Source organism: Zalophus californianus, chromosome 11 (genome assembly GCF_009762305.2).
Source record: "Zalophus californianus isolate mZalCal1 chromosome 11, mZalCal1.pri.v2, whole genome shotgun sequence".
NCBI classification, from domain to species: domain Eukaryota; kingdom Metazoa; phylum Chordata; class Mammalia; order Carnivora; family Otariidae; genus Zalophus; species Zalophus californianus.
This window is the reverse complement of record NC_045605.1, coordinates 1,851,715-1,995,893: the sequence shown is the minus strand read 5'-3', so window position 1 is coordinate 1,995,893 and position 144,179 is coordinate 1,851,715. Positions and strand designations below refer to the sequence as shown.

At 44.5% G+C, this 144,179-nt stretch overlaps 3 long non-coding RNA genes and 1 pseudogene across 5 annotated transcripts; 3 read left to right on the top strand and 1 right to left on the bottom strand.

Annotated features, from left to right (window-relative positions):
• Positions 1–23,488: 23,488 nt before the first annotated feature.
• Positions 23,489–30,592, bottom strand: LOC113914730. The gene is made up of 3 exons (XR_003517519.2): positions 30,472–30,592; positions 24,199–24,553; positions 23,489–23,622 (listed from the first exon to the last, which is right to left on the bottom strand). It is a non-coding gene; the product is annotated as an uncharacterized LOC113914730 (long non-coding RNA).
• A 114-nt stretch (positions 30,593–30,706) lies between these two features.
• Positions 30,707–36,980, top strand: LOC113914731. 2 transcript variants are annotated; one of them, XR_003517520.1, is made up of 3 exons: positions 30,707–30,813; positions 32,011–32,105; positions 36,595–36,712. It is a non-coding gene; the product is annotated as an uncharacterized LOC113914731 (long non-coding RNA). The 2 variants fall into 2 exon arrangements; XR_003517521.1 differs by lacking the exon at positions 36,595–36,712 and adding an exon at positions 36,878–36,980 and having other exon boundaries at positions 30,726–30,813.
• Positions 36,981–55,731: 18,751 nt separating this feature from the next.
• On the top strand, positions 55,732–59,601 carry LOC113913752 (annotated as a pseudogene).
• A 10,510-nt stretch (positions 59,602–70,111) lies between these two features.
• Positions 70,112–128,951, top strand: LOC113914729. 2 transcript variants are annotated; one of them, XR_003517517.2, is made up of 4 exons: positions 70,112–70,221; positions 83,049–83,138; positions 120,140–120,357; positions 128,645–128,951. It is a non-coding gene; the product is annotated as an uncharacterized LOC113914729 (long non-coding RNA). The 2 variants fall into 2 exon arrangements; XR_004819424.1 differs by lacking the exon at positions 120,140–120,357.
• Positions 128,952–144,179: the final 15,228 nt, after the last annotated feature.

The window sequence follows — 144,179 nt, the reverse complement described above, 5'->3', positions numbered from 1 at the left end:
CATTATCATTGGTAAAAAGTAAGTTTTATTTCCTTTAAAAAATAATTTGTACTTTTGTTTATGAAAAACTTAAGGACAAAGAGGGGCACCTGGGTGTCTCAGTGGGTTAAGCATCCAGCTCTTGATTTCCACTCAGGTCATAGTCTCAGGGTCATGAGGTCGAGCCTCGTGTCAGGCTCCGCGCTCAATGGGGAGTCTGCTTGGGATTCTCTCTCTCTCCCTCTGCCCCTCCTGCTCATGCTGTCTCTCTCTAAAATAAATAAATCTTCAAAAAAATTAAGGACAAATAGTTCCATCTAATGTAAATTATGAGATACAGGGAGATTATTGTCAATATAATTTTTGTAGACTGCGCTTTTGGTCAGGTGACAGTGTGGGTCGGTACCCACCTCTGAGCTATTTTATGCATTGTAAATAGATGTTGGTAAAAACTGAGCTAAAATGAAACGGGGAAGGGAAAGAACACATTCCAACCCCCTCTGTCCCCCTCCCAGGCGTGACGTCACTGTTCCCAGGGACAAGAAAGGTTCCTGCCATTTCCCCCACAGGGAGTATCGACTGAGCCATGATCTCGCCATCAGCGCCTTCCCCTCCAGGGCTCCGAGAGAAGAGACATACCCTCTGTGAACAGAAGCATTTAAGACGAGTAATTCTCCCCACAGTCCAGGCAATAATCGCTGTAACATGCGTCGAGTTATGTGCTAGGAACTCTGCTAAGTACTTCAATTCATGTACTTAACTCTTACAAAAATCTTCTTCTTCTTCTGTGCACACTTTAAAGGTGCAAAAAGTAAGAAAGAGAACATTTTAGGGGACAAAGCTAAAAACGTTCCAAGCCAGAACGTAACTGAGGGGAGTCTGGCTCCAGGGCCTGTGCTCTTAAGCACTAAGCATGGGACCCCCGGACCGTTGAGGAGAGGCTGCTCCCCTGGGCTGTCTTCCTCACCCGCGGAACATGCACAGTTGGGTTTCGGACAGAACTCCGACCACACTGAGGGCTGGGAGCACACCTCACGCTGCTCACTCTGTGTGAAGGCCAGCTCGAGCACCTGCCCCCTTCTCTGCTTGGTGAGCGGCCGCACATCCTTCCCAGGAGCCCGAATGCCACCTCACAAAGCCTTCCTTGTCCCCCTGCCCGCCCACAGCACTGAGCTGTCACGGACAGCGTCGGACCATCCCCTACGAACCGCTAATGCCCACAGTGACGTTTCACTCTAGTCTCCCTTCCATTCACGGGACCCTCCCTGCTCTGCCCTGGGCCCTAGAGGCCCGACAGACCCTGTCTTTCTGACCTTTGACTTCCTAAAGCCTAAGACCGTGTGTGACACAAAGAAGGTGTCCAGTAAACCGGATCAATTAAGCAGCCACTTAAATGTCCTGGAAACCATTGTTTTTCTTGGCACTTGAGTTGCTAGGATTGTATTTCACTAACTGGATACTTTGTCTAGACGTCTGTCAGAAAAACATATGCAGAACTTTCCCTTCCTTACCGGGACGTGAGAGCGTTCAAAAACGAAGTCGGCTCACTTCAGCTGCGCTAATCCCCTTCACTGCTGCTGGTCGTCCGCTGTGAGCGATGTCTGGGTGTGCTGCTGGGGTACAGAGTCCCTGAAAGCAGAGAGCTCTCCTTTTTTCTCTTCCGTGGTCACGGCGGCACCCCCAGGCCCGGGCGGTACTCATGGCCACGTTATATGAGTGCAGAGTAAGCTCTGAGCAAAGAATCAGAGCCCTAGGTCTGTATCTCCGTCTGCGGAGATACAACTTTCCATACAACCTTGGGGAAGCCCTACCCGTTCTGGCCTCAGCCTGCTTCCCTTAGAGTAACCGTCAAGATCAAGAAAGTATAGGCTTTATTTGGGTGGACCTAGATACATGAGGTTTTAAACACGGTGGTGGTAGAATGGCACTTCTGGTCACTGAGTCACGGGTCAGGTGTCACCCAGGCAAACGTCGACAAGCCCACTTCATGGAGAGCAGAGTCGGTGGCAGTCACCAGCTGAGCGACCCTCCATCGCCTGGGATGCCCTACATGAGACCCACACAGTCCTTTCCAGGGCTCAACATCTCTGAACGCAGGAGGCTCGCCGCTGAAGTGAGATACAAAGCTGTTTGGAAGTACCTAGCATCCAAGCACTCCAAGGTTCCTTCAAAGGGGTGATGAGTGGACATATTAGCCTTTCTGCTCCGTCCAAGCTCTCACTGTGTCATTCGAGGTCACACTCAGGGCAAAGGGAAAACTTGCTCTTTCTCTTGTTTGCATATCAGAGGTCTAATTTGCACCAAACTGGAAAAGCACAGGGGCAGCTCCACCTTTTCTTTCTTCTGCCTGAAACAGCGAACAGAAGAGCTGAGGCTAGAAAAGCCTCCTGGGCCTGATACGCCAATGAGAACATGAGGCTTCGCAGTTGGCGGCTTTGTACTCCCGTGAGGAGGAAATTTTTCGCTCTGAAAGCAGTGTCGAAAAATTACAAGAGATGTTAAGTGTGATGTCAAGGATTTGTATTCCACTCATGTTTTCTCAAAAGACTGGGACCTGAACACCCATAAGATGTTGAATAACCATAGTCAAAATCTCCAGCAGCTCCATCTCCAGCTGGTCAGCCGGGGGGCCTGGAACAGTGAACTCGGGGCCTGTGATGGAGCAGCCTTCTAGCTGTAGCAGAAGCCGTACAGACAGTTCAAGACATAAGGGGCATCCGCAGAGAAAAGGCACACTTCAATAACACCTAGGTCTCCCCTGCTTAAAGTCTCCAGAGTGCGCCCCAGGTTTAGAGGACCCCATTCCTAAGGGGAACATGCGTGTCTGCTCTTCTCGATGTGATCACCCTGGGGAAGGGGGACATTCATTCTACCATGAATAGGAAGGTGGTGACCAGGAGGGGGGGGATCCCAGAACCTGGGGCAGAGGTCAAGGATGTGAGTAGAAGGGCCCCACTGATTCCTGGAGGGAGAAGGTGTGAAAAAATGGAAGCATCAGAATGATTTGGAGATAGGCTGATGAGTCTTTATTTTATGTTATTGAAGGAGATATTTCAAAACAGACATGACTTTAGAAAGTGCTTAAATAGTGCTAATGAATCCTATACCTAACAGCATCTAATGTGCACATAAGGAACATTTAAGGATGAATCGATACTGTGGGACAGTGCCTGGCACGGGGTTTGGCCATAGGAAGTCTCCCCTCACCCGGGAAAAACTGCTGTCCTGAGTCAATTACTCCTGTGAACGGAGACCAACCGAGACTTTACATCAGCCTGCCTGAGACAAATTCTACGCGGGACCAGAAGTATCCACCCGTCAGTTAATTAAATTACCATGCCCTCTTATTATTTGCCAAAGTCAGAGTTTTAAAATGTTTAATAAACAAGACTGCCCTTAAAGCATTTATACTTTGCTATACACCAGTGACTGTCGGTCCGGGCTCTCCGTGAGCGTTACCTAGGCAGCTCTGACAAATACAGGACTTGTTCCAGAAATTCTGATTGAACTGGAGAGGGGAGGGCCTTTACATCTGTATTTTTAAATCTCCTCAGGAAATTCTAGTGTGAAAACCACCGGTCTTGCTCATCTCTTAGTTAGTCCCACACACTACAACTTCCGCTGTATTTTGCCATCAGGAGACCTTTTCTTTTCAAATTATGTCATCGTTTCTCATATAAAAATATTGAATAGCTTCCCATGGCATGATAAAATGAATTTAAATTCTAACCTGGTATTCGCGAGCCTTAGAAATCTACTTTCAACCTATCTTTCCAGTTCTCTATTTTGCCATATTTTGTAAAGTTGCACCATTCTGTGTAATAAATCTTCCGTTCTCCCCAGAAGCATATGCATCTCCACGCCTCAGCAATGACCTCACTCGATCCCCCCCCTGAAGTCTTCTTCCTCTCTTTGGCTCCTCTAGAAAGGTGTACTCAGCTTCCCAGGCTCTGCTGTCACGTCCCCTTCCCCAGGCTCACAGCAGATTTCAATGACGGTGATCCTCCCCGCGCCCCCAGCACTGTGCCCGCGCCCCCAGCAACATCACAATTTACAAGAGGACCACACAGCAGAGGTAGTGTGAAGTGGTCCGTGCATTCTGTCCCACGTTTCTTCTTCCTGGACACACAGGAAGGACACATTTCCCGGATTCTTTTATTGCCCTATTGGGGTTATGTGCCGGATCTTCACCGATACAGCGTAAATGGGAGCTATTCCCGGTCGTGGCCCTTGAGGGCATCCCAGGGAACCTTCTATGTTTCTTTCCCTTCCTTTTCCCTTCCCTGAGAGCACTTGTAAATTCCTTTAGTTCACGGGCGGTGCCTTAGTCATCTTTGCATTCCAAAGAACTAGTGAGGGGTCTAACACATATAGTACGTGCTCAATAAATATTTACAAATTGATGTCAATATACAGTAAAAGGAAAATAAGTGGAATTAGAAGCTTACAAACAAAGCTGAGAGCTGATAACTGCTGGTGAGGCAGGGCACAGGCCAATCACTGGGGAATGCAACAGACCAAGACACGGAACGGTTTCAAAAAGGTCAGAGCATCCTTTGGGAAAGTAGCTGGCAGCACATGGAGGTCAGCATGGCACTGGTCCTCAGAGCAGCTGAAAGGCTGCAGAAGAGGTTTATGGTGATGGTGACAATCAACATTGTGATTGCTTGTGATTGCTTCATAGGCCATGTGTTCCCTAAAATATATTATTACCTCTTCTTTAATTTGACCCAGGAAACAGTACCGAGAGAGTTGAAAGAGGCTTCATCATTTCTGTTTCAAACAATGAAATTGAAGTTGAATGAAATTAAGTATTTGCTCGGGGTCTCACCTTAAGTAGTGATAGGGTCAGAGCCCACTTTCCCATGAGCAGGAGGGCTGTGATTCGGCACCACCTCGTGATTTACACCTGTCATCACTCTGTCACCTGTGTGTCACATGAGATTCTCAGTTATCAGCTGGAAAAGTTGAAGACAGTAAAGGAGGCTGGTTCACCGGCTACACTGGTTCATCAATTCCTAAGGCTTTCCCTGTTGTCCCTGGAATGGCCCACCTCTGAGGTCCAGGAGACCTAACTAAACTAAGAAAGCCAAACTCAGAATTCTGAGCAACAGACATAAGGTGAGACGGGAAACGTTTTAGCCTCTAGGACTCCCTGAGCCAGGACAAGCAGAAACCGAGGGGGTATTTATGTGAGAGTCCTGGTCAGCCTGTAAGACAAAGATGCTAGGCTTGAAAGTTCCACGAGGCTGCCCTTAGCATGTAGACGTCGCATCTCCGGCAGCTCAGTGGGTGACAGGAGCTTCTCTTGATGGTGAATGAGACAAGGTCAATGGGTCGGGACCGGCATCTCCCAAGTGAGCTCAGGGATAGGCCATCTCACGAAGATGGAGAGTTCTGGTCAACCCAGGCCCCTGACGGAGGACCAGCGGAGAGCCTGTATTCTGACCAGAGCAGGCTCTTTCGTTTAAAGAGGCTGCTCATCGTTAGCAAAGTCAACAGAGCGGTCCTCAGCGAGAGTGAGGCGATAGGCATCTTTTACTTTCCAAGTGACTCTGTTTGCTCCTCTCCGTAGCTGCCAGCCCAATGGTTTGGTATCTACCACACTAAACGTTTTTTAAGATTTTATTTATTTATTTGAGAGAGAGAGAATGAGAGAGAATTAGAGAGAGAGCACGAAATGGGGGAGGGTCAGAGGGAGAAGCAGACTCCCCACTGAGCCGGGAGCCCGACGTGGGACTCGATCCCAGGACCCCAGGATCACGACCTGAGCCAAAGGCAGTCGCTTAACCAACTGAGCCACCCAGGCGCCCCCCCACCACACTAAAATTAAGGAAATACTACCCACAGTGAAGCTGCCTGCCTATGAAAATGCCCAGGTTTGGCAATTCCTGTACGACATAGTAGGTAAAGCATCTCCAAAATAGCGTTAGCCACTGGGTATTAAAAGGCTAGTCTGCGCCAGCTAAATGTGATTTATTACAACCTGCCTTATGAGGACATATAAGCACCAAACAGGTAACTAAGGTCTCTCAAGTAGAAAGGGAAGATTTCAAAGTTGCTTGTCTTTCAAGAAAAGAAAATAACATGGGAAGACAGGAGAGGAGAAGAGAGGGGAGAGTCCTTTCCGTCGTGAAAACACGGGGACTTGTTATGTTCAAGTCCCTTTCCTTGTAGTGGGTCCTCCCCAGCGGCAACTTCAACCCATAGCTGCTTCCTGAACCTGTCCTGCTGCCTCGGGATCTAACTGGAGGACCCTCCGACCAGCGTCTAGTCTTATCCTTAGGGTTCGGGGGCTGGTGCCAAGTGTTGGCCCCAGAGAGAGAGAAGGCTGGCTTGGGGTTTTTCACCTGCCTGATTTCACCTTCTTCATGGGTTAAAAAGGCCACTGGGGGCTGGCCTGGGCCCTGAACTACTGTGGGTTACAGCATTCCTATGGGGAAATAGTTCCAAATTCCAAAGATGTGACTTACAAGTAAATTTGGGGACTCTTCCATTCATAAATTTGGGACAGACTACATAGATATGACAAGAGCCTATATTTTTTCTACCTAAAATTTAAGAGTATGATCACTACATGAATACTGCTCAGAGTTAGGAAATTTAAAGATTCTGTGGGTTTTTATCCCTCACACGAGGGTGATGTGCTTTTCCTAAGACCCATAAGACTGCAGTATTATTAAAGAGCTTTATCACAGGCAGTACTTCCATAAACCACTCTCTCCTTAGCAAGCACTCCCCCATGGAGTCAACCTGGGTGAGGCTTCAGTTCTGTTTTCTGTCTTTGGAATGAAGAAAGTGAATGCAAATGTCCCCATCACCCCGCACCACACAGGAAGTTCTCCCGCCCAGCTTGGCCCTGAGTGCTCTGCAGTGCTCCACAGGTATGGCCATGTGGGGTCTCTGCGGCAGCTGCCCGTTGGCCCAAAGATGGGGAAGTGGGGGAAAGGGGAGAGATCGGGCAGGAATCTGATTCCTCAAATGCAAGGGTGACACTAATGAATTTAATCACAAGCATCTACTGAGTACGTCTCTGTAATATTCATGGTGTTTCGGGAAAAAGAGCAACCACATGTCTGTGCAGTGTGATACGTGGGCAGAACTTGCCATTTCTGACAATGAATTTATGCTCTGGATGAATGCAGATCTGCTCTTCCCACAGCCAGTATCATTTCTCATGAGCCTTTCATAATGTGCGCATTTGGCCGAGCTGAAGGATACTAGTTATCTAAAGTTACAATTGTTTTATATAACATGTGTCCTCAACTCAAGCCAACAACTTCATCTAGTTTCCAATTAAAAAAAAATAGGAAAAATGATCATGACCGACTTAGCAAGGGGTCGTGCATCAGTAGAGCATTTCCTAAGAAATGTTCTGCATAGTTTCCACCTTACGTGCTGTCTCTAAAACCTCTTCCCTTGGTAAAATGTGGCTCTGCTCTGCTTGGTTGTGAGGGTTTGATTCGTGAGCCAAGTATCAATTTGGACATTTCCTAATTGAGTTATCAGGAAACATCCATAAAATATTCTGTCACTTTTTGCTCTTGGTCATCTTTCATGGTGGTGTACGATCGTCCTCCTCAGCATTGCGCACGGCACACACACAGCTGCTGTCGCATACCCTGCTGGAACACCGGGGTCTTAATCGACTTGGGCAGCTATAACAAAAATGCCACAAAGTGGGTGGCTTATCGACAACAAAAGTGGACTTCTCAGATGGAGGCTGGGGAGTCCAAGACCATGGGGCCGGCAGATTCGGGTATCTGATGAGAGCTCCCTCCCTCATAAATGGCCATCTTTCCGCTGCATCCCCACAGGGCAGAAGGGACAGGGGATCTCTCTGGGGTCTCTTTTATAAATATGTCTTCCCTTTCATGAGGGCTCGCCTCTCATGATCTAATCACCTCCAAAGCCTCCACCTCTGGGACCATCACACTGGGGATCAGGTTTTAACATGAAATACTTACTGTGAGCATATAAATACTCAGTCCATAGCAATCGAGAATTCAGACATCCAGGTAAAAGGAAAATGCAGGATCCCTTAGAGGATAGAGGGCTATAGGGTCAGTAAGAGTATACAGACTCACTTATTTAGAGCAGCAAAGTTACGGTAGGAAATAACATGGAAGGGGTTGGCAAAGCATGGCGGCTAAACCTCAAAACAGAATTGATCTTTGATTTTAACAGTGAAACTGAGCGAGTAGAAATGCGACGCTGGGAAATGGGCAGTGGGTATGCTGTAGGACTCCGAGACGGGGAGTGAAACGATGGCAGGGGTGTTCACCCAACCGGCACGTTTTCATGAAGCATGAGCCATTTATACAAAAGCTGCAAAAGGTCTTATGTAATTTATAATCCAGTGGTATCAAATAAGACGTGCACGCATGTTCAAACTGGTGAACCAGATGATCTCAAATGAAGAGCCAAGCCATGCATAAGAGATGGCAAATAGAATAAGGCATCCTAGAGGGACATTAGTCTGGGATACACTGAATAGATTAAAATAGGGAGAGTATTAGATGCTGGTGGCTGCATCTACATTAGGTAAAAAGAAATTAAATTAAAATAGCTTTGGAAAAAGACGGACGAGCAAGTAGAAACGTCACGGGAAAAAAAAATCATGATTTAAGGATGGATTGGAAGTAGGGGGAAAGAAAGAGTTCCAAGAGACACTGTGAGTGAGCCTCATGGGCATCAGATGTAGCATGAGAAAAGAAACATTGTAGCAAGCACAAGAAGTGGCGTTTAGGAAATCATTAGTCCACATTATGTCAAGTAACACTAAGCCGTCCAGACAGAGATGCCGGGCAGTGAGGCTCGGTTGGGAGGATGCACCCAAGAGGGGTCTCCAGTGAGATCAAGTCCCTATAAACTGAATCCTGAATCCAGCCATCTGTACAGATAGTGTTTCCAGAGTTTAGAGGAGGAAAAAGCCATTAGGGGTCGGGGAAATCATAGAAAGATGTGGGACGAAGTGTGACCTTCAAGGTTGAAGGTGAATTGAATAGGTAGGAGTTGGAAAAACATTTCAAATGAAGGCGCTATTCTGAGAACCAGGGTCCAGAATCAGCAAAATACGTGCTATGTCTGACACGAATCGGTAGGCTGCCTTTTCCAGTGAAGAGTATCTAAAAAAGAGGAAAGGAAAACAAGCTTTCTGAGGTGCTTTGGCTCCAGGTTCTATAAATGGGGACCGGAACCTGGCAATGGGTCGGCCGTTGCAGATTTTTGAGTGAGCAGTGAAAGAACAAGCTCTTTGTTGGAGCAGGTCGGGGGGAAGTCGCGTGGAGGGACTGCGGTTGGGGTGGAACGGAAAACAGGAGGCTCAGATCCAGAGTCGAATTCAGACCTGCCAAGAATCGGGTGTGTGCCTTTGAACTTTCCAGTTACGCTTTCTGAGCCTTTATATTTTTAAGGCTCTGTTTAACACAGGGACGTCTGTGTGTGGGGGATGCCTGGCGGAGCACAGGACTGTGTGGTGAGTTCAAGGAGTGGATGGGGGGGCGAGTCTTAAAAGGGGGATCTTTCAATAATCCAGGTGCAATTCTAGACGATCATTTTGCGGGAAGGAAAGGAAAAATCAGTATAGATGGGAGAGATGTTCCAGAAGGAAACAAGTTGACAGAAATGAGCAGTCTGCTGGGGGCCGTAAAGGACGCATGGAACTGGAGCCCCCGCTGATGGCAAGTGCCCTGCTGGAATAATACCCACTATTGTCAGAGATCAGGGCGAGCTGAATGGACCCAAGTCGGGCTGTCGGCGGATGCTGTGGCAGATGTGGGAGACACTTGAAATAGCATAATTTTCCATATTTCTAAGGTCAGGTTAACCTCCTTTATAGTCTTTAAAAAATGACAGCCTTTCGTTGGACTTTCTCACCCTCGATGGTTTGGACTCCATCACTCCTTCTCCTAAATTGGCCAGGAGAGGAGCTGGAAAGCAGCACAGAGTAGAAGAGCCACTGACATTGTTTTGTGACTTGGTCACAGCTGCTCCGCCTTCTGGGAACCAAGACCAATGTTCCACATCATCATGGGTGGATGCCAGTGCCCAAGAGCTGACGCTGATGGTCTATCATGATGCAGTAACTTCTCTGGACAAAGAGTCTGCGGCAGAGCGAGGGGGACTGTGTGAAGGTGTCCCCTCCGTGCACATTGGAAAGTAGAAATGGAACTTAGTATTCCTGTGGTAGCTTCCTACCAAAGAGGTCCTAGCATTTATGAACAGTATCTTCTTGCTGCATATCCTGTCTGCGACTCCCTAGAAAGTGACAGTTTTCTTGCAGAGAGGCCATGAGTAGGCTCTGTTAACATGGATGGGTGGACCGTTCTTGACGTGTTGATGTTACATCTGGAACGATTGTGACGCCACAATTTGAAGAGTTCTCTGGAGCTCACGGATTAGATTCACATATGTGACCTGAGAGTTCCCAGTGGGGTTTCGGTACCCACATCTTCCCACTGACCCCGTCTCTCTCTCTCTCCGGGGTCTTAACCCCAAGGAGTGGGATGCTCAAGGAACAGCTGCCAACCGAAAGGAAAATACCATTTTGTTAAAAACATCTGTGCGGGTGCACACGACCCAGACCAGGAAGTGTGGCTGGGAAGCCCTCTCCATACTCCCCTGCATTTATTCTCTCTGACGGGCCACCCTCCTTCAAAGCCATGAGGTAGCTCACGTTGGGTCTTCCCTGAGAAACAGGATGCAAGTTTGGATTGTCTTTCAGGCATTTCCTGAAATGTTATGTGGATTTGAATAGGGAGTCTACTTAAATGTAAACTTAAACTTTAATATCTTTGAAGTAGCACAGCATTTTGATCCTTCGTGTGAGGCCACATCCCATTTAGGCTCGGAAGTGGAATCCACGAGCTCCTCCCCCATCGTCTTGTAGGGGTGAAGGCGGGACAGGGCAGAGCTTATCCTGAGGACTAACCAGCCTGTGGAGTGAGGTGACCGGAAATGCAAACTATAATATCCTAAGGAACAAAACAAATGGCTTCACCTGGGCCCAAATCACCATGCAGAGCCCTTGTGAGGTACGGCTGTGGGCAGGCTGCTGACACACGGGAGCCGTAGCCCGGCATGGAGACCCTGATGACGCCTTGGGGTGGAACCTAGTCCAGCCTGTAGTGTAAGGAGCCGGAGAGAGCTAGGCCGTGAGCCGGGGCCCTGAGTAAGTGGACAGAGCTCAGGGCAGAGATCCACTCTCCAGGAGGACAGTGGAGGGCCCAGCGGCAAGCCGAGGCTCCGCGGGAGGAATGAGGGGGAAGGGCAAGTCTTCGTCGGTAACGTTGTCCCCAGGGCTCTGCTTAGGGACCCTGGCATCAAGAGCAACTCTGTTATTTTATTTTGTTTTATTTATATTATTTTATTTTTTACTTCCTAATTCTGCTACCTTTTGGCAATGTAATCATCATTCGATATGACAATTCTAAAACAACTTTTGGTTAATATTGACTATGGTGTGCGTCTTTTTCCTACTGGAGTCAGTAACCTCATGAACACAGAAGCCATGTCTTATACCCCCCCTTTTTTTTTAAGCAAGACCAACTTTGAGGGTGGGTCTGAGCCTTTTGATTTTTACTTAGACCAGATGAGTTTCAAAGGAAAGGCAGGAACGTTGATAGGGAAGAGACAGGAAGACAAAATCCATTCATCACAGGCTGCACGGAATTACTGGTATTTATGTGGGCTGGGAGTTGCTACCAGAGCCCGAGTCTCATTGCCTCCTGGGATTCAGAAACATCTGGTCGTTTCGGGTAAACTAGCAAAAAAAGATCATCAGGAACTGATTTTTATCAGGAGCCGAGGAATCTGGGAGCAAACACATTCTGTCACAAGAGAACGGAGGCGTTCGGTTCTGCCCATTCACAAACCCGTCCTGCGTCAGCCTCGTTCCAGCCCCGTGGATTTGTCTCCATTCTTGTTCTCCTGAGGACTTATGTCTGAGGGGTATAATCTAGGATTCAAGGATGGTTTTACTGACTGGCCTGTAAGACATCCGAGCAGATGAATCACTTTACACCCCTGATATGTAACTAAATGATATCCAAGTGAGGAGAGAGACGGTCTGTGAGCCCGTGACGCTCTGTCTCCAGACAATGCTTTGCTCCCCCAACCTCTGAAGGACTGACGAGTGTGAGCAGAGCTCATGCCCAGGAATAACCCCTGACTGAGCCCAGCGGCTGTTTCGCTCCCTCTGCTCATTTCACCTTCTGCTGCCAGAGTTCTCTTCTAGAACACACTGCTTCTCAAAGTGTGGTCTCCAGCATACCTGCAGGGGAGTCATTAGATGCTTGTTAAAAATCTGTTCAACGGCTAGACCTCAAACAGGGCCTACAGACTCATAAAATCTAGGTGAACGTCCTGAGAATTGGCATTTTCATCAACTATTAAGTGATGCTTGTTTGCACTCAGGTTTGAGAACCATTATTCTAGATCTTGGATTTTTACCCTGGTGCTTTCATACCCATTTTAAATGGTTTTCTGTCATTTGTCAAACAAATTTTACCTGGTAAATGTGTCCCTTCGAAGTCACTCCCAACAGGACCTGCCAGGCAGGCCCTCCGCCTCCTTTTCCCTGCCCTATATGGACCTCACTGCTCAGCTACCTTGAGAAATTGCCTCTTCCGGAGCATACTCTCCTTTGTCATGCCTCTGTGGGCATGCATTTTTTTTTTTTTTTTTGCTTTCCTTGTTTTCTTAGAGAACAAACTTCTACTACTTCTTAAAGACTAAATCTTATATATAAACCCCTCTATGAGTTTTTATAGCCACCCCATGCAAAATTAGTCACTATTCTTTCCTGCTATGATGGTTAATTTTATGTGTCCACTTGGCTAGGCTATGATGTCCAAATGTTTGATCAAATCCTAGTCTAGATGTTGCTGTGAAGGTATCTGTGGATGTGATTAACATTTGTAATCAGCTGACTTTAAGTAAAGCAGATTACCCTCTATGGTGTGGGTGGGCCTCGTCTAATCAGTTGAAGTTTTGCGGGCCCAAGACTGAGGTTCCCCAAAGAAGGAATTCTGCCTCAGGGTTTCAACATAAAAATCCTGCCTGAGTGTCCAGGCTGCAGGCCCACCCTGCAGATTTCAGACACAAACTGTGATATCAACTCTTACCTGAATTTCCAGCTTGCTGGGCCTGTTCTGTGGACTTCAAACTTGCCAGCACCCATAATTGCATGAGCCAGTTCCTTTCTCTCTCCTTCCCCCCTCCCTCCCCCTCCGTCCTATGGGCCCTGTTTCTCTGGATAACCCCGATTAATGCCACTGACTCCTATGCCACCGCTTTTATTTAGCTTCAAGTTAAGGTGATGAACAACTCACTGGAGAGGAAGATTCCAAGTTAGTCGGGCCGTTTACCTTCTTCCTGGGGTGAAGAGTGAGAAGCTGCTGCTCCCAGCCCCCGGCCTTTTCCCCAGGAGAGAGAGGAAAAAGATCTCGGCTTGCCAGGTCCATGTCTCCTCCCCAACGGCATTCTCCAACACCTGTGGGTTCAAAGGGGAAGGTGGCTTTTTCGGCAAATACAAACCGTCCGTTGCCCTGGATTCTAGCCAGCTCTCATGTGAAGCCCGCTGGCCCCACACCGTTAGGGCCAAGCTCCCTTAACCCCCCTACTCATCTGTAGATTTCTGTGAACGTCCCTGTGTGTGTGTGATGTCCCCTTCTGTTGACCCCCATGACTCCAGAGCCCATTCAGGGACCTGCGGTGTCATGGGGCCCTGTAACTGTTCAGTTCCTGGCTGCTAGACGATTCTCCACGGCTCCTCCCGGGCCCTCGCATTGTCCCCGGGTGGCTTTGTGCCCTGTCTCCTGGAGGGACGTGCAGCCGTGCCAGAGACTTCCCAGTGTTGGTTTCCAGTGTGCCACAGAGAAGTTCCCCCGGAACAAGGTGAACTTGATTGCAGGGTATTGTCATTGCTCCCTCTCTTCCTCATAAATACAGGCTGACAGATTGATCTTAGCTTTGATTGCAAAGTCAGAATGGTGACTTGCTATTTAACCTTTTGTTTGGAATGTGGATCACTTCAGAATGAAAGGTCTGTGCTTCCCAAGTGGCATTTGAATCAGAGGTGATTGTGAAATGAATGTGAATCTCCTTCTTCTGTTGAAAACCCTACAGCCAGCGGCGGTGTGCAACGCCTTCCTCCTCACAGCACTTTACACTGTGGGGAGGCCTTTCAGACCGAGTCACAAGGCTTCAGTAAATGTTAGCTGCTCTTTTTCTTTAGTCCTGACAACAAAGCTGGGAGGCGGTTATTAATGTCAAATTGTAAAGGCGGCTCAGAGAGGTTAAGGGGATTATTCAAGGTTACAGAGCTAGGAATTCAAAGATACAGGTGTACATGAATGTGCATTAGCAAGAGCTACTGTTTATTATTGAGTGTGTGTTCTATGCAGAGCAGTAACTAAGAGCTTTGCATGACTTCAGGTTCTAATTCTTGCAGCGACCCCATGAAATAGGTACGATCATTATTCTCACTTGATAGCTGCAGAAATTCACATAAAGAAGGTGAATAACTTGCACACAGTTGCACAACGCGTATGTGGTGGAGCCGGATGTCGATGGCAGGTCCATCCGAATCCAGAGCCCACACACTTCCCTGTGCCCCTCTGTGGCTTTGCCGCCTGTGTAGGCATGTATGTGAGTGTTTGTAGGTGTGCGTTACACTTCACCATGTTTGAAAAAGCAGTGAAATGGCTCACGCAGCTGGGAAGAGGCATCGCGGAGCTGCATCGGGCCTCTGGTTCTTCGGGACACGGTGGCTGCCTTCCTGAACGCAGGCGGGCCGTGCGCCACACCAGTGCCTGGGATGCTTGTGGCCAGGGAGGACACAGGTCCCCCAAATCCAAAAAGAAGCCAGAAACTGTTTTTGATGCCGGGTCCTGTCGGAACGATTTATAGCAGTCCTGGCGACGTGTCTGGGTTTGCCTTCATTTCCCTTCCTGTCCGTCCTGGAACAGGGAAGACATTGAGACCAACTCCCAGATGACCAAGCCTGGGCTCAGGGGACGGGGCTGGGGGAGACAGCCGCGGGAGGGTGGGTAACTGAGCAGAGGAACAAGGGAGAGAGGCCGGGGGTGCGTGATGGGCGCCAGTGGGCTTCACCCAATCCAGGACCGGATGTGGCACTTTGTCCATGCTGACCGCTCCTTAGCAGGGCAGACGACGGGCTGGATGAAGGTATGAAGGATTTGAAACTGTTTTGCCTCCATCCCATACCTGACTTATCCTCCATCACCTGAAAGGGGGTACAACAGGCAAGAACTCTTTGAGGGACCTTCGTCCGTCTTTGTCTAGCATTCAACCCCCAATTCCTACCAACACCCAAATTTCTTAGTAAGCACAGTTTGGGGGTGAACAATCCCCTCTCTCCAAAGGCAGCCAGAGTGCTTTGCGCTGCCTCCCCTGAGGCGGGGACAGACATGTGTCTTGAGTTCAGCCGGTCAGACGCGCTCTTCTCTGTGACCGGGGTCTCCGGGCTGGCTGGAGGGCACCTCCTCAGCAGCAGATCAACTAGTGAGTGTCTGCCCTTGAGCCTCGCCTTGCGTCTGCTGCCAACCCCTAGCGCCCCTGCGGTCCCCACCTGTGTTCTCAGAGCTTCCAGTCTCCTCTTACCTCTCCGAGGCCCCCGGGACCCTCCCAACACACTCCCTTTCTGGCTTGAGATTGCCGCACCCCTTCTGTAGATTGCAGGCAAGAACTCTGACTGATCCAGACGGTGTGAGTCCCTCGGAATGAAAGAGCCGCGGCTCGGTCCGTCGTTCACCCTCGCTGGTAGCCCGGCGGCCGCGCACAGCCCCGAGTCCCAGAGCGCTTGGTCACCTGCCGCAGCCGCTCACTCGCCCACCAGCGCCCGCCAGCGCCCGTGATAAGCACGGTACAGAAATTGCTATGGGATGCCCTCCTGCAGAAATAGCAGGCTTCAGTGGCCAGGCCCCAGACCCTGCTCTCCGTCTCTAGAAAGCCATATTGCTTATTGACTCGGAAATCGGAAAATGTTTATTTGCCATTGAAAGCAAACATGGCGTAACAGAAAAGACTTGTCACAGAAATCTTCTGCGAGCCCTTCTCAGGGATAACCTCCCACCAGCAATTCCTGTAAGGTTTGATCAGGGACTTGCCTTACGACAGGTTCAAATGCAGATTCTGAGCCAGCACCCCTCCCCCCAGGCCACCTGGGAGCCAGGTAACAGAGCGGTATTTCTGGACTGAAGTCAGTCATTGCTGCTCTGATCAGAAGGAATGGGGAAGATGTCTTCAGGTTTTTAGAACTGTGTGCCCTGTGACACAGGACGGGACGGGACAGACAGAAGGAGGAGAGAGAATTAAGGTCACAGGAGGTCACAATACCGCTGGATTGAGTCAGCCTCACTGCGTGAGATTCTGTACTGAAGAACGTAAGTGGGTGCGTTGGGACCCCTCCCTCGCTCTCCCTGGAGCTTCCTGTCTCCGGTGATGGGGTCCTTGGACTCCGAAACCTAGATCTGCGGCTGTGTGTCGTGTGTGTGGCGGGACTCGGGACGCAGCGGAGAGGAGAAGGGGACCAGGGACACTAAGGACGTACGAGAGGTCAAGTTCAAGCAGGAAGGGGGCCTCGGTTACCAGTGGATGGCCTCCCAGCCCCAAATCCACCACTCATCACCTGCTTCTGTGATGATGGAAGGAGGCCCGTGTCAGGCTTCCCCGCTGCAGGAAGGATGAATTCGCTGTTGCCAGCAGGGAGCCCTGGGGGTGAGAAGGCGTTTCAGGAGGAGGGGCTTCTCCTTCTGGCTCCAGAGAGCTGCCCTTCGGGTTCGTTCCGGCTGCCATCACATGGCCGCAGCCCCGGCTGTGAGGAGGATCTGGTGGCCCTCCTCTGCAGCCCCCTGGGTGTTTGCAGCCCCAGCCCCAACCCCGCGTACTCACCTCTCTGTGGACTGCTCTGTGGGGCCCTCCTGTTGCCCTGCTGGTGAGTGGCCGCCCACCCTGGACCCTCTCTGGGGGGAGCTCATCGCCACCATCATCCAGACATACCCCGCAGGGATGTCTCCCGCTCGCCTGGTACTGGAACTACCCAGGGAAGCTTCTTTCCATCCAGAGGACTGAAACTGTACCTCCAACAAGGTCTAAATCCCAGCTTTGCGCAGGGGCCTCTGTTCCAAGTTTGTTCCTTCTCGAGGTATTGTTTCCAGGCCCTGGAGAATTCTTTAGGGTCACTCCCCTGGTATAATGATAATGTTTGATATTAAACTTTCCTTGTGTGGGGACGCCTGGGTGGCTCAGTCGGTGAAGCGTCTGCCTTCGGCTCGGGTCGTGATCTCAGGGTCCTGGGATCAAGTCCCATATTGGGCTCCCTGCTCAGCGGGAAGCCTGCTTCTCCCTCTGCCCCTCCCCCTGCTCGTGCTCATTCTCTCTCTCTCAAATAAATAAATAAAATCTTTAAAAAATAAAATAAAATATAAGAAAAAACTTTCCTTGGGTGTTTTCTCCCTCCAAACTGGAACCTGACTGATAAAGGATTGGTAGAGACAGTCGTATCTCAGAGATGGGATTTGGGAATCCGTTTGGTCATGCCCTTCGGCTAAAGTGCTAAGCTCCCTGACAGTGGGGGACGAGGCAGTAGTAACCCTTGGCACATGGTGGCTTTTTAATTAATCACGCTATAACCCGTGTTTGAGTTTGATGAAGTGCCAAGTGAAGTAAGCGCTTTGGGAACCCAAGTGGTTGCTGCACTTGACTTTTATGGCAGTAACGATAACTCCTAGGACTGTGATTTGGGATTGATTTTTTTCAATGCACTTGAGCGTTTACAAAAAGAAAATGACACACTCAGTCCCTCTAACTTCCAGCTTGAGTGGCTGAGAGCTTCCATGACAGCCTCGAAAGGATCTCCTTTCTCTTATAGCCACGGGGCTAATATTGCTGGAAGTAAAATACATTTACTTGTGTGGGTTGCTGAATTACAGTGACACTTGAATTCACGGTATTGTCAAGCTTCTCATGTGGCATTTAGGACATTGGTTAGGAAAGAACACACTCATGGAACTTTGCGTGGAGACAATTGGTTGGACCCCAATAAAGCGGACATTGAGTCCCCGTGTCATTCTGAGCCTCCCTGAACCAAAAGCATTAGCTTCTCCAGTGTCTGAGGAGGGTAACCTATCTTTGCTTGGAAGCCCTGTGATAACTCACCTCGGACACGCCTTGGAAAGGGATTCTCATTTCCCTCTCAAGACACACCACAAACATACTCTGTTGCTGCTAAACCCAGGACCAAATCTCCCCATGTGCTAAGGGGCTAGGACATAGTATAACCCAAGAGAAAATAGCTTGCACACTAAAAGAATTGTCAACTCTGAGGAAGATGTACAGGAGTGAACTCTAAGGGTGTTAGACCAAGCGCAGCACTCTGCTACAAAGATAACAGAAATATTTACCCCAAAGCATAGCATAAATGTACCAGCAACCAAAATGCTTTATAGAGATATCCCACAGGAGGCAAACTGATCATAGTGGCTCTAGGAATGAAATAGATTGGTAACCCACTAGTATCTTTCTTGACTGTATAACAAACTCTATATCTGGAGCCAAAACCCTGACTTGAATCACCACAGTGAAGAATCATGGCCTCTCGGTGGGTTTCCAGACCTTGGTCGGTTCACATAGCCAGAGAGGCCAAGTAACTTGAGGAAGGACGCTGTGCTGTTGTTGCAAACACCCACGGCAAAAAGAATCCTGTAGTCATTGATGAGAGTGAGAGGGTATAATAAAATGATCTTTAAGGGAGTATGAATTCATCGTTCCTAACTGATGCTAATTGATGCCACTATGATTCAACAATCAAGTGGGGGCTGGCAGCAATGAAAGAATAGAGCCTTACTTCCAATGTGACTCACAGAGGGCTTAGTTTGCCCCCAAATTAACTCTCTGACCATGGGGTGTGTCATTATGGCGGCAAAGACTAAGTGAAAGTCCCTGGAATGTCCTCTCCTGATCAAGATTGTGAACCAGAAGCAGTACGTCATCTCCAGAAAAACTGCAGAGACTCGTGTCGCCATCAGAGATTTGAAAATATAAGGGGTGAGGATATCTCTCACATTCCCATTTAACTCACCATTAGGCCTGTGGCGAAGTCCGATGGATCTTGGAGAATGACCAGGGACTACTGCAAACTTACTCAGACAGTGACTCCAGTTGCTGTTTCAGAGGTGTCATCTCTACTGGAACAAATCAGCAGGAACTCTGACACTCGGTATACAGCCGGCGACCCCGTCAATGCCTTCATTTCCACACCAATTTGGAAGGAACACAAAACGCACTTGGCTTTTACTTGGCAGGGTAACCAATGTACCTTTATAGTCCTGCATCAGGGCTCTAAGTTCTGCTCTAAGAGTTTTAATTTCAGGAATCAAGGGATGGGGATGGCTCTTCTCACCGTGATGATTGATAACCCATTCCCAGAATTCCTGCTTATTGACTGAGAAACTTGGAGCTCTGTGAGTTTGGATGTCTTAGGACTTCTCCAAAAGACACAGTGGTGCTTCTACTGAATTTGAAGACGAGGCACCTACCTGACCATTTCGGACTTATGCCACTTGAACAAACAGGTGGAAGAGGTCCTGTGTTTGCTGGAGTTGCTGATCTTGAATACCAAGAGGAAACTGGGTTGCTGCTGCATAGTAGGGCCAAGGAGGGTTTTGTTTGCAATCCAGTGGACTCTCTGGAGTGCCTCTTGGTACTTCCAGACCCAATAGAAAAAGTTAATGAAAATGACAGCATCAAAAAGAGATATGCCAGTTGATAACCTCGGCCATTTGGGAATTAATCTTTGGGACATTCCAGCTGGGAAATAACCCAAATCAGCCAAGATTCTGGCTGAGGATGGGGAAAATACAGAAATCATAGTGGGGGAAAAAAAAGGATGATTGAATATCCACTAGAGTCTTGTAATCAATTACAGGAACAAGAACTATAGGAGCTTTGCATATTTTTTCTTTGCTTGTTGTATGTGTTCACATGTATAGATTAATTATTTTTTTCTTTCTCCTTTGCCCATTTTTTATTTTACAGGCAAGTTCTGGGTTAATTTTCAAATGTACTCATTAACTAACAAAATATTCAGTAGGAATGGGATGGAATTTGGGAGTCCTTAATACAGCCAGACATGGGTGAGCTTTGGGGCTGTGCACTTCCTGACTTTTGGGGAAAGGGTGAGAATTCTTGACCTGTCAGGATAACTGTGTCTTAGGAGGGTGGAAATACAGAGTTATTTAAATGTTGCACGAAACATGTGTAGCATGTGTGCAGGAGGATGAGTTACCAAAGCATGGACTGTGACATCAATCAACTTGCTGCTTTTCATCTCCAAATCTGTCATGCATTACCTGCTCTGTGATGATGGAGCTGGACTCCAAGCATTTCACCTCTGCAGCAAGCATAATGTCAGTGGAGGGTGATGGGATCCTGCAGGACGGAGATGTTTTCTTCTTGGTACTGGGATGCCACCATCTTGTATTTTCCCTGCTCCTAATACATGGCCTCCGGCAATGCATATGGCAAGACTCTGGTGGTGCTCTGGCTCCGCTGCTTGTCCAGAGCATGCAGGCCCTTGCAAGTTCAGGTGTCTTGTCCTAGTACCCACCTCAGCAGGGCCCACCCCAAAGACACTATACTGCTGAGTTCTCACACCATTCTGCTGGAAAGTGGGCTCCCAGGACTCTGGCTCAGTAAATTGCATATTACTTAGATAAAGGGAGTGTTCCCTGAACCCCTCTGAAGAATGTATACAGCTGGTGAGTTTTCCAGCTTTACATAGTAAATCCACTCTAGCTTGTGCTCTTCTCTGAGCCTTTTGTTCACGTATTCTATAATCAGCCATATAAGCTCTGGCATTTCTACTTTATTCATTCCATGCTGTTTCCTTTTCCAGCTTTCAAGAGCCATTCTAGGAGTGTGTTAACACATCTCATAGGGTCCTTGCTAAGGTGTTATGTCAAATATGTATATATTTTAAGTAGGCTCCACACCCAACATGGAGCCCATGTGGCGCTTGAACTCACGACCCTAAGATCAAGACCTGAGCTGAGATTAAGAGTCAGATGCTTAACCCACTGAGCTACCCAGACACCCCGGTGTTACATCCTATATTTAGAAGTGTACTCCGTATCAATAAACTCTCCTGTAGCCAGCCTTATATCGTGCTGTCCTTGACCTAGAACACTCAAGATTCAGTTCCATATGCGTTTTTTCTAGTTCCCGCCAGAACATATTAGCCAAATTCTACAGCTTCCTCGGTGAATAGCTCCTTTCTTCCCTCCACAGGCCTAGCGCATGCCCCACTCCAGACCCTTGTTACTGCTCTGGTTTCCAGGAGGACATAGTGGACCTTATCTTGTAGGGCACCTGCCTCATTTGAGGCCTCTGTATTATCTTTAAGTGAAGAGTGGATCAATTCTTAATGCCCAGAACAGTCAGAGGAATCTGGGAATTCAAGGTTCCCAAATGCATCTACACTGCTATCCCTGCCCCAAATCTCAGGGTCCCGCTCCTTCCCTAGTGGAGTCATCACTTTGGCATGGGAAGCCTGCTGCAGGAAAGAATCCAGTCTTCCCTTAATGGCCACTACTTTCATGACTGAGTCCTCAGCCTGGTCTTGGGCCTGATCCTCCAGCCATAGGAGATCCCTTAAATGTTGCCAAGGAGTCCTCTCTTGCCTTCCCATTCCATCTTGCATTGGGGATTTCTCCCCCTGAGCCTGTTGTTTCTGTTGAGTTCATCACTGGTACTCAGCATCAATCACCCACCGCAATGTTCTCATGGCTATCATTGCCTTTATACTCCATGAACGCCAGACATGTCACCTAAGCCAATGCATCCTTTTTGACCAAACTCTTCCCCCCACTACTAGTGAGAGTTGAACAACCACCCTGCTACAGCATTCCAGGTGCTGTTCATTCTCCACCTACCACTAATGATGGGGTCCTTATTGCCTACCAGCCAGTAGATGATCTGTTTCCAAAGTCCCATTTACAGTCTGCTTCCTAGAGCCATGATAGTTCCACTGAATTCCATGAGAACAGATACCAAGACACCACCGAGATGGATAGCTGGATGGGATAGAGGGAGGGCGTCTCTCTGGAGAGACAGCTTTAAGGGAGTGAGTAAGGCAGAGAGTGGGCAGAAGGAGAAGCACATTTGTGGCTAAGGCCTCAGCTGATTCTGTCAAATGTTCGGAGCTGAGATGTCTTCCCCAGTGTCCCAAATTGTGCCATGGGGGCTGGGTCTTTGTCTCCCTGCTTTAGCATATTGTGGGCTGTGGGATGCCTTCCTAGAGGTGGTGTAACTTCGAGCAAGGCTGAGCCTGATGACTTAGGGCAATTCCAGTGAGAGCTATCACCCTGACCATCCCAGAAGTCAGGGGCTGGGTGCCTCAGATCTAAAGAAGGTCTGTGGGGGGAGCACCACCATGGCATTTACTACCCCCACAGCTACTGAGTCATGTCCTACCAAATATGCAGCCAGCATGAATCAGAGTTTGTTGTTCAGCAAGAAGTAGGTTCAGCATCCTCGGTGCCTGCAGATGAGCTTAGCTGGGTAAAGGAGCTTGCATCTCTCCCAAAATTAAAAACTTATGGAGAGTCATTGATTTCATTTAATTAAATTATAATTATTATATGCACAGCTTTTGCATTCTACTTTCTGTTCCTGTGGTTTAAAATGAAAGAGGAATGAAAAGAAGGAAGACAGGAAAGAAGGTGGCTGGTTTATTGGGCAATCCTGTGTCGGGCCCTCTCCTTGGCAGCTCTGCCCTTTTGTAGCTAAAAATACAGGCGGAGGTGAGCTCCAGACCTGCAGAGAGAATTACCTCCCTCTTGTCACAGTTCAGTGATTAATCAGCCATGACAGGAGGAGAAAATGGAATGTAACTCTGAGTACCCATGACATCACGTTAAATCAAGTTAGTCCATCCCGGTTAACATGGGTTCGCTCAGAAGCAAATATTAGTCATCACCTCTGGCTGAAACTGCGCTCATGAGGAGAGAAGTCTTAGGACCACTTTGGAAAATATTGTTTGAATCCCTGAAGTTGAAAAAAGATCTTTGGGTCTAGCAATTCTACAAGGTTCCCATCCCGACAGCCCACAGCTGAGGGTGGCCTGTGGTATGCCAGCTCGCGGTTCTGTTCCCGCGGGGAGGATGTGCGAGCCCTCCACACCCACTCCCAGAACGCCTGTCCTCCGCCTTTCAGAACCCAGTGGCATTAAGCTGACGGCTCTGAAAGGCTACCCCCTCTCTCCAGTGAGAATGGCTTCTCCAAGGGCAGGACCACGGTCTGCGAGTGACACATTCCTTCTAGCCACAAAATTGAGGGCATCACCAAAACCCTCAGGAATAAGGACAGATGTTCTAAAAAACCAAAACAAAGGGCAAAAATTTATGATGGACAAAATATCTAAATTTTAAATAAAGACAGAATTGGTTTATTGATTTTAACTTTTGCTGAAAGCTCCAGTATAGTTCGTCATTGTACTGTTGAAGGGGAAGAATCTCATTTCCAGGGATTAGATGAAACAGACCTCCTGTCTGGAGTGGCTGGTCTCCGGAGCATGTAGGGGCTCACCATCTGTACCGGGCAGCAGAATCACCTTCAGGGCTTGTGAAAATACAGATTGCTCAACCCCAAACCAACCCAGAACTTCTGATTTAGCAGATCTGAGGGGGGGGGCCCCAAGAATGTGCATTTCTAACCAGTTCCAGGTAATGGGGTTCCTGCTGATGTAAGGAGTCACATTTTTAGAACCACTATAAATAATAAGCCATGAAATGATAAGCCAATAGGACCCATAGTAGGAGCTCCTTTAAAGAAAAATGCTTTTGATCCCTGAGTGAGCAAATGAAATGTCAATAGTGCCAAGGTCAGCTAGGAAGTATACTCTGAGGGGAATATTGAAGATGAATTTCTTACCCTTTGTCTTTTTAAGGAGCACGTCATTACTCCCACAGGGCCGGGGGGTGGGGTAGGGCAGGGCTCAGCTCCCGACTGCCCAGGACAAGAGGACGTATTTTAGACACTGGGGACAGCGGGACTCTGATGCCCACCCCCATGTTCTAGGGCAGGGTACAACCATGACAGAGGTTGAATCTCAGTTTGGCTTCAGAGGCCTCTATCCTGTAGAGCTCCCCGGCACCCCACCCCCACCATTCCTGACACCCTTCCCTGGAATGCTACCTGGTTCCTTCCAGTAGTGATGCAACCCAGACTCGGCCTCCTGGGCCCCCCTCTGAGATGGGTGGGGCTGCAGATGGTGGGCAGGGATGGAGGAGACAATCCACTTCAGGTCAGCTCAGGCAAAAGGACATTTTGAAAGCTAGCCATGGGTTAAGTACTAAGTTTCCCGACTCCATTAAGCTGTCATTGCTCCCAATTGAAACCCCATTCTGCCGGCTTTATGGGTAGCCACCTCCAAGTCGCATCAGGCAGGGGACCCAGGAAGGGGTTATTTATAGTTGTGTATACTTTAGATGATGTTCTTCTTTTGATTCAGTCTGACAGTCCATGATTTTATGACATGGCTTGGCACAACCTAAGGATCGATTAAATTAAGTAGAAAGGTCAAAGCATAAATTAGGAAACATGAGACAGTATTAGCGGGACGCCTGGGTGGCTCAGTCGGTTACGTGTCTGCCTTTGGTTCAGGTCATGATCCAGGGGTTCTGGGATCGAGTCCCACATCGGGGTCCTTACTCAGCGGGGAGTCTGCTTCTCCCTCTCCCCCTACCCCCTCTCACACTCACATGCACGCTGTCTCTGTCAAATAAAATATTTTTTAAAAGAAAATATTAGTATCGTTGCTATTTTAAAAGTTCCGTTCTTTCTACTTATATGACTACCTGCAAATCAATTAGGTGGTGGGCTTATGTTGTTGTTATGTTTTCTGTTATAGCACCACAGAGAATGGATGTAACTCTGTGACAGTCCTTCTGGAAAGGAGGCGGGAAACCATGTGCTGTCAGCAAGAAATGAATTCAAAAGAAGGCAGTAAAAATAGAGACAAATACTCAGATCTTTTCCCCTCTATTTCCTTTTCCACCCCTACCACCACCCCCAGTTGGAGGAAGGGAAAACATCTCTGACTCCTGAGTCTTTCTCTGGACCCCAAGAATTCCAGAAGAATGGGGAGTTATGAGAGGTGCTCAAGAAAGGTCCAGGGAGTCATGTGTGACTCGGGTTGTTCAAGCGCAGGCTGCAGGTGTTAGTGAACATGCTAGGTTGACACAATAAAAAGGTGCAGTCAAGGAATGGAGCCAGTGAATGAAAGGTGACGGAGACCCAGGACGTACTCTCTTGTCCATGTCCCGACTCCGTTCCCTGCTGCACATCTGCCTCATCTTTCTAGTTTTGCAGGTGGGCTCACCGAGGAAGGCGGATGTACCCTCCCTTCCAATTTCATCAACTCCATCCAAGAAGACAGTCCAGGCTCCAGGCTGAGACTGTAGTAGCTTCATGGCCATTTTGGCTGTGGAGGAGAGTCATCTGATTGGCCCGGCTTACTGCAGGGGTCCAAGCAGAATCCAATCAACATCAGTTGTATGGAGAGTCATCAGTTGGGTGTACTCACCTCGCTACTTGGGGTTCGACTTTGTTGGATAAAATGTATAGACAGATGGGCAATGCTTGGTCTTTGGGCTTGGAAGGCACTCCGAAATTATCCCCCACACTGGATGAGTGCATGGCGAGAATGTTTGTGAGAATCAAGCATCAGATGTGATTTTCAAGCAAATGACCTTGCAGGTCTCCTGCAAGGAGACGCTACTCTCAGAACATGACTGACAAGGAAAAATGAAGAGAATGCAAGAGAAGAGACAGCGCTAAGATTGTGCCTCCCTTCGTGACATTTTGAAGATTAATTCAATGTTTTAGTAAGAGCTTTAAAGATGAAAGGGGCTGGAAACAGCATTACGTCTTTACTACCAATTCCTGGGAAAGGAGGTTGAGAGATGAAGTGGTTTCAGGGCTGTAATTTGTCATGACATTTCACTGAAGAATTGCCTTCACTGTGTTTGACAGGATATCTTGCACCTCCCAGGAGACTTACAGAAGGTCCAAGAACCTGGAGCTCTGAATGAGAGGACACTAGGACTCCAGGGTCACCAGCTAGCCCTAAGATAAGCTCAGTCCTTCAGAAATGGGGCGTCGGGGCTGGAACAGTCCCTGGGGGTGACCTGGCCTCACCCCGCCCCCCTTTTACAGATGAGAAACAAGGGCCGGGAGCTAGGTGCTATCACTAGGCCTCCTGAGGCTCAGGGCGGTCACAGAGGGCACAGAGCTTTGCTCCACGTGGTGTGGTTTGGGGGATGCTGGGAAGCCCTTTTCCAGGAACTTGAAAATATTTTCGGTATTAGCCTATTACTCATTGTAAGAGCCACACCAATTGTAATTCTTAAATTTCCACTAAGCACGACTTTCTACTGCCTGTCCTCTTTCCATGTGAAAATACCTGAGGACAGACACTAGGTTGATTTAGCCACCCTTTGTGACGTTGATTGGAATAATACAGGAAATGGACTCAGAAGTCACACAAACAGGAGACTGAGTCTCCGCCTACCCCTCCTGAGCTGTGGGGCTTCTGGCAAATTATCTCCCTCTGGGAATGTCAGTTTTATCATCTGTAAGATGGGAAAACAGAGTATCAGTCTCATAGGGCAGATAGGATTACACAAAACAGTTTAAAGCCTGACCTGAGTCCTAATCAGCACTGAGTAAATAGTGTGTAAATGGTGGGCACCCAATGAGTGGAAGGCACTGTCTTCGTCATCCTCCTCGTCATTTCCGGGCGCAAGCCTAATGCCAACAGTGTCTTCTCGATGGAGGACGGGCCCGCAGTAAGAGGAGAAGGAAAGAAGAAGGAACGTGGGTGCAGAAAAGGAGATCCAGGACATCAAAGAAAACCTGTATACTTCATGGTTTGGTAGATGATCGGTCCTGGCTTATGTTGACCAAATCAAGACCCTCAGGGATTCATGGGTTAAGATTAAAAAAATACACCCCTTGAGTTCAAGAAATTCTCAGTGATGGTCACATTGATACCAAAGTTGCTACCAATCATATTTCAGGCATTTGATTCTTAAGAAGTCTTTCAAAACGCAAACGAGACATAGCCAGCGGAAGCAAATGTGCATGTATGTTCTTTTCACTGTGTTTTCACAAGCAAAGTGTGTTCCGAGCTTGTTTTTCACTTTGAGCATAGAAAGTTTTGAGGACCTCTTGGTTTCACTTTGAGCCAAGGATCTGAGGACCTGTGAAATGAGCCTGAGCCAACAACATCTGACTTGGGGAGCAACAGATAACTCCTGAGGTCTGTCTGACGCCAGTTCCTCCACCTGCCATGAAACCTGACTGACCAAATCCGGTGTTCCTGGGAACTGGACAGAGAGGAGTGGAAGCTAATGTATTTTATTTATTTGATATGTGTTAATTCATATAGTCAACATGAAGATGGCCTATTTGATTTCGGTGGTGGAAGCCAAAATGCTCCGCTTGGCAGCTACTCCAAGATTCAGTAGTGGAGTGGTTGGACCCTCCGGTATTAGAGAAGACCTTTCCTGTCTATCATGCCGCCAAGGAACCTGAAGTTTTATATCAGGAGAATCTGTGGCGAGGTGCAGAATGTACTACATCTGGGGAAGTCTGCGTTTCAGTCCTAGCTCTACTATTTATTCCCTGTGTGATTGGGACTGAGAACTTAAAATTCCTGGGTCTTGGGTGTCTCCTCTACTAAGTGAAGATAAAATCTACCCTGTCACCCTTGGCTGTTGTGTGACAGCCAAATGAAATAATCAAGGGAAAATACTTGACCATCATGTATAGATGAAGGTATGTGTGTGTCAGCTCTGACTTCGGGCTCATCACTTTATCAGCTAAATCAAATAGCCTTTCATTCAGTTTTCCATGGATTCTCTGGACAACAGAGGTTTGCTGAGAGCTAAAGACTGATTTCTTTCTGTGCAAGGTTTATAGAAGTTTCATTAAGCAGCTCTCAGCAAGAGAAGTTGGTAGCTCACTAATCCCTGTAAACTCCCTTGATCCCTCGATAGTGCACATTTCCCACTCTGTTCGCCCCATTTCATCTTCAATCCTCTGGTAAAGACTGTTCTAACCATATGACTCGAATAGGATCTGTCATATGGATTAAAGAGGTGTGCACACGGGATAAACACTAGGTCTCTGAATCGTTCCCTGCGATGTGTCAAATATGAACCAAGGAGCAGGGGCACCCCTTCCGGGTGGCCTTGGCTGGTGCTGGAAGTATTGTGAAGACAGTGGTCGCAGGGCCTGACAAGTAGCCCATATGCCGAGAGGCAGATGTGGTTTGAGGATAAAGCTCCCACAGTGGTACCTGGTGACCACTCTTGATTGAAGCCAGATTCATCCGGTCTTTCCTATGACCTGCTTCCCAAACCTATAGCCTCTTTCAGTCTTGACCTCAGTAGCATTAAGTTTCTCTCATTTGCAAATAAAATGACTCCTTTACTATATATACCTTGAGCTGCAATCAGAGGTTTTGTTGTTTATAATACATTTGAACGGGATCTTACTGGCTGTTTTAAAAACAGAACCCCACCATAGTCTGACATTGCTTTTACCAAAAGGTGAAGTTTATGTCCCCTTCTTTGGTATCTTGGTGGGTTTCTGGAGCCTTCTTTGGTATCTTGGTGGGCTTCTGATTGCTCCATCCACTAGAGTATGGCAGAAGTGATGTCCTGGGACTCCTGAAGCTGGTCAGAGTACTGTACTGATTATGGGGGAAGCCAGAAATCTTGTAAGAAGTCTTGTCATCCTGAGACCACCACACTGGCTAGAGAGGCTCTCCATGGCTGTTCAGGTCAACAGTCCCCTCTGAATCCCCTGCTGACACCCAGCAGCATCTGCCAGTCCTGTGAGCAAGCCATTCTGGCACCCAGCCCTGTCTAGGCTTTCAAGGACGGAGGCCCCCATGACATCTGGCTTCTACCACCCAAGAGACTAAGTGAGAGCTGCCTGGCCAAGCTTCTTCCAAATTCCTGACCAATATATCTTGAGAAAGAAAAAAAGTTGTTTTAAACTCCTACACTTTGGCACAAATTCTTATGCCGCAATAGTAATTGTGCAACAAATCACTTAAAAATTTTGAAGTGCCAGTTAGTTGAGCATATGACTCTTGATTTCGGCTCAGGTCATGATCTCAGGGTCATGAGTTGGAGCCCGGTGTTGGGCTCTGTGCTCAGCAGGGAATCTGCTTGGGATTCCCTCTCTCTCTCTCTCTCTCTCTCTCTTTCTCCTTTTCTGTCTCCTTTAACTCTTGAATGAGTTACTTAACAGCAGGGACAATCTTTGGTAGAATATTCTTTTAGCTCCATAAGTAGATCAACAAGTTGTAAATGCTTCTTGAAGTTCAAGACCAGATACTTGAATTTGCAATGGTAGGAGAAAACTCATGTGCCTCCTGAGAGTCAAGAACATAAGGATTTACTCTTGTATACAGTGTCTTCTTATTCTATTAGTTGTTAGATTATTATTATTTCATTGTCTAAGTGATAGCAGATGAAGCTATCACAATTTCTCTTTGCTTTCAACTTAAAACAAAAAAAAAACTGTTCAAGATTTCTGGTGAGAAAACCACATTAGCCAGGGAAACAGACAGTAATCAGAGCAACAATACCTCTTTCTCAAGTCATAAATCCCAGATATAAAAAAGAGAAAGGAAAAATTATATAGAAGTAGACAAAAGTAATGCTACATCTCCCAGCTCCCTCTGACTCTTGGACCTTTTGAGAAGTTTGAGCTATTTCATGATGGGCAAGGGTTTTAAGACTCTATTTTTGAATTTATTTTTCATGGTCCAATGATGAAAATAACAATAAGTTCCACGAATAGATTTCCAGTGGGTCAAGCATTTTTGGTTTGGAAAGTTAATCTCCTGAGCAGTGAGCTCCGTCCATGACAGGAAGGGCTCAGGACAACAATGACATGAGAGAGCAAAGCATCCAAGTCCTGCACAATTCTGGTCCTCGCACCACCAAATGGGATTTGGGGGTTGGGAGGGGAGAGAGGACTGTAAGTGATTTGTGCTGTGATTCTATTACAGCCCTTCTTTCTGTAACTGCCGCCAAAAGCTATGCGGGCGGTACACCCTTATTTAACGGGTCTTAATGGAGGAATCCTGACTCCAGCTATTTTTCTCACTGACACAGTAGGGTGCTGTCGTGGATCCTGGGGAGTGAACTGACCCAGCAGGCATGTGGCCCAGGATGGGGAAGGAGTGAGAAGACACGTAGTCTCCCCACTGGGAGACGAGCTCTAGCTTCCCTCCTGATCATCCCCTAACTGGGTGCTCTAGGTTAAATGTTTTCTCCTCCACTGCCCTCCGTGGATTTGAAGACAAACATGATTTCACGTAGGGTTGTCGGGTCATCGGTTAAGTCACCCCTTGGTCTGCCAAGTTAAGAAGCCCCCATCCCTTACCTTGTCCAGGTGCTCTGACCCATGCGGATATGTTTCACACCTGTCTTCTGCGGAATGCCTCCCCATACAATATGGAATTCTTACTGGCTAGAGGTATTTTCCCCACCAAGACAGTCTACTTTACTTATGTCTCATAACAAAACACAACAGCAATTGTTGAATGGGCAGAATTCTAAGAAGGCTGCCAAGATTCCCGGACGCATACATGCCTGTATGATCCCTTTCCCTGAGAGCGGTCAGCCCTGTGAGTGGGAGGGGCTATCACTCCCATGCTTAGTTATTCGTCAGCTGACTCTGAGCTAACCAAAATGAAGATTATTCTGGTGGTCCTGACCTCATCAGGTGACCCCTTTCTGAAGTCACAGATATTAAAAGTATAAGAGAGATTCAGTGTGAGGGGGGTTCTCTGTCATGGACTTTGACTCTGACGGGGGCCCCTAGTATAGGTGAGAGCAAGCCCCAGCCGAAGCTAGCAAGGAACTGAATCCTGCAGAAAACCTGAGTGAGCTTGGAAAGAAACCCTTCCCTAGTCAAGTCTCTGGAGGGGAATGCAGCAGAGAAATCAGCCCATAACGCTTGGACTTCAGACAGACAGAACTGTGAGATTATGAATGTCTGTTATTTAAAACCACTAAACTTATGGTAATTTGCTGGATATCATAGAAAGTAAATACAGGTACTCATCCACATGCCGAACATTGTAGTAAAGGTGTGCCCTGTATTATCTCATTTAATTCCCGTAGCAACACTTGATGGCATCACTATGTCCATTGATAGAACAAGGAAATGGGCCTGGCTCAATGGACCAAAGCAGCAAAGATTGCTTCCTTAAATCCTGCAAATGTCACCCTCACTTTATTTGAATCTGTAAGACATTCCCAAGCGATGTTCTTCCCCCTGCGTTGCTATCTCTGTCCTTATAATTTTAATGACACAGGCTGATGCTGGTGCCCTGTGGAAGTACTTTGATCCAAACCATTTGGTTTCTTACAAGTATGAGCCGCTGAGGACCCGATTTTCCATTTAATTGTGCTTTTGAAGAATCTAACTCAGCCCTGAATATTAAATTAAGCTTAAACACTTTCACAAAATGCAAATGAAATTAAGCTATCTCTGTCCTTTTATTTTTTTAGATATGAGTCTTTTGACTATAACTCTAGTACTTCCTTTTTTTTTTAAAGATTTTATTTATTTATTTGACAAAGATAGAGAACACAACTAGGCAGAGCGGCAGGCAGGGAGAAGCAGGCTCCCCACTGAGGAAGGAGCCTGATGCGGGGCTCGATCCCAGGACCCTGGGATCGTGACCTGAGCCGAAGGCAGACGCTTAATCAACTGAGCCACCCAGGCGCCCCTCTGTCCTTCCTTTTCAAAAGGTGAAGAGTATGCATGAAGGCACTGGCTTGGTGCTCCCATCTCGTCCTGCCCAGCCTCATGCTACTTTCCCCGGGCCCCTACCCCACATCTGGAGAGGCTTTCTTGACTTACTTTATTGGCTTCATTGCTTCGCTCCTACCTAAACTCCAATCTCCCTCCCAGGCTAAGAAAACAAAACACTGATGGATCTGTGGCTTGAAGCTTATAATCAAGTCAGCTTGCTGATGGACTCTTTCCGACCCAGTACCTTAGAACAGGTGAGTGAGAGTTTGTTTTCCTTGTGACAACATCTCTACCTTGTAGCCCAGTTCCATGTATTGAATTACAATCCGGCCCCATCATGCATTCCTTCAAGGAATTACTCTATATTTAGAACTGCCAGAAAGCCAATCTTTCCCCATCAAAACACAAGATTTCCAGGGAGGTTAAGTAAATGTGCCCTTGCTCCCACACGGGAGAATAGAGAAGGCAGAGTGAAAATTGCAGAAAGAATTAAAGACAGAGTGAAGGGCAGGGTGCCAGTGTGGGCATGAACTAGAATATGAAGGCAAGATGGAAAATGACATTACAGTGAAATGAAGGGAAGACAGAATTGAGAAACATAAAACAACTTTCCCTAGAAAACGAGTAAGGAAGAAAATTCAGGACAAACAACATATGCATAAGAACTAGCAGCAAGGGCTCGGGGAACCTGAGAGGATTTGACATCTCTGAGTTTTATTTCTCTGCAGCAAGGGTCTTACAGATGCTTTGTAGGAAGAAGCCACAAAGTATCTCAGAGATTATTGTCAGTGTGGGAGTCAAATCATCAGAGATTTGGGAAAATCAGATGAAGGTAATAAAAAGTATGACAATGATAATATAATATTGAACATTCACCATATTGTCAAACGGATTTAATCCTGACAGAAATCTTCTGAAACTCTTGCTATTATTATGCCCATTTTAGAGACAGGGACGTTGAGGCACTGAGAACTTAAGTAATTTGCCCAAGGGGAGGGCGGGGACAGAGACAGTGAGGAGACCAGGGAGGCGGGAATGCAGGAAGCAAATGGGAAAAGAGGGAAAAGGCACCAGGAGAAGTAGCAAGACAAGATCCTGGAGGGTCTCAGCAGCCATTGCAAGAAATGCAGTTTTCATGCTGAGGGAGACGGTAAACCACCGAGCGTCCTGAGCAGAAGAGTGATGCGATTCAACTCGCATTTATAAATCATTCTCGGGGCGCCGGGGGGGGGCTCAGTCGTTAAGCGTCTGCCTTCGGCTCAGGTCATGGTCCCAGGGTCCTGGGATCGAGCCCCGCATCGGGCTCCCTGCTCCGCGGGAAGCCTGCTTCTCCCTCTCCCACTCCCCCTGCTTGTGTTCCCTCTCTCGCTGTGTCTCTCTCTGTCAAATAAATAAATAAATCTTTAAAAATCATTCTTCGGCTGCGAGGGTGAGAAGCACTGATGAGCAGGGCTGGGGGCGGGGGCGCGGTGTGGGTGTCAAGAGCGGAGCCACCACAGTAACCCCGGGAAGGGCTGGGGAGGCGTGGTCGCGACATGGGTGCCCGGCACGGGCTGGTCGTCTCGATCGGGCCCCCCAGCTCTCTGCTGACTCAGTGTAGAGAGGGCCAGCTCAGCGACAGTACATACAGTTACACGATTCCCCCCTTGTGACAATGTCCTCTGTGTGGTGAATGTGGGGGAGTGGCTTCTACTCTTCGGTAAGCTCATGATCAACCCATGACACTGAACATGACTTGCGTGGTTTACAAAGCAGTTTCGTGTCAGCTGTTTTGGAAACAGCCCAGTAAGGTAAGTGTGTCAGTCCCATACTGCTCCTGCCACTTGACAGGAGAGGGGACAGACGTGGTGAACGCACAGGCTAACCTGTCCAGGGTCACAGGACTGGGGGTCAGAGGCCGGTCCTTTCTCCCCCGAGCCCAGCTTGTGAGGACCATCTTGAGATGAGACTGGGGAAGGAGGCGACAGCTTCCAGCTTCTGGGATGAAGACTTTGGTGGGAAAGTGAGCACTCGACGATGCTCTGGGCTGCCCCTTGGGAGGGACGCCTGCCTCCCGTAACTACCACGCTTGGTGCTCAGCCTTTCAGTCAGGCGCCTTAAAAGTTCAACTTCGATAAAAGTTGCAAATCACCATAGAGAAGATGTGGGAAGATGAAGAAAAACCCAATAAACTGAAATCTCATACAGTCAGATGCAACAAGGGCTTTCCGTTTATAAGATGGTTTTAAGGTTCGAGACAGAAGAGCCTTTTGAGAAAGAGTTTCAAAGCATTTCTTCTGCTCACTGCAGCTTCAAGAATCAGCAAAACATCCACACCCTATTAGCTTTGATTTCCAGTTCATGAAAACCCATCATTTTTTTTCTTTTTGTTCAATATGTAGCGCCATTAACTCAGCCTTTATAAGCTTTCTTGCAAGTTAAATAGATGATTTCCCCTCTAATGACAGGGCCAAGACGAAGGGGAGGTACTCATCTTGGACACAGAATTTAGGGGCTGGGGCATTCAAAAACTGGCAATCAAAATAAATAGTATTTTCATGTGATGTTTTTAGAACTCAAAACGCCCAAACTTCCACCCTGAACGAAACATCAAAATGTGAAATGCAGGCTGTTGTCAGTGTTATCAGTATGAGTGACTTCTCCTTTTCCTTAGGCTTCGGTATGGCTCAGCATGGCTCTGGTAAGCGGTACCCCCTCTGATCTTTCATGCTGCAATATTCTTTCTGCGTGTCGTATTCCGTACAAGCCAGGGGTGGTTTCTCACACGTCAGGCCCAAAGAGGAAGAGGAAGAACAGAGAGCTCAAGCATTGTGTCTTGCAGGGTATCTCGGGCGCAACACGATTTGCCTTTAATTGGTTACATCTCCCTGAAGCATTACAAAACCTGCCCTCACCATAGTCTCCAGGACGGGATGGCGAGGCGGCTTTGGCGTGAACACAGCCACAAGGCACAAGGCCATGACTGTGAGGCCGGGGTTATACTTAGCCCGATGGCTCGAGCCATTAATTGCAGGATAGCTTTTCCTCTTGAGATGCTTCTGATTAAAACGTATATACACTCTGTTGGAAAGTAACTTCAGGGCAGATATGAAAACAGCAAAGAGAGATCTCAAACAAATACCTCTGAAAGAAAGGGCATTTTTGTGAAGCGGAGAAGACTTGGATTCTTGCCCTGCTGGGAGCCGAGTCTCCCAGGGCCATTTTGTGGTTGGCTGGGCCAGCTTTGCTGAAAGATAAAAGGGATGGAGAATGAAGGGAATCGGCTAAACTCTTCCGTAGCTAACAACCAGAATTTTCTCTGGGGTTCACTTTCTTCCTCATCTTTTGTAAGCACAGATACATGACTCAATGGGCTTTCATGAAACATGCATGGACCTCACTGGTTAACAGAATCCACACACTCACCGGTTTCGCCAACCCCGTGCATGTCTGTGGAGCCCTGCAGCACGAGTGAGCTGGACCTTTCTGGTCTCTGAAAACGGACTAAAAGCTAGAGCTAGGTCACCCTCTGGGGGGCCGGTGGATGAGGTGTACGAGCATTGCCAAGCTGCTCACAGACGACATAAAATTCAAGATGTGGGGAAGCAGCCAGTGAGCCCCGAACATGGCCCATCCTGCCTTCTCCTAGCCTGGGCCCTGCTCTTGGACTGGGCTCTGCAGACCAGCGTCATTAAGAGCCCCCACGAGCTCATTAGACTTGCAGACTCTCAGACCTGCTGAGTTCCAATCTGCACTGTGACTAGACCTGGGTAATTCTGATCCCCAGGGAAGTTTGAGAAGTTCTGATCTAAGAACATGGTGCCCAGCAGCCTGGGCTTTCAAAACCATCCTTGTGAGTGGGAGGAAATATTAGAAGAACAGCCTGACGACCAGCCACCAGAAGCAAGTGCGGAGCAGACGTGAGCCATTACAAATGTGACAGCCCTTCTCAGCAAGAAGGAATGTGCCGGGGTGGGTGGCTCCGTAGGCACAGATCCTTAGCAAAAAGGAGACTGCATTGTAGATTCAACCATTCTCAGATTTCTGGGAATCCTAGTGAAGGACATCCATTTCACTGAGGGTCACGGGAGGTCAAGGCTGGAAGATGCTGAGAACCGAGTAGCTGTGGGAAGGAGAAAGGAGAAAAAACATCCTTTGGTGTCTGCAGACTGGGCCATGCAGGATTTGGCAGGTGACAGTCCCTTGTGTGTCACAGAGCCCTCCAGGTGGCTCATCGCTGCTGTCTTATTGACCATTTTCACACTTTTTCTATCCAGATCCTTAAACTCTTGGGTTTATTTTGCAACGTGGAAGTCAACATAGGTCTCATACAAGCAAATCTCGGTGGTAACAGCAATCACTTCCATTACGGAGCACCCACTTTATATTAGGCGCCATCCCAGATGATTTGAAGTAGCTCTTTAAACCCACGTGGCCCGCAAAGGAGGCATTTTCCCATTTTATAAGTGAGGAACTTGAGACACGGGCACTACTATTTCAAATTTTGCCCCAAACCATTTGATTTGTCCTAATTTGTTTGAATGAATAGGCAATGGTTCTTGCTGGACCCCCTGCTGAGGTCGATCTGTCTTCTCCGTCAGTTAACCTCCAGCCAGCATCTTCGCTCATCTTTGTCATCTGTCCCCTGACCGTTGACTGGCCACATCTCGCCATTCCCTGCCTTGTGGTAACCCTGGCTGCTTTCAGATACACTCTTTGCTTGCCTCCACCGTACTGAGGCAGACCACCTCTCTCTCCCCACAGAATATTTCATGGGTTGTGTTGCTCTACCTTAAAGACCTGCTTTCTCTCTGGCGAATGACCCCCTGGCTAAGAAGAGCTGTTAGGTCTGGACTTCTTCCTTCTCTCCGTGCCCCCTGTTCAGGTACGAAGCTTCTCTCAACTCCCACTAAAAATTCATCAGCCCAGGTATACAGAATTTGGGCAGTGAAATGATCCTTAATGTAGGAAAAGAAAAGTTCTTTTATAGCAGCAAGTCAGGCCCCCATTAGGATCAACACACTTGTCCCTTCCCTTGCTAACGCAGGTCCATCCTTGAAGATCTAGGAATCCTGGGATAACCGAGAGCTGTATGTTTCCAAGTTTCTCCATCAAGGTGGCAGGAGGTAGTACATCCGCACAGCAGAGAGGTAAGGGGTCTGGGAGCCTCATCCCCAAAGGGATTGGAAACAAATGTGAAACTCACTTTAAGCCTGAAGTTTAATCTTTAAAAAAGCGTGCAAATTGTGACTAGTCTTGTGTAATGTTTCTTTGTTTTACTGTAAACACAATTTGAATTTCATACCAGATTAAATCACCTAAATGTTCACCTCCAAGTTTCCGGGTGAAGTGAAAACTCCTGGATGATGGGTTCTGTTTATCTTGTGGCATTTAGCATCCCGGGCATGTTGCCCTATGGACGGCTTGACACTCAAATATTGTGGTCCCCTGACGATTTTGCTGAATAACTATTTTGGGGAACAGGACAGTCACTCAGAAAAGGACGAGCGTCTAAACACTGCCCTCACAGAAAGCACAAGAGTGGTAGTGAATATAGCCGCTGTGGGCGCCCTGCAGTCTAGGCACCTATTTCCAGTGAGCATCCACGTTAGCCAGACTTTGAATCCGCGTTGCCAGAGCAGGCGTTCCTGGTGAGCTGCTGACCCTCCCTGTGGCCACTCTGGAGACAAAACCTCCTAGGATACCTTCCTTCCCCCGATTCTTTGAGAAACATCACAGTGAGATCTCGTTGCCAACATCACCTGAAGAAAACTTTTCCCCGCCTTATGCAGCAATGAGGGATAGCACTGAGTCAGCGAGGTGTGTGTTCTATTCAATAATCTTAAAATAAAAATAAGTGCATCCACATGACTTGGCTATTTTACCACAAATCTTCTTTGCCAAAGGAGTAAATCCTGTCTCCTATAAGAGGAAGTTTGGAACAAGTGCTTAGGGGCCACCCATTTTCTCATTGTGAAGCGCAGTGATGCCCAACAGACTTTATTAGTTATGTCTTAGAGTCTTGGCACCCTTGTAATTCTAATGGATGAAGCTATCTTTGGCTATGAAAGATTTTGCCAAATAAATGCCTTTGTCTTAAGGCACTTAAATAATTCTAGCTTCAAAATTAATGAAGAGATTATTGAAAACATCCTGACAGTAATTTGGAAGACAATCTGCACAAATATTTCTATTTGGAAGAATAGTAATTTTTAAGCTAAATTCATCTTAGACCATAATTACAAGTGTCAGACAATGAAAGGACTGGTGAATTTGAGAAAGAGAAATTGAAAACAAAACCTCAAGAAATAAGTCAGAATATCTTAATGGTATGAAATAAATAAGACAAAGAAATATAGAAATTTCCTTAATTCATAATATAGTTCTTTGCTCTGGGGACTTGTTTGTTATTGTGGAAATCAGCCACATTTAATCTTTTAAATTATTAGAAGAATATTTTCCTTCATTTATTTTGAAATATGTTCTACTAAAAAAGAGTATATATAAACATATGTCCAATTTAAAGAGTAACATTGAAGCAAACACTTACCTACTCATCAGCCACCAATAGGAAGAGAACATTATTTGTTACCTTGATATCTCTTAGGTCAGATGATTTTATTCCTTCTCCCTGGGTAACAGTCATCTGATACTCGTGTAGATCAATCCCTTCCTTTAAAAAAACGTTCAACGATACGTGTATTTATTCCTAACCAGTAAATAGTTTAGTTTTGCTTGCTTTGAGGTTTATATCTTTGAATCTTCAAATACTCGAATTTTTCTTCTCTCAGAATTAGCGTTCTAAGAATCATCCACACTGGTGGGTACAGCTGCATAACATTCCATTGGGTGATATTGCAAATAATAAATCCATTTATATGTCCACTTTTTAATGGATACTGGTATTCTAGTTTCAGCTATTATCAACAGCCCAGCAGCAAAGACTCGTGCATATGACTCCTAGCACACATGTACAACAATTTCCCTACCGTATACACTAGTTGAACTGCTGAGTCATAGAGAATGTCAGTGTTTGATTTCACTTGTTATTGTGAGGCTGTCTCCAAAGTGGCTCCCCCAAATTACTCCTCCACCAGAAATGCATTTCCACCAGTCTGTAACTTCTCCGGAACTTCACATTCTAGTCGATTTTAATTTATTTTTAGTTTTTTTTCTTTAAATTCTTTTTTAAATTTTATTTTATTATGGTATGTTAATCACCATACATTACATCATTAGTTTTTGATGTAGGGTTCCATGATTCATTGTTTGTGCATAACACCCAGTGCTCCACGTAGAACATGCCTTCATTAATACCCATCACCAGGCTAACCCATCCCCCCACCCCCTCCCCTCTACAACCCTCAGTCTGCTTTTCAGAGTCCATCATCTCTCATGCTTCGTCTCCCCCTCCGATTTCCCCCCTTTAATTTTTCCCTTCCTACTATCTTTTTTTTTTTTTTGAAACATATAATCTCTCTGGTAAAAAGTGGTATCTCATTGTCTTATACATTTTTCTGGTTAATGATCACATTGATCACATATTCATATGTATATGTTATGAATTATCTGTTTCCTTATTGACCATTTCATCTATTGGGATGTAATCTTATAGCTTTTTCTGGCTATAGTGAGGTATAATTGACAAAATTATAATAGATTTAAAGTATACAATGGGATGATTTGATATACACAGGTTTCCCTCCCTCTTTCTTTCTTTCCTTCTTTCTTTCTTTCTGCTGAGAACTCTCAGGACTCTTTTTTTATTTAAATTCAATTAGCCAACATATACTACATCATTAGTTTCAGATGTGGCAGTCAGTAATTCATCAGTTGCATATAATACCCAGTGTCCATCACATGATGTGCCCTCTTTAAAGACTCTTAGCAAATTTCAGTTATACAATACAGGATTGTAAACTATAGTCAGCACAGACTACACTAGATCCCCAGAACTTATTTGACTGTAATTGAACGTTTGTACCCTTTTACCAAACTCTCCCCATTTCCTTCCCCACCTTCCCCCCACCCCCCGCTCCCAACCCCACAAGCCATCATTCTACACTGTTTCTGTACGTTTGATTTTCTTTCTTTTTTTTTTTTAAAGATTCCACATATAAGTGATATCATGTCATGTTTGTCTCCCTCTGACTGGTTTATTCACTTAGCATAATGCCCCCCAACTTCATCGTTCTTTCCAAAGGCAGAAGTACATATATTTTATATGATATATACATTTCACTTTTCCTTACTCATTCATCCATTGATAGATACTTATGTTATTTTCATGTGATGGCTATCATAAATAATACTTCAGTGAACATGAGAGTACAGAAATTTCTTCAAGACAATTTTTTTTTGGATGTATACACAGATGTGGGATTGCTCAATCATGGGGTAGTTCTATTTTAAATTTCTTGATGAATCTCCATACTATTTCCATAGTTTGCATTCCCACCAAAGGTATCAGACTTTCTTTAGTGTACATCCTTGCTATCATTTATTATCTCTTGCATTTTTGAGAACAGACATCCTAACAGATGTGAGGTGATATCTCATTGTGGTTTTAATTTGTATTCTCCTGATGATGAGTGATGTTGAGCACATTTTCATGTACCTGTTGGCCATTTGTATGGCTTTTATGAAAAGAGTGTCTATGGATGTCCTTTGCCCATTTTTAAATTGTTATTTATTTTTTGCTATTGAGGTGTATGAATTTCTAATATATTTTGGGTAACATCCCTTTCTAGATACATGTTTTGCAAATATTTTCTCTTCTTCCACAGATTGCCTTTTTATTTTGTTGATGATTTCCTTTGCTACACTGAAGCATTTTAGCTTGATGTAGTCCCATTGTTAAATGTTTCTCTTATTTCCTGTGCTTTTCGTGTCAAATCTAAAAATCATTGCCAGGATCAATGTCAGTGAGCTTACCCCCTATATTTTCTTCTAGGATTTTTATGGTTCCAGTCTTACATACAAGTCATTAATCCATTTTGAGTTGATTTTTGTGTATGGTAACTAGAAGGTTCCAGTTTCATTCTTTTTGCATTGTTGTCCAATTTTCCCAGCACCATTTATTGAAAAAACTATAATTTTCCATTATGTATTTTTGATGCCTTTGTAGCAAATTAACTGACCATATATACATGGAGTTATTTTGGGGATCTCTGTTCTGCTCCATTAATCTATGTATCTGTTTTTATGCCAACACCAGACTGTTGTGATTACTGTAGCTTTGTAATATAGTTTGAAATCCGGAAGTCTGGTGCCTCTGGCCTTGTTCTTCTTTCTCAAGGTTGCTTTAGCACTGTGGGGTCTTTTGTGGTTCCATATGAATTTTAGAGTGTTTTTTCTATTTCTTTTTGCCACTGGACTTTTGGTAGGGATTACATTGAACCTGTAGATCGCTTTGGGTAGTATGGACATTTTCAACAATATTAATTCTTCAAACCCATGAGCATGGAATATCTTTCCATTATTTGTGTCTTCAGTTTTTTCCATCAGTGCTTTATATTTTTCAGTGACAGATATTTCACTTTCTCAGTTGGATGTATCTTAAAGTGCATTATTTTTTTGCAAATTGGATTGTTTTCTTAATTTCTGTTTCCAGTGGTTTGTTGTTAGTGTCTAGAAATGCAACTGATTTTTGTATATTGATGTTGTATCCTACAATATTACTGAGTTCATTCCTTAGGTCTAACAGGGTTTTTTGGGTGAAATCTTTAGGGTTTTTTACATTTAAGATTATGTAATCTACACAGCCAATTTTACTTCTTTCTTTCTGATTTGGATGACTTTTATCTCTTTTCTTGCCTGATTGCTCTGAGTACGACTTCCAATATTGCGTTGAATAAAAGTAACAAGAGTGGATATCTTTGTCTTGTTCCTGTTTTTAGAGAAAAAGTTTTCAGCTTTTCATCATGAGTATAATGTTGGCTGTGGGCTTGCCATATATGGCCTTTCTTATGTCAAGGTATATTCCCTCTACACCTACTTTGTAAGAGTTTTTATTGTGAAAGAACATTGAATTTTGTCAAATTCCTTTTCTGCATCTATTGAGATGATCATATGATTTTTATGCTTCATTTAGTTAATGCAATGTATCACATGAATTGATTTGCACATGTTGAACTATCCTTGCATCCTGGGAATCAGTCTCACTAGATCTTGGTGTATGACCATTTTATGGAACTATTGAATTCAGTTTGCTAGTATTTTGTTGAGAATTTTTGCATCTATTTTCATCAGGGATAATGGCCTATAATTTTCTTTCCTTCTGGCATCCTTTCTACCTTTGGTTTCAGGGTAATACTGGCCTCTGAAAATGAGTTTGGAAGTGCTCTTTCCTATTCTATTTCTGGGAGAAGGTTGAGAAGTATAGGTATTATCTCTTCTTTAAATGTTTATAGAATTCACCAGTTAAGTCATCTGGTCCCAGACTTCTCTTTGTTGGAAGGTTTTTAATTATTGACTCCATGTCCTCACTAATAATTGGTATACTCAGATTTTCTATTTCTTCATGATTCAGTTTGGGTAGATTGTATGTTTCTAGGAATTTATCCATTTCTTCTAGGTTATCTAATCTGTTGGCATATAATCATTCATAGTAGTTTCTTATGACCCTTACTATGTCTCCTCCTTCATTTTTTATTTTATTTATTTGAGGCTCTTGTCTCTGAGTTACTCCAGCTAAAACTTCGTCAAATTTTAAAAAAATAATCAGCTCTTATTTTTCTGATCCTTTCTACTGTCTTTCTAGTGTAGTCCATTTCATTCATTTCTGCTCTGCTCTTTCTTTGCTATTTTCCCCCTTCTACTAACTTTGGGCTTAGTTTGTTCTTTTTCTAGTTCCTTGAGTTGTGAATTTAGGATCTTTATTTGAGATTTTTCTTTTTTTCTCTTTTTGACTCTGTGTTGTTTTCTATGCATTAGATAAAATGTCCACCTATCTTAGTCTTGACAGAGTGGCCTCATAGAAGACATGAACCTCTTCGGCAGTCCAGGCTGAACTCCTGGTTGCCTTTTAAATCTTTGTGATTGTCCAAGCTACCATCTTTGTTTTTAGTGGCTCCCAGTAGAGGAGGGCATATCAAGAGTTTCCAGTGACTTAAAGGCATGGGAAATGCCCATAGGCCTGTTCCGGCTCCCAGAGGACTATTGATTGTCTGACCCTTCCACTCCTCAATGACAGCTAATTTGAAGCTTGATCTTCACTAAGCAGATGGGACTGTCATGAGGTTAGACCTGCAGTCTAGCCCCTATCAGGAAGAAAGTGGAGGCTGATTGTTTTTGCCTCCTCACTCTTGTGCTGAACCCAAGGGAATAGCTGCTGGAATGGCTTATGTGCCTAATTAGAACCACCTGTTTGTCTTGTATAGTCCTGGGGTACTTGTGAATATCAAGCCCCATCAGGTCCCAGAACTAGGCAATTTGGACTGTATTGGTTGGGGTGCTAGCTGTGTGGACAAACTCCTTCCATGGAGAAGCTGGATATGTGGTTTTACTGCTGGATCTAGCCTAAAGGAGATAGTAGGGGATACACTCAGCAGCTCTTTTAGGCCCCTGGGAGGATCCAGTCAGCTCCCACATGCAGATTGATTAGAAGCTGAAATCTTGGGCAGCAGTTGGGGAAGTACATAGTCATATTCCTTCCATGAAGAAATTGGGAGATGGACATGGGCATTTTTGCCTGCTTCCTCAGTGCTGAGTCGAAGGGGGATAACTATAGGATATGTTTTTGTGCTCATTTAACAATTTTGTTGTTGTTGTTTAAGATTCTGTGGCACTTGTGAATGCCAAGCTGCATTTACTATCAGAGTGAGGTGATTCGAGCTCCTGTCCTTTGTGTAGCAACCACAAAGTTGGAGTGATGAATGTGTGGACAAGCTCCTTCCAGGAAGAAGCTGGTAACTTGATTTTATTGTCGGAGCAAGCCGAGGGAAAAGCCAGGGGAAGTACCCACCAGTTCTTTTAGTCTCCTGGGAGGATCTCAGTCAACACCCAAATGCAGGCTGATGAGAAGCTGGAACCTCAGGCAGCAGCTGGGAAAATAGGCACTCAAACCCTGTCCAGTGAAAAACTGGGAGAAGGGTATTTTTGTCTGCTCCTCCTGCACTGAGCCTGGGGAGGATAGCCTCAGGGGGTGTTTGTGTACCTTTGTTTGCTGTCGTCCTGTCCAACTTGGGAAGGCAGCCCCAGTTGGGTTTCACATCTAAGTGATATTGCAGTCCCCCCCACTTAGGTAGTAGCCTTAAAATTGGGGGCACAAGATTAGTGGTTTAAATACTTAGCTCCTCAATGAGAACCTGGGAGACTCCTCTCGATTTTAACACAGTGCTGGGGCGGGGGTGGGGGGGCAGGGTGAGACTGTGTCCTGGCCTTTCCTATCCATTTCATTGTGGGTACTTTCTCAGTTGTCTGATATGTAGGAATCACTCAAGTAATTAAGTAATTTCTGGATTTCTGTCAAAAGAAATTGATCCATATGTAACCATACATTCTGCACATCCATGGGGGGAGGGAAGGTTGGGAACCTCATATGTCGCCATCTTGGTGTGATCCTCTTACTAATTTCTTAGCTCTAGTAGTTGTACATTAGAAGCACTAGTCCTTTATTGATGAGTTGTGTGGCATTGTGGCTCCCATTTTCACTTCTTGTATGATATCTTTTGATGAACACAAGGACTTTATTTTTGTGAAGTTGACCTATTAATACTTCCCTTAATGAACTATGGTTTTAGACTCTTATGTGGAAACCCTTCTCTACAAGGCCCAGAAAAATATTCTCCAATGTTTCTTTTAAAAGTTTTGAAGTTTTGACTTTTATGTTTAAGTTTATTAATCAGGTGAGAATGAACAACTTCCAGATATGTGAGTTTTCTATTCTCACTTCATTGATCAATTTGACCACCCTTGTGTCCAATACCTCCCAGTCCTAATTGACATAAGTTTATAACTTTTGATATTTAATGTGCCATATTCTCCCAATGTGTTCATCCTTTTGAATATTCTCAGCTCTTTGCTCTTTCATGTAAAATTTTGAATCATCTTATTGATAACTCTTCAAGATTTGACATTTTTAAGACTGAATCTTCTTATCCATGAATGTGAAGTATCTTTAGACTTATTACATATTGTTCAATGGTTTTCATTGAAGTTTTATCATTTTTGTCTAGAGAAATTTCACATCTTTGTTCTATTCTTTGATTTGCTAATTTTATTGCTTTTATAAATGGTGTGCATGGTGGGGGTCCCCAAGACCTCCCTCACGTTTGATGATTCACTAGCAGTTCTTACAAACCTTAGAAGCTATTGTATTCATGGTATGCTGTATTATAGCAAAAAAAAAAAATTGCAAACAGGAAAGATACAGGACAAAAACCAGGTGCTGCCAGGAACATGCTTCCAAGCATTCCCTTCCAGTAGAAAATATACTGAAGCACACACACAAAAAACCCAATTCCAAAAAAAGCATAAAAGGCATGTATAACATAGTGAAATACATAATATGCATGTAATTGGAAACACAGAAGGAGTAGAGGAAGAGAATAGGGAAGAAGTAATATTTGAAGAGATAATAACCAAAAATTTCCCAAAACACTTGCAAAAACTAGCATGCCAAATGAAGATGCTCTGAAGACCTTACACAAGATAGATACAAAGTAATTCCACTCTGACTCATAGTAAAAGTGCTACACTCCAAAGACAAGGACAAAATCTTAAAAGAATCCAGAAAAAAAAAGACATTAATTCAAAATAACAGTGAAAGCCTGAGAGCTGAATTCTTCACACACACACAAAAAATGATGAAAGTCAGGAGACCTAAAGATAACAGAAGATGTCTTGTCTTCCTCAAATTGATATACTTCAGTCTTAATGTTTCTTATTTTTTCATAAAGGCCTGAAATAAGTCTCTAAATATTGTTTCAGATTTTTGCAAGCATGTTTGTGGATGGCATTGTTCTGAAATTTTTCATTTTTTGATGATCTTATCTGCAAGAGTTATCAAGTTCAAAAATAGCCTCCTTAGAAGTTCCTTCTTTTTTCTAGTTACTGAAATTGTTTCTATACAGTTGGTATCAGCCATTTGACCCACATTCAGTAGAAATTTCTGTGTAACTGTATCTGGTTTTCTATGTACAGTTGGCTTTTAAACTATGATTCCATCTCTTTAATAGTCATGGGACAGTTGAAGTGTTCTGTGACTCTGTCACCCACACATCTTATACTTAATTCTCATTATCATTTAGTTCCAAGTATTTTCTATTTTCCATTATAATTTATTCTCTGCTTTAGAGATATTTGGAAGTTTGCTTTTAAACTTGAATTGGAAGAATTAATGTTGTTAAAATGTTGATACTACCACTTCCATAGATCAATGCTATTGCTAACAATATTCTAAGGGCAATTTTTACAGAAGTTAAAACACACACAAACACACAACCCTAAAATTTATGTGGAACACATAAGATCTCAGATAGCCAAAGCAAAATCCTGAGGAAGAACAAAGCAGGAGGCATCATAATTCCTGATCTCAAGCTATGCTGTAAATCTATAGTCATCAAACCAAAATGGTTTGGGCATAAAAACAGACAAATAGACAAGGGAACAGGATCAGGAGCCAGAAATAAACCCAAGCACATACAGGCAACTAATGTTTGATAAGAGAGCCAAGAATAAATACTCAGTAGAGAAAAGTCTCTTCAATAAATGGTGTTTGCCTAACTGGGTATTTGTATATAAAGGATTGAAACTAGACCTCTACCTCACACTGCTCACAAAACTAACTCAAAATGGATTAACTTAAATGTAAGACCTGAAACTATGAAAATCCTAGAAAAGAACAGAGGAATAAAGCCCCTTGACATGGGTCTTGGTAGTGAAATTTTGGATATGACACCTAAAGCACAAGCAACAAAATAAAAAATAAACAAGTGGGACTACATCAAACTAAAAAGCTTTTGCACAGCAAAGACCATCAGTGAAGTGAGTGGGGAAAATATTTGCAAGCCATATATCTGCTAAGAGGTTAATATTCAAAATATATAAAGAACCCATACAACTCAATAGCAAAAAAATAAATAACCCAATTAAAAAGTGGTCAGAGGATCTGAATAGATCTTTCTCCAAAGAAGATATACAAAAGGCCAACAGTACCTGAAAAGATGCCCCACATCACTAGTCATTAGGGAAATGGACATCAAGACCACCATGAAATGTCACCTCACACCTGTTAGAATGGTCATCACCAAAAAGACAAGCAATAACAAGGGTTGGTGTGGTTATGGAGAAAAGGGATCTCTTGTAGACTTTCAAATGTATGGGATTTTCTTAGTCCTCCTTTTATTATTTATAGCTAAATTTATGTCTTGAAGTGAGAAAATGTATTTGATACTGATTGAGATATTTGAAGACTATTTTGGCTAAGTGTGTGATAAATTTGGGCAAATGTTCCTTGTGTGTCTGAAAGAATGATCTAAAAACTGGATAAAATGGTCTTTATATGTTTGTTGGATCAGTTGTGTTACTTGTGTTTTTTACACTTTCTGCAACATTGCTGAGTCTCGGTCTGCTTCATGTATTGATAGCTGAGAAAGATGTGGAAATTTCTTAACTATGATAGTGGATTTACCAGACTTTTATGGCAACCTATCAGTTTTTACTTTATATATTTTGAAGAAATATTTTAGGTGTCCATAAGCTCTAACATTAGAATCATTTTATCTTCCTGGCAAATTGCACTTTGTATCAATATGTGCTCACCTTCTTTTGTTTGCGAGTGATTATTTTTGCCTCAAAGTCCTGACCAGCAAGTCTTTGTTTGATTTAGTATTTTTCAGGTCTATCTCTTACCATCTTTTCAACTGTTCTGTGTTCTGACTTAGATGTGCTTTTGAAAAAGAACGCATAGTGAGACTTTGTGTCTCTGAACCTGAAGAATCATTCCCTCTTACTGATTTTGATTATTGATTTGTTTGAATTCGTACATGTTGTCTTATTGGTGCTCATTAAACTGCCTTTTCTGTTTTTAGCTTTATCCTTTCTTGCTTCCTTTGGATTAACTGAATTGTTTGCTTTCCCCCTTGATTACTTAGAGCTTGAATATTAAACACCCTATTTCTCTTCTTTTAGTGTTGATCTTAAAATATTTACATGACTTTTTAACTCTACAGGATCTAAAATTAATCATCATTTAAATCCTCCTCTGTGACACTAAGAGGACCTGAGATGGTTTAAGCTCCTCTGTTCCCCTCCCACCTTACATTCCATTGCTGCCCAATGTTTAAGTTAGTTTTTCTCTGCAAAGCACACATTATCATTGTTTTCGCAGTCCACACGTGTTTCGATTTACCACAGACTTGCATTTTTAGCTTTCTTCCTTCTTTTATTTCATATTATTTTTGTGTATTTTTTCTCTACAAACCAAAGTGTACATCTATGCCAATTACATCTTTCTTTTAATCTCCGTGGACTGATGGACCCTTTGAAACTCCACACGTGGACCCTAGGTTAAGAGCCCCTGACCTGACTAAAAATCATCTTTAACATTATACTGTTTTGGTATCTTAAATTCAAATAAAAGGCTTTTTTCCCCCTATGAATCTGTCATTTGCAGAAATAGGCAGTGAAAAATTCAGAAGGTAAATGAGGTTATTGTTCTCACAGCCCTAGTCCTTCAGAAGATTATCTCCCCAGGAAAACCCAGCAAAGGGACACCGAATTCTGCCACAGGGTCAGGTGAGCCCTGCCAAGAGCAGTCCTTTCCCACTCCTGCCCTTGGCCATTGGCAGGGACTGAGCATCAGTTTACGACAAAGTAATGGCTTCTGTGTGCTGACTTCTATACAATGTACACATGATCTTGTGGACCTAAACTTGTAGGACTGGAGACACGGCCTCCAGCAACAAGTAGACTCTTGGTTTAGCCTATTAGGTCACTCAAGCTCTCCTTTCTAGGAGGCTGGGATTCATGGCCCATGCCAATGCTGAGTCAGCAGAGGCTGTGTGCATCAAGATAGTGTAGAAACAGTAATGGACAACTGGTGTAGTGTCCTGAGAGCACTGAGACATCCTCCATCCAGTTTTCTACAGCAAGGGGCAACCTCGCAGCTGGTTTTATGATGGAGGAAAACTGGAGAAAGAACATGGAAAGGGAAGAAGCTCCAAGGAGGGAAGACTACAAGGTAGGTATAGGTGGAGTGTGGGAGTGCTGAAACGGATGTTTATGTGTTCATTCATTCATCTGTGGTCAAGTCAGTAAAGTGCTGACCCGACTATTGAGACTTTCATTCAATTAACAGTTCTGGAGAGAGCTGTGCGGTGCATGGAAAGAAAAAACATGGGCTTGGAAATCACAGGAGCCCAGCTTCCGATGCCAGTTGTAGTCCTTGCTGGATTTCTGACACCTGAGGTGACATTTAGGACAATTCCATTTAACAGAGTCCTTCAAGAATCCTGGAGAAAGAAAGAAAAGGGGGGGCGGGTAGGGAGGAGCAGAATTCAAGTTAGCTATTAAAGGTTAAGCTACTCTTTCTCAAATAATATTTTCACCTAAACCTTAAACTATTACCAAACTGTGAGTGTTTCTTTATTCATTTTTCCCCATATTTGCATGGATTTAGTATCCAGATGTCTTCACAGTATTTCCAGTCCAAGCCAGAAACCAGGAATAGGAAACATGTATGGGCAGAATCTTCTTGTGAAATAGGTGGCCTCCGTCTAGGTCGGAGACTGCGCGCACTTGAACTGAGCACGGAGCTCGGCGCGCTCCCTCCTCGCTGCCTCTCGGGCGCCGGGAGCCCCTGGCGCTCTGCTCCCGGTAACCGCTGTCCACCTGCTGCAGGCGGGCACCTGCTAGGTCAGGTGCCACGTGTGCACTCTTCTCAGTAGAGTATTCCAGTTCCTTCCTTCTAGCTCCTCTGGCCGGGCTTAGACCAGTGCTGTCCTGAGCCAGCCTTGTGCCCTCAGTGCTCTCTCCTCTTCACCCCAGTGCACAGCCTCCTGACCCCAGCGTCCTCCCCCGGAGGCTACAGCACAGCAGCGCCGGCAGCCGGCTCCTGCCTGTGGTTCGCCTGGGCCCCTCCCTGGCCTTCTTCCTTCTCCAGAAGACACACTCAGCCTCATACCCTATTACCCCAAATTCTACTTCCGAAGTAGAATAAAAGGGAAAAGAAAAGAAAACAAAAATGAGAAAAAGAACTCACGTTATTTTCTCACCTTTTTGTCTTGTTTACTTTTGGATCAAGAGGTAGTGTCTGAAAAATATGGCAGGAATTCAGTATATATTTATAATATGAACGAACAAACAACATAAGGTAGGGGATGAAGTGAGTTGGCATGGTTGGCTTCGTTCCCCTGTGTCTTCCCAAAATATCAAAGCCAGAAAGCTCAAAGCGACTTTTTCCAGATTTCCTGGCAGCTGGAGTTATAGGTATGGTCTGGGTTCTACTAACCTGGATGCTCATATGAGATTTGCGCTTGAAACTGAGTGCAGTAGGGGCAGAGGCTCTGGCGTTCATTTTCCGACGTGAATCATGAGGCCATATAAAAACCATGCTCGGCAGCAGCCTGATTTGATGCCACAGTGCAGGTGGAGTCCCCATCCCTGGGAGAAGTTCCAGAAGCTCAAGCCAGAGCCTGCTTCCATTCTTTTCGATGATTTTGTAAGTCCCTCAGTACATCAGAATTGATCTATTTTTGCGTGAACCTTTGTCTGTGACCTAACTCTACTGTAGCATTCTTGCTCAAGTGCATGACCTCTTCATCTGTCTTCACCCTTCCAAGGCAACTTTTCTGGGTACCTGCCTTAATAACTGGTCTGAAACATATTTGATCCCATTGCACTTTGAAAAAGAAACAATCAGATCTTTCCATTCACTGGGCCAATGTTTATAGTCAGCATTTCTCTAGAGCCCAGTAGCTCGGTCTGAGGGCACCTGGGCGTGAATATGCACACGTCACCATTTCATTGCTCCAACCTGCATAAGGCAGGACCTTCTCCCCCATCAAAACTTCCTCTGGTCTCGGTGTCCTTTTCAGTTCAGCATATTAGCAAACTCCTGCAATCCTAGAGTTCATTGTGTTTTTTAAAACTGAGCACAGGGAGATGCCTTTTTGAACCCTTTTTCATTTGGATTATAAAATATGGTGGAGGGGGGAGCATATGAGGCATTAGATGCACTCAAGAAACATATGTGTCTATGTAAAACAAAGACAAAAACAGAAAAAAAACCTCACAAACATTTAAATGTTTTTAAAAGGATTTTTGTACTCTATTTAAAAAACACCCAAATAAAAGAAGGGATCCATCAACATATATCTCGAAGTCCGTCCCAAAGTCGTGTACCCCACAGCCATGCAGGCTGGTTGTCACCTTTTTCATTCAAGCATCATCTGGGATGACTGGCACCCGAGTTCTTAAACTCAGACCTGTTCTGCTGAAGCCAGGACCCCGAAGCTTTGTGTTTTGAATCGTCAGGCGCTTCTCCTGCCTGGTCACGAGCAATGCTCCGTGTTCTCCCAGTAAAATGCTCTTTCTATAGGCGTCTCCTTCCTTCCATGTGGCTTGAGGACAGCACCTCCATGTGACCCTTGCTTTCCCCACGAGCTCCCTGGTTCTCGCCGAGATTGGGGTTTCTGGGTGCTTCCAAAGTAACCAGACTCTCCGAGGGGCTCTGCTGCTGCGTAATGCCCCTGGTTGTCACACTGCACGCGCAGTCCTCCTCCAAGAATAAATAGAATACCTTTCTCTCTTCATCTGGGACATGATTTGTAACCAAAGCAAAGCGACCCTGCCCCAGGTCTCCGCATAGCCTCCTGACAAGGGCTGCCTTCTCTGGGTTCTCTGGTGCCTTCTGCCTTCTCTTGCCCCAGCCTGTGCTGCGGTCTTTTTCCTGCAGCCAAAAGTAAAGCCCCAAGATGAGATTAAATATTATCTCCGGCCCATCTCTCATTCCCAAACTCCAGCAAAGGAAAAGCCCTACCTTCCAACTTAAATCGCCACTGCTCATTGATTGGAGCACCTCCTTTGTGCGAGGCACCGATGATCCAGAGACGAATCCCATGCGGTCCTGACCCTTGAGGACTTGCTTCATCATCTTGGGGCTCTCAGAGCAGTCACCCTGAAGACATGCTGCGCTGAATATTAGAACCAGGAGAATTCTTGTATCAGGCAGTGCCTGTCAGATTTGAGCCCCCAAAACAGAACCGAAGGAAATTGGGATGTTTCCTTTACCCTTTCTAGTAAATGAAGATATCCACTGGGGGGTGGTGCTGGGAATCCTTTTTTCTTTTCTGGTACCAAACCTGAAAAAAATAGATTTAAAATAGATTTAAAGTCACCCTTTCTTTCTTTCTGTCTCTCTGTCTTTCTGTCTTTATTTTTTATTATTTATTAATTTATTTTTGTAACCCTACCTTTTAAAGCAAGGGGTTAAAACACTGAAGTAACACAGAAGGTTGGACTGTCAGTTCAGACTCTCATGAATCAGAGACCTTAGGCAAATTCAAGATTTAATAATAACTTCAAGGATCCAAGCAATCACAAGGCAGAGCCAAAGCAGAGGGAGGTCCAGGCAGGTCCCCAGGCTCTCTCTTACTGTGTAGAGATGCACGTTGCCCAAAGTAAGAAAGCTCTAAGTTGTGTGTGCGGAGATCTTACTTACATAGAAAGCCGGTGTTTCAGTCAGTGGAATATCTCCATTTTACATCCAGATAGATATTTAGCTCCAGTGACATTTCCAAGGCTCCACGCCTGATAAATCCATGGATTGCAGGTTTATTTTCCATGAGCCATCCGAGAGAGATCGCATACATCCCCCTGCAAGTCTTCCATCGGTAGACTCCCCTGCAGGCACTGGTCATTGTTTTCCAGGAAGTCTGTCAGCTGGGTAACCTTCTTTCTTTCTTCGAGGCATCTTCCTAACCCCATCAAGGCAGAGAAGGAATGGAGGGTTGTTCCTTCTCATCCTCCTCCGGCCACATACAGGATTTCCAAATCAGGGGGCCGGGGCAGGTTGTGCCAGCACCTGCCCAACCCCCACCTCCAGGACAGACAACAGAATGTTCAGCTCTGATGCCGTTGCCGAAGATGGGGAGCGAGTTCTTTTGGAAACAGAGAATGTTACTGGAGCATCGTTGCATTTCCCCTCCTTTCCTTTAGGAAAAGAGGTGCTCTCCTTTTCTCACAAGTCAAGTAATGGGACTTCATAGAATCATTCAAAGCTCACATGAAGTTTAGGAATTTGAAACTCATGCTCAGAAATGTCAAAAGTAAGAGGATCCTTGAAATTGGCACAAAGCGAGGAAGAGAGCTACACTCCCATTGGCAGAAGGAAGACCGGACTTGATTTGTCCCAAAGGAGACGTGACCCAGGCGGAGAAGATGATCCCGACAGAGGGATTCCGTGTGGGGTCCTGGCTGAAGGTGGAGGCTGAGGGGGAGCTTGTGAGAAGGCATCATCCGCTGAGAACTCTAGGTATAAAGTCCTTAGTGGTCGTGGTTCTAAGAATCTGCCAAAAGCCTCCAAGAGAGAAGGACTTAGTATGTGACCCTCTGTCATGTGCGGAGGGTTCCAGATGCACAGCTTTCCAGTTAGATACGACCTCTCCACCTCTTCCCTCTCCTGTCCCATCCTGCAGAGTTGGGGGTGGCTGGTGCGTGGGCAGAATTGCAGGGGAAGAACAAATCTGAGGACAGAGATGACCATACTTTGTCTCCACGGAGTCGGGCACAAGGTGGGGGCAGAGGAGTTTGCAACCGATGAGAATTTGAAGATAGGTATTAGAATGATCTGGATGTTAACACAGTGTGTGTTAGTAGCTAAATATGGTTAAAAGTGTTATGGGGACTGCCTCAGAATCCATCTAGAGGGAGAGGAGAAAGAGCGGGTTTAAAGCAAAAGCTGTGAAAAATAGTAAAGTTGCTGTCTGCTTGCATCTAAGCTGTAATTGTCCAGTCAATGCGTGGTACATGTGCACCCAAAAATCCTGGTTTCATCAGTACCTGTATTGAAGGGATACGTGTGTGTGTGTGTGTGTACTTGTGTGCATAATCTATGTACGCACATAAAGTTTCCTCATTTCTTCCTTTTGGTGTTAGGATTAATCAGTAATACACATCGTGCTTGAGAAACTATAGAGTTCTTTAGGCCAGCAGGAATCTGGGAAAGAAGCAATATTTATTAATGTTCTGTGTAATTTATTTTCCACTTATAAGAAAATGATTCCTTAAATGAGAAAATAAACTGATCCTTGGTTAAAAGTCAGTGTTGGATAATCTAAGCTTTAGTTGAAACAAACAAACAAACAAACAAACAAAAATAACACAAAGCCCAATGAGCACGGAGACCCTTCCTGATGCACGAGCATTATCTTTGCCAAGGGAGAGAAGAGTACGTAAGATTCAGTCTGAAGACCATTTGCCCCAAATCCTCAGTCATCTCCAATAGAAATAAAATCCATGGTTTCTTTGATTCAAAAAAATGTGCTTCAAACAGGTTCACAAACACTCACTCCCCATTAATGCACAATTGATAAAAATGTTTAGGTTTAGGTTGGATTTTTAGTGGTCAGGTTCTCTCGGGCTCCGTGTTCTGTGAAGGAGCTTCCTCTCCCTGGACTCTGACCACACTGGGGTCTCTCCTGGTCATGTCACCTCTGTGTTGCTGTCTCACTTCCTGTAAGTGTTCATAAAATGATCCCCCCTTCTGTAAGAAGAAACTGGCAAAACCTATTCAGAGAGTAATAAGAGAAGTTCTAACTATTTCTGCAGAAACTGGCCAAAGAAAAAAGCCCAAGTGATAGGTGTTAGGAAAACAACAACAACCAAACCATCTTTTTTTTTTTCTTTTTTTTGCTGAATCTTGAGATTGATGATTGATAAAGCACCGAGGGCTCTTGTTGTAGAAGGCTTGCAACGGGTTTATCTGTGAGACCTTCTGATGTCAATATCGACTAGTAAGCAAGGGGAGCAAATCCTGTGGATTAAGATACTGCTGGTTTACTTTCTTAAAAACAATGAAGTATAAAAACAAAAACTTTAAACGTGTATCGATTTTTCAATCTGATGTTATTTTGAAAGTCAGAAAGAAAAGAGAAAGGATTAATAGAGCCTATTTATTTTTATCCAGTAGTTCCTACAACATAGAATTTCATTTTTAATATATTGAACAACGTAGACAGAAAGAATGTTGATATAATTGATGGTTAGTTTCCTAGTTTCCCTAGTTTTTCAGACTATTTTTGTAATGATTAACATCTCTTAATCATAAAATCCATAATTTGGACATTCCACAGCAGAAACTTCCATAGGGACTTATCACCCGACAATCATCTAAATATGCTTCCTCAGATACAGACTAGGGAAACAACACTGAGAAAGCTATCATGCGAACTTTTGGTCTCTGGTTAATGGTGAAGCAAATGTGATTGAAGCAGGTTATAATATGTAATCACATATTGGCTGGACAGATGCTTAAATAGAATGTCACATCCAAAGTTCCCGGCTTGATTCATGACTCAAATTTAACAAGGATTCCCCAGAGAAAAATAAGTTTTGTAATGTTATCATCTCTTTGTCTATCATATACATTGGAGCTTTCTTAAGAAGTGGAAAATGTTTGAATGACTGTTAAATAGTCACTGATGTTTCCCCGAAGTAGAACGTTGGCTAGAGGAGAATGCAATCACGGTCGAGATGGAAATCCACTTTCACTCATTCCCGGTGTGGGTGCCTCCGCTTGCTGATGGCACTGCGTTCGACACTGCCACCCCCCACGAAAAGGCACCCCATCTATCCTGACCCTTCTGTGGACCCTGATGGGGAAGCACTCTAGATTTTTCCCCTCATGCCCAAAGACACTAAAATCCTTCTCATGGTTTCTCTTCCAAAAACGCTTACATGAATGTTGGATTTGGAGGAAAGATCAGTGTTTGGAAAAGTAAAGAAGTGCACATGAATCGGACTACAGCCAACGACTCTGGTATGTGGAAGAGAGGACGTGACCCGTCCCACCCCTCCACTTAGATGAGCTGTGGGGTACGCACCGGATGTACCTGCATGCATTCACCAAGTACCCATGCTTCTCTGTCTGTCTGTGCATTTACATATGTGTGGATCTCTACATGTGCCTTACAGAATTAATGAATTCATGTTTTATCCAGTGGTTGTTAAACGTTTGCTTTGCAGCAACCAGGACTCTGTTACTACAACACTCAGAAAACCATAGGCCAGGGCTTTGATCACCGGAGTCCTGCGTATGTGAACCAGAGAGTCAATGTTTCCAGGGAAGGAGCATTCATATGCTCTTTTGGCATGATGTCTTGAGTGTCCATTGCGTGCCAGATCCTGACTGAGGCCCATTGTGTGGAAGGGGACAGGCTGCAGAGAAGACCCCACAAGCCTGTTGGGAATCATCATCAAACACAGAGTCACTGGAGGGAGGCACTGGGCCCCCTGGCCACCCCATCAGAACACATCAGAATTAAAGCTTACAGCAGTTCACAAGGACAGGGCTGAAATATTGTCCTCATCATCCCTGACAAGAGGGTGTTCAACAATCTGCGCACCAAGCGTGATCAGTGGTCCAACCTAAATCTGTTCTTGTATATTCATCCTGGGGTTGTGATTTTTCACTTTTAAGCGTTTGGTAAATTCCCTTTGTATACCAGTGTCATAAAATTACCTCCAAGCAAATTCCTGAGCCTGCCGCAAGCCTGGAGGAGAGAATATCCCATGTTACCAGTTGTACATAAATCCACAGGGCTCTAAACCTCATCATCCCCGGTCTGGTCCTGAAGCAGAGACAGAATCCCCCTCTTCATCGGGTCTACATTGATCCTGAATCTTGGTAGAGAGGAAGGAGGAGGTTAACCCATCGACTTCCTAAAAAAGAATGGTCATATGGAGTCGTTGCCTAATAGGGCAGATCAATAAAGTGCTGGTGTGGATGGTGCTAATAATAGTTTACAGATGCTCTGAAGCCCAGGGTCATCATCATTAATTTCACTGCACATGCGTGTAGGCAGAATAATAGGGTTCAGACAGGCCTCTGAGGGGAAGATCTATCATACTGATCAAAAGCAGCAGGAGGAAAGATGGGCTTTCGGGCCTCGTGTCTGACAGTGTTATGACGTGGTGAAAGGCGGATCCATAGGGCCCTCCCGGCGGACTGGACCGCCCAGTGCTTGGCACACAGCCTCCCATGATGACCTCCTTCACTCTCAAGGCTGCCTCCAGCTTGATGCTTGGCGTCAAGTCCCCTGCACCCTCTTCAGCCCTGAGGGTGGCCTTCTGCTTGACCCTTGAGCCACATCCCTCTTTTCTACTTTATGTGAATATGTGGAACCTTACTCTGTTCTTGGAGCTCAGGTGCCTGAAGTTTGTCAGCACATTTAATGTCCATTCCTTCTAGAAATGAGGCTTTGCCCTTAGTGTCTGTCAGTCCTAGTTCCCTGTGCTTGGAAGCCGGCCTCTGAACCCAGCCATGTGGCTGGGCTCCTGCCCCAAATCTGTCACACCTGCCAGCCTGCGTGTGCTTCCCAGGACCTGATGCTGGTTCCCCAACACCGCATCCTGGCCTCTGGTGTGGGGACTACCATTATTTCAAGTTGGAACATAGAAGCTAATTGTTTACCAGGTATCACTTGTGGTTTAGAGCTAATCTCACCAGATGCCAAATTCTGCCTAGTGGTCTGGATGGCTGCTCAGCTTCTGAAAAATAGGAAGTTTCATCACCCTTTGGCACCTTTCAGTCTACGTGGTGGAGTGAACTGGGCCAAACCCCATCCTGTCATGGAATATGGTTAGCCGTGTAGGAGACGCAAATTGTCCTTGATGTGGAGAAGAGCCATTAATAACAGCAACTTTTCAGCAAAAACTTAGTACAATAATTAGTTCAGTGAGTATCTGTTTTTGGCTCCTACACCCTAAGTGTTGGAATCAGAGCAACAACAACAAAAAACAAGATTCCCACTCTCATGGAACTTATATTTTTAAGTGCACATGCACACATGCGTTGTGTGTGTGTGTGTGTGTGTGTGTGTGTGTGTGTGTGTGTGTTGCCCTTTTTGGAAAGAGGGGACAGACATTAAAAACCATCATCAGGTGATAAATAGCTCAGTGAAGAAAATGTGAAGGGGTAAAGTGATAGAGCCACCTCACAGACTCTCTGTAGAGGTGGCATTTGAAGTAGACTTTTGAAGTAACATAAAAGAGCCAGTCATCGGATGATCAAATAGAACATGTTTCCAGAGGGAGGGCTGGGGGAAGGTCCAAAAACAGGAATGATCCTAAACATCTGAGCCTTCGTGTGGCTGGAGAGAGTGTGTAGGAAAAGAAGGAGCTGGGATGAGACTGGAGGCTTTGCCAGAGGCTGGATCTTCAGGGGCTTTATGAATCTTTAATTTGAATACAATGGGAAGACAGTTGAATATTTTAAGGAGGTGAGCCACTTAGAATCTGAGTTACATTTTAAAAAGAGAACACCACTTCTAAAGGAGAGGGATTTATAGGAAGCCCTGGGAGGCCATTGCGAGATTAGTCAGGAAGCTCCTGGCAGAGTTAAGTAGGAGGGGTGGAGGTTTGGACGAGGCTACATACGTGCAAGTGAAGAAAAGATGAGGAAGAATCTGTTGGATTTACAGGACTTGACGTGGGAATCAAAAATCTTAGATTTTTTTGTCATAAGCAAAAGGGCTGATAGTGATGCCATTTTCCAAGGATGAAGACTGAAAGGGAAGAACATGTTGGAAGGAGAAAAGTGTAGTGTGCTGTTTTTGGCTGTGTGAGTTTGAGTTGCCTCTTAGACATGATGTAAATCTGACAAATAGGCAGTGTGGCATATGGATCTGAAGGTGGGAGATGTCAGGGTTGGAAATGGAGAGCTGGGAGCTGGGAAATTATATATATATATAGGTCTTTGATCCTGGTTCCTAAATCCCTTGGAATTTCCTGGGTGATAGACAGGTCTTGTTTTCTCTAATGAGGTGATTCCTCGTGGGCACCTGGATAGTTTCTGCATGGGAGTTGGTCATCAGAAATATGAAGCCAGGGGGCTGCCAAGGCAGGAGGAAGATGGCGGCGGGGGCGAGGTATTTTCAAAAGAAATAATTCCAGATTGATGGATGAAATTTTAAGACAACAGCAGGAATTTTGGGCTTAGATTGTTCGAAATACTCACCAGAGTTTGCAAATAGTAATGACAAAGATGATCAAGTTTTAAATTGCCAATCGGCAGTGAAGGTGCTCTCCCCAGAAGATGGAAAAGCAGATATTGTGAGAGCTGCTCAGGACTTTTGCCAATTAGTAGCCCAGCAGCAAAAGAGATCCACAGATTTGGATTTAGACATGTTCGACAGTTTACTTAGGTCAACTGGTTTTCCTGATCCTGATTTAGTATTGAAGTTTGGTCCTGTGGACAGCACGTTAGGCTTTCTTCCCTGGCACATCAGATTGACTGAGATTATCTCTTTGCCTTCCCACCTGAACATCAGTTATGAGGACTTTTTCTCTGCCCTTCGTCAATATGCAGCCTGTGAACAGCGTCTGGGAAAGTAGTGATCCCTGGTTGTGTAATTTGATTTCAGGCTTTTGGAGAAAAGGACCCAAGTGACTCTGATGTTTACAAAGCACCTATGAAACCCTGTACACACCTAGTTCATAATCCTCATAATTTATCAACAAACACAAAAAAGTGTCTTACTTGAGAGTAAGAGTATGTGTGAGTATGAGTGCGTGTGCACACGTGTGTGTGTGTGTGTATGTATGTAAATAAATTTATAAATGGGGGAAGTATTGGAGAAGGAAAGACGTAGACCTGCCGTTTGAGCAAATAGCAGCAGTGTTTTAGGAGCTGAAATTTCAGATTTAAAGGTTTCAGCCTCCACTACTTCCCTGTTTTTGTGGGGAGCAGGGGGGGTGACTAGAGCTATTTGGTTGTTGTTTTGGGGGGAGGGGAATAATTTTTGTTCAGTCTTTCCTAGTGACCAAACTTAATTTTTAAGAATAATATATTGACTTATTAAATGGAACCGTTTTGAGTTTGAGGGATCTCCAGAGGAATGGAGGTCTGTGTTGGTCACATGTTAAAAGCTTGCTCAGCTTTGGAGCAGAGGGCATACCTGTTTTTGGATATCCGTCCATCTTCATCTCATTGTAGTTGAACAATGTGACTTGCGAGTGTTGCTCTGGTGTCTGTTCTGGGTTGTGAAGATCATCTGAAAAAGAACTCACTACATTCAAACGTAGAATTTAAAAAATTTAAATACTGTATTAGTCAAGAAAAGGTGAAAAAGTTATAATCTTAAAAGTAAAGTTGGAAGATTTCCTAAAATAGGAAAGAAAGTGATTTCCTTTTTTATTCGGTGAGCAGTGTGTACCGAAAGTTGGTTTAAAAAATATTTCCATTAACTATTTTTATTTAAAATAAGCATTTGAGGGAAGTTACCAAGGCAGCTCTTTTCTTCAAAAGTAGTAACCTGTTCCTCTTTGGAATAGCACATTTTGGGCCATGTTAGTACCCAGGATTTTTGCTCATTTTACTCAGTAAATCCTGATGGTGACTTTGCCTAAAAGATCTTTAAGTAAGATGGAGGCCTGTGTAGGTAATAAAATATTACCAAAGTCTACAAAAGTAATTTAAATTAATTTTACATGTTCTCTTTCATGACAGAGAATTGCTCTGGTTCTGTTATTTTTTAAATGAATAAGTGATTTTTTGGTATGTGTTTAATATTTCTTCCCTCACTGCTGATCCTTGGACAGAAACCATTCTTTATATTTGATGGACCGTTTTCAGAAAAATCTTAAGTGTACAATAGTTGTCTAAAACTGGAGTAGCTTAAATACTAGGTCTCAGAAGTCTGAAAAATAGCGAAGAAGACTGGATTTGGAAAGCAAGGTCTGAAGTTGCTTGTCGTATTCTGAAGCTATGAAGAATAAAATGTTTCCACTTTGGATTACAAAACCCCATTTATGATTTTAAAATTTACACTTGAAATAAAATGATTAAACTAAAAAAAAAAAAGAAATATGAAGCCATAGGTAGTCTTGGAATTTTCAGATTTCTAGATCTGAAGTTTCTAGATCTCACCCCATGTACTCTTCATCTGTCTGCTCATCTGTACCCTTTATCACATCCCTTATTATATAATAAGCTGGTAAACATAAGTAAGTGTTTCCCTGAGTTCTGTGAACTGTTCTAGCAAACAATCAAACCCAAGGGGGGGTCATGGAAACCCCAATTTATAGCCTGTCAGTCAGAAGTACAAAGGACACCCTGGGACTTTGACTGGTGTCTGAAGTGGGGGTCGGAGGCCATCCTATGGGACTGAGCTCTGAATCTGTGGGATCTGAGGCTCTCTCTAAATGGATAGTGTCAAAGTTGAGTTAAATTCTAGGTCATCTAGTTGGTGCCTGAGAATTGGTTAATGAGTAGAAAACCCACCCATCCGCGGTCAGAAGTATTGTCAGTGTGTGAGAGGGAAAACACAGGAGCATGGTTTGCTTCATGGAGCCCTCTGCAGAGATGGTGTTTACAGGCGTGGTGTGAAGGAGTTCACACGGGGGCAGGGGGGGAGTGTGGGTAGAGAAGAGAAGGGGCCGGAGTGGCCTCTGAGGCCCTGCAGCATCTTGACACCTAAGAGAGGAAAGGAGCCTCAGCAGTGCTCAGAAATGTAAGGCAAATACATGAAACGGGACTTCGTCGTGTGTGAGGTCACCTGCTAGTCTTTCGTACACATCAACCACTCTAGTCTTCAACTTCTGTGACTAGTTAGAAAGTAAAGACTGGCCTCAGACTGTCTTCCTTAGGACCCAAGACCCTCCACTGGCCAGCTGTGTGACCTTGGGCTAATCAATTAGCCGCTTTGGAACTTAGTTTCCTTATGTGTAAAATGGATTTATAAAAATATCTATGTCATAGGGGCACCTGGATGGCTCACTTGTTTGAGCATCAGACTCTTGGTTTCGGCTCAGATCGTGATCTCAGGGTCATGAGATGGAGCCCCGCGTCAGGCTCCTCACTGGGCATGGAGTCTGCTTGAGATTCTCTCTCTCTCTCTCCCTCTGCCCCTGCACTCAGCTCACACATGTGCGCGCTCTCTCTAAAATAAATACCTAGCATGCACATGTGTGAGCTGGGGTTAAGGAGGGCACGTACTGCATGGAGCACTGGGTGTTATACGAAAACAATGAATCGTGGATCACCACATCAAAAACTAATGATGTATTATATGGTGACTAACATAACATAATAAAATAAAATTTTAAAAAAGAAAATAAAATACATATCTTAAAAATAAATAAATAAAAATATCTATGTCATAGGCTTGATGGTTGGATTAAATGGATTAATATGTATAAAGCCCTTATAACAGTGCCTGGCGCATTTTAAGCAACCAATAAATGTGATGTAGCAGTTGCTAAATAGCTATTATTTGTACTGTATACTCAAGTCAGGCTCAGGCAAGTTTGAATCCTCAAGGGTCACAGAGGTAGTAAATGGTGGAGCCAAGATATATAATCAGCCATAGAAATATATAATGTGTTGACCATTATTGTAAACTGTTCAGAAAAAGGAATTGTTTTTAAAAGCAGTCTTATTCATTTTCAGTGGGTAGCCAAATTGGGGAGGGGGATCAGTTTCAACAAGATAATATTTTTTAAAGGAAATGTCTATTAATTTCAATTAAATAAAGTAATTCAAGTTAGACTAATGAAGTACTGTCAAACAAGGGAGCTGGGAAGCTACTTCAATAAATAGAGAAGAATGATTTGTACTTAACATACTGGTTGTTTACACATAAATTGGTGTTTTTAATTGTTTGGAAGCAATTTGTTCTCTTCAGCAAATTAAATGTTCCTCTATGCAAGTGTTAGACTATTTTATGGGCGACTTTTTTTTTTTATAAAGCAAAGTTAACTTCAGCTTAATTCCTATCCAAATTAATGAAAGTTTCTTTCATTTTATGGGATTCTAAATCTTTTCCACTGGTGTTAAAATTAGGTTCTCTTGCTGAATTTAAGAAAGGAGAATTTCTCTGCTCATAATTCCACTATCCAATTATAATAAATTATGCGAACAAACTGTTGTTCTGGAAGAAACTGTGAGGAACATCTGCCAACCCAAACAGGTGACAGGTCTGACTAGGGTACAGTGTCTTAGGGGTCAGTCCCCTTGGAATTTGGTCTGAGTATTCCACAGGGCAGTACACACTCCAGACATCCTGTACGTGTTGAAAGGAAGGAATAGGGGAGAAAGGAAGGGAGGGAGGGAAAGAGGGGAAAACAGTCTCCTCGACTGGACTATGGTTTGGAAGCACCAGTTTCTGAACAAGGTCAATAACCAAGGACTGGCTCAACCCTGCAGAGTTCCCAGAGTCAGGCTGATGTGCTCAGTGGAAATTCAGCCAAGAGCTGTGCACCTTATTGCTGACGAGTCACACCAGATGTGTTGTCCAAGGACTAATAATGTCTATTCCTGTATGTTCCATCCATATGTGGGGAAGCAGAAGAGAGTATTTCAGAGCTGGTTGGTCAACTTTAAGGTATGCTCAGTGCAGTGTGTCAGGAATACAAAAGCATTTTCCAGATGGCATCATAAAGTCAGCTCATTTTTGCAAAGCGCCATCTCATTTTTGAGAAATAGCCCCTTGTTTTGCATTCCCGTTGGTCATTTTAGAATTGCTTTTTCTTGGGGCGCCTGGGTGGCTCAGCCGTTAAGCGTCTGCCTTCGGCTCAGGTCATGGTCCCAGGGTCCTGGGATCAAGCCCCGCATCGGGCTCCCTGCTCGGCGGGAAGCCTGCTTCTCCCTCTCCTTCTCCCTCTCCCCCTGCTTGTGTTGTCTCTCTCTCTGTCAAATAAATGAATAAAATCTTTTAAAAAATTGCTTTTTCTTGCCATAAATGCAACACTTAAACTAGAGGGCCGGGTAGGATATCTGCTGTATATTATGAAAAATGTCTACCAGGCTGTGAGTGTTCAGATAGGAACTGACCAGGAGTATGACAAGATGTCATCTCAACCACTGGCCAGGCCACCAGGGAGACAGAGTACCAGACAGACACTGGGATTCTCCTTGTACTGTTAATGATACATCACTGATAACTTCACTTGCTGATCGGCGTGTCAGTGTCTACCGCGGTGGGAGAGCTCTTCCACCTCAGAAATTCCTTCGTGTGGGGTCCAGAGCCCACCTACCCCTAGAGTTGTTTCTAGACCTGCTTATCTGCAGGAACTCTTCTGTAGCCAAATCAGTCAGCTCCCTTTCCTCCAAATACTCCTTGTACTTCCCCAAATCCATGTCTCTCATCAAGCTCTTTCCTTGGCCCGTAGTGCATTCTCTCTCCTTGTCTGTCTAGCCAAATCCCACGTGTCCTGCAAGGTGCTAATCTGGTGTCCTCCTCAATGAAAGCACGCATGTTACCCTGTCACTCCCCAGAAGAATTCCACGTGTAATTCCACTGAGCCATCAGAACAACTTTAGAAAGCGTATTTATAAAATAGGTACATTTTACACATAAGAATATGAGACTCTAATAAAAGACCTCTTGTGCTGAGGTCCAAAGGTGTTATCAGAATCTGGATTTGAACTCTGGTTTCTTGGACACCATGGGTTCCTGCCAATCTCCTGGTGACGTTTCTTGTATCCTTTGTTGCAATTATTGTTGTTATACTTTTCTTAAGTATAAAAGTTCGTGTATCCTTAAATAAATAGTAAGTGCCTTGAAGAAAAGAATGATTTCTTTATATTTCTTATTCTAGAAGAAGAGTGGAGAATTTGACTCTGTGATTCACCATTCTTACTCCAGGACACAGAGCAGAGCCCAACACACAGTAGAGACAAAATAAACACTTATTAAATGAATTTCTGTATGTCTCTTACAGTGTCTGGCCTTGCACACTGGGGTCCCCAATAAATATTCTTCTGGAGCAATGAGACTGTTCCCTTGTTAAGATTTTAGAGTAAACTCTTCTTGGATATTTATAAAACACTTTCCTCTTACAGCATTCCATGCCTGTTACCCACCTTCTGAGGGTGAATTTGTCCTACCTAACGTAGCTATTATCAAACAATTACTTGAGTGGTTCTTGGCTTCTCATGCTGACACCAGACTGTTGTGTTTGTCTCTAGTGATGCAGAAAGAGAGGCACATCCTAAGAATTGATCCTCCATGAAAATTGCTTACTAAATATCATTTATTGATTATTATCCTATAGTAAGCCCATAATTTACATAATTGTATTTAATTCTCAAAGAAGAGCAAAGATCCTTCACGCCATTTTATAGGTTGGGAAAACCAGGGCTCAGAGAGATTAAGGAACTCAGGACCACACAGCCAATAAAGTGGTGAGCTAGGATTAAAGCTCCAGCTCCAGCCACCGAGCTCTGCTACATCCATGTGGCTCGTGATGTTCTGGGAAAGGGGGCTGAATATTCTTATAAGCTGGCACAATCAAATTAGACAAGTCCTAACAGTCAAGTCAGATACAGTGAATAATGGCATTATGTTTGGGGGGATGATTATTGGGAAAATTTCAAAATCACTGCTAGCTGCACAGATATCAGTTGTTTCTGATTATTTTACTGACATAGTCTTAGAAATTATTAAACATTCTAACTAAAGTTCCACCTCTGAGTCATGTTTCTTTAGTTGGTGAAAACTAGCTGCTATTCATTAGTGGGAAAAATCATTAATATGTAACATTATTATCTTTAACTCCACCCTAGTAAAGATCAGTTGGTATTTATTAACATTTTGAATATGGTTTAATATTTCACTAAGTTTATTTAACAAGACTTCATCAGCTAAGTTGACTTTAGTTTTGGTTTGGCCCTGAGTCACATCTTTTTGTAATTTCAGGAAGTCAGAATGAATGAATCAGTAGTGTTCAGTAAATATTTATTTATTTATTTGTTTGTTTATTTATTTATTTATGTTAGTCACCATACATTACATCATTAGTTTTTGATGTAGCGTTCCATGATTCATTGTTTGCGTATAACACCCAGTGCTCCACGCAGAACGTGCCCTCCTTAACACCCATCACCGGGCCAACCCATCCCCCCACCCCCCTCCCCTCTAGAACCCTCAGTTTGTTTCTCAGAGTCCATCATCTCTCATGGTTTGTCTCCCCCTCCAATTCCCCCCCTTCATTTTTCCCTTCCTTCTCCTGATGTCCTCCATGCTGTTCCTTAGGTTCCACAAATAAGTGAAACCATATGATAATTGACTTTCTCTGCTTGACTTATTTCACTTAGCATCATCTCCTCCAGTCCCATCCATGTTGATGTAAAAGTGGGGTATTCATCCTTTCTGATGGCTGAGTAATCTTCCATTGTATATATGGACCACATCTACTTTATCCATTCATCTGTTGAAGGGCATCTTGGCTCCTTCCACAGTTGGGCTATTGCAGACATTGCTGCTCTGAACATTGGGGTGCATATGGCCCTTCTTTTCACTACATCTGGGTCTTTGGGGTAAATACCCAGGAGTGCAGTTGCTGGGTCATAGGGTAGCTCTATTTTTAATTTTCTGAGGACCCTCCACACTGTTTTCCAAAGTGGCCGTACCAACTTGCATTCCCACCAACAGTGTAAGAGGGTTCCCCTTTCTCCACAACCTCTCCAACATTTGTTGTTTCTTGCCTTGTCCATTTTTGCCATTCTAACTGGTGTAAGGTGGTATCTCAATGTGGTTTTGATTTGAATTTCCCTGATGGCTAATGATGATAAATATTTTTTCATGTGTCTGATGGCCCATTTGTATGTCTTCTTCGGAGAAATGTCTGTTCATGTCTTCTGCCCATTTATTGTCAGTAAATATTTAAATGTGAATATGAAAACACAATGAAAAACATGACTTCTGAGTATTTGCAATAGCATTCACAGTTTTAACAGTTCTGAAGCTGGTGAGAGTCTGTTTGTTTCCTGTTTTCTAAAATGAGCTGAATTTTGAGACTTGGTGTAACTATTTTTAATTCCTTCCAGTAAGTACCCCTAAAGTGTTTCTCATTGCTGCAAGTACCTTTCATGAGACAATATAATCAAAGAGTGTTTTAAGTTGCAAATTTTTAGATTTTTAGAATTTAGATGCTATTTCTCTCTCTACTACCCACCAGATGTGACACTGAACAAATTCTTCATAAAACAAGCATTAGCTTACTCAACTCCAAGTTGGAGCTAATATATAATTCAAAGAATTTGAAAGGGATCTATAAGCACACAAAGGGCTTGCTCTGCCTTGAATCCAGTCACACTGTATATACTGGGTAGAAGATGGTGATGTTCTGCTATTTTCTCCATTCATTCTCATCTTGATTTCTGTGTATATGGTAACAGATGCACAGCAAGCAGTGAGTTTAGTTCATAATACCTATTGTGTAGTTCAATTCCACCTGATGGGGAAAAACCTGGAGTGTAGCTTAGGAAGCAGTTTTGCTGTTGTGGCCCTATTGTGATATTAATAAATCAGTAGCTTCTGACAGACTCAGGCAGGGAGCTGACTCTTATCTTATTGTAGGAGTCTAAAGTCTCCTGATCTGGGGGCTTTGAATCATTGCTCGGAAGAGGATTAGACAATATCCCCTTTTGCAGCAAATCAGTAATTAATGATAAATTATTTAAATGACTGCAGATTGCCTTTGGCGTTCACCTTGACTATATGCACTATAAGCAGATGAGACTTTTAAAAGGATATCTGACATTCTTTTTTTTAAGATTTTATTTATTTATTTGAGAGAGAGCATGAGCAGGGGGAGAGGCAGACTCCCCGCTGAGCAGGGAGCCCAATGCGGGGCTCGATCCCAAGACCCAGGGATCATGACCTGAGCCGAAGGCAGACACTTAACTGACTGAGCCACCCAGGCGCCTCTCTCTGTTTTTTGTTTTTGTTTTTGTTTTTTGTTTTGTTTTTAGAGAGAGAGCATGCCGGCATGGGAGTAGGAGCAGAGGGAGAGGAGGAATCCTCAAGCAGACTCCCCACTGAGTGCGGAGCCTGAGGCAGGGCTTGACCTCAGGACCCCAAGATCATGACCTGAGCTGAAACCAAGAGTTGGATGCTCGACTCACTGACCCACCCAGGCTCCCCTGACATTTTTTATTAGCAGAAAGGATAACTTCATTTACTCTGCACTAAACATGCATTGAGCACCTGCTGCATGGTTAGGCTCTGAACAGGGTGCTGATTTCCGGTGCTGAATCTGATCTGGTCCCTACCTTTAAGGAACTCACCATCTCACAGAAGAGAAAGGTATATCAGCAGCTAACTGCAGTATGCATCCCAACATCATATTTTTTGTCAGAGGTGTTGTAAGAGGATGAAAAATAATGTGGGAAAGATGGCAACATTCCCAAAAGTCAGTTCAGGTGGGGTGTAGAGTAAAAATTATGAACTAATAATCACATTTAGAAAGGACAGAATTTATATGCAGGGGTCTCGATGCAGAAGGAGGTGAGGTTAGAGGTGTTGTGCGCAGGGACCTGGCCGGTAAATGCAGGGCAGGGGGAGTTACGGAGGAGGGGGAGGTCTAAGAGGGATGCTGCCTTCTGGCCTGGGCTAGATGAAGCAGGCTTCACATCTCGGAGGAAGCCAGCACCAAGGGACAGCTTCTGCCAACCACAGGAAGCTCCGCGGGGAGCCGACAGAAGCCTGCCTGTTTCCCAAGGAATCAGGAGAATTGCAGATGTCTTAGGAGGGGCTGCAGGGAAAATTGTGGCCCCTCTCACAACCCTGCTTGCTTATCTTCATGTCACCTTCATGAGCCTTGATCAGGCTTATATGGTAAATGAATCTATGACATCAATACCACAGAAAATGGGGCATTTCTCTTGCATTTGCCTTAATCCTACAACAGACTCTAACACCCCACCCACAACCTCAGCTTGAGGGAATGAGGCTGACATTGTCCAGGGTGGAGGGAGGGGCCAAACCCCAAAATTTACATTCTTAAATTTTTAAATTAAAGGTTTTGATTTAAGTGAGAGATACAAAGATTTTGGAAGAAAATATTTGATAATGTGGTCCTCTTCTCACCAATGCTGCGCTCTTTCAGTTTGGGTCCACCGCTGCGACAAGGTGGGGTTCCTGAATTTGGCTGAGTTGGAATTTTAAATGATGGGGAAATCACTGAGTGACTTGCGTCACCTTGGAGAAGCCTACAGAAACAGGTCTCAAGGTAGAAATTAAGTCCAGTTTTAGGAAAACAGAGAAGGCAACATTTTTGCATAACAGAAATTACGCCTTGAGGAAGTTGTATCAGCTAAGATCCGTCAGGTAGCTGCGTGGGATTTCATGGACATCCACGATGAAGAATTTCCCCCATCTCTTTTCTGATGTCCTCAGGTTTGTTTGTTTTTTTAAACTGGTGAAATGTGTTTCATCCTACAAATAGGGTCTTGAGTTCACTAGATAACAAGAGTTTCCTTTAAAATATAATTAATTTGTCAGTCATTCGGGAAGGAAAAATGATTGATGATGAAGCCCTCTCTTATATCAATTTGTAAATGGGGATAAAGACATGAGGAGGTGTGGCTCTGGGGGGTCAAGAGTAATAAAGCAGTTGTGGGAAGAAGAGGCAAATACATCTTTGCCAGGGAATCGATCCCTGAGGCGTTGCTGGTCAAGCAGTTTCTCCTGCCATGATTTATGAAGATGTTTCCTTTTAACCGATTTCTGAGGACTTGTGTGTAGACAAAAATTCTTATTGTAAGTTATTAGCTGTAGCTTAAAGGGCCTCTTTAGGAGTATTTTGCTTTGGCTTTATAATAATTTGCATCTAAAATCCTGATTCCTTGCGAACGAAATGCTGTGATTATGGGGATTGACGACGTGCCAGACAACGTGTCTAGGACTGCCTTGGGGGGTATAAATAGGGCACCCCAACCCTGACAGTCACAGGGTCCCCTCCCTCCCAGGGGGCAGGCGTGCCTGGAGAACTCTGGAGGAGAATGGACCAACTGTTGGTTTCCATGGGGTGTTATTTACTTCAGGGGCTCCTGAGAAGGAACTTAACAGGAAAGGAGAGGAGTCCAGACACACGAGGCTGCTCTCCGGACTCCCGTCTAGCCCCGTGGGAGGACCGCCATCGGGAATGGAGGGACGCCCTCCCCTCTCCGTCAGACACCCAGGGAGCTCCAAGAAGCAAGGCCGTGAGGTCTCTGTAATGCGCGTGGGGGGGAGAGGCGCTCGCCCGGCTCTGGGCTGAGCTGGGGCTCAGAGGAGCTGAGAGGCGGCCGCGAGATCGGCTGGGCACACGGAGACGGGGAAGGGATCAGGTTCTGCAGCCACCCCGTGGCCACCGTGGAAAACGGCAGGAACGGAAGCTGTCCCAGCGGGAGAGGGAGCCCAGCCGAGGAAGCCCAGAATGGCCAATGTGCTGCTGTGGCAGGTAGAAGGACTCACTGCTGAGCTCCCCCGAGACCCCCCTTTGCTTCTCTGCCTCCTCTGAAGAGGGGATGTGAAGAAACGGAGTCAGGGACGGGGGCTGGCCTGGAGCCCCTGCACGGGGCCTGGGGACAGAGTCAAGGACGTGCCGTGTGTGCTGTTGCCTGTTACTGTAAGTCCGTTTTATACGCCCAGGCTGGTGTGGCCAGGAAAGGGAAGACCGCCATCAGATTGCAGCCATACCTTCTGAGAAGATTCTTGAATTATACCTTTTCTGGGGTCCCTTCGGTGGGGAGACCCCGCTGAGGGCGTCCTGGCACTTTCATCAACTTCATTACCTTCAAGCGCGGTTTGAACGTGTAGGGCCACCAGGGAGGGACACCCCCGTTCAGCTTCTGAGGGGAAAGCGAGTTGTGCTGGTGGTTGATCGCCTTGCTTTGCACATAAGGGGTGACCAAGTGTGGAGGGAAGTTCACCCCAGTGGACAGGAAAGAGCTTCGGGATCGGGAGGCTTTCGTTAGCCTCTCTGGGATTCAGTTTCTTCATCTGTGAAAAATGAAGTGATTCTTAATGTGGAATGTGCAACTGAGTCATCTGCAGAACCTAAAGCAGAAAACAACAGCTCTTAAGCCTCATAGATACCAAATTAGAATAAAATGCAGGTGCCCTTGAAGAGAGCTCCCTGAATATGCCCACCCACTGGTTAAGGACCTCTGAACCAGATTTTTCTCCAGGTTCCCCTCCAGCTTCAAAACATTGTTTTCCCTCATATATTTTTGTATGTTGCTTATGGGAGATTACATTGGCACAACATACATCAAAAGCCTTGAGAATTCCCCTGCCTTTTAACCTAGCAAATCCTTTCGTAGAAATTTATCCCACAGAAATTAGGTCATGTACACAAATCTGTGTACAGGTTTGAATGAATAATCATTCTTGGTTATAAAAGGAAACTATTGAAACAACAAAAGCAGTTAATAAAAAGATCTTATTTGTGAGATAAACTATGATATATCCCTAAAACAAAATACTATGTAGTCATTGAAAATTAATTTTTAAGCAAATAATTAGTGATGTGGGAAAAGTTCATGGTAGGTTTATAAAATGGAAAAAATGCAGATTTTCAGGTAGTTATGTGACTATAATCATATGTGGTTATTAACACACGAGAGAATTACGTTGTGTGGAAGAAGCTAGACACACAGGGTACATATTGTATGATTCCATTTATATAAAACTCTAGAATTGACTAATCTATAGTGACAAAGTGGAGAAGCGGTTGCCTGAAACAGAGTGGAGGGACCGGGGAGGATCAGGCACTCAGAGTGACTTCCCGAAGTGATGGAAGTGCTTTTCATCTTGCTTGTGGTGGGTCCACAAGTGCATATATTTGAACACTGGAAATTGGTCCATTTTATTATTTGGAAATAACGCTAAAATTAAAAATACAGAGTGAAAGTTTATATAAAGTTCTCTATAAAGTATTTTTTTAAATGCCTAAAATGTTAACCGTTAAAACAAGTAAACTACTGAAACAAAACCATGGAAACATTATTCCATTTTTTTTTTTTTTACAAATAGACATGCCTGTGCCTTAAAAGCAGTTGGAAGTATGTTAAGATACTATAGTAATATAGATATAGATATAAATATAAATATAAATATAGATATATAGCCGGTGGTTATTATGTTCCAGTGGTGGGATGAAAGGTGATTTTCTTCTTTGTACTTTCCCAGTTTTTCAAAATTGCCATAATGAACAGGTTACAGTTTTTATAATAGAAAATTAATTATTTAAGAATTTATGTTTAGATGTTCAGCTGAATACCAAAGGCATTGGAAGAATAGATGAGCCAAGAGTTTCAAAAAACCTCAAGTTATTCTTGTTTTAATAAAATGTGATCTTTATTAAAAAGAAAAAAAATAACAAAAGAGCAACAACAAAATGGGTGAGAAGTGCCCCCCGGGAGCATGCACGTGAGTTAGAGAGGACGCGGCTCCCAGACACGGCGGCAGGGAGGTGTGAAGGTCTGCTTCCCTTCACTGAGCCCGGGCAGGATCTTGGCCTGTTGTAGCAGAAATCAAATCAGGCCTATTTTTGTGCAGGAACTGAGGTCTGCCATCTGTCTGTCTATCTGTCCAGAGCGGAGCTGGTGCTCCCCAGGTCGGTGCGGTGGCCCCAGGCCCCTGATCACGGCTCTGCACATCCACCCCACAGGCCCTTCCAGGGCCCCAGGCCGTGAACAGTCCCAAGCGTGTGCCAGCAATGAAGGAAGCCACACAGGGCAGTGTCTCTCAAGCAAACAAGCAGAGGAGGAAACAGAGCTGGGAACCTAAACAAGGATACAGATGAGGAAGCAAACAAGCAAACAAAAAATTCCAGGCTGAGATCTTCTAGAACAAAAGCCCAGCACCAAAGTCACTTCCACGGGGGGGATAAACGTCTCATCCAGACCAGAGGAAGTAGGGAACTTGCTTAGTCATAGTGACTGGACCTGGTCCGCCCTCTGGGTCTGCTGGTTCCAGAGGAAAGAGATGGCTTAAATCCGGACAGATCCCGGCTCCTTGACAGGGTCAGTCAGACCTGCGCTCCAGCCTAGAGCTCACAGTCCTGCTGGGGGCGCCTGGGCCCACCGACAGCGAGGAGAGGCGTCCCGGGCGTGGTGCACAGCCCACAGTCACCTGCCACGCCTCACCTGTGACTTGGGATTTGTCCTGCCTGCCTCCCATTCTGTGGGACAGAGTAAGGACAAGATTAAAGACACCTGCTCTGTTTTCAGTGACTGCACCCCCTCAACCCTGACACCTGGTTACCCATCAAACCGCCTGGTGTCCGACTCCACCTGCCCTCAGGGTGAGCTCTCGGCTAGGAGATGTGCCGCACGTGACTGGCCGTGAACATGGCCATGGACGTGAAGTCTGCAGCACCGGGCCTGCCTGGTCCCAGTGAGCGCCCAGGGAAAGGAAGTTATGGCGCGCTCACTATCCACTCAGGAAACAGGGTCATGTGAAATGGAAGACCAGGGAAAACGCTCCCTTCTGAGAGCTCACCTGAGGCTCTTCTCAGATGTCTGAACCCACAAGGGTCCAGAGAGACGGTGAGGGCTGGGAGACAAGAGAAAGGGGTTACTCTTTTTTCCCCAGTACTTGGTGAGGAGTTATGTAGGGGCTCTTGGATTTATTCTTGGCATATTTCAACTGCTCATCCCGGAATTGTCCTGTTCGGTATATTTTATTGAACACAATCTTAAGAGAGGAGAGTATTTAAAAACCTAACTTATTCCAAAATTAGGGGTGTTAATAGACTAGTCAGGCAGCATGTGTTTCCCCCTTGGCAGGGATGGCATCGGGGGAAATTAACATTTTCTTGCTCCTCAGATGGCTTCAGGGATAATTCGCATCTCAGATAATCATCTGGAGTTCACGCGGCTGAGATTCTTTTCTGCATCCAGCCACTGGGAAGAATGTGCCAGATGATTTATTAAAAAGAAATAAGGGCTCTGAGCTCCCAGAAAGCAGGGGTTGACCACAGGAGTCACGATTATCCCCTAGCCCACCCCAGTGTCTGGCCCAAAGTAGCTGCTCCATAAATGTCATTACTCGACCTTCAGTGTTTCTTTTAGGGAGCTTGGAAGCGTGAGGTGGGCAGGGGAACAGTGCACACAGAAGTCTTCAGCTTGAGCCCCAGAAGCCTGGTACAAGGGGAAATCCATGACACTTTACAAAGGGCGTGGAGCCGACAGGGCTTTAGAAGTGAGGAGATGCAGAAAAGCTGAACCATTTCTGGCTGTAACTCGAGGTAAAATAAATAATGACTGTCATGCAATACCAGAGAAGGAGAAAAATGCCAGAAGTCCGTGGCAAGGGGCAGAGAGGTCCCAAGAAGTGAAGCAAAGTCCTCCTGCAACCATAGCCGTGTCAAAAAGTTCGGGGTTCACAAACATAGGATGGGAAAATGGCTCCGCACAGATTTATCAAAAGTCTGTGAAGATCCCAGTGGGTCTCACGTAAGAGGACATTCAACTATTACAGGATAGAGTTTCCCCAAAGAAGTGCTTCCAATGTACTTGGACACCATGATCCATTTGTTGAAGGGTCTTGTCCTGTTTGTGAATGAACACCTAAGCAAGAAGAGAAGAAACCAGACAGTCACCGTAAGCAAACAAAGGCACAGATTTCGGACCACATATCCAAGAATAAAACTGGTTGGGAGTTTCTGTTGTTCAACTCAGGAAAATGCTGGCTGGGAGGAGATGATTTAATATGTGTCTCTAGTCTATAAAGGGTCATTATCTGGTGGTTTACGACCATCTGTTCCTTACCTTCCCCAAGGATGGGAAAAAGGAAGTCAGCTTAAACTACAGGAAAATAAATTTAGGCTGGACCAAAGGGGTTTCCAGACTGAGGTCTGTGTAACATTGCAAGCCCGGTGGTTGGGGCATTTCCTCCGCTGACCTTGTCTGGGACACGGACAGGCACTCACCCATCTGGGATGAATTCCGCATAGCCCAGCTGGGGTAAGTGCTTGAATGCTTCCACACTTTAAAACGTAACTAAACGTCACTTTGATATAACTTCTTCTCTTCTGCTGTAAAGCTTTGCCCCAGATGGAAATCCTTCTTGTGTCCTGAGTAAGGAGTTATCTGATGACGCTACTGACCCACCATTAAGTGGGAATGAACTTTTCATTGATCACCACTAAGATGTGGGCTCATCATTCACACCCTTCTGCCCTGTTACCCCAATGTCACAGAGTGCTGTTTCTGCAGTAAATTCTGAAGCATCCCCTTGCTTGGGATCTTCCCGCACCTTGAGGCCTGCATAAAATCCCAAAGGCTCGGTAGTGTGTACCTTCCATGAGCTGGCTCATCCAGCCTGCTGACACTCAACTCCTGTCTTCCTTGGGTCCCAGCTTAGCAGAGCCACCGACTCCTGTCTTCCTTGGGTTCATTCTACAGAACCAGAGTCTCCAAGTTCAAAATGGTACCCTACCACCCTGGGCCTTTTCACAGGCATCTCCTTTCCCTAGAGAGCTTGTCTGGGTGGCAACCTAGAAAATCACCAATCGCCCCACTCAAATGTTGCCTATCTGAAAGACCTCTGACTTTCCTGGAGAAATCCATATTCTCCTTCCCCCACAAACTACAGTCCTTTGAGCACCCATACATCCGTAGAGAATTTAACATGTATTATGGTGAGCTTTAAGTCTGTCTTTTGATTCCAACTAGAGTAGACTTAACAGCAAAAATGGAGATAATTTTTGGTCCCTTATGTCCACTTGCCCAGTGAATTTTTGTTGATCAAGAGGAAGAATAAATACGCCGCAAAAATTGTTCTCTAGCATTAAGGGTAGAAATTGTTACCGTACATAAAAATTAAAATTGTAACACAGTAGTGGAAAAAAACTGGACAATTACTTCAATTTTATTTCTGTTTGTAGTTCTAGCCCCAAATCAGTTATTGGTTTACCTTGGAGAGTCTGTTTGAATTAATGCTGTTAACAAATGAGTATTTGTTGTTGCCACATTTGTCGATATTATGGAAACCCAGCTCTAACCAACTTTATATATGTACACTCAAACATGACAGTCTTCAGTGGAAACTAAAAGAGGTGCTTTTGAACCAGGTAGGCAGCAATTTTTGAAGTAACGTGTGAAAGCAGAGTAAGAGAAAGGTGACACCATTAGAGAAAATAAAAAATAAACATCTTCAATATTAGCTCCATTTTAATTCATTTCACTGCAATTAAATAAACATATACTTTCCACTATATTGAATACTCAGATCTGGTTGTTTGAGAAAATAAGATTTTAAATTATATCTGTCCTCAAGAAGCTTACAATCTAGAAGAAAGGGAAAGACCCCAGCACAAATGGGGAGGGGCAGAGGCAGAGGGAGAATCTCCAGCAGGCTCCATGCCCAGCATGGAGCCCTACACGGGGCTCGATCTCACAACCCTGAAATCATGAGCTGAGCTGAAATCAAGTCATTCAACCGACTCCGTCACCCAGGTGCCCCCCTGCCCCGCCCACCCCCGGCCACACACCTTTCTTAAGCTAAGGCTCTCCCAGAGCTCAGGAGGGACGTTTAGAGTAGAGCCTTAGAGTCATCTCCATAGAGAGGGTGTCTTAAATTTTGCTTCCTTCTTTCACGTGTGTGATCCTTCAGAGGCGCCTGTACGTTGTAAGAAACCTCCTCTGCTCTCACCCCTGAACCAGGTCAGCATTTTCAGCCTGCATAAGACATGTGCTCGAAATAAAAGCAGTCAATAAACTACATTTATGGAGTCTCTAAGATATATGAACTGCTCTGTAAAGTGCAAAGGGATAATTATAGATCAGTTCTGGATCATTATCAAGTAGGGAATAGTAGCCTTTAGGACGCCCTGGTAACCGAAAAAGAGATTGAATTGTCCCCAGTGTGTGTGTGTGTGTGTGTGTGTGTGTGTGTGTGTGTGTGTGTGTTAGAGAGAGAGAGCGAGGGAATGAGGACTTATTTTTCAGTATTCAATGTAAAAACATACCAGTTTTCCTGCAGTCTTGAGGGCTAGGGAAAGTTCGTGTTTTGTGAAGGGTCACTTGCGGGTGCCGTGGTCCTTGTGATTCGGCGCCTACAAGAGGGTTCAGTGCACACAATCAACATGCTCTTCTTGAGAAGCTGTTTCTCTGCTTTCTTCTCTCTCATAGCTCTTCAGCTTGACAAAAGACTTCATAGCCAGGTGAGAAATGATAAAGTACACTTTACAAACTAAAGGAACGGAAGGAAAAGACTTTTATTTCCATTACTTGTTGTCTGTTCTTTGTGGGTTTTTTTTTTTTTTTCTAACTTGAAAAGCCTCAAGGTCAACTTTTATAAACCAGAGCAGAACCATGGCTGCATTCAGTGTGATTTCGGTCTCTGACCATGTTGGTTTTTTTTTTCACTCTGGTTATATAAAATATGGGTGTTGTATATTTCTTTTGACTGCTAGTGAGGTGTTGCTTTTATGACCCCTAGAAATTAACTTACTTTTCATTCAGTTTAATGTCCTTACCATGTGAATAGTTACAATGTAAACAATTTCTGTATACAACCTATGAGAAAATTTCTTGGCTATGAACCCTTCTGATAAGCTCTTTAAAAAATATTTACTGTTGTAGTAAGAGTGGCTAGCTGACACTTTTAACTGATTATGTCCCTTTAATAGCTTAAACAGATGGTTCATGAATAAGTGAAGTTTTTTCGGCAATTCCTGGTTTGAATAGGATTGCTTGGCCTTTTAAGAATTTCTGGCGTTGCTATGAAAGCCATGCAGACTATGAATTCTTCCATTAAATATTTGGTGTGAAGATGGTGGCAATGAAAACTGGCCTGGAAAAAAAACCTGTAAAAAGGTGATTAATAAGGATCCACCTTTGACCTTGAACGACCCAGAGTGAATTTCCTGCTCTCACATGACTTGAGAACACTGTTCTAGCACCATCATCTGGACAACCCACAGTCTTCCCAAAAACACAGCTGTAAACAAATCAACCGTTGTACTCATCTTCTTTAAAAACAGTTTAAATATCATATCCTCTTATTTATCATTCTTGTGTATGATATTGAATATGAAAAGTCAAAAAACTGAGGTCGAGAATTCCTAAATACAATGAGTCATTGCTGTAATTTTCCCCTCTGTTTTTAGTAAAGTTAAGGCCAACTCTGAACATAAATGATGCACTGCAAAATTTCATCTTGACGTGGCTGACATGGCACTGGCTGGTTGGGTAGGATCCACGTGGAGAAGCCACATCTCAAAGTAAAGCTCTATTTTTGCTGGAGGGAGGCGGGGGTAGGAGGGCAGAAGGGGGTTGGCAACCATGGTGCCCTATAGGAGGTGTGCCAACATATCCCTATGTTAATATGGAGCTAAATACTTTTTTGATTAAACCTTTTATTTTCACTTGCAATTATAAGGAATAATATAGAGAGATCCCACATAGCCTTTACCTAGTTTCCTCCAGCGATAACATGTTGCACAAACATAGTACAATATCACAAGCAGGATATTGATACTGATAGGGTCAAGACACAGAACAGTTATACCCCCGCAAAGACCTTCATGTTAACCTTTTATGGCCATACCCACTTCTCCTCAACCCTGACGATCACTAATCTCTTCTCCAGATCTATATTTGGTCATTTTTAAGAACATTATCTAAATGGAATTCTAAACAATGTGACTTTTTGACATTGGCTTTTTTTTGGGGGGTCAACATAATTCTCTGGAGATTCATCCAGGTTGTTGTGTGTGCCAGTAGTTCACTTCTCTTCAGTGCTGAGTAGTATTCCATTGTGTGGATGGACCGCACTTTGTTTACCCATTTACCCATTCATGGACCTCGGGCTTGTTCCCAGTTTGGGACCATTACTAGTAAAGCTGCTATGAACATTCATGCTTAGGTTCCTTGTGTGCACATACATCTTTATTTCTCTGGGTCAATGCCCAGAAGTGAACTTGCTGGGTCCTATAGTAGTTAGTTGCATGTTTAGTTTTTTTTAAGAAATGCCAAATTTTTTCCAGAGTGGCTGCACCATGTTACATGACACCAGCAGTGTAGAAGTGATCTGATGTCTCTGCATCCTCACCAAAATTTAGTGTTCCCTCTAGTTTTTTTATTTTAGCCATTTTGATGGGTGAGAATCAATATTTAGTTGTGATTCCAATTTGCATTTCTCTCGTAGTTAATGATACTACACATCTTTTCATGTGCTTATGGTCCATTTGTACATCCTCTCTGATGAAATGTCTCTTTATTACTTTCGTCCATTTTCAATTTGGCTGGTTTGGTCTTTCACAGAGTAAAAGTCTTTAATTTGGATAAAATGCAATTTATTAATTTTTCTTTTATGGATTGTACTTTGAGTGTCAGGTTTAAGAACTATTCGACTTGCTGTAGCTTCCAAAGATTTCCTATATTTCTTCTAAAAGTTTTATAGTTTTACATTTTAACTGAAGTGTGTGATCCCTTTTGAGCTAATTTTTTTATACCTTAGGTCAAAGGGGTTTTGTTTTTTGCTTATAGAAGTCCAATTGCTCAAGCCCCATTTCTTGAAAAGACTGTCTTTCCTCTAGTGAATTTTCTTTGCACCTGTGTCAAAAATCAGATCTGTTCCATTGACCTGTGCACCTAGCTTTCTGACAATATCATGTGATTTTGATTACTACCTGATTTTTATTGCTCTGTAATAAGTCTTGAAATTGGGTAATTCATCCTACTTTCTCCTTAGCAAAACTGTTCTAGTTCTTTTTGGTTTTCATATAATTTTTAAAATATTTCATATAATTTTTAAAATAGTCTTGTCTAAGTCTACAAAAAAATAGTCTTGTCTAAGTCTACAAAAAAAATCTTGCTAGGATTTTGGTAGGAGTTGTGTCAAATCTGTGTGCCATTTGGGGAGAATTGCTATCTTCACTATATCCTGAGTCTCCCAATCCAATGACACTGTATGTCTCTTTATTTATATAGAACTTTTTACTTCTTTCATTAGTGCTTTGTAGTTTTCAGTATAAAAGTCCTGTGTGTGCTTTTATTAGATACACACCAAAGTACTTCATTTTTTGAACAATTGCAAATGTTATGTATTTTTAATTTTGGTGTCCATGGGTTTATTGTTAGTATATAGAAATACATTTGATTTTTGTATATTGACCTGCAAAACTGTGACTTTACTGGGCTCACTTTTTAGTTCGTGGAGGGCTTTTGTAGATTTCTCTTAAAGTTTGTTATGTAGACAATGGTGTCATCCACCATCTTCCTTTCTGATCTGTATGTCTCTTATTTTCTCTTAGTCCTTTCTGATCTGTATGGCTTTTCTTTCTTTCTCATCTGTATGCATTTTATTTCCTTTTCTTGCACTAGTGCACTGGCTAGAACTCCCAGCATTATGTTAAATAAGAGAAATGAGAGCTATACCTCACTGTGTTCCTGATCCTAGGAGGTGAAGCGTTCAATTTTGCAACTTTAAGTATGATGTTACCTGCAGCATTTTGTATTTGCTTTTTATCAAAAAGAGAAAGCTTCCCTTTACTCCTAGTTTTCTAAGAGTTTTTACCATGAATGGTTGTTGAATTTTGTCAAATGCTTTTGCTGCATTGATTGATATGATCATGTGATTTTCTTCTTTAACCTATTAATATGGTGGATTACAGTGGTTGATTTTCAAGTATTTAGCCCACCTTGCATGCCTGGACTAAACTCCAATTATAATGGTGTATAATTTTTTATATATTGCTAAATATATCTGTTAATATTTCATTAAGGTTTTCAACATCCATATACATGCAGGATATTGGTCTGTGGTTTTCTTTCATTCTTTTTTGCTTTTTTTTTTTTAGCAGGGTGAGTGGTGTGGTACGTCTTCATTTAGTTCTACTATCAAAATAATAATAACTTTATGCAGTGAATTGGGAAGTATTCCTTCCTCTTCTGTTTTCCAGAGGAGATTATGTAGAATGGCTGTTAGTTTTTTTTTTTTTTAAACATTTGGGAGAATACGTCAGTGAAATCATCTGTGCCTAGATATTTCTTTTATGTGAATTTCCAAGTTACAAATTCAATTTTCTTATTATTTATAGACCTATTCAAATTATTTCATATTGGGTGAATTGTATTAGTTTGTGATTTTGAGGAATTAGTACATTGCTTATATACAGTCAAATTTATGCATGTGGAGTTGTTCATAGTATTCCCTGGGTATCCTTTTGATATCTGTGGGGTCTGTGTTTATAGTCCCTGTTTCATTCCTGATTGGTAAATCCCCCTCTCTCTCTCTCTCATTCCTCTTGCTGGAGATCTATTGATTTTATTGAACTTTTCAAAGAACCAACTCTGTTTCATTGATTTTCTCTCTTGTTCTTCTGTTTTTTATATTCATTGATTTCTGCTCTTATATTTCTTTTCTTCTGCTGATTTTGAGTTTATTTTGCATTTTTTCTAGATACTTCACATGGGAATTTATATTATTGAGACTTTTCTTATTTTCTAATGTATGTGTAGAACACTATAAATTTCCTTTCCGATGGCACTTTAGCTGTGTCCTGCAAATGGTGATGTCATGTATTTTCATGTTCATTGAATTCCTTGCATTTTTCTAATTTTCCTTGAGACTTTTTCTTTGACCCATGGATTATCGAGCAGTATGTTCTTTAGTTTCTGAGTGTTTGGAAATTTTCCTTTTATCTTTCTTGTATTGATTTATAGTTCGATCCCATTGTGGACAGAGAACACATTCTACATGATTTCAATTATTCTAAATGTGCTGAGGTTTGTTTTATCATGCAGGATATGGTTGATCTGGGTTTATATTTCATGAGCAGTTGAAAAGACTGTATGGTGCTGCCATTAGATGTAATATACTATATCTGTCAGTAAGATCTTGGTAGATGATATTATTTTACATACTCAGTGATGTTCTATCTAGTTGTTCTACCAATTGTTGAGAGAGGGGTGTTGAAGTTTCCAACCACAACTGTAGGTATGTCTATTTCTCTTTGTAGTTTGATACTTTTTACTTCATATATTTTGTAGCTTTGTTGTTTGGTGCACACACATTTAGGATTTCTATGTCTTCATGGTAGATTGACCCTTTAATCATTACACAATGTTCTTCTTTGTCTCTATTAATTTTTTTGTTCCAGTGTTTATTTTATCCGATATTAATGTAGCCACTTCTGCTTTTCTTTGATTAGTGCTTGCATGACATATCTTTTTCCATCGTTTTACTAGCAACCTGTCTATGTCATTATATTTAAAGTGAGGTGTGTGTTTGTGTGTGTGTGTGTGTGTGTGCATGTGTTTTTAGACAGCATAATTGTTGGGTCCTGTTTTTAACACCCTCTGTCAATCTGTTTTCCCTTAGCTTTTGGTCCTTTCCTCCTTTTGTTCTCCCCTTGCATTTATTCTGCCTCAGACACACACACACCTCACCGCTCTTGCGTGAACTGAACAGGTGTGAACTGAACAGGTGTGCTTCCCCTCGGGGCTCTTGCTCTGTCTGGCTCCTCTGGTGGGAAAGGTGTTTCTCCTGGCAGAGTCTGCTCCTTCATCCTTCTCAGGTTTACCCAGGTGTCAGTGCCCTACATGACAATGGAAACTCACTACTCCTACCATGCTTCCGCTTCCCTCCTCCAATGTAGTCATCTCTTCTTCAGTGACCACAAAACATAGTTTTCTTCTTGTCTTCATGATCTGTATCACCTAGGATGAAGAAAAAACTCAACTTCTAAATCTCCTGTGTCTAGAGCAGGTGGCCTGGATCCTAGGAAATATTCAATACTTACATGTCGAATGAACGAAAGAATTAAAGAACCGGCCCTGGCTTGCTCTCCTGTTTCACCTGGGCCTCTTTCCCTCTCATCTGGTCTCCAGCAGCATTGACCTTCTTTCGTGTCCTCCAGTGAGACTTGCTGTGGACGTCAGGCCTCAGGACCCAGTGGGTCCTGTTTCTTCTGCCTGGGCTTGGTCCTCCTCCCCATTCCCACCCCTGCTGCCCAGCTAGCCTAATGCTAGCAGAAGCCAACATCATCTCACAGAAGCTTTCTCTGACCTCTCGTACTAGGTCGAGTTCATCAGGGAGAGGCTTGCTTAGCATTGATCCCATTTGGTAATTAATATTTGGGGGATTATTTAATTGTGTGTTTCTTCCACTGGACATGAAAATCATTTAAGACACTTTCTAGTTTGTGCAGCATTATATTCCTAGCACCTTGCACAATCCCTGACACATAGTAGATAATATTTTCCATGTGAATAAAATAATAAATCAGTGAATAAATGGGTACTCATTTCATAATTTTCTATCTTCCAGAAGTGATCGAAGAGATTAAAGATGAGAGGAGGAGCGCCTGTGTGACACTAGCTGTAGAGGACTCACCTGCCTAGAAACCAAACTGGACAGGTAAGAATATGTTTGAATAGGGGAGGGTGAGGCGGGGGGGGTGGCGGGCTCTGTTTTCTCTATGAAGTTCGAGTGTTGTCATCTGCTGAGTTGGGGAAGGTGACATGGAGATGCTAGTGTTTCTCAACCACAGCTCCACTGATATTCTGCTTGAATAATTCCTTGTCGTGGGGGCTTTCTGTGCCTTGTATGATGTTCAACATCATCCTTGACCTCTACCTACTAGATGCCCGTAGCATAGATATCCGCCACCATCTGTGACAACCAAATTATCTCCAGACATTGTCAATGTCCCTTGGAGGGGGACAACCTGCCACAGCCCCACTGAAATAGATTTTAAATAGATTTGAGAGAGCTTGAAAAAAAATTATGAGAAATGAGAGAGGAGGAAAGAGAGCTCATATGGGAGAGAGAAAACGAGCATGACAATAAATGAACTGAATCAGGCCTTGTTGCGTGACCATTGGAAATATTTGAGAGCCCTGCTGATCTGAGACAGTGAATTTGTAGTGCACCAATGCATCAGGATTTGCAATTGCATTATTTTCTCCAGAAGTGCACAGCAACATGGATAGAGAAGTTACCAATGCAGCTAATGGACTGACCCAAGTTTGGGACTTTTGCTTACCAAATGTCGGTGAAACAAAAGGATGAGGGAATAAGGGCATTAAAACTTTGCAGGATTTTGCTAGATGTTAGTCACAAGGACAGGCAGAGAGAAGTATACCTAATATACCATGCCCCAAACTTTGCTGTACTTTAGAATCACACAGGGAGCTTTGTAAAACACTAATGCACAGGTCACCCCCCTATCAATGAAATCAGAATTTCTGGGGATGGTGCCAGGCATCAGTGGTTCTCCAGATCTCTAGGTGATTCCAAAGTGCAGAAAAGTTTGGAAGCCTCTGGGCCCTTAGCATGAATCTCTGTTCCAGTGTTTCTCAGAGTGCAGTCCTACAACCAACAGCCTCAGCACCCCCTGGGAACCTGTTAAAAGTGCAAATTCTCTGGCCTCACCTGACACATACTAAATCAGAAACTGAGGATAAGGCTCAGCAGCTTTATTTTAGCAAGATCTTTGGGTTAACGTGCACTCAATTTTGAGAACTGTTCTCTTAAAAAAGAGCTTTTGGTGACGTGTTAAGGAAATTGTTTGGAAGTAGTCCAGCCTCTTTTTTGTCCTTGTGGCGTGTGGAATGAATGTGGAAAAGTATGTGCCCTTTGGATGTTGAGGATGACATGAATGTAAGTGTGCAGCCATTGTAAAAAACAGCCAGAGAGACAGAGGAGGGGTTGGTCTGTTCCCTTTGGTGCCACACACACACACACACACACACACACACACAGGCAGGGCATTCTTTCAGCGTGAACGTCGTCAGACGTACAGGTTTTGTTTTCTGTTCCTGTACCAGAGATGACTGTATTGTCCTTCCAAGGCAGAGGAAATATAAGTAGGAAATGTTTAGCATTTTATTTGTATCACCTCATAGAGTTCCTGTTCATTGTTCAGACTTTGTCAACAAATCCCATAGGACTCCGTTGGCCCAAGTGAGGAGGGCACAATGCAGAGCCTCGGTCCTCAGGCGTTGGGATGCTAATGTGTTAGCTACCTGCTGCCTTGTTTGGGGGGGCAGGGGGGGCGTCTGTTCCTGTGTTTGTTTCAGCTCCACAATTTTTTTTAAAGATTTTATTTATTTATTTGAGAGAGAGAGCATGAGAGGGGGGAGGGTCAGAGAGAGAAGCAGGCTTCCCGCTGAGCAGGGAGCCCGATGCGGGACTCGATCCCAGGACCTTGGGATCATGACCTGAGCCAAAGGCAGGCGCTTAACCACCTGAGCCAGGGCGCGGGGGGGGGGGGGGGGGGGGAGTGAAGGTTTTCTTAGAGAATCCTGGGTTCTCTAATTTGCATGAGATATGATACAACCCAGTTGTTCTTCCTGCTTTTAACGATTTCCTTATTTGCCTGGTTGGAATCTTTCTACTGAGTTTCACCTGTACCTTCCTCCCTCTCCTGCCGGGGACTTACTCGCAGAGCCTCTTCATCTGCACTCACCCAAGACTGCCAATAAATGGCTTTTAGCAGACAGCAGCAGAACCTGTGAATACAAAGAAATACAGGGGCTTATTAAACAACATTCAGAGCATAAACCAGTTTCTGCTTGAGAAGAAAAATAACAATTAATGAAGAATCTGAGTTTAAAATTCAGTTGATGAGAGAATTATTTACTCGTATAGATGTATGGGCAGGGAGAGAAATACATTATATAAACTGGGTTAATGAAACAAAACAAAAGTGAGAATAATGGTTTACTTCTCCAAACATAAAAATGAAAGAGTAGGAAAAGAAAAATGTATTTCCTTCAATTTCTTCTTTGTCCATTGTGTTTAGATTCTGTGTATCACGTTGCCTTTGCATTAAAGGTTAATCTCCAGAGATGGTATGATTTTGCATTGACTTTGCTTCGGCACCTAAGTGCAAATCCCATGCATGTCAATTCCTTGCACACTGCAGAGTGGTATCTCTGAACAGAATATTTATCCAGCACTCTGCACCACCCACAACACAAGTGAGAAACTGGAAGGATTTTAAAAGCTTCTCTGAAACAACCAAACAAGGTATCTCAATGTGTCTGTTCTAGAGCAATGGGGTTCTTAGCATTTTCAGGTTAATCCGAAATCATTGCAGATGTTCTTATGGATAGTTTGTTATGTATTTAGCATTTGGCACCCATGAAAATGTGGTGCTTACTATGGGAACTGGGGAGTGTTCCAAGTGTTATATAAATTTGATTCATTTTATCCTCACAAGGTCCTATGAGGTAGGTACTTTTTCTTTTTAAAGAGGGAGAGAGGGGCACCTGGGTGGCTCAGTTGCTAAGCGTCTGCCTTCAGCTCAGATCATGATCCCAGGGTCCTGGGATTGAGCCCCGCATCGGGCTCCTTACTCCGCAAGGAGCCTGCTTCTCCCTCTCCCCCTCCCCCTCCCCCTGCTCGTGTTCCCTCTCTTGTGTTCTCTCTCTCTGTCAAATAAATAAAATGAAATCTTTTAAAAAATAACTAAATAAAAATAAAGACAGAGAGAGTGGGGGGGCAGAGGGAGAGAGAGAATCTCAAGCACACTCCCTGCTGAGCGTAGAGCCCGACATGGGGCTCAATCTCACCACCCCGAGATCATGACCTGAGTTGAAATCAAGAGGTGTACACTTAACTGACTGAGCCCTGGCGCCCTGGGACTTACTATTTTAAAACTCATTTTACATTTGAGGGAAGTGAGTTAGAGAGACTCGGTAGCCAAGGCCACCCAACTAGAGAGTCAAAGAGCTGGGATATGAACTCAGGAAATATGGCTTCAGAATTTATGTGCTCAATCACACTGCTGTGCTGTCCTTCTTTCCACTAATACACAAAACAGACTAGGCCTCTATTAACACATTTAAATCATTACCTTTAAATACATACACCTGTGAACAGCAGTTGACCATGGGCAGTCGGTCCTGAGAGATGGGGGAGCACCATTCCAAAGGGACTTAAAGAAAATACATCTGAAAAGTAGCAATATGTGTATTGTAAGCTATTTTGCATAGTTTCATAGACCTAATGCCTCTGCCTTCCCCAACGATGGCTGGAATCTACGACCCCAAAGCCCGGAGACATTATTATTGGAATTTCTTAAACAGAATGCAGCACTTACATACTTTACCCTTAGAGAGAGTTTTAATGAGTTTGACCACCTGGTTTTTAACTCCATAGCAGATTAGAAGCAGAATATCTCAGTGGTTAATAACCTTGGATTTTGACCTCAAAATGCTTTGGTTCAATCCTAGCCACTGCCAACTCTTGACCTCTGTTATCTTACTCGGGTTAATTAACTTACCTAAATCTGATTTCCCAGGGAAAAAACGTCCATGGAGAACCTAACCGCGAGTATTAAGAGGATTAAATGAGATGTAAGGCATGCCAAGCACCCTGGTCTGTGGGGTGCGGTGAGGTGGCCCCACCGCGGCGGCTGCTGGTGGTCCTGCAGGTGGCGGCAACAGTCGCAGCAATGAGGGGGCAATGAAAATGCTAGAGGACCATCAATAGCCAAGGAGCTTCAAAGTCAAATGTCAATAATTACATTGGCTTTGAGCTTCAAAATATTCCTCAGAAGCTCACACAGCTTTGGAAATATTAATAAGGGCTTTTTAATGGTACCATTTTACAAACTGGCAACCAGGAATTTTGGGGAGGTACTTGGATCAGTCTTTGACAAGTCGTGTGGAAAATAGACATTTCTCTCCCTGCTCTCAAACCCAGGGAAGACCCATATTGTCCTCACGCCGCATAAGTGCCAGAGTGACTGCTCTAGCCACTGTTTGCACTTTCCTCACATTATCCCCTCAGGGGCCATGTCATCCCAGCTCTTCCGTCGTCTCCGTCCATGAGTTTTTGGGATGCCGATCAAGGCCACATAGAAAAGGCAGAGGATCATATCAGATCAGTCTGTAGGCTGACAATGAAATAACTAGTAACATTTATTACCAGTCAAAAGTGTATTTGCACAGAAGATAGACTTGCAGGAATTATTCAACTAGAAAACCTCAGTTAAGAAAGGAATCATTGCTGATCAGACACACCAGTCACTTTTGCAATGATATAATTCCTTTAAAAATTCCCTCACCTTCATGATTATGCAAAAGACATGCTTTTTAGAAAGCAATCTTTATTAATGAGCCATAAATACAGTCTCCTCACTGCCTGCTGCAGAATTTGGTGAGTCTGGTGAAAAAAGATTCGGAACCACGAATAGGCTCTTTAAAACCCTCATTTATAGATGTTTTGTGATTAAATCTTCATTACACCACCATTTATGAGAGGTGCATCAGCATCAGCTCCAGCATAAGCTCCCCTGTGCCTTCCTTCCTTTTGCAATCATTGACATGATTGTTTAAAGAGAAAACTGCCGAGGGGAGATCACGGATAATCCAACAATCCCATCCATTAGTATGATGTGATTTTATTTTAAAAATTGTTTAACACGCAGGGAAAGGAGAGAATTTTGCAGTAAAGGCCAGGCGCTTATCAAAATGAAAAGGATGATTATCAGTTCTGAGAAGCAATTGGGTAGACTTTGGCTGGTAAGGAGGAAATAATGAAGGTCTCCTCCCTGGAGCAGGTGGGAAAGTGCATTGCTCAGGTTTGTAAGAGGGGTCCCTTTACTCTCCAGTTTTTTGTTTGTACCATGGAAGACATAAAGTGTAATCCTTATGCACGAATTTGGTAATTCCTCTCTCCTCACTCCCTGCTGTGCACACTTGCCTTGAACCTTCTGTCAGGAATAACCTCCTACTAGGCCAGGCCCCTGAACGTCACAGGATGGAAGATTCTATTGGAAAGACAGCTGGGCTGGGTCAGATGGTTTGGGTTCCAGCCACACCCACCATCTACTTGCTGGTTGGTGTAGGCAGTGTCAGAAGGATGAAGAATGTGTCAACGGTATGCGCATTATTATGGCAAACGCAGATAGTGTAGACAGAAGAGGTCACCGAGCTGGTTCTAAAAGGGCTTCATGATGAAAAAAGAATTTGAGCTGAATCTGTACAGTGGGTATAATTTAAAGTCACTAATTTGGAAATTTATATTCAATAAGAATACTTCGGAATGAAAATCCCATGATACAGGAAAAGCTTGGAGAAAGAGATGGATGATCAGCAAGTAATTATAGCGTGTTAGGTATTCTGCTCTCTGTCTTGGTTATTTTTCCCTGTGTGCATTAGCTACTGAGTAAAACCCATTATTTACAGCCATTTTTATTGGCAACCTTGAACAAAATCAGCTTGCCTTCAACTCCAGGCTGCACTTCCCAAACTGAAGCCCAGCAAGAAGGCATTCCTAAAGGCTGGGCTCAAAATGTTCCTTCTAGGAAGACCAATCGTTCTTATCTGTTTAGCTTTGGGTCTATCTTTTCAGCAAGGCATAGAGTAATGAAGACTTAAAAGGTCCCATGCCCATCTGTCTGCATCTCAACCCCACCCCGGGGCCATCCAGAACGCAATTTCTTGGGAAATATCTAGGCTGAGGAACAGGTAGGAATGCGGTATGTAGGGTGAGAAAAACAAATGATTTAAGATAAAGGCTTCAGATCGTGAAAGGCTGTTGAAGGCCCTGTATTTTACAGCATTCCCCATATGGTGAAGTTCAAAGTAGGAACTCAGGACATGTGGCTTCCAGAACCTGTGGCGGGCTTGTCCATCTGCATGCCTGTGCATCCAGGGGCAGATTTATTTGTTCTTGAATGCATTGAGGTGTTTCCCAATTAACCGTAGTGGTCACCATGTTTTATTTTTCTACTTTATTTTCTGCTGCTACACATATATACAATACTGGGTTAGCTCTGAAGTCACTTGTACTTGGAAGCCTCGATTAAATAGTCTGTGAACCCCAGATGGTTTCACCAGCAAATTGCACAAACATTTAAGGAAGAAATAATAACAATGTACACACATTCTCCCATGAAATAAAGAAGAAATGAATACTAAGCAGTTCATTTTACGAATTGCCATAACTTCATAAGGATAATACGAGAAAGAAGAGCCACAGGCCAATCTCACCCATGAATACAGATGCGAAAATGAAAATCAAAATGTTAGCAAATTGAACTCAGCAGTGTGTAAGTATATAGTATCATGGTCAGGTTGGATTTATTCTAGAGAGGCAAAGTTGTTGTAATAGTCAAAAACCTATCAATGTGATGAGTCACGTAAATAAAAAGAAAAATATATGATCATCTTAATGGGCACCAAAAAAACCAAGCATCTGATAAAATGCAACATCTCTTTAATATGAAGCCTTTTAGCAAATTAGGAGAAGGGATATTCCTTAACCTGGTAAAAATGTTATCTACAAAAAACTGCAGTAGACATCATACTTAATGGTGAAGCACTGACATATTTTCCTTTGCAATCAGGCAGCTATACCCATGCTCTCAACACTTCTATTCAACATTGTACTGGAGCCCCAGTCAGTGAAATAAGAGGAGACATACAAATAGAAAATATAAGCATTGAAGGAAAAAAAAGGAAGAAAGCAAGCTTTCATTACAGCAAATTATATGCCCAGGTAGTAGAAAATCTAACATAATCTACAGATAAATTATTAGAATTAATGTGTCTAAGAAACTTATAGAACTTAATAAGTTTTTAAGTTTTTTTATTACTAAAAACAAAGTCAATATAAATATAAAAATTATATTTCTACATACCCACAATGAACAGATAGCAATGATATTTAAAAGAAAGACATCATTGAAAATAGCACCAATATCATCAAATCATCAGAAGTATACCTAATAAAGATACTTGGCAGGAGAGATGGGAGTAGCAGGCTTATCAACAAACCTCTGTCTTTGCTCAGAAAAAAGGGATGATGAAGATCAACTGCTGGTAAACATGCTCCTGGTATTTGGTAGCAGAAAGATAAATAAGAGTCCTTTTCTGATAAATTGCTTGTAGCACGATTTACCGCTTGTAAAGAAGTCTGGACCATACGGTGTGTTGAGGGCACGGCAGGCTGAAAAGCGTCACATAAGCTGTACCATAGGTTGAGTGTAGAATGAGGATGATCGCTAATCAAACGGGTTCCCTTCACATAAGCAGCATTCCACATGCACTGGTTACACATCACATGTTACATCTGAGCCAGAACACACCCTCCCATGGAACAAGCAGCATCTTTGTGGAGCTATGTTGACAGTTTTGGACTTCTCCAAAGGAACAACACTTTGCCTGAGTCTTCTATTATGTATCCTGCATCCTTTGAATTATTAGTAATGCTTTCCGTGGAATAAAATCTATAATTCATGTGTGTCTGAGTTGACAATTCTACCCTCTGTGTTATTTTAGACCTATAAGGAACACTACAAAACATTAATGAGATATTTTAAAGAAAACCTTCCAAATTGGAGAGCTGTACCGTGTTATGGATTCGGAGACTCAATACTGAAAAGTTATAGATTCAGTGCGGTGGCATTAACATTTCTAAAATGTGTGCGTGTCTGTGTGTGTGTGTGTGTGTGTGTGTGTGTGTGTGTGTGTGTGTGTAAAAAACTGAAAGGCTGATTTTAAGATTCACATGAGAATAAAAAGCCTGCAGAGAGCTCTGGCATTATTAAAGAAGAAGGTGTGTCAGACCTTGCTCTTCCGATACTAAGATTACTATACTGATTAAGATAATGTGGGATAAACTCAAACATCAACACAACACTGAAACAGAATTGAAGGTCTACATAGTTAAGGACATTTCGATTTGTGATAACTGTGTCACTGCAAACCAGTGGGGGAAAAACAGTTATCTCAATGCCTATGGCTGGAGTATGTACTAAAATAAACAGATAAACGAAAAATAAAACTTCTTTCTCACACCATCTATCCAAATCAGCTCAAAGTGGATTACAGTCCTAAAACAAAAGGCAAAATAATAAACGTTGTGGAAAATAATATAAGTGATTGTCTTCATGATTGCAAGGTAGAAAAAATTTCTTAAGCGGACTTTAAAAGACATGTGCATTTGACCAACTACATTACAATTAAAAACTTATTGTTCATTGAAGACACAATCATGAAGGTGAAGAGGCAAGCCACAGATGGGGAGAGAAAATGAGCTACAAAGGGCTCATGTCGAAAATATATAAAGAACGACAAAGAAAAAGACATGCCTGTGGAAAAGATGGACAAGGGGCCTGAAGAGGCACTTCAAAAAAGAGGATATTTAAAAGGCTATTAAATATATAAAAAGTTACTGAACCCTCTTAGTAATCAGAGAAATGCAAACTAAAGCCACAATATGATACTTCTACATATCACCAGAATGGCTAAGATTAAAAAGACTGACAATACCAACTGTTGGAGAAAATATGCAATAATTCATGTTCATGTACAGCCTGTGGAAGTAGAAATGTTTACCAACAATTTATGAAAAGAATTTGACATTATCTACTCATGTTGAAGATCCTGGTACACACACACACACAAAAAAAAAAATGGCGGAGGAGTAGGGGACCCTATTCCAACTGGTCCAGAATTGAGCTGTATATCTACCAGACCACCCTGAATACCCACAAAATCAGCCTGATATGTAAGAAGGTAGATCTGGATCTCAACAAACAATATCACAGGCGGTTGGTTTTGAGGTACGAAGTGGTGAGCCATGATTCTGCAGGCAAATATCGGAGGATAAATGGAAGGGGGAGGGAGCCTGGCCGTGGAGATCCTACACCGCCAGTGGGCAATAGCCTCCCACGCTGAGGATGGGGCACAGACCGGCAGACGAGTAGTGGTGGGGAAGGGACCTTAGGGCAATTCCCCAGATGGAAACCTGGAGCGGTGGGGCCATGCTTGCAAACTGGGGGTGGCTGGTGGTTTTAGAAGCACAAAGGGCAGAGACATGCCCCAACCTGGAGGCGAGGACTGGGAGCGCTGTGGAGGGGCGCACAACCCAGGACGCTGCAGTTTATAGCAGCACCGACAGAAACGGAGACATTGTGGCCTGGAGAGCTCACTGAAGAACAGACTGTGATCTCTCTGCTCTGAGGCAGAGGGTTGGAAACAATTTCTTCTGCTCTGACTCTCAGAAGAGATGTGGAAAGCTGCCAGGGAAAGCCACCAGAGATCAAAGGCCCCAAAAAACCGGTTTTCACTGAGACAATCGCCCCTCCCATATGAGGCAGGGCGACTCTCCCCAAACAGGGTTGCCTGAGTAACAACACAGCAGACCCCTCCCCCAGAAGACAGGCTGGGAGAACAAGAGGCCAGCACCCATAAGGTCCCTATAAAACAGGTGCATCTTGCTTGGGTTATGGTCAATAATTTGGACTCTGTACATTGCCTCAACCACCCCTCAAAAGAATGACTAGGAGAAGGAACCTCCAAAAGAGGAAAAACTCAGAGACTGTGACTTCTGCCACAGATTTACAAATGGATACAGATATAACTAAGATGTCGGAAATGGACTTCAGGGTAGCAATTGTGAAGACAATAGCTAGAATGGAGAAATGGATTAATAGCAACACAGAGTCTCTAAGGGCAGAAATGAAAGCTGAACTGGCAGAACTTAAAAATGCTATCAATGAGATCCAATCCAATCTAGATAATTGAACAGCTAGGGTAAGTGAGGCAGAAGAACAAATTAGTGATCTAGAAGACAAAATTGATAGAAAAGAAGGGAAAAGAAGAAGCCAGGGAGAAACAACTCAAAATCCATGAAAATAGAATCAGAGAAATAAGTGACACCATGCAACATTCCAATGTCAGAATTATTGGGATCCCTGGGGGGTTGGAGAGAGAGAGAGGACTAGAAGATATATTTGAGAAAATCGTAGCTGAGAACTTCCCTAATCTGGGGAATGAAACAAACATTCATGTCCTAGAGGCACAGAGGACCCCTCCCAAGATGAAGGAAAACAGGCCAACACCCAGCATGTAATAGTAAAACTCCCAAATCTTAGAACCAAGAAAACCATCTTAAGGGCAGTTAGGGGGAAGAGATTCCTTACGTACAGAGGGAGGAACATCAGAATAACGTCAGACCTATCCACAGAGACCTGGCAAGCCAGAAAGGCCAGGCAAGACATATTCAGGGTACTAAATGAGAATAACATGCAGCCAAGAATACTTTATCTGGCAAGGCTCTCATTTAGAATGGATGGAGAGATGCAGAGCTTCCAGGACTGGCAGAAACTGAAAGAATATGTGACCACTAAGCCGGCCCTGCAAGAAATATTAAGGGGGGTTCTATAAAAGGAGAAACACCCCAAGAGTGATATAGAACAGAAATTTACAGAGACAATCTATAGAAACAAGGTCTTCACAGGCAACATGATGACAATAAATTCATATCTCTCAATAATAACTCTCAACGTGAACGGCCTAAAAGCTCCCATAAGATGGCACAGGGATTGCAGATTGGATAAAAAGACAAGACCCATCCATATGCTGCCTAAAAGAGACTCATTTTGAACCTAAAGATACATCCAGACTGAAAGTAAAGGGATGGAGATCCATCTTCCATGCCAGCGGACCTCAAAAGAAAGCTGGAGTAGCAATTCTTATATCAGACAAATTAGATTTTAAGCTAAAGACTGTAGTTAGAGACACAGAAGGACACTATATCATTCTTAAAGGGTCTATCCCACAGGAAGATCTAACAATTATAAATATGTACACCCCCAACTGGGGAGCAGCCATCTACATAAGCCAACTGTTAACCAAAATAAAGAGTCATATTGATAACAATGCACTAATTGTAGGAGACCTCAATACTCCACTCTCAGCAATGGACAGATCATCTAAGCCGAAAATCAACAAAGAAACAAGAGCTTTGAATGACACACTGGACCAGATGGACCTCATAGATATATACAGAACATTCCAACCTAAAACAAGAGAATACTCATTCTTCTCAAGTGCACATGGAACTTTCTCCAGAATAGACCACATACTGGGTCACAAATCAGGTCTCAACCAATACCAAAAGATTGAGATTATTCCCTGCCTATTCTCAGACCATAATGCTTTAAAACTGAAACTCAATCACAAGAAAAAATTTGGAAAAAATTCAAACACTTGGAAGCCAAAGACCACTCTGCTCAGTAATGTTTGGGTCAACCAAGAAACCAAAGAAGAACTTAAACAATCCATGGAAACCAATGAGAACAAAAACACATCGGTCCAAAACCTATGGGATACTACAAAGACGGTCCTAAGGGGGAAATACATAGCCATCCAAGCCTCACTCAAAAAAAACAGAAAAATCCCGAATTCACTGACTAACTTTACACCTTAAAGAACTAGAGAAAAAGCAACAAATGATGCCTAAGCCACATATTATAAGAGAAATAAGATTAGAGCAGAGATCAATGAGTTAGAACCAGAAACACAGTAGATCAGATCAACGAAACTGGAAGCTGGTTCTTTGAAAGAATTAGTAAGATCGATAAACCACTGGCCAGACTAGTCCAAAAGAAAAGAGAAAGGACCCAAATTAATAAAATTATGAAAGAAAGGGGAGAGATCATGACTAACACCAAGGAAATAGAAACAATTATTAGAAATTATTATCAAAAATATATGCAAATAAATTGAGCAACCTGGAAGAAATGGATACCTTCCTGGAAACCTATAAACTGCCAAGACTGAAACAGGAAGAAATTGACAACCTGAATAGGCCAATAACCAGTAACGAGATTGAAGCAGTGATCAAAAACCTCCCAAAACAAGAGTCCAGGGCCTGATGGATTCCCTGGGGATTTCTACCAAACATTCAAAGAAGAAATAATACCTATTTGCCTGAAGCTCTTTCAAAAAATAGAAACAGAAGGAAAGTGTCCAGACTCATTCTACGAGGCCAGCATTACCTTAATCCCCAAACCAGGCAAAGACCCCATCAAAAAGAATTTCAGACCGATATCCCTGATGAATATGGATTCCAAAATTCTCAACAAAATCCTAGCTAATAGGATCCAACAATACATTAAAAGGATCATCCACCACAACCAAGTGGGATTTATCCCCGGGATGCAAGCGTGGTTCAACATTCGCAAATCAATCAGTGTGATAGAACACATTAATAAGAGGAGAGAGAAGAACCATATAGTCCTCTCAATTGATGCAGAAAAAGCATTTGACGAAATACAACATCCTTTCCTGATTAAAACTTTTCAGAGTATAGGAATAGAGGGAACATTCCTCAAGTTCTTAAAATCCATCTATGAAAAACCCACAGCGAATATCATCCTCAATGGGGAAAAGCTGAGAGCCTTTCCCTTAAGATCAGGAACACGTCAAGGATGCCCACTCTCACCACTACTGTTCAACAGAGTACTAGTAGTCCTGGCAACAGCAATCAGACAACAAAAAGAAATAAAAGGTATTCAAATTGGCAAAGAAGAAGTCAAACTCTCTCTCTTCGCAGATGACATACTTTATGTGGAATATCCAAAAGATTCCACCCCCAAATTACTAGAACTCATATAGCAATTCAGTAGTGTGGCAGGATACAAAATCAGTGCACAGAAATCAGTTGCTTTCTTATACACTAACAGTGCAACTGTAGAAAGAGAAATTAGAGAAACTATTCCATTTACAATAGCACCAAAAACCATAAGATACCTCGGAATAAACCTAACCAAAGAAGTAAAGCATCTATACGCTAGGAACTACAGAACTCTCATGAAAGAAATTGAAGAAGACACGAAAAGGTGGAAAAACATTCCATGCTCATCAATCAGAAGAATAAACATTGTTAAAATGTCTATGCTGCCCAGAGCAATCTATACCTTCAATGCCATCCCGATCAAAGTTCCAATGACATTTTTCAGAGTGCTGGAACAAACAATCCTAAAATTTGTATGGAATTAGAAAAGACCCCGAATTGCCAAGGAAATGTTGAAAAAGAAAAATAAAGCTGCGGGCATCACGTCGCCAGATTTCAAGCTATATTACAAAGCTGTGATCACCAAGACAGCATGGTATTGGCACAAAAACAGACATATAGACCAACGGAACAGAACAGAGAGCCCAGATATGGACCCTCAACTCTATGGTCAAATAATCTTCGACAAAGCAGGAAAAAATATGCAATGGAAAAAAAGACAGTCTCTTCAATAAATGGTGCTGGGAAAATTGGACAGCCACATACAGAAGAATGAAACTCAACCATTCTCTAACACCATACACAAAGATAAACTCAAAATAGATGAAAGACTTCAATGTGAGACAGGAATCCATCAAAATCCTAGAGGAGAACATAGGCAGTAACCTCTTCAACATCGGCCACAGCAACTTCTTTCAAGATACATCTCCAAAAGCTAGTGAAACAAAAGCAAAAGTGAACTTTTGGGACTTCATCAAGATAAAAAGCTTCTGCACAGCAAAGGAAACAGTCAACAAAACAAAGAGGCAACCCACCGAATGGGAGAAGATATTTGCAAATGACACTACAGACAAAGGGCTGGTATCCAAGATCTACAAAGAACTTCTCAAACTCAACACCCAAAAAACAAATAATCAAGTCAAAAAATGTTCATCATTAGCCATCAGGTAAGTTCAAATCAAAACCACATTGAGATACCAGTTAGAATGGCAAAAATTGACAACCCTTCTTGACCTGGCTGGTGGTTTTGCAAGTATCCAGGGCAGAGTAATTCATTAATCTGCATATTCATATTTTATTCAATTTCTTTATAATATTGGGTTACCCAGTGCTGTTAAAAGCAGAAAAATGTCTGTGAAGGACCTGGACAATACATCAGCAACCATTTGCCCCAACAAAAAAACAGTGGGTTTGCAGAAATTACACATAATAGGAAGCAGGAGTTCTCCATCTTGGTATGTCTGACATTTGGGGATAAACTAGTGGATAATTCCTTGTGTGGGAGGCCGTGCTGTCCGTTGCAAGATGCTGGGCACCGTCTCTCACATCTGCCCACCATATGCCAATATCTCCCACTCCCTCCAGTTGTGACAACCAGTGGAGAACGACTGACTTGAAGGAATTAACACGTGGACGCTTTGCTTTTTGTGCTCTGGTAACACATTTGTTAAGAGTAGCCTTCTTGGGTTCATTTTTTGGAGTTTTCTATTAACTTACATGTTCATCATTCTGTTCCAGTTTTCTCTGGTAGTTTATTTTAAAAACCCCTGAGATTAATCTTTCTGTAACTTGTTCTTCAGATGTATGGGCCCATGTGGCTTAAGGAGCAGTCCAACTTCTCTTATAATTATTGTAAATATTATGTTGCAAGTTTTGCTCAAGTGGAGCTATTTTAAAATGGAATGCCATTACAGTGTGAACCAACTGATATCAGAGAGACTCTAATCTCAGTCTTCATGAAGCAGACAGATGGTCAAGAAACCGCAGGGATTTACCCACCACTAATTATGGTGAGGAATGCAGATGCAGGGGGTCTTCTCCTCCATCTGTGGAAGCCTGCTCCCTCCCCCAAGCCCCCCTCCCGCCAGTCCCCCACCTCCACACCTTCTCTTCCTTCCACGTTAACAAAGACAGATTTTGGCCGGCACAACTCAACCAGTCATTTCAATTATACTTTTCATTGAGCCACATCAACAACTGAAAATATAGGGTAAAAAGCAGAGTGTGGTTTTTATTGCTTTATTTTAAGTCATTACCAGGAACTGGAATCTATATACTTCACTGAACTTTTGAAAGCAAGCTCATTTACAGCACATTCCGTGTGCATTTTTGGGAAAATGAGTAACCAATTTTGCTAACTTTGTGTATTTTCATTGGCTGGCAATTTCCAAACCAATCTGTGGGACAAACAATGATAAGCCACCCCCAGCTTTTGAAAGAGACAAACAGGATGTCAATTTGACTGAACATATTTCTTGTTTTTCAAGATGAAATCAAGACCGATCCTCCCACCCTTGGGGGTGGGTTCTGCCTCAAGTTTATGCCCTCTGACAGTGGTCTGTTTGCTCTCCTATACCTCTCCTCCCACAAGCACAGTCACCGGGGCCAGCACAAGGCTGCTCTACTGGTATTTCAGGGTGGGGGGTTCCGACAGCTGGGGCTTTCGTAAGCATGAGGTGTCAAAACGGCTGACCGCCGGCCCCGTCGCTTCCAGGCCAGCTGTGCGCGGTGCGGCTTCCATCTTTGGGATATGCGGTCACCCCACTTCTCGTCTGAGTGACCAGACCCCAATTTCTCTAGCTGGTCCAACCCCACATTCCTCCCAGTGTTCCTTCTCTTCTGCACATGGCTCAGGACCAAATGTGACTTCTAAATTGTGCATCTTGGTCTTCCCTGGCATTCCCAGACCCTTTTCTCTGTTTCTCAGATCTCCACTTTTTCACCAATGTATTCCAAAAGACTGATTTAGCCCATATTAATAACTGACACTCCTAAGGCCTACATGTTCTGGCGTGTTGGAAGCGCTTCAATCTTTGCAACGACACTGTGATGCAGACTCTCTTCTGATCACCATTTACAGATGAGGAAACTGAGGCACGAATGAGTTAAGTAAGTTGTCTAAGGACACGCAGCTGAGACGTGGTGGGGCCCAGTTTGAGCCCTGGGTATCTAGCTGTAAGAGCAGTTTCTAAGAACCAGCATCCGGGTGTGGGCCCCCACAGTCACACGTCCAAAGAAGCCCGCCCCCCAAACTACTATGACTCCGTCGATCTGCACTTCCAGGGGCACCCGTCATGCACCCCCTGCTGTTAGCGCTATACCTCCACCCTTGTCTTTTAAGCCCTGATATCTTATGATCCCCCGGAAGGACGGACAGTGTCAGCTGAATCTTGGTGTCCCTCTATTAGGGACTCCCAATATGCTGAAAGATGTTTTTGCTACTTACCAAAGTCTTTTTTTAATGGCTTCGAAAAACTGGCATATTAAAAACTCAGTTTGTGTCAAGATGCTCTCAAATCTGTGAATGATTTGGCAAATGAATGTTTTTGGCCACAGTGCGTTCTGCTCTCTTCCTATGTTCAGGTCACTCGGGACAGACCACTCTCTCTTCTCTTCTTCCTCCTCTCTACCTCCTGCTCTTTTTCTTCTTCTTTATTTCCTCCTCACTCCTCCCCCCAACACCCCTGCTGTTTTTCTTTCTTTTTCGTCCTGGAATATTTTCTCAATTGACTTCAAATGCGGACGACGTTAATGCCAGGACCCGAATGACTCGGTACAACATCCCCCACAGTGCGTCTCACATGTTGTTCGTAGTTGTTATGGGGAAAGGGGGGAGGGGGAGGGCAGGAGGGTCCATAGGAAAATAAATTTAAGAAATGGAGCATTAAGGAAATATAAATAGATTCATATACAGAAGCCACTAATAAGCCTGGAGCCACTACTAGGCTAATGTATGTTATAAATCTTTAAGAGGGGGACACAGCCTGCAGAATTCCCTGAGCCTGCATGACCCCAGACTCCAGCAGCAGGATTTGAGAGTCACTCTGTGAGGACTAAACATAGATTCAAATTAAAGGTTTCATTTCTGGAACCACAGAGCCTGGGGATTGAATTTTGCTTCTTTCATGAAATAACTGTAGGACTTTGAGCAAGTCTCTGACCTGTTTTGGAAATAATCACACTTATATCGTAGGATGTTTTTATAACAGATGTGTGCCTGAACGACCCAGTCAATGATTTTTAAATTTTTATTTATTTGTCTTTATTTATTTTTACATGATTATTTTTATTAACCGTACAAGTACCCAAAACAAAGAAAAGAGCAGTGTGTGCCCATGAAAACAAGGACTCAGAGGGAAACATGGGTTCCTAAATCTTTCTTGACACGTTAATTCTTGCGATGACTGAGCTGGCAAGGAGCTGCCTATTATGGCTAGCTTAGGTCAACACGTCTGGGCTAGTTGTGGCTGCTGAGACCCAAAAACAATAGAGAATTCACCATCGAAGCCCCACAGCCCTCAGTTCTGGACAACGCCCCAAACCAGAGATTATGCTGTTGACTAGTCTTGACCTGGAGCCATTACGAAGAATCAGTAAAATAGGTTTATGGGTTTGGCTCTGATTCAAGATTTTTCACGAGTACTTCTGAAGGTGTTTTCAAGGGAAGCATTGTGTGGGAAGTAGCTGTCGCTCTCCCTCTGAAGACGGAAGAGAGACCATCAGGTGTCTACAGTCAGTTCTCCATGAACTCACAGAGCTCGTTCACAGGAATGCTTCTCGCTTCGACTTCCCAGATTCTTCTCATTTACTCATTCACTGCAGTTTATTCTTGAGTAATCCAAGGGTGCAATTTTCGCTAAACCTATGAGATATCAAGATACTGGTGAGAGAGATGGGTAGAAAGCTTACATCATTTTCCACCAATGAAGGCAGAGAACAGACTCCAGTGATGAAGAACCACATCTCAGGGTCCTGTCTGAAGGTAGCAAGCTCCCATAGTGATGAAAAGTCTCCATAGACATTCGGTCATTTTATTTCAAAGCGAGTGAGACCAGTCTTTTTTTTTAGTCAGAAAACCATAGATTTTAATGTTCATTTTCAAGAGACTGTTAATAAATAGAAATACCTGTTTGTTTTTAAAGCTGAAAATCAGAGTTCTCCTCTGTGCATTAGACAAGTCCCATGTATGTGAGAACACCTTGATGTTGTGAGAGTACGTCTTAGTCTGTTTAGACGACTATACACCGAAATGCCCCCGACCCCCATTGCTCATGGCCTTGGAGGCTGAAGTCCGTGATCAGGGGGCCAGCACAGCCTGGCCCTGGGGGAGCTCCTCTTCTGGGCTGCAGACTGCTGACTTCTTGTTGTGTCTTCACACAGTGGAAGGGACAAGCTAGTTCTCTGGGGTCTCCATAAAAGGCAGGATCTTCATGATCTAATCACATTCCCCAAAGCCCCATCACCTTTGTGGCTAGGATTTCAACATAAGAATTTTGGGGAGACACAAACATTCAGATCCTGGCATGGTGTGAGACTGAACCAAAGCAAGAAGGAGTGACTCAGCATGACCAGTCGCTCCCTAAGAAGAGCTGTTGCAGAAACTCTGGGATTCCCAGCGATATAGACCTGCAGGGCCCAGCACAGCACCTTGATAGGAGAGAAGGTCGTCCATATCTTTGAGTCTAATACCAACAGGCAGAAGACTGATGCTGTGAGATCCTAACAGCAATGAAAAAAATTGTAGAGGATAATTGACTCCATTGCAAGTTCAAGTTACCCCCTAATCCAGAGGTCGGCAAACTTTTTCTGTAAAGGGTCAGATAATAAATACTTAAGACTCTGAGGATCAAAAAATTTCATTTTTCTTGCAACAACTCCACTCTACCATGATAGAGCAGAAGCAGCCGTATGCCAAAAAGGGAATGAAGGCAGCTATGTTTCAATGGAAATTTACTTATGGACACTGAAATTTGAACTGCGTACAATTTGCATATGTCAAGAAATATTCTTATCACAACTAACACCGAAGAAATACAATAACAACATAATATGAGCAACTATATGCCAACAAATCAGGCGATCTGGAAGAAATGGATGCATTCCTAGAAACATATAAACTACCAAAGCTGAAACAGTAAGAAATAGAAAACCTGAACAGGCCCATAGCCAGCAAGGAAATTGAAGCAGTAATCCAAAATCTCCCAACAAATGAGTCCAGGGCCAGATGACTTCCCAGGGGAATTCTACCAAACATTTAAAGAAGATTTAATACCTATTCTTCTGAAGCTGTTTCAAAAAATAGAAATGGAAGGAAAGTTTCCAAACCCTTTCTATGAGGCTAGCATTACCTTGATCCCAAAACCAGAAAAAGACCCGACCCAAAAGAATTACAGACTAATATCCCTGATGAACATGGATGCAAAAATTCTCACCAAGATACTAGCCAATAAGATCTAACAGTACAGTAAAAAGATTACTCACCACAACCAAGTGGGATTTATTCCTGGGGTGCAAGGGTGTTTCAACATCTGCAAATCAATCAGTGTGATACAATACATAAATAAAAGAAAGGACAAAAACCATATGATCCTCTCAATTGATGCAGAAAAAGCATTTCACAAAGTACAGCATCCTTTCTTGATTAAAACTCTCTGCAGTGTAGGGATAGAGGGTACATACCTCAATATTATAAAAGTCATCTATGAAAAACCTACAACAAATATCATTCTCAATGGGGAGAAATTGAGAGCTTTTCCCCTAAGGTCAGGAACACAGGGGGATGACCACTCTCACCACTGTGGCAGGATATAAAATGAATACACAGAAATCAGTTGCATTTCTATACGCTAACAATGAGACAGAAGAAAGAGAAATTAAGGAATTGATCTCATTTACAATTGCACCAAAAAAGGGCGCCTGGGTGGCTCAGTTGGTTAAGCATCTGCCTTCAGCTCAGGTCATGATCCCAGGGTCCTGGGATCGAGTCCTGCATCAGGCTCCCTGCTCCTTGGGAGCCTGCTTCTCCCTCTGCTTCTCTCTCTCTCTTTCTCCCTCTCTCTCTCCCTCTGTCTCTCATGAATAAATAAAATCTTTAAAAAAAAAAAATTGCACCAAAAACCAAAGGTATCTAGGAATAAACCTAACCAAAGAGGTAAAGGACCTGTACTCTGAAAACTGTAGAACATTCATGAAAGAAATGGAGGAAGACACAAAGAAATGGAAAAATATCCCATGCTCATGGATTGGAAGAACATTTTTAAAATGTCTATGCTACCCAGAGTAATCTACATATTCAACGTAATCCCTATCAAAATACCATCAAAGCATAAGAGACTCTTAATCATAGGAAACAAACTGAGAGTTGCTGGAGGGGAAGCGGTGGGGGATGGGGTAACTGGGTGATGGGCATGAAGGAGGGCACGTGATGTAATGAGAACTGGCTGTTATGTAAGACTGATGAATCACCTCTACCTCTGAAACTAATAATATACTATATGGTAATTAATTGAATTTAAATAAAATAAAATAATAAAATACACCTGTCACTCATTCCTTCTTTGATCCATTGATTCCTTGCCTGTGAGGTTGCTAGACGCTCTGGTATCAACCCCCTTGTTTACAGACAGAAAAATGAAGAGACGCGACTAATGGCAACACATGGCAAAGCTGTGTCTAGTGACCCTGAGGTTCTTGCTCCTCAGCTGCCAGAAGCCAAATGACCTTGAGCACAGAGATCGCTGCACAGAACCAAGGAGGGGAAGGAGGGGGAGTGGGACGTTAATATTTATTGAGCAACTGTAGGAGGCCAGGCGCTGTGCTAAGTGCTTTATATGTAATGATCTCATTTGATCTTTACAACAACCCTGGGGGGACCAATATTATTCTGCGTTAGAGATAAGAAACCGAGCCGCAGAATGCCCAAGGCAGCACATGGGCATAAGCAGGAGGGAAGACGAGTCTTACTCGTGCTAAAGCCTATTTCTTCCCTGTTTGTTTCTGCTTATCGTAAAACATAACTCACTTGGCAAGATGGTCACGAAACTGGCTTAATGCAAAATTTAGGTTTCTATGTAGGAAAGGTAGAAGTCATAGATAATTTTAATGCATCAGTCAGTGAATCCGATAGTGGATACTATCTCTCTGATGAGACAAATATAAATATCTGCTCCTAAAAAGGGTATTACCCAATAGTCATGTGGTGAACTGATCGCTGCTTATAAAATGTCTTCTGTCCTACACACGGGTTGGCATAATTTCGTTGAATTTTCAGCCTTCCATGAGAAATAACAGGAAAAGTTGCATTACCCAGCAAAGATTAAAGGCACTGGAGGATTGATGATGTCTGTAAATATGAAATGAACCAATATTGCTCACTCCTGCCTCCACCAAATGGAACCTGGGCATTAATAAGGCAAATATTCATTAAGAAGCAGACCGCGGGGCTCAGTGAGAAGACAATGGGAAGGCAGCACCCTGGTGTCTTATCCTTACGCCCTGCCCCAGCCACCCTGGTTTCCTGCCTGTTCCTTCCCTCTCCCCTAACTCACATTCCCCCAGCTAACTATCTTCGCTGAAGAACAACTAAATCTTCTCAGATAAAAGTGGCTAAGAAGAAGCTTCTTCATCTCTGTCCATTACCCATTTCTGCACAAAGTACAACTAGACATGGGAAGTTCATTCACCAGATTCCTCCCTCCTACACACACACACACACACACACACACACACACCCTCAATGGCCAGGAACTACACTTGAAGTTTGTGTCTCAAACAAGTACCCGTGTAGCCATCATCTTCTAGTATAACCGTAATAGTAATTACTACCCTTTATTGAACGTCTGGTCTAGGTAGGTGCTGCGCGGTTTTCACAGGAGTAGGGATGTTAAGTTGACCAAGGTCGTGTGGCAAGCAGCAGTATTTTGGGGTTTGAGCCAACCTCCGGCTGCCCCTCAAGGGCCCCCGACCTCCTCCAATTGTGGAGCAGCAACTACCAGCCACCACCATGCAGACACTTGGCATACATTCTCCTTACTTGACACAGCGACTCTGTGAGGTAAATTCACAGACCCCACTCTGCCGAGAGGCCTTTGGAAGACTGTCCACACCTTTCCTTCACATTTAGGGGTCAGGGCACGTGGAAGCGGTAGTGATGTTGATCATTCAGTGGCTCATAAACTACATTGTAAAAAGGAAAACTAAGCTGCCCTGAAAAATCATGTCTTTGAAAAATGTGGTAAATTAAAAAAATGTCCCATTCAAAATTTTGTGTGGGGAACAAAGAGAGACAAAAATGGCTTCACAGGGGCACCTGGTGGCTCAGTCGGTTGAGTGTCTGTCTCTTGATTTCGGCTCAGGTCATGATCTCAGGATCCTGGGATCAAGCCCCACGTCAGGCTCTGCGCTCAGGGAGGAGTCTGCTTGAGATTCTCTCTCTCTTCTCTAAATAAATAAATAAATCTTTTTAGAAAATGGCTTCATGGAGAGAAATGTCATCTTCCTTGGACATTTTTATGTTTTCCAATGTATTTTTAGGTCCTGTCCCTACACCCCCATGTCTGTCTCTGCCTCTTTCTCCCTCTTTTTTGCTCTGCTTTTTGACCTTTTAAAAAAGTAAACAGTACACATTTTTTTTTGTATCTTTATGAGATGCTGGGTGTGAACCTATCATGACCATCATGTCACAGCACAGGTAGGTCAAGCCTTTACACACTGTGCACACCTCACACGTTCACAGCGTGGGATGTTGATCATGTCTCCGTGAAGCTGAAGGGGAAAAAGTCACTTGTAATAAAGATGTTTCTAAGAACCAAAACAAAATAAAGATGCTATGTGTCCCTGCTAGAGGCAGTGTGGGGAGGGGTGGAGTGGGGGGGACAGGGACTCCAGCCCTGTGGTCTTAGGGCCACTCAGGCTCTCTCCAGAGCTGCTCTCACAGGCTGCTTGGACTCAGCCGCAGAGTAGGAACTGAGTGTCGAGCGGAGACCTGACCCACTCCAGCCCCACCACCTGAGCCTTTGTTGATGGAGCTCCAGGGCTCCGCTGGGCAGGCTGAGCACTGATTTACCAGCATCCCGGGGTCCCCAGGAGAGTGAGAGAAGTTTGGATTTCTCCACTTTATGCCATCTGCTATTTGGTCTTTTCTCATCTAAAACCTTTCCCTTGCAAATACCATCCACCTTTCACGCATTCCCACTCAGCCATTTTGGTAGAACTCTTGCCCTGGATGAGCCACTGTCACTTGAGCAGTGAACGCTGCTGGAGACCATTCACTGGAGAGTGAACGCTGCTGGAGACATAGCTCTAGCCAGTTTAGCAGCTTTCCTGCTGTTCATAAATGTGCACTTGTGTTGACTGCTACCTCGCCTTCCTCCCTTACTCTCCCAAAGGCTTGCTTAGCCACTCTCCTAGGTGGTCATTGTATGCACCTGAACACAGAGATGATCTATGTATATATGTATGTATGCCTGCATGTATTCATTCCTTCTTTCCTTCCTTCCTGTGTTACCGAGAATCATAATTTAAGGGGGAAAAAAAGAATTGCTTTATATTCAGGTCTTCGCAGATTTTGAGAATATAGTTCCCAAACCAAATTTCTAATGATAATTGATACTGCTGGCAGACATTAAAATTTTTGATTCTGTAAAATGAAAAAACAGACATGGCCATAGTGAAAGAATCGGTAAATTTTGTGTAGTTGCTTTTAAAGTTACACTTCAAAAATTATTTTATATGTGATTTTTGATTATATGTGCTTGACTAAATTCAATAGTATAAGTAGACAAGTTGGCCAAAAACGTATTTTGAGGGCAGTGGTTGTTCTAATGGGGAAAATGGAAATATCATCATTTATTTGGCATTGAGTTCTAGGTAGAGTTGCTTTGCATTCAGGCATAAACTAGAGGTCTTAAAATTAATATGTTCAGCATAAAGCTCTTGCTTTCTTTCCCTGTCAGGTTTCTTCCCAAGTCTTCCTAACTGGTCCCTCCGTGGCTGTGGTGTGCTACAATCTTGTGTGCTAGAGTCTTTCCAGGGCAGTCCTGTTTGGATGTATTTCAGCTCCCATCAGTCCTGGGGACTCAAATCCTTCAGTGGCATCCCATCCTACTTTGAGTAAAAGCCTAGTCTTCCTGTGACCCTCAAATCTCTACAAGATTGGGCTGCTTCTACCACTCATCCCACTAATTATAACTCTCCCTTCATTGCTCATCCTCAAATATGTCAAGCACACACTTGGCTCTGGGTCTTTGCTCCTACTGCTCACTTATCTGGAATGCTTTTTCCGTAGATGTGCACAATTAATTCACCAAATTCTTTCTTCGTTTTCCTTCTTTGCAGTCTTTCTGAAATGTCATCTTAACAGCCCGTACCCTTCTGGGTATTTTAAAATAAAAATAGCAACAGGAGTGCCTGAGTGGCTCAGTCGTTGAGCATCTGCCTTCAGCTCAGGTCATGATCCCAGGGTCCTGGGATCGAGCCCCACATCTGGCTCCCTGCTCCGCGGGAAGCCTGCTTCTCCCTCTCCCACTACCCCTGCTTGTGTTCCTGCTCTTGCTCTCTCTGTCAAATAAATCAATAAAATCTTTAAAAAAAATAACAATAGCAACAACAAACTCCTTCCCAGGACTCCCTGTCCCTCTAATCCTGCTTTGATTTATTTACCCCACTGCGTTTGTCTTCATCTGACATTTTGTGTAATTATGTGCATATTTGATTATTGACTTCATTGGTTATGTTCACTGCTGTTTCCTATAACCTACATCAGTAGGCACTCAATAAACATTTGTTGAATGAATTAATGTCACCACCATACCCCTGGCTGATCAAGTACAAACTTTTTTTTAAAGATTTTATTTATTTATTTGAGAGAGTATGCATGAATGGTGGGGGGAGAGACAGAGAGGGAGGGTGAGAGAAAATCTCAAGCCGACTCCATGCTGAACGTGGCCCAACACAGGGCCCAATCCCACGACCCCCAGATCACGACCCCCAGATCATGACCCCGAGATCAAGACCCCGAGATCAAGACCTGAGCTGAAACCAAGAGTCAGACGCCTAACCAACTGAGCCACACAGGTGCCCCTGATCACATACACACTTAAGAAAGAAACTTGAAGTCTCCCTTTCTTTCTATTCCAAGGCCAATTCATCTCCAACTTGGGTAATGTTGAGCAGGTGCCACTGGCAAAGTATATCTCAAAGCTTCTTCCATCTCTCCAACTCCAGTACCGTCTTAATCCAGACCACCGCCATCACTTGTCGGGACTATAATAGTACCCCATTCTGTCTCCTTGTCTGCACTCTTGTCCTCCCTAAAACCCATTCTCCATGCAATAGCCCGAGAAGTCTTCCAGAAAGTATGTAGATCAGACCACATTATATCCTCTACTTAAAATCCTGCCATAGCTTTCCATTGCTCTCAGAATAAAGCCCAAACTCTTTATCAAAGCCTCCAAGATCCTGCTTGAGATGCTCTGCCTACTGCTGCATCTCTCCTGATCCTCTTTCCTACCTACTTGGGATGCTCCTACCATGTTGGCCTTGTTGTATTCCATGGACGAACAAGTCTTTTCTCACCTTTGTAGGTCATTGGCCTTGCTATTGCCTCTACGTAGAATGCTTTTCTTCTGGTGTCTATATGGCTGAAACACATTTATCTTTCTGGACTCAATTCAAATATCACCTCCTCCAAGGGGTCTTCCCTCTCACCCTATTCAAAGTAGACATGAGATTTCCTCACCCAATGTCTTTCCCTGAGAGCCCTCAGCACATCCACAAGCTTCTTGTTTAACTGATCACCTATTTTAAAACTTTTTATAAAGCAGTAGATGGCAACTCCCTTAGGCTTTGCAGACCATACAGTCCATTCCAACTACTCAACATTGCCATTACTTTGAAAACACAGCCATAGACAATATGTGGACAAATGAGCATGGTTGTATTCCAATAAAACTTTATGAACACTGAAGTCCGAGTTTCATATACTCTTCACCTTCCAAAATACTGTTTTTCTTGATTTTTTATAAGCATTTAAAAATAAAAAAACCAGGGGCACCTGAGTGGTTCAGCTGGATGACCATCTAACCTTTGATTTTGGCTCAGGTCATGATCTCAGGGTCCTGGGATCGAGCCCCACATCGGGCTCTGCACTCAGCATGGAGTCTGCTGGAGAGTCTCTCTCCCCCTCTGCCCCTCGCCCCGCATTCTCTCTCTCTTTCAAAATAGATGGATAAATCTTTACAAAAAAACAAAAATAACAAATAAATATAGAAAAATCATTCTTAGTTCATGGACAGTACAAAATAGGCAGCAAGCCAGATCTGTCCAATCAGCTGGAGTTTTCTGTCTCCTGAACTAGGAGATTAAATATCAGGAGGGCAGGGACCTCGTTTGTTTTATCTTTAGACCCAGAACAGTGCCTTATGCACAGTAGCTTCTCAGAAAGATATTTATGAAAAGGGTGACTCCAGGACTTTGTTCAGCCTCCCATATTATAAAGAAGTCTTCTGGGAATATGTACTCAAAGGGTTAAAACCAGGCTTCTATCATAAATCAAAAGTTTTTGCTTATTTAAAGCTAGAATTACATGCCTCATTTGGCCTTACATTCTATTGTTCTCCAAGGGGCCTTAAAGATGATAGATTTTTGCCAGATATAAAATAGAAGACTAAACTTACATAAAATAAGAGGCCAGAGGTTAAGCAAAATTAATACACTGGATAAAATCAAGATTCAAGCAGATTTCGTGGGTTATGTTGAAACCAGTTGTGAATATTAGGCAGAAGAAAGGCTAGAAAAATTCTGTGTAGGGTACGATCTCTCAAAACAAGCATGGAGAGAAAACAAGTCTTCCCAAGGAAGTCTAAAAAACATATATGCCTCCTCACCCATCCACCTAGAAGACTGACTGTTCTTATTCTGATCCATCTCTTGAGAAGAATATCTTCCTTTGGGAAAAGAAGATTTTTAAGAAACAACATTGTTTTGTTTTGTTTTGTTTTTAGCTATGTTGGGCCCAGAATAGTAATGGGCTGTCATCGAGTGTTACATCTTAGGTTGGGATGTGAAGTCAGAAAGTAAAGACCCGAGGGTGTGCAAAGGTGAGGAGGCTCATTTCTCACGCACACGGTGACAGTAACTGAAGATTCCAAGGAGAGAACATGGACAATTTTGTTTTCATTCTGCTACGAAATGGCATTTCCTCGTCAAGAATATTATATGTTCTGTAAGTTAATAAAAGTCACAATGTCATTAACTTCAGATCTGCAAAGTAATTAGACATAATTTGTCCATCTGCATAATATATTCAAAGGCCTCAAAAGGCTAAAGGATTTGTTTAAGCAGCTGTAACTGCAGGTGAAATCCTCATACCCTGATAGCTTGTCTGGAAAGAACACTTCTGAATATGCACAGACAAACCCTCAGCATTGACGCCAGGATTAATTCAGTTTAGTGAATTGCTTCAGATTTCTTAGATAAAAAGTCGTAATATTTGGATTCAATTTGGAGTGAGTGTGGATTAAGATGTCAAAGGTTAGCCATAGGGGCCATTCTTTGAAATCTTAATAAGAGGGTTAAACATGTGGAATTTACACTGGGTACACAGCCTTTCATATTACTAAATGTCCTAAAATCTGGATAAATTTTGTGTTTAACATATGAGAGAATAAGATTATGATCATTAACAATTTCTTTTTAATTTCACAAAGACTCATTCTGATGTACTTTGCACTATCTCTTCAAGCAAGTCCAGTGTCTGTGCTCCCGCATCCAACTGTGAGGTCCACATGAGGAAGGACCTCATGCCCCAGAGCCAGCCATACATTGTATGTGTGTCGGGGGGAGACCCAGGAGTTATTGTTGAGTGAGTGGCCCATGAATCATGGACAAAACTTATTTCCATCCCATCTTGGTACTTGTATTTCCCACTTTGAGTTCAACGTGGCTTACTCTCTAATGTATAAAATCCCAATGGGAGACACGGATGTATTACTCACAGGCCCATTCCTTTCCAGAATGTAACCACAGGGACACTGGCAGCGAGATGCACTTCCAGTGTTTACAGATGCTGGGTTCTTTGCACTCATCCATATTTTAGCAAAGGAGGAAAAAGCAATGAAGCACCAGGTACTTTTTTTAAACACAGAGGTAAATCATGATCATTTCAGTGTCTCATCCATGAAATATCTAGTAGGACAGCACAATAATGTGTTTCGTATTGAAATGAAAAGAATAAAAAAGTAGAGCTTGATTTTCCAGGATAGACGCGGAGAATGTAGAAGAGCTGCAACAAGGGCAAGAAAGAGGCTGGGTGGGAGCGTGACAAGAGGCTGGCAATCCAACATCGGCCACTCGCCACCTGCCAAAGCAGTGGGCCCCACGGTGACCCTGCTTCCACAGCAACAGGCCCGGAGCTGCTGTGGGGGACAGGCTCCCCTCCAAGCATGGTGTGGAGGCCAAAGGGCCACACACCTCACATAGCAGAAAGTGAGGAGTAAGACAAGCCCACAAACCAGAGAAACTTAGTCACTAGCTCCTCGGACAAAATGATTTTCATGAACATTTTGCTCAGATGTACAATAAGTTGTCGTATTTTCTTGAAGGCCTATAATCTTTCCTACTTCATGGCCAGTCTGATCCTTGAATGGCCCAAGGAGAAGCACAGATGAGACCTGACCTTGGGTTCAGTGGGGCGCAGCTTACAGGGATGTCCCCACACCTCTCCCTTTGGGGCACAGCAGCATTTTTGTGTGGAGTGGTTCCTGAGTTTGGGTGATGGGCACCTTCTTCCTTCAAGCTGCACAGAATGGTAGCTGATTTGCAAATCTGCAGCATAAATTGAAGACACCCTTCAGTGGCTTTCCTACTGAATCGTGTTGTATAACAGCCAATGAGAACAGTCCTTCCTGCTGAATGTGTTCTCTCCTCATTACTATAGAAATAGTCTCTACGTGCTTATAATAGTACCTGAGCTCAGGTCTTTAAAGTCACACGTGGCTTTTGTCGTGAGACTGGGTGAACAAATCAATGTGGCTTTAACCTTATTATTTCTCATTTTAGCCAATTTTCCAAAATAACCTGATGTGAATAATGAACTCTAACATAAGGGACTTATGGGGAACATGAAGCAGACTAACATTCATATTATAGGGTTCCCAGAAGGAGAAGGGAAAGGGGCAAAAAAGTTACTTGAAGAAATAATAGCTGAAAACTTCTCTAACCTGGAGAAGGAAACACATCCAGGACCAGGAATCCCATAGTTCCAAATAACCTATGGATATCTACATGAGCAAAAATTAACTGAAAATGGATTAAAGACTTGAATATAAGACCTGAAAGCCTAGAACTCCTGGGAGAAAAGAGGTGGTAAGCTCCCTGACATCACTCTTGCCTTTTTTTTTTTTTTTTTGGATCTAATTCCAGAATCAAAGTCAACAAAAGCAAAAATAAACAAGTGGGACTACATCAGATCAGAAAGCTTCTGTACAACAAAGGAAACCTTCAATAAAATGAAAAAGCAATCTACTAAATGGGATAAAATATTTGCAAATCATATATCTGATAAGGGGTTAGTACACAAACTATATAAAGAACTCGTAGGATTCAACAGCAAAACAAAACAATCCAATTAAAAAATGGCCAGAGTATCTGAATAGACTTTTCTCCAAAAGAAGACATACAGATGACCAATAGGTACATGCAAAGATGCTCAGCATTGTTAATCATCAGGGAAATGCAAATCCAAATCACAATGAGATTATTACCTCACACCTGTTAAAATGGCTATTACCAAGAAGACCAGATATAACACATATTAGGAGGATGTGAAGAAAAAGGAACCCTCTTACACTGTCGGTGGGAATACAAATGATGCAGCCACTGCGGAAAACAGTACGGAGTTTCCTCAAAAAATTGCAAATAGAGGGGCGCCTGGGTGGCTCAGCTGGTTGGGCGTCTGCCTTCGGCTCAGGCCATGATCCTGGAGTCCCGGGATCGAGTCCCGCATCGGGCTCCCTGCTCACCGGGGAGTCTGCCTCTCCCTCTGACCCTCTTCCCTCTCGTGCTCTCTATCTCTCATTCTCTCTCTCTCTCAAATAAGTAAATAAAATCTTTTTAAAAAATTGCAAATAGAACTACTATATGATCCGGTGATTGCAATTCTGGGAATTTATCTGAAAAATATGAAAACACTAATTCAAAAAGATATGTGCACCCTCACATTCATAGCATGATTTACAGTAGTTGAGACACAGAAACAACGTGTCCATCAATGGATGAACAGATGAAGGAAACATGTACTTATGCTATGACTACTACTCAGCCAGAAGAAAGAACGAAATCCTGCCATTTGTGACAACAACACGGATGGAACCTGAGGGCACTGCACTAAGTAAAATAAGTCGGATAGAGAAAGACACATACCATATGTTCCCCCTTATTTGTGGGATCTAAGCAAACAAACCAAACTCATAGATACAGAGAACAAATGGGTGGTTGCCAGATATGGGGGCTGGTGGGTGGGAGAATGGTGAAGAAAGTCAAAATCATGAACTTCCAGTTATAAAATAATTCATGGGGATACATTGTACAACATGGTGATATAGTTGGTAATACTGTATGGTGTCTTCGAAAGTTGCTAAGAGTAGATCTTAAAAAATCTCATCATAAGGAAAAAATTGTGTAATTATGGTTGGTAACAGGCATTAACTAGGCTTATTTTGGTGATCATTTCACAATGTATGCCAATATCAAAATATTATGTTGTACACCTAGAATTAATATGTCAATTATATCTCAAAAAAGCAACCTTCTGCTTTAAAGAAGTTCGCACTGAATACAAATTCACTTATAAATTTATAAATTATGAGCTTTTATTAAGTTTTTATGTTTTAATATGCAATAGAGTGTGCTTACACACTCTTTCACGTTATAAAAGAAACTAGAGAGCCACATGAAAAGAGCTCTGCTCCCCCATGTTCATTAGCATTATTCCCAGTAGCTGACAGGTGGAAGCAGCCCAAATACCATTCACAGGTAAATGGATGAGGAAAAAGTCCTATATCCATACAGTGGAATATTATTCAGCCTTAAAAAAAGAAATCCTATCACATGCTAAAACATGGATAAATCCTGAGGACATGATCCTCAGTGAAATAAGCCAGTCACAAAAAGACAAATATCACATAATTTCACTAATATGAGGCACAAAAAGAAGTCAAACTCAAAGAAATGGAACGTGGCATGGTGGCTGCCCAGGGTGGAGGGGCCAGGGAAATGGAGTGTTGTTCCATCGGCATAGAGTTTCAGTTCTGCAAGATAAAAAGTTCTGGAGATCTGTCACATGACAATGTGAACATACCAAACACCACTGAACCCTGTGTTTAAAAATGGTGATTACTGCAAATTTTATGTTCTGAATTTAATGACTATTGCCTACGTTCCTAGCCTTATCACCTGCCATTCTGATTAGCAAACCAGCATTCTTTTTTTAAGATTTTATTTACTCATTTAAGAGAAAGACAGAACAAAAGGGGGGGCACAAGGAGAAGCAGACTCCCCGCTGAGCAGGGAGCCCATCACAACCTGAGCCGAAGGCCGATGCTTCACCGACTGAGCCCCCCAGGCGCCCCGCAAACCAGCATCCTCAAGATACAAGCAAACAAACAAATGTGAATATCCTGGCAACATGAACACTCCTCACCTAACGGCCTTTGTGGGGTGACAGTAACAGTCACGCTCCAGTGGTCCTCTAGAGATTTCATCCAGTCCCTGAAGCTCAAACCTGAGGATGAGAAAAATTCTAAACCTAAAAAGTGGGTCTTGATGTTGGCCACAGCATCAAGAGGAACAACTGAGAGCGTGAGGGATTCAGTGGCGGCTTGTGACACCGCCTTGTTTTGCTCAAACGTTGTTCTGGAGGGAGAAGGTGAGAGCTGGGGAAAAAAGAAAAAAAAAACAACAACACCAGAAACAAACCCTAAAACGGAAGATGTTGTGGGCAGGACTTTCTGCGCCCACAGCAGGTGATGTGACTTGGGTCATTCTCTATACTATATAAGAAAAGAAATATTTGTTGTTCTTTACATGGAACAGGGTAACATTGCTGTTTGTTGTTTTTTTACGATCCGTTTCAGATTCAAGCCCGTTTCTGGCAGGTGCAACTCATGAATGGCAGCGGCCAGGGGCGGAGTGTGCGTTAGCACCCACAAGTTACAGGTGCACACACTCCCGTGTCTGTCAATTAAAAACCTCAGCTGCGGCCTTGCCTCTGGTTTAACACATCCAGAAAGCTCTTTGGCTCCGGCCAATCAGGGCCTCCCCTCTGACCAAACCCACCCGCTCACCTTCTATTTAGGTGGCACTTGGAGGTGCCCTCTGTTTCCCAAGCTGCGGGCCGAGGAGTAGGAGATGGGGAACTCTGTTCGCCTAACTCGTGGGGGCTTTTGTGCATTAGCCCCCTTGGAGGGGAGTCTGCTGCTGCCTGGGTGTGGGGAGAGGGGCACACTGAATTGGGGGACTTTCCTTTTTCTCTCTGCGAATCCAAAACCATACCCCGGAGGTCAAAGCCTGGGCACCTGACTCTGCTCTCTTTCCTTGTGCTCCAAAGAACACCAAACATGGTATGAAATGAGAGAAATGCCTCCGACCAAACCCCTTCCAGACTTGCTGCTGTCAAGGGGTGCTCTTTCTTGCGTTCCCCAGGGTCTTCGCTGGTGGGTTGAGGGCCCTTGGGACCTCGGGGGCCTGGGCTTCCCAAAGATGCCACTCAGGGTCTGGGTGGCCTTCCCAGGGAGGCTGCAAGCAGGGGCCTCAGACCTCAATCTTCCTAAGTCTAGCACCTTCCCCGTCTTCGCCAGCCTTGCTGAGAACGGGTCCAAGTTCCTCTTTCCTACTCCAACTGACCCACACCTACTTTCTGCTTCCAAACGGTCCAAACTTAGAACGTCTGATTCACTTTTGTAGGAGACTTACCTGAGCTCTGTTCTTGGCAAAACTTTTTTTCCAACACACAAGGGTGGTTGGTTTAAGTGAACGTTCCTGATTCTTTCCATTCCTATAATCTTTTCTTTCGTAGCTTGAGGAATCTGGGAGGCTGTTTGGGGTGCACTTTGGTTCTGATTCTAGTGCTGCTGGAGTTTGGGGGTCAGGCCCTCAGGCTAGGGAAGGACTTTTCCTGGAGTTGAGAATACAGGGTCTCTCGTGTTCCGTCTCTCCTGTTGGGCTCTCCTCCTTCCTTCACTTTTCAAGCTCAAAGCTTGGTGGTGGTTTTGCCCTGGAAAGCGCATACTTGTTTTTTTTCACTGGCCTACAGGTGTTCTGGTCTTGGAGATAATTTGTGGCTTAATGAAAAAGGCTATTCCAGATTAAATGACTTGGCAGTTGAGCTGACCTCACGGTCAGCTTCATGGAGGAGCACCTGTGAAGTCCCACAGGGTGTTGGAATCAGAAGGCCCTGTGGCTTGTTTAATGCTCTGTCTTCTGTCCTATAAGCTTAATTCTTGAACAAGCTGTTTTCACTTGGCACTCGACCCTGCTCCTGACGCAGCCAGTCCTAAATTTATGTCCTCTCTTACCCGAGTTCCTTAGTCTTCCACCTCCCAGGCTATAGTAAAGCCAGAAACACTAAAAACCACGTATTCTGGGCTTTTGGATCTATCTCCTGCCTCTGCCCATCAGTGATCAAGAACTAGAGCCATCCTGCCTGCCCTTGGGTTTACTGGGAGGCTGATCTAGACAGCTCTAAGAACAGCTAAGGTAGGGCGTCTCTTCTAGAACATGAGTGTACTTTGCTAAGCGTTTTGCATGCATCACACCATTTAAATCTCAACCATCAAGAAAGCCCGATCACCCTCCATGTTACTTTGAGGAAAAGTGAAGTTCAGGGAGGTTAACTTCATGTAGCAAAAAGTGGATCTCAAGCACAAGCTGAGCCTGACATGTCCTTAACCACAGCACCATGAGTACTAACTATAAATCGTATCTAAATCTTATTTATGGGGCATAAGAGGGAATGGGGGTACGAATCCCGCTTTTCTGCGGATGACCCTATGAGGCTAGGACCCTGCCCAGTCAGAAGCCTAGAGCTCCTCGCAGAAAGGGGTTACTGCACGGAGGGTAGAGGTGCACCCCACCCCTCAGGAAAGGTTGGTACTAATAACCCTGCAGGAGCTAATAACGCATCCAATTAACTCGTAACTTGCTGTCGTAGCTTGTCCCATGCCGCTGTTTCTAGAATCTAAGGAATCAGGTTGCTTGAAAGCTGAAGTACTGATAGCAATTCTCTACAGGTGTGTAGACAATCGTAAAAGGCATGGGGTTGTTCCCAGGCCAAGTGTGCTTTTAAAAAAATTTTGGAGCAGTTTTAGGCTCACAACACAGGAGATCTGGGGCTCACCACGTCTGCCCCACACGTGTGTACCCACCCCCATTGTCGGCACTACTGCCCAGAATGGTACGGATGCAGTGATGCAGCCAGGATAATCCCTTAAAGTTGACCTTCGGGTTCACTTGTGTACGTTCTGGGAGTCAGGGTCCCAGCACTGTAACTTCCTACAGAGTATCTTCACGACCCTAAAAATCCTCCGTGCTCTGGGTCTCTCTGCTTCGCAGGAGGCTTTCCAGCCGCCCCCCGGCCGTAGCAGGTAAAGCGTAGTAGGTTAAGGAGTAACGCAGCTTTCTCTCCCCATGTAAAGGGCGAGCAGGCTTGTCCTGTCTCTTCCTTTGCAACGAACCTGGGACGTCTGAAAAAGCCATGTCACTGCCTAGGGATTCGTAAAAAAATGAACTATGGACTTGACAGGGGCGAGGGAGAACACGAGTCAGGACAAACCTGTGAACGATGTTCCCTAAGAGCAGTGCTCCAAGGCCATGACCCAGGGCAGACGTAATCTCTCTCAAGCCGCTTCCCTGCCCAACCAGGTGACCCCCTCTGCGCTGGCTTGTGCCTGCGGATTCCCACCTGCACCCTGGACTCGTATCTTCCTTTTCCTATTTTTTTCCTTAAACTCCCCACAGCACCAGTCCTTTCAGAGCCTACGCCCCGCCCCCCACTCCCATGCCCCACCAGCAATTGGCTTCCCTTTTGTTCCTAAAGCCCTGCCAGTGGCCATGGTTAAAGGTGTTCCCCCTGTGTCTTGGGACCTGTCTTCCAGGAATGTCATGTGACTTCCAAACTGACGGCCACACCCCCTCTAGGACCGGCTAGTGCTGTTCCTCCCCATTTCCTGTTCCAAGTGCACGGCTGACCTGCAGCTAACTCCCCACATGTATTCAAGATGTTCCCCCTGGGCTCAGTTTTGCCATCCTAGTTAACGCCTTTGTGCAGCTGGGCAAACTCTTTGCTCAGACTACTGCTTCTGGGCTGGAAATGTATGAGGTGCAACAGAATGACCTGGGAAAGCTGTTGAACATCTTGAACATCCTCTGACTCTTCCTGGAAGATTTAAAAGCAGATTCCCAGGTTATTCTGACCCACCCTTCATTCTGGGAACCACTTGGAGAGCAGGGCATGATTCTACCCAACAGGGACTCCTCCCATGGCCGCCATACTGAGCTGAGTTAAGCAAATGCATGATGCCACCCGGGGAGAACCCTAGGTTCCCAGTCCAGAGTCTGCACACCCTCCTCCTCACTTAAACCTAGCACCATGACCGCACCCTGTATTTTCTGAGCTCCTGGAAATACTCCGTACTTATACCCCTTGACTAGAAAATTCCACTTACGAGACTGTTCTCCTTCGCTGAAAGGTCATTGTTGAGGCTCAATTTTAATTGGTTCAGACTTCTTTCCTGACTTAGTCCTGACCTGACGTCACAAGCCTCCATTCCGCCTGTGGAACCGAATATGCTGTGGGCCCAAGGCTCTGTGTGCTTGGAGACCTGATGAAATGCAAAGGTCCAGTAAAGAGTTCCAGGCTGATACCCCATTTGCTAACAAAGCAGGCTTTTTAATATCCTTTACCATCTTGGTCCTTTCTGCACATAATACCTTCAGTTTCCCCTCTTAAGATACTAAGAGTTGCCCTGGATTCCTGCCTGCCCTTGTGGTTTATTTGTCCTATTTCAGAGCCAGTCTATACACCAGGATTGGAATTGGTTCATAGAAATAGAATTCAGAAGGCAAATATAAGCTGGGTGGGTAAAAATCATAATATTTTAATTTAGGGTTCTGACAACTTGAATTATCCAGTAGTGGGCTGTGGCAAGGTAGAGAATTTTATGTGCGATGGCCAGTATAGGGAAAGAATTGCATATTAAAGTATATTAAATCAGCTGTATGGATTCCTAGGAGGATTAAAACCTTGTAGACGTGTGTGCGCACAGAGTAATGTATACCTCTTACCCTTCAGTTACCTCTATTACTGAAGACAAGGGAGGGGAAGAAGTGCTTCTTAGCCCTTAAAATGCTAGTATCTATAGACAGCTGTTTCTATTAGCTAAATAGATGAATTTATAATTTTCAAGGGCCCATTAAAATGTGTAGGTAAAAATTCTGCCGTTGGTTCGAGTAATCCCAACATGAGATCTGTGCCACTTCCTGGGTGTGGGGAGACAGCAGTGGGTAGTCTGAGGTGAGGGGGGCCAAGCTAAAAGATGCCCCCTCCAAGACTGACCTTAGGGACACAGGTACCTGGCACTGACCATGACGGACTTAATGTTCTCCTCTGCTTGGCTAAGTTTCAGACCGGTTTCTTCCTGACTATAGGCCCTTGACCTGCCTTTCCTTAGAGCATTTACTTTAGAAAGTCAGCAATCCTAAATTTTCTGACTAAGATGTAAATCTTCACCCTTAGACCACTTCTATAACACATACCTGTGAGGGACCTGGAGGTCTTCCCTTTGGACGTGTAATCTTCAGGGGCCTCTCCTAGTCTCCAAAGTAGCCTAACTTAAGTATAGATTAGCAAAGAGAGAACCTAACCACGTTGACAGGCCTGCTCCGTAACCTCCAATAATTTTCCAGTATCTCACCCCCGTGCTTAACTCTCCCACCTTCTGTAACTCAATGAGGTTGAGTTCATCTTTCACCCCTATTATAATAGTCCTGAGCTGTTACAAAAGTCTTCCTTTAACTCCATCTGGTACTTTTTTTTTTTTTAGCAGAATCCTGGATCTCCCCTAACGGTAGTGTTGGAGTGCTTGACTCCTTTCTCTGAGCGTGTGTACACCTGAGCACCACTAAGCCACGGGTTGTCCAGAAAGGAGCTCTGCCTGAGCCCAAGTTTTGCCACCAGGGATGTTGAAGATTTCCACGGGTCTACCTGCTTGTTCCTGCATTGTTCGCTCTCCTCTCGTTGTGGGATGCAGCCCTGGCCTTGGTACTTAGCCCCCTTGTCCATCCTACCCTGAAAAACCTGTTTTGGAATTAGGAATTACAGAAAGGTATCTCCCTACATGTACCTGGTTGTCCCAGACACTTTTTTGCTCTCATCTGTTTAAGATTACATTTAGCCACATGGCAACATTAGCAAGCCTGTCTCAAAGAGGTGCTGGAGAGATTCTCACTAGACAGGAGGCTGGCCTGCAATAACCTTCACTCCCGTAGCCTCAGCACGATGCCTAGTACCTAAGAGCATTACTTGGTAGAAATGGAAATGTGTTCTAGAGACTATGGAGTTGAGATGGTGAGTTGTTCCTTCTTGGAAGAGGGACAGTTGAACCGAGGAAGATTTTATTCCTTCCAGGAAATTCAAACATAATACTCCAAGTAGACATGACATTGGCTGAATTACATTTGAACTTGAAAAATATTACTAGGGGATAATTACATAAAAGAATCAGAAGCTCTGGATGAAGGCAGATTGAATCCAGCATGTACTTTCCCTTCTCGAGCCTCGCTAAAATGACCAGAGGGCAAAGTACGATCAGAGGCAAACCATAAAATCTTACATACACCTTTTTATATAAAAAAATGGCAAACTTCCCCAAAACTAAAGAATGAGTTCTCCCTTTGAAGTAAGCCATTGTTTGTCCTGCTCTATGTATGAACATAACCCATAGTCCTGTTGCCATGAAATTCTCAAACATCAGGAAGAGGGATTCTCAAGCTACCAAAGAGCAAAAAGTAGATTTCCTACAGAAGACCCGGCATGAGACTGACTTCAGACTGTTCAGTCCCAGGTACCAGAAGGCAGACAGTGCCCTCAAAATTCTGAAGGAAAAAATTTCCAACTTTTTTGGCCAACGGAATCACATTGGAGTAGATTACAGCTAGTGGAAAGGTAAAAACTGGTGAACACCTGGCCCAGCCAAGCTGAATCGCTAACAGCTGCAGAGACCTGAAGTCTAACTTCCTAATAAAATTGCTAGAAATAAAAACTCCACTCATGCCCAGGCCCCTGGACTTACGGTACTGAGGTGCCCAATGTAAACAGGACCGTTCAGGAGACAGATTTCTCCTTTTCTCTAACATTTTTAAAGAACAGATGTGTTAGGTAAACCTCTCCAGAATTCTGTATGAAAACTCTTTGCCTTTTGGCAGCCTCCAGGTGATTCATTTGCTTGTTAGGGTCCTCTTGGAAGAGAATCCTCAGGGCACGTGACTATATTGTTACATGAAATCCTGAGGTTTCAAATGAGACATTAGGTAAAAAGGTACATGCTAGGGCTTGAGCAGTAAGCATCCCAGTTAGGTGCTTCAAGACTGGAGTCTCAAAGCCATTTTAAGGGTTGTAGATGAGCTAAAGGATGGCTATAGGGTACCAGACGCATGTCCATGGCCTGAGCTAGGAGCTGGTGGCAGGCGAGACTGGAGTGTCTATACGCACCCCGGTGCTCATCACAAGTGGACTCCTTCATCCCCATCAGACAGCATCAGGCAGATGCAGTCTATGCCCGGATAGATGCTTGCACCCACAAGACCAGCATCCTTTCTGTACTCCTTTAATGTTTTTTTTTAAACTACTTGAAATTATATAATTGTGTTGGCTTATTTCTTCCCTTCCCCATTGAAAGTTAATTCCAGGAGGACAAAGACTGGTGTGTGTTGCTTCATTGCATCCATTGTGCTTGCAACAGTGCCTGGGCCAGAGCTACTCAGACTTGCTGAATGCACGGAGGAGTGAATGAAAGGTGCACTACGTTTGGGTTCAAGATGTTTGGAATTCGGCCTGTAGCCGAAAGAAGGGTAATTTGAATTAGGCTTTCAGTGAAGATGGACTCGTTCTCAAGTTAATCCTCTCAAGGGAAATGCCTCTGGTACAGAGGCGAGAGCAGGTCTCTCTGGTATGAGGACATCTAATCAGCAAGGAGCATCTCCCATAGAGTCGCTCAGGAGGAAGCTTCCCTGGTGTGGGGCCTGTACATCCCCGAGGTCATAAGTGGGGAGGATGCTTCGTGTCTTAGAAGAAATCCACAGGCTAATCTAATCCCTCGGATGCCTTCGTTCTCGCCTGCCTGCCGTGGTTTGAGTGGCTCGTCCAGAGACATGGTGGCCATGGCGTGTTTGCTAGAGAATTACATTTTGCACCTTGACCCGTGATGATAGCCTGGAGCGCTGACATACACTAGCGACTACTGGTTGAGGACAATATCCAGGAATGCCCAAAGGTAGCTTTGTCTACACATGGTTCCTTTACTGAGCTGCCTTTCGAACCAAAACTTGATTTCTAAGTCAACCTGGCAACTGAACATCACGCACATCAAGTCCGGACCGATCTTAGCAATTCTCTTAGCATTGTTTGGTTTTAATGTTGAGCACACCCTATGATTTCCCCCTGCAGCTCGACAGTCAAGCACATCTCTGCCTCCCTTTATGAGCTGGGTAGGCATCCGAAGTAAATGAGAAGTGGTGTAGGGATCCTTAGGGTATGCGCGACAGTTGGAAGCCGTTTGGCACTTGATTAAAAGTCAATTATGAGTTCTAAGAGCATCCAAAACCAACTAATAACTGCAATCTGAAGTGGGTGAGAAAGGCTAGATAAGCATTTCTGCTGAGATGAATCATTTGAGATGCAATTTTTAAGATCTGTAAAATAAGCCAATGAGGTCAGCCCCACTTCCTTTCTCACTGTCCTGGAGAAGTCTTATTAAAGGCCACCTTACCTTGGACAAACGAGAGTTCCCCTCTGAGGGTGGGGTCTCTGAGGGTTGGACCCATGTTGGGGGTCCCAAGGTGATCACAAGTAGCTTAGCACCAGTGATTGTCCCCTGTCATCCCTGTGCCCATTTGTCTGCTCTCTGCCACTCTCGGGCCCGGCCATGGGGACTTGGAAGCCAACTGTTGAACAATCCCTATAGGGATCTGCTCACATGAGAACTTTCCCGCAATCTTTATCTCCTCTCAGGCAAAATGCACACTTTAAAGTGACCTCCTAGAAGTCGCACACCTCTAGCTCTGTCTAGGTCAAAGAAAGGACTCTGCTGAAGCTCCATTTCCTATTCCGGCTGATTGGTTAGATGTAGACAATGGTGAAATTGCAATCTCTGCCTGTCCTGCATGGTTGTTTGGGGTCTGCCCCCAAGCCTGCTGCGTAACCTTCATTCCTGCCGGTCCACGCAGAGCTAGGAGAAAGGTTGTGCCCAGACCACAGACAGGTGTCTTGTTAGCTTGGTTTTGTACAGCTGTTTCACTGAATCTTCTCCCCCGTGTGGGACGTGGACACTTCTGTGTGCCCCGCCCCGGAATGGTCTCCCACGGTCCCATCATCTTCCACTTTGTAAACTGCATTGCAGGCAGATGGAAGGACTGCCTGTTCTCAGACACTGTTTGTCGCACATCTCGGCATACCCAATGCTTGTCAGTTCAGGCCCAGCTCTGTGGCCACCATGTCTCTGCAGCCTCTTATGCTTTCAGAACCAACTTCTTGGTTCTGTACCAGACCTAGAATCTGAGCCTATCTGAGGGCATGTAGTTTTGTCTTTGATGTTTGTGACTGCTGGGAGACATTGCCACAAATTGGGTGGTTTCTCTCGGTTCTCAGGGATCTAGGTTGAAAATCCATATCAGGAGGTTGGAATCAAGGTGTGGGTGGGGCCCTGCTTGCTATGGAAGCTCTAGGGGAGAGGCATTCCATGGTCCTGCAGCTTCCGGTGGCAGCCGGCCTCCCTGGTTTCATAGCTGGGGTCTCAATCTCTGCCTCTGGGGTCACATTGCTGTGTCCTGTGCCCATCTGTCCTCTGCCTCTTACAAAGACCCATGACGTTGAGGGCCCACCTACATAATGCAGGGTGGTCTTTCCGTCTCAAGATTCTGTCTTATCCCAAAGTCCCAGCCACTACACATTTCACAGGCCCAGGGATGAGGTCATGGACTTTTGGGGCCATTACTTGTCTACCACACCCTCCATATGTACATCCCAGCCCCTCATGCACCTGCTCAAAGGCCCGAAGGGGAGAAGTTAAAGGCAAAACGATAGCTTGCTTCAAGGGTTCTAGCAGCTCACTTTGCCCCTGGTAGGAGGTGAAATCAGGGGTGTCCCTCCATGGTCAACAGGCCCAAGCCATTCAAAATGGTGGCTGCAGGACTGGCCCAAGGGGGAAGCCTTTAGTTTGGGGGTTCTAGGAAAGGATGTGTATAAAGACGAGGGCCCCTGAGGAGGGGCTGGGGCTACCGGGCTGTCGAAGCAAGGAGGTGCTCAGAAGGGTCTGGACAGTGGCTGCTTACAAGCTGTAAAGAAGTATTCATCCTAACAACTGGGGGTGGGGTGTATATATTGGGGCAGTGTCTGCCTAAGAAGCATATCTTTGATTGGGTGACATGAATAAATGAATGATGGAGTACTTGTGGGTTAGTGGGGAAGATAGTTTGGGACCTAAAGAGCAGGTCTCAGCCCCCCCCAGCACCATGGGGGTGCTGCCTGCCTCAGCTGCAGTCACTCGGTCCACGCAGAGAAATGTGGATGCTGTGGATTCCTGGGGCCCCCTGGTCCTTCCTGTCTACCAGGACGAACCTGCTTGCTTCGGATCACAGGAAGGGACAGTATGGGAAGGAGGGGAGGGACCAAGCCCGTTCCTCCGGATGCTGCTGGAACCCACTTGACAAGCTTTATGCTGATGTATTCGGGCTATTCTCCCAGATCCTAGGAGTTAATTTTCTCACATCTGAGGCTGAGGGTCAGTGAGTGGCAGCACCACGCAACAAGGCTGCAGGGCCATAGATGCATAAGGAATAGAATGAAAGGTCTAAGACGAACACAAACTTGAAGCTTGCAGAGTTGAAGCAGTGAATAAACCTAAGCTGTATAATTGTTCAAGTGTTTCTCAGTGTCTGCCTTGTTCTTCTAAAAATGCCCAAAGTCAGTGCAAGCCTAAGGATGATTAACAGCTCCATTTTGATGAAAAGCCTCTTAAGATGAAAATGTCATCCCAGGTAGAGGGAGGGCATGCCCTTTGGCTGAGAGCACACAGCTTGGCGGCAGCTTCGTCTCTGACTCCTCACATTCCCAGAGTTGAAAAGGCTAATTTCATGAGCATAACTTGAGTGCTGTCTCTTCACACTGGTCCCTTTGCCACCACCTCATGACTTCTCCAAACTCCCAGAATCTACTCTGTGGCCCCCGGGCTCCTGGTTCCAACCCATCCCACCCGTGACTGAAAAGTCTAACAGCAGTGAATCCATTCACAAGCTTCCAGGGACTCCTCTCTTGCTTGGGCATTTAAAGCCATCTTGCTAAACAGTTTTCTCTACACCACACTTCTTCCTGGGTCTGTAAGTCACCTTGTCAGCCAGAAGACCTTCCAACCCACCTTCCAGGTGAGTTAGCCCCTCAAGCATTTGCTGGCTATGCCTACTTGACTCTCTGCACAGGGTCAGTGCTCAAATCTAAACACGTGTGTTCACACAAGGCAAGCTGAATTAGCTGAAAATGGGCTCTAAGAAAAGCGAGCACCACGGAGCCCCTCCCTAGTGTTAGACCTTGAACTCTTGGTGGCAGGAGCTATGTACCTAATTTGGCTATCTTGACCTGTCCTCCATCTTGGTGCATGGCATGTGGTGGACATCCCACTGTGTGTGCTGCTTAAAGGAATGAATGAGTGCATGAAGGACAAATATGGAAAACAAGTGGAGAGGTACCAGAAAAGCCCTAAGAAGGATGCTTGGGGCTACAAAAGATTGGGGGGGAGTCACCAAGATGTCTTCAGCCTCCAAGTTTTGGTTGATTCCCCGGCTCACCATGGAGCTCACGGTGGAAAGTCCACTGCTTGGGGCATGAGCCTGCTGGTTGGAGTTTACAGAAAATACCTGGGTGGAACTATTTCCGTGCAGCCAGCCTGCTGTGTCTGCAGAAAGCCATGGTCTCGAGGATTCAGGATCCCACTGCTGCTGCAAATGGTGCTTCTGAGCCCGCCGTAGCCCTTGCTCAGCGTCCCACCGTTCTTGCTCTCTTGGAGGCTCAGAGCCAAGAGCCATAATTAGCATGGCAGAGACGGAGGGACAAAGAAATCTAAACTTGTGGCCCTGGGTAAATTTGGGGCACCCCATGTTGTCCAGACTCAGATGTTTAAAAAGATGAGATGGAACCATATCCAGTGGGAAGAAATGGGCTCACTGGGGGATGACAACGGTGAACGTTAATTTGTTCTGTTACAGGGGGCTAATTAAGCTGACATTTCACACTGTTAGATTTGAATGTAGCTTCTGATTATATGCTTTTTTTAAAATCCAAGTAACCACAGGTTTACAAACAAACTGCCCCGGTGGGAATATGTGAACTGTCAGTGGAGCTGGACACAGTTGTCATGACAACATCTCTGCAGGATAGGGGAGGGGCCTACTGTCCCCTCGGTACAGAAAAGCGGAGGCGTGAGCCATCTGCCCATTTATCCACTGGTGAGGGCCTAGGTTCAAGTGCCAAGGGCATGCACAGGCCCAGAAGATTCCATCACCACGCACTCCAGCGACAGATTATCTACTGCATCAGATGCTTTTGTGGGTGCTCAAGATACAGCAGTGAACAAAAATTTTTTGAGGTGTTCAAATCCCATTTGGGGTGGGCACCTGGCTGGCTCAGTTGGCAGACCATGTGACTCGATCTCAGGACTGACAGTTCAAGTCCCACGTCGGTGTGGAACTTAGTTAACCCAAATGGTTTACTATTTTAAATGTGTATTTAGTTATTTTGGTTTTATATAATATGTAACAAGTCCAGTAAACAGATCATAAAGAATTAGAGTGGAGGTTTTTGGTACTAATTTCAATAAATGTGGGAAATCAAGGGACGCTATGAGGCAGCATGTACGTGTCAGGAAGCAAAACCGTACTAGGAGGGTCAGGGGCGGGCGGGATTGCCTGCAGGTTGCAATACTCCTGGAACAGCTCTGTTAAGTAGATCTTGAACTGTGAATTAAAGCATGTACAGTAACTGTAGCACAGAAGATAGCAGGTGTACAACTTGCCCAGTGCAAACATCAAGGGGTTAAATCCCAAGCTGATCCTTTTGGAAACCATTCTTGAGATTTATTTTAACGGGAGTGAGCGCGCATGCGCATGCACACACCAAACTTAGGCTAATACTACGTGATGCCAAACCAATGGCTGAGCTATGAAAGATACTCTGATGAAGGAAGGAATAAAGGACTGGTCTTCCTAATCGAGGCCAATTCACTGGCCATCACTAGAACAGATTCTCCAGGGAGAATTGTCATGAACTTAAACACCTGCTCCATCCCAGAGCCTCTGAGCATATGATGGATCTGATGAAGGTTCACTCCAGGGTCTGGGGCACGGACAGAGGCTTACTGGGAACCCTGGGAATATAAGGTCTCAAACTTGGAGGAAGTGTTGAGGTCATTCTTAGCTGTTTTTGCACAGGGCATTCTGTACATACTAATACTGAAGCAACACCACTTTTAAAGTTGAACATTGATAAAAGAAACTTGGTCTTGAATCTGTAGACTCTCTGGAAGATTCCTAGGTATGAATGGACTCTCCAGTCTGAACAGTAAATGAAAATCCAAGAAAATGTTTCTTCCTTGGAATGATCCCCTAAATCTGGGAATCCTATGCCAAGTAACTTTTATGCTTCTAGTAGCTCCTCTCTTGGGATGGCTTCCCAAATAGCCATGCTTCCTGGTCTTCACACTCTTGGGGTCCTCTTGCCAGGACTCTGGGCTGGCCCTGGAGAACCAACAGGCTAATGGAAGGGAGGGGAGGCTTGAAGGACATCGGAGTCTCTCCCTTGGTCTCCTGAAACACTTTCAGGTGGGAGTCAGGCCCCCATGTGAGGATCCTTACCACGTAGAGCTTGTCCTCTGCTGATAGGAAGCCCACATTAACTGCATGGAGGAAGAGTCCTGGCCACCTCTAGTACTGCAGCTGTCCTAGCCTGGGGACAATATAGGGAGCCATCTTGATTGTCTTGCCCAGTCCAGTATTGAGGGGCCTCCAGCCACAGCCACTGTCTAACTGCACCCACTTGAGGGACACTTGATCAGAACCCCCTCAGCTGAGCCTACTCTACCAACAGTAATAAGGTGTTAATGTAACTTATTGTACAGATCACAATACTATAACCTATGGTATGAAAGCCGTAGGTTACTCGACATGAGATGTGAAAACACATTAAAATTCTTTATAGAAATGTAAGGCAGTCCTTAAGGTTTAAAAATCCCTTTCATGTATATATTGGCCATCGTAACAACCTTGAGGCATTTTTTTTGTTACAGACTGAATGTGTTGCCACCTGGCCCCCACCCCCGCCAAACTCCTGTGTTGACATCCTGATTGCTGTGAGGGCGCAAGAAGATGGCCTCTCACCAGGAGCCGCACCAGCCAGCACTTGGTCTTGGACTCCTCCAGAATCAGGACAAAAACTTTCCCTTGTTCTAGCCACCAAGGCTACGGTACTTTCTTTAGAACAGCCCAAACGAGCACACGTCTCATTGTAAGTAATGTGAAGTGACCAGGTACACGGAGTGTCCATAAACAGCAAGTTTTCAAGCCTTGTTTCTGACTTCAGATAATAAGCTTTTTAAATTTCTGGTGGCTAGATATCTCCCATGCAAGGTTTTGGTAAAGTTAAAATGTGTGTATAAATAAACTTAAATACATGGCACACCATTAGGTACTGATGATTCTTCATTGTTGAATAATTACCCAACTTTGTATGCTTAAGCTCTACCTAAGTGCTTAGTGCTTTGGCCTTGTGAACACGCCTTGAGGGACTCCTGTAAGGCAGATAACACCACCATCCCCTTCATCACCATCTTCCCCATATCATCGATGAAGGGACTAAGGCACAGAAGTGAAAGAAATTGGTCATGAGCTGAGATGGTCATCAATCTGAGATTTGGATGCAGGTGATCTGACCTAAGAGCCCCTGATTGTAATCCATATACTAGGTTTCCTTGGAGTGGTTAGCATTCCAGCCACTGGAACTCTCCCCCTCTGAGACCTGGTACGTGGGACTAGAGGTTCGGGCTGGAATGGGTGTGTCCTGCAGCCCGTCGTCTGTGGCTCTCCTGCCCCCAGACTCCCGTTGTGTGTCCTGCAGCCCGTCGTCTGTGGCTCTCCTCCCCCAGAATCCCGTTGTGTGTCCTGCAGCCCGTCGTCTGTGGCTCTCCTGCCCCCAGACTCCCGTTGTGTGTCCTGCAGCCCGTCGTCTGTGGCTCTCCTCCCCCCAGACTCCCGTTGTGTCCTGCAGCCCGTCGTCTGTGGCTCTCCTGCCCCCAGACTCCCGTTGTGTGTCCTGCAGCCCGTCGTCTGTGGCTCTCCTGCCCCCAGACTCCCGTTGTGTGTCCTGCAGCCCGTCGTCTGTGGCTCTCCTGCCCCCAGACTCCCGTTGTGTGTCCTGCAGCCCGTCTGTGGCTCTCCTGCCCCCAGACTCCCGTTGTGTGTCCTGCAGCCCGTCGTCTGTGGCTCTCCTCCCCCAGAATCCCGTTGTGTGTCCTGCAGCCCGTCGTCTGTGGCTCTCCTCCCCCAGAATCCCGTTGTGTGTCCTGCAGCCCGTCGTCTGTGGCTCTCCTGCCCCCAGACTCCCGTTGTGTGTCCTGCAGCCCGTCGTCTGTGGCTCTCCTCCCCCCAGACTCCCGTTGTGTCCTGCAGCCCGTCGTCTGTGGCTCTCCTGCCCCCAGACTCCCGTTGTGTGTCCTGCAGCCCGTCGTCTGTGGCTCTCCTCCCCCCAGACTCCCGTTGTGTCCTGCAGCCCGTCGTCTGTGGCTCTCCTGCCCCCAGACTCCCGTTGTGTGTCCTGCAGCCCGTCGTCTGTGGCTCTCCTGCCCCCAGACTCCCATTGTGTGTCCTGCAGCCCGTCGTCTGTGGCTCTCCTGCCCCCAGACTCCCGGTGTGTGTCCTGCAGCCCGTCGTCTGTGGCTCTCCTGCCCCCAGACTCCCGTTGTGTGTCCTGCAGCCCGTCGTCTGTGGCTCTCCTCCCCCCAGACTCCCGTTGTGTCCTGCAGCCCGTCGTCTGTGGCTCTCCTGCCCCCAGACTCCCGTTGTGTGTCCTGCAGCCCGTCGTCTGTGGCTCTCCTGCCCCCAGACTCCCATTGTGTGTCCTGCAGCCCGTCGTCTGTGGCTCTCCTGCCCCCAGACTCCCGGTGTGTGTCCTGCAGCCCGTCGTCTGTGGCTCTCCTGCCCCCAGACTCCCGTTGTGTGTCCTGCAGCCCGTCGTCTGTGGCTCTCCTCCCCCCAGACTCCCGTTGTGTGTCCTGCAGCCCGTCGTCTGTGGCTCTCCCCTAGAATCCTATTGTGTGTCCTGCCCCACCGCTCGCTCACTCCTTCAGCAAATACTCAGGGATCATGTACTTTGTGCCCAGCTCTTGGCTGGGTGGGCAGCACCTGTGGGCCTGGGTCTCTGTACGAGGGTCTTGTCCACTCGAATGTACGCACATCTTGCTCTGGGTCAGCCTCACCCATTCCTGGCATCTGCATACCTCCTTCCAGTTCACTCGAAGCACTTTGTATTCAGCATTTCATTGCTCCTGAAACCATTAAGTGGTCATTATCGATTCCCCTTTAAAGGCAAGATAATTCAAAGTCTACTTCAAATATCTCAAGTCTTTCCTCCCCTGCTTCCCCCCCCCCCAAGCAGGAGGGCGCCAGCACTGGGGGGGCGGGGGGGCTGCCGGCAGGGCCCAGCCCAGGGGCTCTCATGAGACTGTGTCCACCTGACTTACCACCATCAGCTGTGGGCGCACCACAAGGAATTTGATACCCAGAGCAAAGTCAAAGCTCGAAAGTAAATTGCTTCAAAAAAAAAAAAAATTGGCTACCCTTCCAAGTTCTGTCTAGAAGAAACCCTATCATACCTGCATTTTTAAAGACTTTAAGACAGCATGAACGGGGGAGGGCAGAGGGAGACGCAGACTCCCCGCCAAGCAGGGAGCCCGACGCGGGGCTGGATCCCAGGACCCCGGGATGGTGACCTGAGCTGAAGGCAGACGCTTAAGGGACTGAGTCCCCCAGGCGCACGTGCTTTTGTTTGCTTCTAGTGGAAGCCTCAAGTGCTATGGTTTGTAGACGCTGGGTGTCACTCCAACACAAAACCCCTGTCACAGCTGAGGGGAAGCTGCAGTCAGGAACCGACTCGTCTAAGGCCACCGTGTCAGAAACCGCGTGAGAACCAGGTCCTAATTGCCTAGTCTGGGGCTGCTATTTTTTAGGTCTGTGACAGCCTGTCATCCTTGAGTACCTCAACTGTAGCTTTCAGAGTCAGCCCAGAGACCAGATTTTAGCACGGGGACCAAAGCAGACCCCCTGGGGGGTGAGTCTGCTTATGTGTCATGGCCACACCCCCAGAAAAAGTTTGTGAGCCCAACAAGGACAGGGAGGGTCAGCCAGAAGCTTCCGCGCTCTGCCTGGCTAGCCCTCACCCAAGACAGCGCGTCCCTGTCTAGTGTTTCACCATTTCAAAGCAAACGTCTCTGGGGGAAAAAGGCCTAGCAGTTGTCAAAATGCCTTGTAACCGTTTCTAGGCACTCTGAGGGAGGAACAAAGCGCTGTCATTTTCCTGCAGCTACACTTGAAAGTGTGGCGCTAGACGGCGAGCCCTGAAGGGTTTGAGGCAAAACCAGGAGTCGCAGTCAGCAAGGAGATTTGTCACGGCCCCTGGCTCATTTACATTCTGCTAATTTACTGAGACAAAGTGAAGCCTGGCAGCTAACAAGACAGCTCTTGATGCTGGAGTATTTGCTTCAATGAAAACCTGACTGTTTTTTTTTTGAGGGGAAAAATAGGCTTTTAAAGACAGAATTAATATTATGGATGTTTAAATTCCTACATTTAAAAGTGTAAAAGTGGGTATGAAACATCTTAATTAAACCCATTTCCCTGCAAAGGACTGAGCGGTGGCTCCCGGCTCCCAGGAAACTCGTGCCTCTTGCAGAACCTCAGGCTTGATGACCCCACAATACGACATCGGGCGGGTCCGTTTGCAAATGTGCATTATTTGTGCCGAGGGCCTGAGGAATGCTGCTGTACCTCAAGCAGTTCTGTCTACAAAGAGCCCATGCCTAGGACGGAGAAGATTGCCCGTGGTCAGACGCTGGGGCCCGGAGCTCAGGCATGGCCGGGTGGGGGCCGGAGGCGGAGGCTTGCTTTATTTTCCTGACCAAGGGAAATGTATAAACGGGATTCTGAACTGATGGGCATGTTTATGCAGAAAAAGCAAACCAACGAAGAGATCTTCGTTTTATTCTGCCCCCAATATAAAACAGGAAAGGCTGATTTTTTAAAAAGCCTTGATAGCTTGCCCACAGGAAATGCAAGTTGCTTTGCCTGGTACAATGCCCTTTGGGTTTGGGAAGGACTTTCTGGAACCACACATGCTCACCGACTGTGGCCTGTTAAACTAGAAGCTGGTCTGTGATGATCCTATCTGCCTCCCGGGACCCACACCAAGAGCCTCATTCCTAAGGCCGGCTCCCAAAATTACAGCCTAGAGAAGCCCTCATCCGGAGTGTTCTCACTGTCGCCGCAGGAAGCAGCAACGGGCAGAGGACCTGAGCGCTGTGTCTGTCCTAACTGGGAGCTGTGCTTCTGCCAGCCGACTTGCTGTGGAAACGGGAGGGGGCAGCTGGGGCAGCGGGGTGTCTGGCCTCGGCCGCGGGCTCTGGGAGTGTGCTCCTCACGGCTTTGTCCGTATCCCACGCCCAGGGCACAGCAAATCAGTGAGAAGTGAGGGCTGCCTGTGCAGGGGAGCATGTGAGAAAAGCAGGTTTTTATTTCCCGTGGGTCAGGCGCTGGGCAGGTGCTTTGCATTCGTAATCTCCAGTCCTTACTTTAATCCTCTGTGCTATGGAGTCTCGTGAACGTCCCCCGGAGAAAACCGAGTGACAAAGGTTAAAGAACTTCTCTGGAGGGACAGAGCAGATACACAGCAGGGACCGGATTTGACCCCATGCACCAGACCTCAGAACCTTCAGAGCCCAGTGCACAGAATACCACTCCCAGGTACGCGCACATCCAGGCAGAAAGGAGCAAGAGAGAGCCTCCAGAGAGGAGGGCGGCTCACCCCGGAAGCTGCAAATCAAGACGCGTACGAGGCTGGGGCGCCTGGGTGGCTCCGTCAGTCAAGCGTCCGACTTTTGATTTCAGCTCCGGTCACGATCTCGGGGTGGCGAGGTTGAGCCTTGTGTCGGGCTCTGCACTGCGTGTGGAGCCTGCTTAAATCCTCTCTGGCCCTCCCCCCATCCGCCTTCTCTCTCTCTCAGATAAAAAAAAAAAATACAAGGCTGGAATCAAGGGATCCCCAAAGCCAGTTTGCAAACCATCTAAGTGCTTGATGTGATAGCATCTTACCTGGATCATGCAGTCTCTCAGAGTTGGTTACTTGTGGGTGGAAAACCCATGACCCCCACAGAGGACCGGTGTCCTCAAAGAGGGGGAGAGGTAGGTCATTCCACGAGCCTTTGGAGCCCCTGGAGCAGGGATCCCTCCCCAGGTTCTCCTCCTCTTCTCCAGAATGCAAATGGTCCAGATGCTCCCAGGCAGGAAGACAAATGCCCAAGTTAAGTGAACAGTCCCATACAAAAGTTGGCATCAGACCAGGATCTTAGGTCTCTCGGGGCATTAGGGAGATTAAATGTCTAAGGTGAGAAGCTCAAACTCCCTCCTCCCTTCAAGGTGTGTGGTCTTACGTTATGTGAACAGCCACTAGGCAACTTCTCTGGGTTCCCTGAGCTGCCAATTTTGTGTGTTGACGACTAAAGATAATGTCCCTGTAACAACTGCCAAAAATACTGATGCCCATGAGATAGGATTTAATTTTCATGACCTTTCTATCTGCCATACTGTTGGGTCCCCAAACTCTTACCATCCTGTGTTGACCTACAAGGCTAGTGATTCTATATTCCATATTTCCCTTCATCCTTTTTTCCTTTCCTTTATAAGCAACAATATAGCATTTATTTGGCCTCTCTGGCAATGGCCCTAGACCGAGAATCCCTTTGTTGGACTCAGCCAGCTTGTCCAGGTCCTTCCTCGTTAGGCAGGCTCTAGCGCTTAGCGCAGTGCTGGGCGCAAAGCTCTTCCTTCACGTGCTCTGATTGTTAGCAGTAGCAACCAGAATTCATGAAGATCTCAAACTTTTCATCTTCGGAATTGTTCTGTGGGTTAGCCTACTAACAAGTAAAAGCCAATCCACCACCTAATTTCTACCTAGCTACCTCAAGCCCCACAAAACTCAAGTTCCTGGGGCCGCCGTGAGTCCACCAAGGGTGTATTTTGTGCATTTCCATTCATTACGAGCACTGCTCTTGGAGAAGTCTACCTTTTTGAGTTTGCCCCACAGTGAGCACAGGGGGTACATCTAATAAACTGAGAAAGGATTAGACTCTAAAATAGGCAGCATGATTTTTTTCTCATTACAGGGGTATTTCACTAAGTATCTTTAATCAAACTACTCTGGTTGCCCTGAAAGGATGTTCAACAGATTTTGATACTAAATAAAGGGCTACTTACTGAACTTCAATTTCCTTTCGCAAAGGGGGGGGGAGGTTGCCCATAACGGAGTATTTGTCAGAGGTTTCCTTACATAAAACTGAACACTTTCTAAAAAAAAAAAAAAAAAAATATTTGACAGCGCAAGCAGGGGGAGTGGGAGAGGGAGAAGCAGGCTCCCTGCTGAGCAGGGAGCCCGATGCGGGACTCGATCCCGGAGTTCCGGGATCATGACCTGAGCCGAAGGCAGACGCTTAACTGAGCCACCCAGACACCTTTGAACTTAGCACATTTACATAGTAATATATATACACCCCACTAGACATGAACACATCAAGGGCAGGAACTATATTTTTCATCTTTATTGTAAGAATGAATGTTAATTGGTTAAGTAGACAGAAGATTCTCTATCAACTTTTAAAACTAACCACCTTCTTTGCCCTTTTAAGTTCAAAATGGATATTCAAAGTCCTTTTCATCTTTCTAAGAACAGAAAGCATGACATTTGTTGTGAAGGAGGAAGCAGGACTGCAAGTAACAAAACTTGGACCCAGTCCCACCTAATTCATGAAACGCTCTACAGTGACTGCAGACCACTCTGACCTTTCTCGGAATTCCTATTGTACTTGGAGATCGTATCAGCCACTTTAGCATGGAATTCAGCAATAACTTTGTGTGCTACCTTGTGTCTTTGGAATGAGGCTAGTAATGCCCAGAGCAGGTAATGCTGCAGTACCTGCTGGACAAGGAGCAGGGTGACCCACTTTTCCTTGTCTTAGCACTGGAAGTCCTCGGCCCCAGGAACCCCTTCAGTCTCTCAATCAGAAACCAGGAAAAAATGACAGTTGGTCACCCTGGTAAGGGATGGATTGTTCAGTTGACTAAAGGACTAATTTTGAGTCCCTTTGATCAAAGACTACGAAGAGTTTTCCTCCTCCTGCCACGTGTGGTGTAAGAAACACCAACACGCAAGCAGTTACTCCAATGACTACTAGTGGGTTTTTTTTTTTTTTTAACAGAGTAAAAGCATTTACTTTGAGCTAGACCTGATCAGATTTGGGCTGGTCTCTGGGCATTCTTAGTTAGAATGGGACACAGGAACTCATGTGACCAAACTTATATCAACTGGAGCTTAGCAAGATGAAATGAACTGACTAAAGTCTCATCAAAATTGTAGAAATATATACACAATCACCCTTCTATCTCCCAGGCCTGTGCTTGTCCACCTCCACTCCTGGACCATAGTGGGTGCTCTGGGGTTGCATCCAAATCTCAAACCACAACTTATTGGGCTTTCTTTTGCCCTCAAAATGGCCACATTTTGAGGTGACCTTGGTGAATTGAGTAGTTCGTATTTATCTGAAGGGAATCTTTAGTAAGCCAAACTTACTCCTAAGACCTATTCCTAGAAACCATGTTTTCTGTTCTAAAAGGAAGAGTTCCTGGCAAGAGCCATTCGCCTATAGTGAGCAAGCGTTATCCGCCCAAGATTCCATCTTCCTACCTGAGTATACTACTAGAGAAGTCTTGAAGAATCCTCTCCATAGAGCTGCTTGGACACCAGTAGAAACGAGATGGGTGCTGGTATTCCTCACTGTGGTCAATGGACCACCTGGCTCAGAATTACCAAGAGTCCTCGTGAACATGTCCGCGCTAGAGCTGATTCTGATGCTGCGGGAGTAAGATCCAGACAGCCACCATTCCGCAAGCACCCCCCCCATGACCCTGCTGCACCGTGAGTTTTGAGAACCGTTATCCAAGAGCCTGGATGAGATCCCAGGCTGCAGGCCAGAGATAATAATGATCGGCCGGCTCTTCCCACCTGAATATCCATTCCACGAGTGTAAGAACTTGGCATTCTTACACTATAGCATCTCCAGTGCCTAGAATGGCAGCTGGTACATAATAACTCGAAAAAACACCTGCTGAATAAATCCTATAATTCCCTGGAAAGTGCAACACATCCAAAGAATTTCTAGACATTTCCATCTAATCACTATTATAATTTGATATTAATATTATGGAATTGAAAATCATTTAGTTTTCATGTTTATCTTCAGGCAGATGAATGTTTAGACCTGAATTTGAGTTTGAATTTCTAATGGCTTTATTTTAGCAATTAGTTGAGTAGACTTTCTTGATAATTGCCAACACACCTTGACCTTTTGTGTCCTAAGAGAAACTTGATGTGTTTAGTTTCTGGACCATGTATCCACCATTTCTCATTTACAGAAATGTCCACAGGACAGATTGTTTGCAAAAGCAGCTTTAAGTGACAAACTGTATTGTGCAGTAGTTCTCAGCTTAGCATGTGTCAATGTTCTTCTCAGATGCCTGGGTCCCACCCTGAGAGATTCAGATTTAATGGTGGGGATAGGGCACGCACATCAAGACTCTTCCCAGGTGATGCTACCATGCAACCAAACCAGCTAACGTTTATGCAGGTTGAGTTCCCATGGCTCATAACCGTGGTACACAGTCTTTGTCTTCATCTGTGTTTGGGCTGCTTTAACAAAATAGCACAGATCAGGTGGCCTCTGAGCAACAAAAACTCATTTCTGGAGGCTGAGAAGTCCAAGATGGAGGGCTTGGCCGAGAGCCTCTTGTTGGTTCGTAGATGGCTGTTTTGTCCCTGTGCCCCCACATAGTGCAGGAGGGAAGAAATGCTCTCATAAAAGCAATGAATTCTGTTCCAGAGGGTGCTCTCCTCACCTCATCACCTCCCAAAGCCCCACCTCCAAACACCATCACAGTAGGAATGAGGTCTCAATATAAGGGTTTGGGGGCAGTGCAACCGTGAGGCCGTTGCTACCTCTCTCGAGTCCTGTAACGTGCTCTACACCATCTCACACTGATCCAGCTTCCAACACTGACGAGTGAATATTTTCACTCTGCAAATACTCAACATTCATGTACTCTGTTAATTTGAAATCATGACTTCAACTTGTCATCACAGGCAGAGAACCTGAGGTGTGCTGGGAACATGAAGATTAACAATTATTTTCCAGACTTTACTCCTGTGAATATTGAAAATCTGAGAAAAACATACCTGAATCCTTAGTCCTTTTTAGAAGGAAAAAGGAGCAAGTCTGATTAGCTTGCAAGGATCTATATCCTTGAACTTAGCCTGACCAAAGCTTGAATCCTCTAACTAGAGATAATGCTCCGTGCCTTTCTTCATAAATACACTGTGCCAAAAAACATTCACATGTGCTCTGCCAGTATAAATGCTATTGTTCCCTTCGTGTAGGAGAATGCACATAGGAGGACGCACAAACAATTTTAACTGCAAGTTTATTAAGCTTTCGTAAAAAGGGAAATTTTTAAGTCAAAGTGATCTTAAGGGAGCTGTTACAAATGCCTATGACCGTGGAACAATGGCCACAGAGACATAAAATACAAACAACTCCCTGATCTCAAGGATAAAGGAAATCGAGGGATTAGTTCTGGGACTGACAACATCCTGATGGATTCTTGACAATTCATGTGATGGTCCCTCATCCCCTTCCTTTCCTGCCCCTTTCCAGGTTCTAGGTAGTGTCTTTCTGACAAGTGCTCAAGGCCACAGGCTCAGCTGGCTCCCGGAAGAAACTGTCTGAGCCGGAAAGCAGAGGTGCTGCGAGCGCCGCTCTTCATTGGCAGAGCAAGTGCGGTTTACTGGCTGCCAGCCGTCAGGAAAGCAGGGACGGGTGCTGTCCTCCCCAGTCCAGTGAAGGAAACATTCTTCTGACGCTTCCCAGGATTTAGCAACTCTTGGGAATCTGGTTAGCTCTAGACAATCCATGCAAGTTGTTATGGAAAAAAATGTTTGGGTGACTCCCCCAGCAACTTCTTACATTAAAGCCTTAACCCCCAGTGGGATGCTCTTTGGAGATGAAGTCTTGGGAAATAATTAGGTCAGGTTGTGGGGGTAGGGCTCTTATGATGGAATGATGGTCTTATAAGAAAAGACCCTTGGCCCCAATCTGCCCAAGGCAAGGTAATATATGGACAGCCAGGTCTCCAGAACTATGAGAAATTGTTTAACCCACCCCATCCATGGTATTCTGTTAATCAGATAAGGATACAAGTTGGATTCTTGACAAAATTTGGGTTCTTTGGCCTGAAGGCTCACATTATCAGGAACACACTGGCTAGTTCATGTTCATTCTTGCCACGCTTTTCCCAGAAGCACCAAGACTGAGCCTCCCAACTCTGCATGTAGTAATACATTGCATTACATGAATTTTGATCTCCAGAGGAAACAGAAGACAAGCTAAAGATACTGTACTATATTGGCCCCAGAACTTACCTCTTTATTAAATTTCTACTTCATTGTAGAGTTTGGAGCCAGAAGAATAGAACAGCTTAAAATCCTTCATGAGGCAAATGTAATACTACATAATATATATACATATATATAGTTTGAGTTAGGTAGACTCATTTTGACCTATTGACATGAATCCATTAATTTTCCATCACTGGGAAGAATCATGGCGCTGTGTTCCCTTACCTTCTGGTTGGGAAAAGTAGTAAGCTGTAAGTAGTAATGACTGGCTTTCTGTAGACCGCTGATCACTTGGGTCCTTCAAACAGTTGAACAGTGATGAAATATCCTTCAAGTGTATTCGCAAGTATCTAGTGATAATAAACTTGCCTCTTAGATATTAAAAACTACTTTAAAAAATTTTTATAACCACAAAAAGAAAGCAACACAGCTATCAATTCAACTCGAGTTTCCAAATTAGAAAAAGTTATCCTACGATTTCACTCACATGGGGAATATAAAAGCTCATAGGGGAAGGGAGGAAAACAGATGAAATCAGAGATGGAGACTAAACCATAAGAGAGAGACTCTCAACTCTAGGAAACAGGGTTGCTGGAGGGCAGATGGTGGGAGGATGGAGTACCTGGGCGATGGGCATGAAGGAGGGCACGTGATGTGATGAGCACTGGGTGTTGTATGCAACTGATGAAGCACTGACCTCTACCTCTGAAACTAAAAAAAAAAAAAAAGCTGCCTACTACCATGAAGATCCCACCTGAAAGCCTAAGACCCACAAATACATCCGCGTTGGCCAACCACAACCAGAGCAGTGCAACAGAGAAGCAGAGAGGCAGGCTGAGAGGCTCCCTAGAGATGATAGGAGATGGTGAATCCTCCAATCACGGGCTCTTTAAAGATGGCCTGAGGGTCAGGAAGAAAATGAAAAAAGTCCCCAGAGATCAAGCCCCAAGTCCCACCATGTGAGCTCAGCCAGGTTCCTTTTACTCTGAGCCCCCATTTCCCCACCTGCAAAGCTGAAGGACCATTCACTAGACGTCTTCGTGAAATTAAAGATAACCTCTATGAAAAGCCCTTGTAAACTCGGTCACTATATCAAGAGCCTCAATTAATACAACTACCTGAGAAATATTTTATCACTCTAAAACATGTACAATATTAAATCTGTTACTGAAAACCCGAAAAATTGTATGCTCCTTATTCAGAAGTATATGCTTGTTTCCCTCTAGAATTTTTTTGTGTACATTTTAAAAATAGTGGAGTAAGTGGAATACAATTTTGTATTCTTTCACTGACAAACATTGTCATTAAATATTTCCTATCAAATATATTTAACTTTCCAGGTAATGTTTCATCATACAATTGCATTATAACTGAACCCTGTTTCCCTTACTGATCGGCTTCATTCTCCCCACCCTTTTTTAGCATAAATAATACCGATGAACATCCTTGATACCCTTTGTGGACCTCTTTGGTTATTTCCTGGGAATACTTAGATATGGAAATGCTGTGCTAATAAGCCTAAAGAGTTTTCTAGATCTTGATATATCCACTAATCTTGGGGAAGACACTAGGCGGAATGGGCATCTAGATTCCAATTTCAAACCTCCTTGCCGAATGTGTGGCTTGGGGTGAAGAGCGGCTGCTTCAAGCCGAGCATGTGAGACTGTGGTGGACACTGATCATCCTGTCAGTCCCTGTTCCCTCTGCCCAAATGTTGCTCTAACTAGAGACTCGGCGTTCTTAAAAGCCCAAACACCACTTACCCGTTTTTCTTACTACCTACCAGGATGTCTTGCTAGAGGTGAGCATCTTGGGCTGAACGTTCCTTCAGAGGGATGTCCACATCCTGTTAGCATTTCTGAGGGTTCAAAGCCTTTTCTCAGCAGGACAGACTCAGCCCTGTGGTTCTGTGCTTTCACCCCATGGTAATCCAATACTGAGAAAAGACCCCCAAACCAGAAACTCCCACATCAACTTACGTAAGAAATAGAATGACCAAGGAAACCAGAACATTCTGGTCAACTGCTCGTGATCATCTCTTGCCACCAGAAATTCTAAGACCTTAAATTTCATTCAGCGGTTGCTTTTGTGAGATGAGTGGACTGACCACGCGGTCTGTGGTGGTTGATCTTCCCTGCGTGGCTACAGCCATGGGGAACGCTAGAACACACGTTGACCGGACTGCAGTCAGCAGCTGAGCACCTGGCATAGTCATGGCTAATTTGAGTCACCTAAGGGATGAAAGGGAAAGGTTGAGGGGTGGAAGAAAAGTCTTCAGTACTCAGAAGTGGAGTTCAAAAATGAACCGAAACCACAGGTCGTCGGGAATCCCTCTCTGCTTTTTTCCGTCATCCACTCACACATTATTAACTTGATCCCGGAGAGAGGAGTCTGCTGGACCTCAGGTCGGTGTGCACACAGACTTGTGACGGCTCCTTTCAGGAAGTCCTATTAAAACAACGTGCCCTCCATTCTGCGTGGAGCACTGGGTGTCATGCACAATGAATCATGGAACACTACATCAAAAACTAATGATGTATGGTGATTAACATAACAATAAAAAATTATTAAAAAAACAACGTGCCCTCATCTATTTTTTTGTCTTATTTGAAATTAGGTGAGTCCCAGCAAACTTTCTCCCTGGAGCAATTGGGTGAGCTTGTACAATAGATTATTTATGATTCATAGTGTTGAAAATGTGGAGTTGAATTATGACACTAAGAAGTCTGATCTATGTGAAATAAAAATCTGAAAATAGGATTTAAAAAGAACACTGCATTCTTTGAGGGCTTTATCCCCTTACATTACTAACCTTCGTAAGATGGAACCAGGAAACGGTGCTTTACTGCTAATACGAGACCCTCACACGGCTGGCAGCCCTGTGGACGGTGGGGTCTGGAAGAGATGTGGACACCCCCAAGACCTGGGTTCGCTCTAGGTAGGGACTGCCATCTCTGGGTTACTTCAGATCCAGGTCTACCCCGCCAGTTGCTGCAAAACATCTTGAAAATAACTTGGGGCTAAATGTTAACTCCCCAGTAATGTCAGAGAAAAGTGCACGTTGTGTAGCTGTGAGCAATCAAAGGCGAGTGAAGATGACTCTGAGCAGCGTCCAGGTACCGGGAATGGGGGACGGGCATGCCTGTCAGGAGGAACCTCACTTAACCTTGATGTCCCCCCACAAAATGGGGAGACGGTCTCCTCATTGTGCAGATGGGAAAAGTGCAGCCCAGCTGGGAGGGAATACCACCAGCTCTATGGCCGGTCAGCAACCCTGGATTCTGCCTGATTCCCCAGCCTGAGCTCCACGGTGCACGGAAACTGGGCACGTTGCTTCTGTGTGACTGGGGGAATCAACCTTTTTGGGATCTAGTTTGTTCATCAGTAAAATGACAGATACGGGCTGATTTCTTCATTAGTGTAGGATGAGTGCATGTTTGTGTATTGACTTGTAATACATACTTCTACATAAATACATAGAATGGAGAAAAGCTCTGTAAAACTTAAAATGGGGCGCCTGGGTGGCTCAGTCATGAAGCGTCTGCCTTCAGCTCAGGTCATGATCTCGGGGTCCTGGGATCGAGTCCTGCATCGGGCTCCCTGCTCAGTGGGAAGCCTGCTTCTCCCTCTGCCCCTCCCCCTGCTTGCGCATGTGCTCTTTCTCAAATTAAAATCTATAAAGATATATACAAAACAAGCAACAAACACTTTATATGCACAGCATATATGTATCACATGCATGTCAATACGGGAGGATTAAGAACTAAGGCCCTAATTCCAGAGCTGGTACATTGGCTGGCTGTGACCATCGGGGCCCACCTGTCCTTTGCTTTGGGTGACTGCCGGATGGTGGAACTGGGCCTGGCCCATCTGTAGGGTGCGTCTGATGGCTGGCCTTGCAGGACAAGCATTGCTGTCCATCTCCCTGTGTAGTCACCGCAGCCTCAACTGGGCAGCACGATGATGGAGCTTCATCGGCTCCGTCAGTCCACCTGCCAGGCTTCTCAGGACGGCATTTTACTCCTATTTTCGGTTTTCCGTACTTGCTCTCACTGAACTACGCCCAGTTGCCCCCAGCAGGTTTGTCATGGGCGTATTGGGGTCCCTTCAGCTTCACCTTGGGGTCCTCCTCCTGGAAGTCTGGTGATGTTGGAGTTCAGGGAAGAGGAGTCCTCCATACTCCCAGGGGACCCATGGCCGGGCTTCTTAAAGCTTCCAGCTTAGGGCTTGTGAAAGGAAGCTTAGAAGCTTGTGCTCAGGTGTCTGGAGTCTAAACGAACACTAACCTTAGGTTGATTTTGCTCGGCTTTCCTAGAGGTAAACCGAGACCAGTCTAAGGGAGCTAGAAGACCTGAGTGCTGCCGGTGGTCGCGGCTGGTGCGCCGTGATGAGCAAACCCACGCGGGGCGGTGATGGGGAGCGTGCGGGAGGCCAGCTCTCTGCAGTTGCAGCCTTGCTCTCACCTCCCTTCGGAGCTCTACGGTCTTGGTGAGGTCCTCTGTCTCTACATGTACCTTCAGAGAAGATGGTCACCCCTACCCGACATGGTGGCTGTGATACTCCCACGTCCTAATGCACTAGGACAACACAAACTCTCGGATGATGCATGGACATCAAACATGCAGACCCTTGGCCCGTAGGAGTATTTAAATGTATTTGTTCAGCTCTGCTTCACCAGGACTGGATCACCTCTTACAGGACCGCCTGTGTAAAAAGTACATTGTAACTCGACATCCATGTTCTACCTCACTCTAAAATTGCTCCCACATGCATGTGTGTATTTTTTAAAAATAGATACAACTTTCTACACAGTCATTTCTTTTGATACAAAGAGAAAAGATATAGAAAAAGGAATGGTTCTGAGTAAAAATACAGTTATAAAGGTTGTCACACCACATAGTTGCTTCGAAATAACCCCTCGAGATAGTTTTTTTTCTTTTTTGGCCAGCCCACCCCTAGCATGACCACTGTATCGTCATCACAGGTGTCTAGACCTCACCCAGCTCCTGTTCAGACAACCCCCAAGGCTGCAAAGTGTTTCCTTAGTTGACAAATGC